Raw genomic sequence first — 139182 nt, 5'->3', positions numbered from 1 at the left:
GCACCACGCAGGACGACTCTGATGTGGGAGCATTTAATGCGGCTGAACTTCCTCTTTCCACGACCACTACAGTCCCTCCCAACAGAAACCAGCCCTCCTCTCCATGGAAAGGGCCGTTCAAAAGTCATTGCTCCATCTCAGACTCCCTCTCTAACTGTGGTGAGGAGGAGGAGGAGGTCGATGTTCTGGATCAGCTTTTGGAGGACCTTGGCCAGAGCAGCCCAGAATGCCTGCCCCAGCCACGGCTCAGGCTCAACCAGCCAGCCTCCTCTCCCCACGGCATGAACCAAGAGCAAGAGAGCGCCATCCTGGAAGCCATTGTCCGTCAAACTCTGCAGGAGGAAGAGCAAGTGAGAAGGTGGGATGCTGATGTAAGCTTTCAGGCTGCCTGCCAGAGGGAACCCTCCCACCAGGAACCAAAAGCCCCTTTCTACTTCTGCCGGCTGCTGCTGAATGATCTTGGCATGAACTCTTGGGATCGCAGGTATAACCAACTGGAATTGGTTTCAATCCTTTATTTGCACTGTAGTAGAGAAAGAAAGAGACGTTGTATGAAGTCATACAGGGGTCATTAGAATTCCTTATTGTTTAAGACACAAACTACATCTTAAATTAAGGAAAAAATAGAACACCAAATTTTGTTCAGGATAATCTCTCCAGTCTGATAATCAGTTACTTCCTTCATCCTCAAAGTAACTCAGCTTTTGTTTTTGTACTCAAAGAGAAAGAGGGCCCAGTTTAAGGCCCAGTGGAGTCTGCAGCATCTTAATCTCCTCTCCACAGGGTGAAAGTGCCCAGCTGTTTTCACTACAGTCCACCTTCCAGAGCTGCATCTTTGCAGTGCTACACCGTAAATTAAAAGCTTACACCTCTTAATGGCGATGGTGCAACATGCACACAGCAAGTAGGAGATTGGGATTTGCACCTGTGCCCTTTTTGCCTTTGGCAATCAAAACTGCAATATGAAACTTTGATTGAAAAGTTCTTCTTTAAACATTTTTCTTTTGGTAAATTATGCCACTAACGGATGTTCATTGTTGGCAGATTGTTGAATTGTCTTGTATTTGCAGAGTTGAAAATACCATGCCTCATCAACACTGTTTTTTGTCAAACAGGAAAAGCTTCCATTTGCTGAAGAAAAACTCTAAACTCTTAAGGGAACTGAAGAACTTGGATTCCAGGCAGTGGTAAAGTTCACTCTGGATTTATTTCTGAATTTAGTGCCCTTCGCTAATTGTCAAACTGCCACTGCAGCCAACTGACAAACCTGTAAGTGAAATGAAATGTGGCTAAAGTCATGCAGTTTCTTGAAAACAGCATTGCCCTCTTCCTCCCTAATGGTTTTCTTAATGTGTGCCAGCCCCTGCTGGTCACAGCCCTGGACATCTCCCACTATCACTCCTGTTGTCCTTCTCTGTGTCTCTCTGAGCTCAATCAATAAGTGCTCCACACATTACTACTGACAGAAGCTTATTAAAGAATGCCCTCAGGATTGGACCTTTTTCTCCCAGATGGCCAGACTCGGTTGAGCAATAACAACCTGTACGCAAGCATGCAAAGTGCCCTAAATCTACTCCAGCACAATGTACTGCCATGGCAACAGGGAGCGTAGGAGGGGGGAGGGGGTGGGGGGCTTTCCTGACATTGTTTTTTAAAACCATGTTAAAGCTGGAAACCCGGACTCACAATTTACCTTAATTATCAAGGTGCCTTTTTTTTTTTTATCTGAAGCAGCTAAAGTGGTGGCAGCTTTTCAAATGATGATACTTCTGTAAAATGAACTGCTGCGTTGTTTTTGTTGGTCTTCTAATGTCGGTTACTCCGTTTTGTTCTGTAGTCGAGAGACACACAAAATTGCTGTGTTCTATATTGGAGAAGGCCAAGAAGACAAGTGCTCCATCCTGTCTAACAGTGCAGGCAGCCAGGCCTATGAAGACTTCGTGTCTGGACTGGGATGGGAGGTGCAAACAACCACACGCTGTATCCACCACTGCAGCCTAAATATGCACACAGACGTACACACAGGTATACGAAGACACACTTACCTGTACATCTGTCCTTCAGGTGGACCTGTCCACACACTGTGGCTTCATGGGTGGGCTCCAGAGGAATGGCAGCACAGGTCTAACAGCTCCTTACTATGCTACCTCGACTGTGGAAGCCATTTTCCACGTCTCCACGCGTATGCCATCTGATTCTGATGACTGCCTCACCAAGAAGGTAGAAAGTCCTGTTTGTCTTCATGATGTGTTCTTTTTCCTGCGTTTTGGTGCGTTGTGATTACCTAAATGTGACAACTGGAGTATCAAACATGTCTTGCATTAATTGCACACCTCGTGTGTGTGATGTTAAGAGAGGAGAAAATAGTGCTTGGCCTTTCTGATGCAGTGAAATGGCTCCACAGCCATGCCTGCCCAGAGCAGTATGTTGTTGTAGCCTTCAGCTCTGTGTTAAGCTGTGATCAGGAGGTGTGACTCCGGAGTGCGAGCATTGATTAGTGACCCTGGCCAGGAAGGCCTGAGGAGTAGAGAATCGCAGGCGTGTGAGTGGAGAGAGGGCATGTGCCGCTGCGGTAATGACTATGATTCTGCTAGCCCCTGCCCCCCTCCCTGTGTGCTGTGACCAGGGCCTGGATTCAGCCATTAGCTCTCCCTGCTAGGGCAGGCGCCGGCCGGATGCCGGCAGGATCCTTTTATCCAATTCCTGCTGCCGCCACAGGAGCAATCGATTGGGTTCTGCAGTGGGATTCCACGCTGTAGTGCAGCAGTAGCAGTTAGCGCGAAGAAATGAGCCGCAAGGCCCCTTCCCGTGCTGCCAATCTTCTCATACAGGACCCTGCTGAGAAGGGAAATTCATCAGACTCTCTTCATAGCCAACCAAACTCAAGCTCTCCATTTCCCAAATAATTCCTGACTCATTTCAAACCCATCCTGAACTCATGCTTCGTGGCCATAAACATTAGGTAGAGCTGGTCCAGCATTAGGTGCTGGAGGTCTGGTGCCCAGAGTGCTGCCACTCCAGTTCCATCCATTTCACCAGCAACTTCTGTAATTGCTTCTGCTCACCTTGCACAGATCTCCAAACCAGCCACAGGTCCAACAGAAATTGGCAGGCCGGCTACATGTGCAAATGCTTCAGAAAACGATGGGAGGAAAAAGAGGAGCCAAAGTGGAATGAAGAATTGGAATGAGAAACAGGCTTTGTCTGTGTCCAAGTAGGATGTTTCTCTGTCAATTTAAAAATTGCACTTTTAGTCCAGCAGTCACCCACTTTACTGACTGTAACCATGGAGGCATACTGTGGGGCAGAAACGGAGGGAGTAGCTCTTGCTGAGCAGATTGCCTGTTTGAAGACGATGGAAAGGGTAAAAAACAGCTAAACCAAAAAGAAAAGAGGAAAAACCATGAATTCCTGAATCCAATTGTGGGTTTTACGGCAGCGAAGGCTGCAGCAGTAGCAGCTGGCTTCAGTAATGTGGTTATAGAAGCAACCTGCGGGGTTGAGGTCAGGCCATGCAGCCTGTGTGTGTCTGTCTGTGACTGTGTGTGTGTGTGTGTGTGTGTGTGTGACTGACTCTGTGTGTGTGTGTGTGTGTGTGTGTGTGTGTGTGTGTGTGTGTGTGTGTGTGTGTGTGTGTGTGTGTGTGTGTGTGTGTGTGTGTGTGTGTGTGTGTGCCTGAGCTCAAGCACTCAGCTGCAGGCCATCCAGCTTAACTGGGCTGCAGCAGGTTGTTTTTATTAGGAGCCTCTTGTGTTCTGGATCCTCTGGTTTTCTGTCTCCATGTGTGTGAAGCCCATTGGCTGGGTGCGAGGTCAAAAAGGGCTAATTGGACAAAAGCCTTTGACTCGAATCACATTTTATTAAAGAAGTCTCAAAAATTTGAATGTGATTAACATGGGGGTAAATAGATTGGTGCAGAAGATGATTGACCAGAGCATAAACATCCTCATTAAACTTGTCATTCAGCTCAGCCAAATGCTAATATCTTAACCCAAATTAACATCCCAGTGTTGATTGTCTTCCACAAATGCATATTCAACATTTTCTCTGAAATTGTCCCAGTGACTGACCTGGTTGGTACCTGATGATCCTTGGACAGACAGACTGAACTGTCGAGCTCCAGTAATCAGCATGCCGTGGATTTGTTTAAGATTATCGTATTACCATAATTAAGGGCTTATAATAGAATGTGCTAATTGCATATTTGGTGGCCAGGGCATGTTTCTTAATGGCTCATTAGGCCAACAGTACATTGGCAGATGTTTTCTTCTGAGTGGAGGCTCACTTTTCAGTGTCCGTGATACCCCAGAAAATTAAAGGGCCGTGTGATTCAACATCACTGGACTACCAGCTAATAATAGATCTGCACTTGTCAGAGCATATCATGTAACTGTTCATCTATTTTACTTTGAGAAGGGGAAAGCTGTGTACCTTTCTTTAACGGGCATCAGTCAATTTCCTGTCAGTTAAGTGTCTTCTTGTCCTGCCTACTTTCATTTGTGTTGTGAATAGAGTGGAAATGGGAAGCAATTTAACTCTTATGGGGAAGATTAATTGGATTTGAATTATTTGGTTTTCAAATGCTCAATTTTGTGCATTTTGTGTTTGCTATTTGAATTTGTAATGAAAAAGCTATAAAAAGAGCTCAGGACTGACTTAAACCCCAGTTTTCCAACAAAGTTTGTGATTTAACTGTAAACAGTCACCTTGTTCTTGTACTGACTGCATGGAGGGACGCAGGCTAATTCACTTTTTAATGGACCCTCTGCAGAGTTGACTCGCCAGTAAATAATATTTTATTATCAGTCATCACCTTCTACATTCCTCACATACCTCAATGCACTTCTGAGGTGATGTGGGCCAGAGTGCCGACCACACAAACCGACTGCCCGGCCCTACATTTGTGTTCCTGTCGTCACAGTAGCGATGACGAAGACATGCACCCGCCAGGCTCTTCACTGCACTAATTCTGTTTGTTTGTCAGCTGCGACACCTGGGAAATGATGAGGTACACATCGTGTGGTCCGAACACACCCGGGACTATCGACGTGGCATCATCCCAACGGACTTTGGAGACGTGCTGATGATCATCTACCCAATGAAGAACCACATGTATTTCCTCCAGATCATGAAGAAATCACAGGTAAGCTGCTGCAGGCGATGGGTTTGGTTGGGATTTTTGTTGTGTGCAAACTGGTTCACTGTCTCTGGCTTACTGGGACATATTATAGTGAGCCATCATTAATTTCAAGTCAAAACGTTTGCCGTGAAAAAGGCACATCATCAACTTTGTACAGCGTGGGGCTGTACTGGTTTCCAGTCTCTGTTCATGAGCCAATGCAGTTCCTTTTTCTTGCTTTCTATTCAGACTTTGCTGTAAATGTTCAGGTTCTTTTGCCTCTCGTGGTTTCTGTCTGAAGGCTCTCAGTTCCCCCTCCTCCAGCAGTGCATTATTACCCACACTGTGGGTATGTACTCTCAGAGATGGTTACTGTCCTTTGTTGGATTGCTTTCATCTTGGTTACTCCATAGTGCTGCACTCACTGTGTGGCCTCCCAGAGGACAGGGAGGTTTCTTTATCCAGGATGACTGCCTTAATGTCTTCACATATATCCACAGTAGCCTATTTTCAATATGTACATCTCAAAAGAATTTCATAATATATTCTGGTTTGTATTCCTCACTGTGAAGGCATTGGTTATCTTTATCTTTCAAGGGGTGTTTGACGGAAGATAATGTAATAGAAGAAATGATATTGTCAGCTGAGGTTTACCAGGCAGTCCGAGATATAAGATCCCACAGGACCTACCGTCTCTCTGAAGAAGCTGCTGTAATGTTCTTATAGTGTTTTAGCACAATTATTTCTTCACTCACCGGCATTAATGTTGTTGTCCATACAGTGTTTGATAAGTAGACATATGGGGACTTCACTGTTGTGCATTACTGTAGTGGGTTACATGTGCTAATCTGGATTTCCTATTCACTTATTTATCATGTCATTTACTCTTTTTCTGCTAATATGTATTGCCAGTATAAATCATCATACTACTGATATATTGTCATGAGAATTATCCCACTCATATTATTATGTTTTTGACTGAAGCTAATAATTGAACTTTGCAAGGCCAGTCATTCATACCTTCATTTAAGCATTTCTCTCTGGGGAACATGACAGCGTATCCAGCAGCACACAAAGAGAAGTGATACCACAATGTTTGAAGATTAGAGTGTAAAATATACGTTGCCGGCCTTCAGTAGAGGAGAGCAGGAGAAGAGTTGCCACGGTAGTGCCCCCCAACTCTAACCAAGACAAACCACCTCCTCCTCAAAGAAGCTGTAAATCCATCTCCTCGGGCTTCTGCTATTCGTTTTAAAATGATCACCCTAGTTTTGTGGGCATAATTTGTTTTTATCCTTTCTGTTTAAAATGTATTTATTGTTTAATTTGACTGATCATTATCCTCACCAAACTGCCAACTTGAAGACAGCAGGACCTTTTGGAAAGACTTTGACATTCACGTCTACTTCCAGGTCAATGACTATTGAGCTTCAGTGATTGAGGGCCCGCTCCAATATGCATGAACACACACACTGACACTGTTGCTAAAATTCATATTGCCCCTTTGTATTTGCTCAGTAGCTCAATATGAGGGCATTGTACTGTATTGATTGTCATTTTAATTTAATTTACCTTTTATTGATTCACATTAAATATGTGTGGTTGTCATGCAGAGTTAGGACAAATCTAATTTCAACTTGAACACTTGCTCTAAACAGATGGAGGAACCGTTTCAAATGGAAGAACAAAAAGAGTTTTAATCAAGCCTGTCTTATTTTACAAAGACGAGACCCTGACCAAATTTTAAAAAAAAAATGTATTCCTCGAACCTTTTTTTTTTCTCCTAACTTCCTCCAGGTTCCTTTCTTTGGGCCTCTATTTAACGGCGCCATTGTCACAGGGACGCTGCTGCCGAGCTTAGTGCGGGCCACCTGTATCAACGCCAGCAGAGCTGTCAAGTCCCGGCTGACCCTCTACCAGAGCTTGTATCCTTTACTCCTCCAGACTTCTGCTTCGTTCATGCGTCTCTAGCCCATACAGGGACAGCTCATCAACATGAACCACTGATTACTCAAACAGCTGAGATCATAAAGGTTTTGAGCCTAAATTTATCCATGTTTTTATGATGATTCCATTGAATAGAAAACAAGACTGAGCCTAAAATTTCAGCACAACCAGCGCCCCATTTGGGTAAATTCATTCAGACATGTGGCGTGCTTGTCACGTTCACCAATGTACACAGCTGAATGCTGACACTGATCTTTATGGGCTGCCTTATTTACATACAACTGTTCGGCCGGGTTGTTTCAGGGCCTGGAGCAACGGAAGAGCTTGGGGGGCTGTTTTGGGTCGGAGCACAGATATTGTGTCGCTACCTCTTTATGGAGGGAAAGAAGAGCCAAAATAAAAGCATCCTCAACAAACGCATACAAGTGTGTACAAACACAAGCACATACACACTTGCTCTCATCCCTCCACCCATCCATCCGTTCCGTTAAGAGCCTGACTCCAGCTGTAGTTGTCAGTTGGTTTAAAGAGAGTGTAATTACCAATGGAGATGAATTAGCATGTGAATGCCAGCAGCAGAGTTGGGAGGGACGGTGTGTGTGTGTGTGAGTGGGGGGGGGGGGGGCAGAGTCGGGATGGCCCCCAGAGGGGGAAACCTGATCTCCCTTCACGTCCCGCTCCTCCTCAGACAACATGTACAGCACCGCCTCACCAGAACCACCTTGCCCTTCTGGCAGTTGCTATAGAAACCTCCCCCAAAGAGATTTCCTGTGTGGAAGACCAGCATCTATTGTTTTTAAGGTATTGGCATATTTCAGAAATGTGTTTTCAAAGTATTATCAAGTCCATGCATCATAGTTATTTACCACGAAGGCTTTAAATACACCACGACACACAGTGTGGGCTGTGTGTAAGTATGTGTGTGTCTGTATGCGTTTCACAGTGCATCACATCATCTGGCCCCCCATCCCAATATCAGGCCATGTCTGTGTGTCCCTGGGGGCATCCTGAGTGACAGATGTCTGTTACCCGACGCCAAGTGAATTAGCCTAGTGTGACTCTCAGTGCCAGAGGGGGGCCAGCCACAGGCCTGCCTGCCTCGGTGAGTGGGGGAGTGGGGGGGGGGCAGTAACAGGCCTATGCTCGGCCACAAAAGCCTCACCTGGCATTCCTTAGCAGAGGAGCAGACAGCAAGAAGGCTCGATCTCTGAGAAGATAAGCGCTGCCTGGAGTTCTGGCACTGACGGGCTGCCAGGCAGAGCAACGCTGCCAAACACACTGTCTGTCTGTCTGCCTGCCTGCCTGCATGTCTGTCTATCATCTGTCTGTCTGCCTGTCTGTCTGTCCACCTATCTGGAGAGCTGCTGAGAACAATCTTTGTATAAACTGAAGAATAACCTGAAGGTTTGTCGTCGTGTGAAAGTGACTTCAGATCTTGTGCTTTTAGAGAATTGTTGTGACTGAATGTGACACAAAGTCACAGATGAAGGCGTGTCTTCAGTGCCAGATGGGGTAACTCTGTTTAGCGGTTGTATTTCTCCAGCCCTTTACACATCTCCCTCTCCAGTCATTTCCATTCTTCTATCCTCTCCGGATATGCAGTCTTCATCTTCCACAGGCTGGATCAACGACCTAGCCTCTTCTTTTTTCTTTTTTTTTTTTATAGGATGTGTGTTTTTTGTGCCACATGAAAATCCTCATCCTTAGTTTACCCCTTCACAATGCCTTAACAATCCACAGTCTGCTCTCTGCCTATGAGGCCACTCTCCAAGGTAATTAGTTGAATATTTCTTCAAAGAGAAGCTATATGACCCCCGTGTGTCCAGATAAAAGACCCGTAAGGCTCTGCAGCCCCGTCTCAGTCCGCCTCCAGGCTCGAGAGGACTCCAGCAGTCCGCTGCAATGCTCACAGGATCTCTCACGCTAATAGGATTTGATATTGAAAAATGACCACCAGCCACATTTTCAGAAAATACACACAGCTAGACTACAAGAGTGTTTTTTTAGATACTACCCCTCACTATCTTCCCACCTTCCTCCCATCATGCCCGACATCAGTCCCTCTCTCCTTTTCCTTTCTCTGATTTGTGAAATCTCTGCAGATGCTTTCTGGAGTCGTGTACGGACATCGTCAGTTACAATTTGTGTCAATTTCTTCTGGCAGGACAACCTTGGCCTTATAGGCATCATATCACAAAGCTCTCACAGACAACTCGTAATGTGTCATTTATTATTTAGATGCCTGATAGAAAATGCAGCTGGTCTGACTTTGTGTTTTAAGTGTGTTGTCTGCAACCTGTCCACCGTTCACAGCTGCAGTTTGGGGATTTATGAGTCTAAAACAACTTGGATTTTTATTAAACCATGATTTGTATTTATTGATTCAACATAGTTCCATAAGTGAATGTTATCCCTCCAAATGTATGAGATTGGCATGAAAGAGATGGGAAGTTTGTTTCTGAGCGGCCGTCGAAGATCCTTCATGCTGTCGCTGTAGAATAATGATTCACCCAGAAGGTGGGATTCATTTCTCTCTTCAACAAGCACTTGAGTTTGATGTGCCGTCCATCACTCTTTGTGTGTGTGTGTGTGTGTGTGTGTGTGTGTGTGTGTGTGTGTGTGTGTGTGTGTGTGTGTGTGTCTGTCTGTCTGTGTGTGTGTGTTGGGGGAGATGGCAAGTTACTAATAGGTGAGACAATGTGAAACTGACCTTGATTCAGAGACGTAGCCTCCTACTGAACAGAATCAATATCCTCTGCACACCACCCTTCGTCCTCATCCTCTGCTCTGACACACAAGTAAACACACACACACACAGATCCATCTCCAGGCATCCATCTCCAGGCCCATCGCCATCAATAACCATAATCTGGTGTGTGTGTGTGTGTGTGTGTGTGTGTGTGTGTGTGTGTGTGTGTGTGTGTGTGTGTGTGTGTGTGTGTGTGTGTGTGTGTGTGTGTGTGTGTGTGTGTGTGTGTGTGTGTGTGTAACCCAGGACTGCTGAAGTCTGTCATGTTCCCTCTCAGGCTCATGTGAGCATATTTACAGTCCTCGAGCTCCATGGACCCAAACCAGATGTACATAATTTCAGCAGCTCTATACTGACAACATAATGGATATGATATGTTGTGGCCACTCTTCGGTGTGGCACATCCCCAGACACCAACAGAATTATTACAGTCACTGCATTGACTGAGATATTCTCACATCCCTCCTGAGCAACTTCTTGTGCCGCTCTCGCTGCGTCTTTGTCTGACAGCAGCGGGCTCTTTTGTATACTGTAAGATTCTTCACCTCGCCGAGATGAAAGTGCGCCTGTATGCATGATAGGGTGTCATGAATAGATCTGCCACGTTAGTGTTGTCTCACATGAATTATTTAGCATCGTTGATAGGTCTAATTTGCCAGCTGTTGTGCCATAACTGTCGGCAGTCTCATGGAAACTCAGCGGTCTCTATCACTACGGAGCTCAGAGCTGGACGGCACAGTGAGACGCCGAGCTCGTCAGTATATGCTGGATTCATGTAATGGTTGAGCTGATGTGGGTTTAACTGGCCAACTTCCTGTTCATTGGAAACAGTGCTAGCCAACTAAAAGGAACTTGTAGTTTACAGTAAAAATTGTAGAGGGATTCAGCCAGCTTGGTTTGTTGTGTGATTAGTGTCTCGATCATATTACTGGATGCAAACCCTTCAGCTGGAGACGTTGGCTGGTGTGGGGCAGTTTGGGGTTCAGTAAGGGGCCAGTTTCTAGTTGAAGTGCCGCTGCTTTGGAGTTGGCATGGGTAGTTTGGGCGGAGGCCGGCGTTGGCTTTGACAGGATGGTTGAGAGTTTACAGTGTTTGCAGGGCTCCAAAGAGAGGGGGGGTCTCTCCCTCCCTGAATGTTTTAACCTAATCCCATTATCAGTGTAGCGCACTGCCTCCCATCTCTTCCTCCTCCTTACCCTCGCCCCCTCCCACCCCTCACTCCAGCTGACCAGCTGTTCCTGCAGAGACTCACGACAATGTCCGATGTGTTCAGATCACTGAGTACCCCCACCCCACCCAACCCCCAATACAGACAGAAATGAACAGAGCACAGTCCATGCACAACCAAATCAATTGCCAAGCCCATTGCTGGAGCCTAGAAAAACCTAGAGGGAGGGGGGTGTTAGGTGAGGGGGGGGGCAGCGCAAGCACAGGCCTGTCAAACCAAGAGCCCTGACTCAGGAGGCAGCCCAGCTCGGATGGCATATGGCGTCTAGCTTCATACAACATGCAAAAGTATTCTCTCCCTTCGCCCCCTCTCATCTCCCCCCCTCCCTGTCTCCCTCTCCTGCTGCTAAGACAGAATGACTCATAGCATTACTTCCCCCCCCCCCCCCAACTTAGTTCCTCCTCCTCTTGCTACCCAGCCTGTAACAAAAGGTGTCCACTGCATGGCACCCACACCCTGAAAGCCCTGGGGGCCCAGCCCAGCCGGCACTCTGGGGTCTAAGCTTCACGGGGGCCGCCCCTTTTAAACACAGGTAGAGCAGGCATGGAACCAGACGGCCAACAGCAGGGACCCAGAGCCCCGCCTGGGGTAGCACACACACACTGCTGGTGTCAAACTGTTGGTGTATTTCAGTTTTCGGTTGTATTCTGCATCCGTATACTGAGCTGCTTTATTTCCTTGTGCATCTGGTGCCATAAAACAATCCAGCTTTTTGTGCTCTGCTGTGTTTATGCAATTAATTATACAATGACTGTATGTGTCATACTGCAACCTTTCTGACATGGAAGGATAGTATTTCCCTTTATTGTAGCTGGGTTCATTCCTATTTGTCCACATTTTGATTTACTTTCCTGAACTTAATTACTTGATAATAATTAAAACGATTAGTGTCAAGGAGCATTTCAGTTGCTGAAATGACCCTGTTTTTATACAGCACATTTAAAATAATTAGAAAACCAATGAGTTTTAACTGTCAGCAGTAAAAACTGTCCTCAAGTGTATCAAAAAGATTATCATGCTCTGTATTTTTAAACTTGAACCCCACCCTCGTGCCCCTCCTCCTCTCTCCCCGTCTGTTACACATTCATGTCTGACATCTGTCTGTTTGTGAGCTGCAAAGTAAAAGCCAATTCTGTGTGGGATCACCTTCTCAGCTCAGGAGTGGTTTATTGGGTAGAAATGTATAAACTACTGCAGTTGTGTAAAGGATTTTTGGTATTTTTTGGCAATGGCTTGGCCAATGTCAACATTAGAGCATATCAATACTTTCTCAATTTGTATATATTTTGATTCCAGTACAAAGTACAAAGGAGATGCATTGTATCAAATTTGGCTCAGAGTCGACGCTTTCTCTCATTTTTTAACCATCAATTTCTTGGCAATCTTATTAGTTTACATACTTAAATATGGCACTAAATTTGGACAGATTTAATGACTTTTCAGTCGCTGGAATAAAAGGTAAATTTTACTGCTTTAAAAAAAACCATTTTAATGTCATAATTCTGCTTTTGCAGAAAACGTTCCTGTTTCTCCCAATTTCAGGTTTAATAGAGCAAATTCCCACAGATTGAGCAATCAAAGAGAGCAGCATGGTTCTTATCACATTTATTATAGTTTGCATACCCTTGCTTATGCAGGCCTAACAGTGCAGTGAATGTTCATCTGAAAAAGGCTATTAATATGTAGGGAATGGCTGGGTCAGGTTGAATATGAACACTTATTAATATCATATACTTCCCATTACTTTTAAAGAATTCACTAAATTCAACAAAAAAGCCCAGAAGCCTGTAATGCCCGTCTTGCTTTCTACACCGTGTCACCACTGGACCCTGCTGACTGCCCTGACGTTCAGAAGACCCGTTTATGGTGATTGATGTTCGGTTCGAGCTCGGGTGTAAAAACCTGTCTGTCTGCTTTAAGTGATTAGCATCCAGCTAGCCATTCCATCTGTTACCATAGCCCTGTTTAATTAATGAACTTTCTTTTCCGCCCCACACCCAGCCAGTGCAACACTAAAGCAATAGCTGTTACCCCTCTCAGGTTATCCAAATGGATGCCTGTTCTTGCCCCACCCCCCACCCCTCCTCAATGAGTGTGTTCTCATTGATTAGTTATGTTTTGTTTTCCCCTCTTTTGTCTCAGGTTCTTGAAGGGAGGGTTAATGAGCTTTCCTGGCAAGCTGTAGTGTTTGGAATCTGTGGATAAATGGGAATAATTTTGTTGTTTTTTGTTTTGTTTTTGTGATGGACTTGGCAGAGATGTGAAGCCCCGTGCCACCGTGGGTGTTTGTTTGTACATGAAGGATGATGTGTGTTTGTTTGGATGTGTATGAATGGCTTTGAGGCGGGGTATATTGCATTTCATCCCTGCTGGTCCATTATTCTTCTCCAGAAGCGGGGAATCTGGAATCCTCGTTAACAGTTGGCTCTGTAACTATTCATCTTCCAGCCATCTCAGCAAAACTCCTGTCCTGTCCTCTTTTTACCAAGTAGTCTCTCATTTCTTTTATTTCCCATCCTCCTTCCGTGTCTCTTTGCTAAAGGCAGTGCACAGCCCTTTGTCCAGTGAAAGCTGTCCTCTTTTGTTTGTGCGGCCTTTTTCATCCTTGTGCTAATCGACATGGTCGTGTGCCTGAGTTGGACCCCATATTTCACGCTCAGCTCTCCTTTGTTTGACACACCGCCCCTGATAAGAATCCCAATTCTAGGGCCTCTCTGATATTGAAATCCAACAGCGGCTTCGAAAGAGCCTTCAATCATCCATTATCTGTGCTCCAGTGATTACCATTCAGTCTCCGTGAGTCCAGGCTCCTCATCACCGGCCCCAGAGCTCAGGCCATCCCCTGAAAGAACCTGCATCCCTGAACGCCTGTGTCACATTCAAGCATATCCATAGATATTTCTGATGCTGTCTTGAGGCAGCCACACATTGAATGCTGCTGGGAAATGTCAGTGAAATGTCACTCATCATTCTCTGCTGGAATCTCTTGGTCTCTTGTGACCCCGGGTTTTCTGGGACTCTTGTGAAGACAATCTTTGTCCCTAAATGGTTATTAAATGTTCACTTCTCTTATTTTTGTTCAGAGACTAGGATTGCTCTTGTTTTGGTGCATAAGGCTGTATTGCTTTTAATGTTGCACACTTAATTGGCTGTTTTAAGAAGAAATGAGTTGATTATTTATAAGTTGCACATTAATGCCTCTTGAAATGGTTCAAAGGCAGTGTCTGCTCCTCTGCTGGCCTGTGGCCATTGTTCTCTTTCAGAGGATGTCCTTGTGCCTCGCAGCATTTGCATTTTTGCACTAAATGGAATTTTCAGCATTGACAGACAAGCAAACAAAACAATAACAAAAACAGAACATTTAAGTGTGCATCGCTGTGCATTGTGTGCTTCTTCTTACTTTGATGTGTTAATACTGATTGTCTGTTTCATTGTCAAGTGGTGTCTGTGGCTAAAAGAGAAGCAGTGGGGAAATATAGGCCAGATCTTCACTGTTTATCCACGACAACAGACTCTGATCATGTTGAGTTTGAAGTCCAACAAAGAGAAAGTGTTGTTGGTTGTAGAAGCCGCAAAGCACCTTGTGGTCGTGGGATCCTAACACGTAAAAAAAAATTGTTTGTTTGTCATCAACTGCCATTAAATGAATTCAGTACATGATTATCATTTTTGTTTTTCCATTTTATTGTTGTGGTTGAAATGTAAGAACAGCTTTGTGCTGCAGATATCCACTTATCCAATGCTCAATGTTTATACACACAATAGCTCTCAGTACCTTTGTTTAATGTAGCGTACACATCTTCATTAGTTATGTATAGCTTCTAATTACTATTGATGAGACTCTAGCTGATTTTGGGTACAAATCTATAGCTTTTGTTATTCTAATGAGTGTTATTTACCCTCAGATCTCCAAGCCAGGGGGCTTTGGAATGAGGCTTTGTGCAGGCAGATACAGCCAGTGCTGCTTTAGCTACACCCACTTGTTTTTGTATCTGCCGACTTTGACAAAATCCAGTTTCCCTCCCCCCACGTCGTCACCCGTCTGCTTGGATGTATAGCACTTCCCGCTTCTCCATCTGTTTTTGTCCACCCATGAAAAGGTCTATTATAATCTGCAGGATGCACAGTTGACGTGCTGCGAGCTACGCCAATCAAGGCACTGCACCGAACTTAGGCCATGAATCCAAGGGACCCCAACCCCTCCCCAGAGTTCATTTTGATTATGTGGGGTCTCTGTCAGAGATCTTCAGTTGAACAAGTTTTTATAACAACATTGTCTCCATCATCCCTTTTCCCTGTAAAAGCTTCCAGTCTGAATGGGGATCTCTGCCCACTGCATGATGGCAGGCTCCTGATTAACCCTGGAGTGACTAGCTAATGTCATTGAAGGAGGGCCACCTGGCTGTGAGACTGTACAGTCAGCTGCCACTGAAGGGCCCGAATAGGAGACGACCAGGTGTTGGGCTCCAGCCCCCCTAATTGTTGCCATGTAATAGCCTGCTTGACTGCACAATATAGCCCAGGGGCGTGGATTAGGAAAAAGCTTTGGCCAACACAGAAGTCTATTTTCATTTTTTTGCCCGAGGTTTTCTGTGCAGGTTCCTCTGTGTGTGCATACATATTTACATCTCCCCTCACGATCCTCCTCATCCAGTCATAGTTTATTGTAATAACAATGGCTCTAAATGGAATATGGGGGCAAATGAAATCACTCTTGACCCCCAGTAACTAACCTCCTCTGTTCTGTGCGTTTTCCATGGATGTGATCATATGTAACCTAGCACTAATCATTATCATTCCCGCTAAATGCCGGGCATTTTGCACAAGGCCAGGCAGCCTAATTGGTGCAATGAACCTTTCATTGAGGGGGCAATGGAGGAACAAGAGACTTTCTGCGTAGCATACCTTGGCGTGAAGTAGACAGAGATGCTTGATGCTAATGCATCACGGTTATTCTTTTGCAGATGCCACAAGCATCATTAAAATTGCAGAAGCCCTTGTTCATTTTGTTTTAATATTTTATCATTGCTTGTCGCTGCAGTGTTATCGTAGGTTTAAAATCACCGTCATTTGGCATGACACAGGGTTGGCACACTACTCTTGCAATTTAAGTGTCATATTGGTTTTCTAGATGTGTCAAATAACTTGTCGAACATTAGGGTACTTTGATTGCTGCCATGCTTTGAGGTGGGTACAGGTGGGCAGAACAGAGTGGGATTTTGTAGCCTGATAATAACTATTTTGTTATAACTTTCTTCAGAAAACTTGGAAGCAAAAAGAGGTGAAATGCCACAAAAGTAATCAGGTGGATTTCAATCACAGTGTAGCTTCAGCATCGCCTTTCCTTTTTAATCTTTGACTTTTTATTAAAAGTTCAAGTTGAGATCAGATAGATGCTTTTGTCCCTGTCTCGACTCTAAACAATTTAAAATTTCAGGAACTGATAGAAAAATATGACACATATTCACTCCAGATAGCTCATAAGATGCCCACCTTTGTCCTGACTTAATAATGTTTCCAGAGGGCTCAGACATTCATGTCACTCTGGCCATCATCACTGACAAAGGAGACCTTCAGAGGGACCTCTCACCCGGCCACTCACTGAACTGTATCTGTTAATCTTCTTCCCTATCAGCCTTTTGTAGCTCATCTTATTATGACTTTCTGTTAATACACAGTGGAGGCCTGTGTGACTGTCTGGCTGTAATGGGTCTGTGTTTGATTAATCATGTCGATCTTTTGTGTTTCACATCTAAGGCTGCTGTGTTAGGACTCATCAATGGAGGCCAGAGTCCTTTGAAAAGGAGAGTGGTTACAGACTCAGCTCATCTGAATACACAAGCTCCGTAGGCTTTGATGGCAGTCGTGTTGTGTTGAGCAAACCATGCTACAACAAATTATGATATCACCAGGTATCTTTTGGCCATCCTGTGTCTCTGGTGTATGAGGATGACTTGTTGCTTTACCATTTATATTGTGTGAATCCCCAACAATCATTTGGTTCTAACATAGTTTAGGGGTCAACATTGACCTTTGTGTAGGTGCTGCTTTTATGATTTGTTGTGGAGAAGAAATCGATTTTAGTGTCCCCCAGAGGAATGGTGGGCTGCCAGAGACTTGAGAAAATGGGTGACTACGTCCTCCAGTCAGCTCATAAATAACCCGGTCATGCCAGCTAGCAGACATCAGATTTTGTCTGCAGCTGTGGCAAACCTGTGTGAAATCATTGATGGGCAGTGATGATGTCACAGGTTAGGAGTGATGTCACAGCCATAATTCCCCATCCCGCTGTCTGAATGCCAGATGGACGGTAGAGAGGTGTGGAGGTTGGAGCTTAGAAAGCTCTTACTGTGGTAAAACGTACCCCTCAGGAGGTGTCATTAACCTGGGCTTACTGTTTGACCCGACTCCTTTGGGGCTCCTGCGCCGTAGTTTCTTGGACCCACTAATTAGGCTACTTGTTATAACTCTCTGGAACCAGCTATTCCTCCAGAGCATCTGATGTTGTGTAAGTCTATGCTCACCCAGAAAATGGACACATAAACACCATCATTCATCATAATGCAACTCTGACACATTCAGATGTTTTCTGTTCTGCTGCTACAGATGTCTACAGAAAAAAAGCTGCTTAATGAGACACCAAAGTTTGGAGTAGTTGCTATATATAATGCGAGTGGGACACACACACTCACACTATACACACCACACAATCACCCTGCTGGCTGGTTTCTGTCATACACACTCTCACTTTATCCATTTCAACCTGTTGTTCCTCTCCTCTCTGCCATTATTCCTGCAGCCAGCTTTATTGCCACATTCACTCTCTCTGTCCCTATCTTTCTTCCTCCCTGTGTCTCTCTGTCTAAATGTCTCTGTCTTCCTCCCCGTTCTCCCATAATCACCTCACACCTCTGAGGGCCTCTGCTGAGACGAGCTTCACACCTCAGCTCTCGCAGTGACAACAGGTACCGCTGGCACTCAGCGCCGGCCTCTCTCCAATCAACACCTGCTCCGCTTTATCTCTTTTTCCTCCCATCTTCCTTCCTTCCTCCTTTCCATCTCTGCCTTCTTTCTCCATAGTCATGTCCCTTGTTCTTGTGGCTCAAGCAATCCTTTTACCTATTCTCCTGTCTTTCTGCCAAATTTCTGCCACTTATCTCCTTTTCTATATTGACCAACAGTTCATCCAGTCTGATCCGTTTCTCCATAACAACGCCTCCTGCAAATGGCACTGATCCCTTGATATTTAAACCTGTTCATGTTACGCCGTCTAATGACTGGCAAAAACAGTTTGTTATTTTAAAATAATTTCCTTTCTTTGTCCCCAATCATTTTTTTTCCTCTTACTTCTCCACCTAAACAAGAGATTTAAGCTGCTGATGTATCTAGTGTCGGACACATGTGTCACGCTGTCTGAGTGCCCACGTGACATGACGAGGTGGGGTACCATGCCTTTCAACAAAAAACATAATGACCACATCTGCTTTTTATCCCATTTGCACTGGCACCCTATCACAACCAAGCATCCCCCCCTCCCCCGCCGCCCCCCAATCCTTTCCTCTCAACAGGCCAATTATGTGACTGCTGGGAGTCAATGGCACTGTGAGCTACTCCTGAACTGCTCTCCTTACCAAGGTCAAGCTGATTGGTCCAGGTTAATGGGCAGATGTGGGGCTAAGAGAGGAGGTGGTCAAGCACCTAGAGGCACCCTCCACCTCATCTCTTAACTGTCCCTCTTCACTACAAGAGCCCCTTTTTACCACCGCAGCTTCTACAAACAGGATTAACCTTCGGTGCTGCTACGGAGGCCCAAAGACCAAAGGAGTAGTTTTGTCCCTGTGCACGGCAAAGACTTTTTAGGGACATTCTTTTAGAATTCCCAGATGATAAGATTAGGTAGTCGGTTTTGTTGCTTGCCATATTAAAGAAATGTCTTGATCCCGTATTGCTTGCAACACCCTTTTTTATTCCCTCTTTTTATTTCCTCTTTTCCCCCCCCCTAATTAAGCAACGTCATTTCAGCTTTAGGTGATGCACTTTCTGAGACTCCACATGATAAAAGCTTCATTAACAAAAGGGGAGGAGGCAAATAAAGTTCCCTGCAAACATCATCTGACTTCTGTGACATAGAAATGGCGCTTAAGTAGTGAAATGTCAGTATGGGGCCTCTTAAGACCTCTAATGCTCCTCGGACTAATCTGGACTTTCCACCCTACCCTGCCTTATCAACACATTAGCTGTGTGAGTCTCTGTCGTATTCATGTTGTTTATTTGTGCAGTCACTGTACAAATCTAGAGTAGAAGAAGTGTCAGGGCCTCTCAATGGCACCACAGGTCTGGATCCACTATCAAGCAGCTCTCTTGTCGTCGCTGCTTCAGCGCGATACGACGGTGCAACCAGTGCAATTCACTGTGGGGATGATATCGGGTGTAATCAGCATTACCCTTCACCAGACATACTGGTCGTACAGGTGTTTACTTTACAGTCATTTATTCTGAACAGTGTGAGGTTAAAAGGTCATTTTGAAATCCAATATTTTAGGAGAAAGGAAACGCATCCACGTGTTTTAATGGCTTTAAGGATGTATACTTTGTGTTGGTGAGGAATCACTGTGTGAAATGTTCACATGCAGAGCACCTTTGGTAGAAGACTACTTTGTGAAACTGTGATGGATCCTCATCCCTGCTGTCTGTGTGTGTTTGAAAGATGCTGAATGTGTATCAGAGGCCAGTGGTTGCGTGAGGACTTTCGTCATCAGGGAAACTGAGGAACACAAAGGCTCAGGCTGGATGGTCAGGATTCGGCCCTGCAGACAGACAGCAGGTCAGAGGTCAACTTAGGCTCTTTTAAGGAGCTATGTGTGTAAAGGTGGCTGTTAGTGTATGCGTTGTGCCCAGTTATGCACATACGTCTGTGTCTGCATGTGCTGGGTGGGGTAACAGCACAAAATGGATCCCAGTGGACAGACGTTTTCAGGTCCCTGTGGAAGGAGAGAGATGATGATGAGGGCTGGTGGCGGCCGGCCGATGGGGTCCAGCAGGGATGGAGCAGCTAATGATGAGCCATCTGAGGCCTCCATTCACCTTGAACATGGGCCGCTGCAGCTGCCCTGACCTTGGCTTTGATCCACAAAGATGTTTGACCCCCACCATTCCCCCCGCGCCCCCCCCCCCCCCAGCCATCTGGACAGCACACATGCATATGTATACTTATGCACACACACCCACAGATACATATGCATGTGCACGTATGTTGACCCATATATACATGCACATATGTCTACACAGGTAGCAGTAGTGGGACGACTGCAGTCAGACACGACATGCCAGCCAGAAGTCACTGTCTTTATCACCAGTTATATTTCCACTCAAACACGTTATCCTAAATATGTAGATGTTATAGTTAATGAATTGGATTTGCGCTTTTCTGTTGATAGCGCCGACTCTCCCCCCACCCTCATAACGCCATAATAACAGCCTCCATGTCTCCTGACTGAAGTTGTTTTACATTAACTCAGAACGGGGGGATTTCTTTTTTCTCATTACTACCCTCCATAGACATCACATTGGTTTCCCGCTCTTCTCCCTAATTGGAATGCAGCCGCTTGGAACGTCGGAGTTCCCTGGAAATCCCCAAAGTGGCGCAACACACTCTCCTCCCTCACTTACTTGTCTTGCTTGTCCGCCCAGTTCAGCTGTAAATGACAGTTATGTCACGGGTGACTTGAGTTGCAGTCCATCTGTGGAAATGCAGACCTGTCTGCATTTTCCTTTTTATATTTGATCCCTAGCTTTATGATAATTCTTTTTATGGCGCAAAACACAGTTGAGTTTGTGACGCTGTAATACAGTTCATCGAGAAGACTTTCGTAACAGATAACATTTTCAGAAAGTGCGAGGTTTTGTATGTTGTGATCCCCTTTTCCAGCCTCACAAACATTAGTCTTTACCAGCATTCATCAACTGTAGCTAAGGCTTATTTTTTCCCCAAAAGTAGGTCAGTGTCAGTGGGTTTGGTGTCCATGACATGGACATTGTGTTTGCGTCACTGTTCTGGATGTGTCCCTTGATTAAGTTACTGTATTGGAGGTAGCAGCATCTGTGCATATGCCATGGGAACAAGCTGTGCCCACGGCTTAGTAATTAGAGACAAGCATAAAAATGAGAGAGAAGGCAAGATTACCCCTCACTGTGCATCAGGTCTGATATCTGTGCAGCAATTTTTTTTTTACCCACCGATAGCATCATGCATTTACTTAAGTGATCTGATTATGGCTCTCGCTTTCACTCATCTCCAAAATACCTTTTATTATTCTCCCTCCATCACCACCTGTCTTTCTCCACCGCTGCCTGTCATATTTTCTCTTGTGTCTTGATAATTTGACGCTCTCTCCCTTCATTCTATTCTTTTGAAGTTTTTTTTTCTCTCCCACTCTAATCCATTTGTCTAACTTGGATAGAGGGCAGCGGAAGGAAGTGGTGGAGGAGAGGCGTGTGTCGCAGTCAGAGAGAGCGTCTGCTCCAGCTGGAGTCAATATTTGCTTTAGGAATCTCAATAACAGGCCTGCAGTCATCTGCATCTCTGATAATGGACAGCCATATGGCTCTGTTGACCCACGCTGTGCCGACGTTCTCTCTCCCTGTGCTCCCTTGTTTTTCATTTATTGGTTTCCGTTGAAGTTCTCTCATTTCTTTATATCAAGTCCTTCCTTGTCCAACATTTTGTCCTTTACTTGTCACCTCTCTGAACGCATTTTGTTCTTTTTACAAACATCCCTACTCTCTATCTGAAACCCTGGATATGACCCACTGCACAGAGCTGTGACCCAGGTTACCATGGCAGCAGAGCCCGCGGTGCCCACTCTTTGTCCAACACTGTTTCCAGCAAGTGACAGAAAACAGTGACGTTGCTTGTGTGTCTGTGAGTGGAAGACGGACCTAAAGCTCATGGGGAAGTGCTTGTATGTACTTAAAGTCCTGCTGCTCTGCATCTCCTAACTGGAGCTGTTGCTCCTGTAATCAGAGCATAGAGTATATTTAGTCTTACAACCCCACTTGTTTTAGCTTTTTTTTTCTTTTTTTTTTCCATTTGCCTTTTCATACTTGAGGTGGGAAATGTGAGCTTTTATTTAATGGATTATTTGGTGTTCTGTCCTGACAAGTGTCCAACTTTTACGTTTATCCAAGACTCAGATTTTGCAGCAAATTCACTGAGCACATGAGTTTGTACATAGATGAGAAGTTTGTATGCCTTACGTGAGTTTTCTGTGGTGGCTCCTCTCAGTGTCCAAAGACATGCATGTTGGGTTAGTCGGTTATTCTAATTGACCATGGATGTCAATGTGAGTGAGTGATTGTCCAGGCTGTACCCCCCCCCCTTCGCCCACAGTCATTTGGGATCAGCTTGTCTTTGTGATCCTGTTCAGGATAAAGTGGATACAGATAATGGCTGGATAGTATTTATTTCTTCTATGTGAACGTAATACTATTCATTTGGTTTTGCTGTTTTAAAGACATGGATTGCCAGTGGACTGTACAAAGTCCTCCCCATTCCTATTTTTTTTTTCTGCCCTTTCCTTTGTCTTATTCAGCCCTCTGTGCGTTTCTATCCGTCCCTCTGAGCAGCTTGGCCATCGCACCCTCTGGTGTGTCCCGGCTCAGGTGCCCGTCATCCCCGCTTTGCCACGGTTCCCCTCAAAGCCGTTGGTCACGGCTGCCTTGGCCCCTGCTGTGGCGGCATGTGCCCACTGCAGGCCCCTTTCCCAGTTACTGCCTGGTCCTATCTATCTAACCCAGAACAGAGCCTCTCGGCCCAGTCCAGCCTATCTCAGCTCAGCCTGGTTCAGCCTTGGCGTCAGCAACAGCCCAGTGTCACTCCATCTTGGCATCATAATGAGAGGAGGGGGAGGGGGGCGTCAGCATTCAGGGGCTAAAGCTGTGTGTGTGTTTGAGACTGAGAGTGAATGTGTTTGTCAAGCAATTTGTCAGGTGCCGTCGATGTCGGAAACATGGCCACAACTGACAGCTGAGAAAAATCCGACGGCTTCTCAAACATGTGCACACGCACACGCTGTTAAATCTCCAACTTCCTGTCATTTTATCATCACAGACCTTTTTACTCCACCAGTTCCCTGCACCATATTTCATCCAGCACTTGCCTCCATTCCACAACAGAGTTTGGACAATATATCTACGATAATGATATGATAATGGCCATCAGAATGTTTTCCACCCTAACCCAGCAGCCATTTTGCAGGCTTATTTATTTATTTACCAGAGCTTTCCCATTTCAAATCTAGCCATCCATCCTGCATGCTGGCTGCCCAGGCCTCAGTCCCTGCTTGTCACTCTGAATTTCAAATAGCTCCAATTTTCCCCATGATGGCGCGGAGAAGTGGCAGGCAGCACATCGGGGAGGGTGGTCCGAGACATGCTGCCTGCAGCAGGGGTTCTATTAGAGAGACGAGAGGGATGAAAGGCGGGAGAGGAGAGGTTTTGAGCATCGTGCTCGTAGTGATGTATTCGTTCTTTTCTTTTTTTCTGATTATTTTGGAGACAGCGTTCTCATTTGGGGCTGTGCTGTTTGTCTGATTGTTCCATCTTTATATCTGGCTGGCTTGCTGATCATGGATCTGCCCTGCAGTACAGCTGCAGCTCACGTGTTTGTCTGCATTACAGCACTGAAAGAAAGCAACTGTTGCTCTAATTTGGGCCGAAATGGTGTATTATGCAATACATAAATATAATTATTCTGAAATGTAATTATTTAATTGTATTTATTTTTTACAATACACTTAAATTACAGGTAACAGCTTTGTCTTTGACTTGTTTTCTTCTCCTTCATGTCATTATGTTTTCTTCTTTAACAAGACCTCAACAGCTATGAAGAGCGGGCGCTCTACTTGGAGGCCATTGTTCAGAACCACAGAGAGGTCATGACCTTTGAAGACTTTGCCTCGCAGGTCTTCTCGCCCTCTCCTGGCTACCCAATGAGTGGGACAGGTGAGAAATGAACCACACTGCACCGCTTCCTCTTCTTCACGTTCTTCCCCCATCTCAGCAGTGCTTCTTTACTTCTGACCATTTTCCTCTCATGACTTCTTTCACCCTTCTTCATCTCTGTTCTCACGTCTTTTTCCATATCAGTCTCCTACTCCTTCACAACACACCTGTTTCCCCCCTTTGCCTCCCCCTCCCTCCCTCCCCCTCCTCATTCTCCATTCTTCTTCACGCCTACACTCAGTGATGAATATCAAACGGCGGGTCGTGCCTCTTCACGCTGTCCGACTGACTTCAAACACTCGGCTTTCTCCACTTCCTCAAGCCCCACTTACACTATTTTGTTCATCCCTTCTTTTCTTTTTTTTCAAACAGCATCTTTCCATGCAATTACTTTCCTATGAATACAAGCAGCCTTTTAAATGGCATTTGCAGAGTGTGTGTGTGTGTGTGTGTGTGTGTGTGTGCGTCTTCATGAGCTCATTCACCAACACTTAAGAGATCGGACTGACAAACAGCAGCTCGCGGATGTCAGCACAGCGCTCTTATCAGTCCATGAATAGGATGGAAAACGTGTCTTATCTTGTTCTTCCTACTTGTACCGGCTCTGATCGATCTCCAACGGCACTGAAATCAATACAGGATTGCACTTTTCCACTCTATTGGATCCCAACACACATTCTGTTTTGACAATGAAAGCTCTCCCCAACACCACACCGCACATGTCTTGTCATCGTCACATCTGTCAGGGCTCATATGTTTTAAAGGGGGTTTGAATGTATGCAATATTTTCCTCGTGTGTGTTGGCATTTGAAAATGAACTGTCTACAGTTGTTATTTTTTTGAGTGTGTGCCTGACTTCAGATACTCAGACAAGCAGGAGGTGCTCAGCCACATTACTTACTGTTAAAGCTTGTCAAATATCTCCCCAGACCCACCTGGAGGCGCCTCCTCTCACCTTCAGCACAATACTAGTTTGAAGGGAACATAAAGAGGCCAAGAGACAACTGGGAGGTGGTGAGCGCTAAAGAGAAAGATAATTGCTCAAACCTCAAAATGAGGACTATTCCCACCATGAGGTTTGTTGAGGCGGGTCAGAGAAGTTAGGCAGCACTGAAACTCTTGTTTCACAGCATGGGACGTACAGTATGCTGAGTTCACTTCTTTTCAACACCAACTTGTCTCCAGAATCCATTTCATAGAATAATGTGATTTTATGTTTATGTGTGGCCGTTCATATTTAATGGAAAGTGCAAAGATTTTGACCCACAGTTGGTTCATCGACGAATTTTTCCAACCCACAGAAATGTTCGCACATTTGTAAGAATGAATTTTGTCAATAGGGATTAGAATTGTTTGTTTTTTTGCCCCTGTACGAACAATGACTTCAACTAGCAGTTATTATCCACCAATAAATCAGGTCTACAAAATATTAACCACAAAAAAATTCTCCATCTTCTAAATTCTTAAATTACATTTTCACTTTTTTGTGTTTATTAGTTCATATTTGAGAAACCTGAACTAGTGACAGTTTTGTATTTTGCTTTTAAAATCTTAAATGAATGTTTGATTATCAAAATTGTTGCAACAGTTTTTTTTTTAATGTATTTTTATAAATTTGTGTTTTACTTTATTTGGATTTCCAAACAGGAAGGCTTCTTTGCTTTTTTCAGAACCATAATTATGACACACACAGCATCTGAATATATTATATTAGTATTGCCTTATCATGCCTGATCCTCTTGTCTCATCAGGGATATTGTTTAATGTGGCCGTTATAGCTGGCTGACACTGCTCCTCATGCCGTGTGTGTGTGTGTGTGTGTGTGTGTGTGTGTGTGTGTGTGTGTGTGTGTGTGTGTGTGTGTGTGTGTGTGTGTGTGTGTGTGTGTGTGTGTGTGTGTGTGTGTGTGTGTGTGTGTGCGTACATACATCCATCTGCCTGTCTGTCCCTCCTGCTCTGGCTTCCATTGCTGCCACTAACATGTCATCCATGCTCCATGACAGCGTGCAGGCGTTGGCCGGGGATGGTTTGGGACATGGAGTACCCCTGGGCTAAACTGGACTGTAAGACTCTGCCTGCTTCCTCCACACTAGGCATGACGCCCAGCCACAGCTTGCCAACATCCATCCATTCATTTAGTTCACTGTGAGCTCCACCATCATCAAAACACTCTGGGTTGCGCTTGATTTAGCCCTTTTGTAAATGCAATGCAGGTCTAGAGTTTAACCAGAGCCTGCATGCTGATTGCTAAATGAAGCCCTCCTGCAGTGTTTTACAGATTTGCTGTAAGACATTTAACCTGAGCCCACTCGTATCAATCATCCTTCTCCTTACCGTCTTGGCTTGTCAGCATCCTCCCCAGCTTCATCCTCCATGACCCTGAATGTAACTTCAGTCTCTCTATGACATCATGGCCTCCTGCATGAGCCGGTCCATCTGCCATGTGGGCCACCGTCCCACCGCTCTGTTACACTTTGCACCGCTTTGCTTAGTTTGTAGGTTTTTAGTTATTTTATTTTTTTTAGATCATTTGCTACACTCTTAAAAATGGAACTGCACATAAACAAAACCAACTGTTCTGTCAGGATGAAACACGAGCGCTCCCATGAACCTGTGAGGTGTCTCAGCATCCTTCACTCCCTCTAACCCCTCTGCTTGGTGGGAATGTTGCTCAGACGCTTGTTTCCATGTGAACCGCCCATCGTTTGTGCTTTGGATTTCAAAATGGGCTCACTTTTGGAATCTGTGAATGAACCAATTTATCAGGTACCATCAGACATCATAACATTCAAGGTATCTGCAGACAAACGGCACTTGTTGATCATCTCATCACCCAAATCAATTAATCTTCTCTGACTTTTAAACCCTCCAGTGACAACTAACCACACACCGTCTGAATGTCTCCTTCCAGAGGCAGCGGCCTGTTCTGCTGTGGTGTGTGTGTGTGTGTGTGTGTGTGTGTGTGTGTGTGTGTGTGTGTGTGTGTGTGTGTGTGTGTGTGTGTGCGTGCGTGCGTGTGTGTGTGTGCTGCCTTCTCACATGATGCTCTACTCTGTTTTTCCCTTATAGATTAAAATACAGTTTGTGGTGAAGGTAAGCCCCGAGTTAGGTCGGAAGCTTGTTTTGGTCCAGCAGCTTTCCTCCCCTTCATTCACTCATCCTGGCTGCCCCCCCCCCTCCCCCAACCCCTTCTTTTTCATTCAGCACTAACCAAGCTTTATTTACTGAGTGCTCTGACAAAGGGGGAGGACAGAGAAACCAGGCTGTTTATTTGGGGGGGGGGATCCTACTGTTTAGGCCGGGCTGGTAATTGAGAGTGATGCACGATGGGAACAATTAGCACCTGACTAAGTAGCAGCATGAACAATACGGCTACACTTCTGGCCCTCGCTTCTGCATGTGGTGCGCCTTTATCTCTTCCCTCAGCAAACACTTTTCTCCTTTCTTTCCTTTCCTTTCCCCCCCATCCCTCCACCCCCCGCCTCATTTCCTCCTGTTGGAGTGTGCCTGTTTGCCTGGGGCAGACTCTGAGACTAACACCTGCCGCACTGGAAGACGTCTTTGTCATCTGAAGCCTTGTTTGAACTGCTGCAGCGAGGACCGATGGGATATCGGGGCCATTTAAAGACTCTTTGTTTTCCTTCCCTCTCTGTTTCTTCCTTCTTCTTTCCCTCTGAAATGAACCTCACCAGAAGGCTTTAGTTTTGGTTGCGTAAGGAGCGGAAGTGAGAGGTTATAATGAAGCCAGTGATGACGCATCGGCCTCTTCTGGTTCTGTTAACGTGAGGCCATCCAGTGAAGAACTTCCTTTAGAAACGGATGTCATCAACAAGACTGTTTATTTTTGAATGTCTGCTAAGTGTGTTGGTGGGTGTTAGACCTGCGTCCTGTCTGTGTATATTACCTTTAATGGGGCTCCAGTCTGTCAGAGCTTCTTACAGTTGATGCTTTTTGTGCCTAATTTGTAAGACAAAGTGTTTACTGTCGGAATGAGTAGAAGAATACGAGAATGCAGAATTTGTTTTGTCCGTCAGGCCGCCCACATTTTTAGACAAGCCCGTCCTTTTTTATATTCATATGCAGATTTGAGAATTCATGTTCAGACCCCTTCTCCTCCCCTCTCGCCCTTCACAATACACCCCCCCCCCCCAGCGTTTCATCCGTGGCCCAGCCTCCTCCCAGCGAGCCCGGCCCTGGATGCTGCCGGTGTCCACTGTGCTGCTAAGTGTCTGTTACTCCAGCCATCTGCCGTTCCTTTTAGCCGCTGCAACTTGAGATGCCTCTGAAAAATAGCAGGAAATAAAAGGATAGGAAAGAAAATAGGCAACCAGATGCCATCTCAACAAAGCAGAAAAGTTGTTTAAACTGGAGGCATGGGGCCGGGCGGGTGCGGGGGGGCTGTGGTTTGGGTTTGGTCAGAGGCACAGTGAGGAAGTCGACGTTCACAATACTTGATTGTTCTCACCGGTATTTCATGCCCACCTCCGGCTCATTCCTGTTCGCCATCCCATAATCATTGATGTGAAGTTTTTGTGAGAAAGGACGATGTTTGACAATTTGAAGGCTCCACATGTTCACAACAAGAGCGTAATGTGTAATTTTATTTTAATTCAAAGCATTCTGCTTTCACACTGTGAACTATTTTTTTAGCCACAAAGGTTGCATCTAATTTTTTTATATTGTATAAGCATCTCAACAAACTATTGGGAATAATGGCAGCTTCCCTTTTAACAAGCTTTGCTTCTCTCCAGCATGTGATAGCAGCATGTCGTTTCTGAAATGTTTCTTCTTAATTCTAATGACTTGTAGCAGAACAAACACGTTGGGACAGTTTCTATTGTAACTTTTGTAAATGTGGGTGAGAATCCTCTAACGTGGGTAATCTTGATTTCGGGAGCAGCACTTGCATGACGAAGCATGTTGAGATGTACAACAGTCAAACAAAGTGGAGTGAACCTTCCCACTTCTCACCATCGCCGTCTCTCTCCATCATTGTGTCTCGTCTTTCTGTCCTCATCAGGGTCCTTCACCAGCAGTGCGAGCACCGAAGCTGGAAATCCTGCAGCAACAACGAACAGTGCTGAGCAGGTTTCTCCCATCATGCCCCGCGCCGCAAAGAACCGAGTTTCTGGAAAACTCCGCCGATCAGCCAGCGCTGTAAGCAAATCCTCCAACTGAGCTCCTCAACCGTCCCCTCGTCCCAGAGCAGCCTTTAATCTGTCCTTCAACAACCTCACACATCCAGCCGTGACTGCAAGAGTTTTGGTTTTTTTTGTTTTGTTTTATTTTATTTTGTTGGGGGGGGGGGGGGGTCTGTTTTATTAAACATGTAACTGGAGCATATTGCAATTTTTAATTTAAGTGGCAATCATTGATTTTGTTGATACATTTCAGTTTGTTGTGGTGTTTCACTGCGTTGGCTGAGATGGACATGAGACTAAGCTATTTATGTTCATCTTGGTGGTTTCAGCTGAAGAATCAGCAGCATAGGAAGAGTGACCTGTGACCCAAGTTTAATTTGAACTCCTCATTTTCTAGTTCACTCTCACTGCACTAGAGAAACATGTAAAGTTCTTACTATAGTGAGGGATGGGAGACTGCTGCATCTCATCTGTCTCAACACTTCATGTGAAGCCCCGAGTCGTCTGTGACACCGAGCTAAAGCTGCAGAACAGATTGGTATCCATTTCTAAACATGTCTGCCTTTTTACCTCTTTTTGCATCTGCCACAACCTTTTTGTTGTTTTGCCTGGTAGCATTTGTTGGGACTGTTTATGGACCATCCTCCTATAATGGAAAGGAGAAAAGACTGATGCATGGGGAATATCTCCCCAGGATGATCTGTGCTCGTTGCACTACTGCACTGGCTTCCTGTAACACATACAGTCAGAGGTTGTTGTTTTTTTAACATTTTTGAACCCTGAGGGGACAATCAATGACGTCTTTCTAACTTTAGCTAAAATGAAATTTGTTCGTTTTTCTTTTTTTCTTTTACTGCTCTCATTTTCCTTTTTAAATGAATTCCAATGGATTGTGTCATGATTTGATTTATGCAGCTCTGCTGGAATGAGAAAGGACTGCGTTTGTAATTGTTTTCTGATGTCGTTAACATGGGCTCATGTTCAGTAATTGAATAAGTTCCTCCTGTCTCTTTCCTCTGTAATCAGTTTCCTGTCCTGTGAAGCGAAGACATCGACATTCCAACATTCCCAACCAATATTTTTGCACTCGCTCCCATCAGTTAGCATTGAATGTTTCTCTTGGTTCTTGGATGTAAATTGCTTTAAATATGATTTGCTGATGTTTGTTTGCTACATGTCCATATAGAGAGGACTATTTGATGAACTGTTGTGTTGTCATGTTGTGTTGCGTATTAATTTGCTGTTTAGTGAAAAAATACCGCCAGAGCCTCAGGTGAATCTTAAATCCATGCACTGTGTGTGTGTGTGTGTGTGTGTGTGTGTGTGTGTGTGTGTGTGTGTGTGTGTGTGTGTGTGTGTGTGTGTGTGTGTGTGTGTGTGTGTGTGTGTGTGTGTGTGTGTGAGTTTCTTAGAAAGCTTCACAGTGCCTGTGTAATTGTGTAATTGTGTAATTTCTGTCCTGGAAGTTGATCTGTCGCAGCACCTTTGAACCTCATAATGACGTTTGAGTTTGCGGGCGCGGTGAGACGCCCGGCGGTCGCGGTGAGACGCCCGGCGGGCGCGGTGAGACGCCCGGCGGTGAGACGCCCGGCGGGCGCGGTGAGACGCCCGGCGGTCGCCCTGCATCACATCTCCGTTAAGGCAGCCTGAAACAAAGTGCGTCTCTTGAAGGTCGGTCTTGTGCTTCCCACAAAAACAACAACAGATGGATTTGGAGCGGTGGGTTCTCTGTTCAGTCTTCATTGTAGGTGGTGTGCTGCTCCGTCTTTACCTGTGACTGGAATCAAGTGGCTCCGCCTCCTTCCCATGATCCTCTCCCTATGTCGCCTCCTGAGGCCTCAGGAGAGGACTGTGGTGGGGGGGTTGGGGGGGTAAGCCAAAGTTAAACTCTCAACAGCTCTCCGAGCAACAGCGAGGCCGTCAGTCTCACCCCTCCAACCTGCCTGCTGGGGTTGTCATGGTAGCCGGGTGTCACCTCCACCAAAACACACACACTATAGACTCACACCCTATTTCCAGGGCTCCACTCAAGATCCAACTCTCCCATCTGTTGTACTACTATGCCTTACTTTCCCCGTGCTCCTCCGGCATCACGTCTCCTTTTGTTGGTTCATCCTCCAGCAGATTTATGGGGAATCCAAATAGCAAGAAGATTGACACCGGTATTTTTGCTTTTGCTTTTTTTTGAGAAGAATGTATACATATAGGCCTAGATCCCATCTATGCTCTTTTTAATGTTATTATTTCCCCCAAAGTCACTTGAAGAAAACACCCAGGATGTAGATCTAAAGATTGTTGGTCATAGAAAATGTCTTTTGAAGGGGTTTGTGCTCCTCTTTTGGTGGTTTAGTTCCTGGAGGTGTTAGTTTGGACCAAGATAAGATTGTGTGTCTTATACGTGTGAAGAAAATGAACTAGTCTTAGTCTTAGTGTGATGTTTTTTTTTTTCTTGTTTTAGAAATCCTTGTACATTGTGTCAAATTTGAGGGCTTCATTTGCCCTCCGAATATAAATATATTAATGCCTGTAATATAATCTTTGTATAAGAGAAAGAGGGAAAAAAAGCTGGAAAATTTCATCATTACTTGTCAACATATCAAACTGTTTTTAATGACCGAAGTCCTGCTATCTTTATTAGAAATGTGAAAATTTAAACATTTCATTAAATCAATTTGAAATTCTGCATCATTTCTTGTTTTTCTTTCTGAACAACAGCTAAGCGACGTGTTACAGATTTGGAGTTGTGAGTGTGTTTGGATGTGTGCAGCCGTGACGGTGCTGTTACCCTGAGCTTGGTGACCCGGCCCAGCTGTGCTAGCAGTGGGGTAACCTGACCCTCCTCCCATCTGTCTCCCTGCTGCTCAGACCAGGCAGCACAATGGAGCTCAGCAGGAGGTACAGGTGCACCGGTGGCAGCACCTCCGGGTGTCCTGCCTCCTCCGGGTGTCCTGCCTCCTCCGGGTGTCCTGCCTCCTCCGGGTGTCCTGCCTCCTCCGGGTGTCCTGCCTCCTCCGGGTGTCCTGCCTCCTCCGGGCCAAACACAGACACAAGAAAGGTACTTGACCATAATTTGAGCCCTAAAACTCTCTCTCTCACTCTCTCTCTCTCTCGCTCACTCTCTCTCTCTCTCGCTCACTCTCTCTCTCTCGCTCACTCTCTCTCTCTCTCACTCTCTCTCTCTCTCTCTCTCTCTCTCTCTCTCTCTCTCTCTCTCTCTCTCTCTCTCGCTCGCTCACTCTCTCACTCTCTCTCTCGCTCACTCTCTCTCTCTCTCTCGCTCACTCTCTCTCTCTCTCGCTCGCTCTCTCTCTCTCTCTCTCGCTCACTCTCTCACTCTCTCTCGCTCACTCTCTCACTCTCTCTCTCGCTCACTCTCTCTCTCTCTCACATTATCTTACTACAAACTTCTTTTATGACTGTTTTCAGTTTCCAGTCTTCAATATCTGTCTTGTTTCACTGATGTCTTAAAGGGGAGAGACACTAAGTTTGATTCTTGTCTTTGTCCTTGAACATGTGCAGAGTCTCAACATGCAGAAGCAAGACGAGACACAGGTTTATGTAAATGAGATTTGTTGGTGTTCTTTTCTTCCGACTGGATGAAGTGTTTCCATCAGTGAGGTTCATCTCTGGAGGTTCATCTCTGGAGGTTCATCTCTGGAGGTTCATCTCTGGAGGTTCATCTCTGGAGGTTCATCTCTGGAGGTTCATCTCTGGAGGTTCATCTCTGTCCACAGCAGGTGTCTCAGAGTGAAGCTGCTCGTTAAATGACCTGAATACTTGAGGGAAGTCACGTGTTTTCAGTTGTGCCTCAATTAACTGAAAACCAACAAAAACGGAGCTGCGTGTGTTTTCTCAAGCAGATGGATGTTTTATTGCTGCAGAGATGAGCTCTGATCCGCCACCTCTTTGTCCTCCAGTCATGTCCTGACATGGTATTAAGAAGAGAATTTATTATTAGGTCCTAAGTGCTTCTGTGTGGCGGAGAAACGGAGAAACGGCGTCTATGGAGCCGCCGAGGCTCGATTTACGGAGAAGAAGTCTGACAAACGGGATCGAAGGCAAAGGTTCGTTCAGGGAGTTTGGAGGGTTTCTTGTTCCTGTTCTGGAGAACTGAATAGAACCACCACGCACCATCTCCGACTGAGAGCTGATCTGACAAGTTAAACGTCTTTGGATGATGACATCTTTCAAACTTTTGGAGTCTAAAATGAATCTATTTCTGATGTTGCTCGGGAACCTCAGGAGGCCCGTAAACCCACAAACCACCTGATCGGCAATAAACAGTCAAGATTCAAACATTTGGATTGAATGAATTTATGGACAAAAATGGTTTTAAGCTGAAATCCACAAAACACCGTTTAAGAATAAATATATATAGAAACGTATTCGGGTCTTTTTGAACTGTTGATGTGCGCACATGATCATTGTTTCGATGTGTGTCCTGAAAGTAAGATTGTCCAATCAGAGGCGTTAATGACAGAGTTGTCTATATCTTTGTAAAGTAGCAAAATCATGTCATTTTTCATGTCATCTCTGCATGTAATCAGAAATAGGTTTTTGTCAGCCTGACTTCCCCGGAAAGAAAAACGTCACAGGAACACGTTAGTGAAACTAAAAACAAGGATCAACAAATGTATTATTTGAATAATGATCACCAAACCCATTATTGACAGCAACATAAATCTCCTTCGACAAATGAGGCGAATTTTCGTTCACATATAAAGTTAATTGTGCAGATTTTCACTCTGAAAAAAGTTGACGCGAGTTGAGACCATGTGTCGTTTTGAAAATATTTTATTTCGATAGACAACAACGATATACACATACAATCAAAGCGCTATAAAAGCCGACATTAAGAAAAATAACTTGTCCTTAAAAAAGATTGCATCTAAGGTAAGAGCTTTACGGGGTTTTTCTTTTTACAAGAGCTGTGGAGATTGAAGATTAAAAGCCGACCCACGACAATTAGCACAACTCATAAACGTGACAAAAGAAACACAAAATAAAACAGATTTTGGCTATTACGACATGTAAACTGCCAGAACGATTCACAGAAGAACTCACAACAAACACAACAATAAGTTACATAAAAGAATTCGAATAAATAAATAAATAAATAAACATATGATGAAAAATATTGCAACAATCTTCAATATTAATAATAAAATATGTGCCAGCATTCAAACTTAAAACAATCTATGTTGACTTGTTTAAGGCAGTTAGTTATACAGCGGGATTTGGATGTGTGTGTACGGACTAGCTTTATCTGTATACTAAAGGCATTTGTGGTTCTACTACAGGGAATTCTTCAGTCACTCTTTCTGTTCCCACCAAGACAAAGTTGAAGTTCTGTTGTTCACAAACGAGCTTCAGCTGCAGCGGTGGAGCGATCGGCCGGTGGATTCAGAGTTTGGATGGGGAAGAGGATTTCTGAGAATTTTAAGACATTTCTTAGGTCTAGAAGCTATTATTGAGCATGTGCTGTCCTAGAAAAATACCCTTTAACAGTCAAACTAACGCTTTGTATTATTTTTTTCTTGATAAACTAATTTGAGAAAGAAAATCTCAAAATAGGCCTATATGTAATTCAAATATAAAGAGAAGCATTAGACAATCACTGATTGGCATGGAAAAGACACCACTGAAACATCAAACCATCCTGCCTTCCATCGGCCTAAAGTTATGGCAGTGAGCATCACAAACTTTTAGTTTTGCTTTTTCTCTGTTTGTTTGTTTGTTTGTTTGTTTGTTTGTTTTTAACACCAGAGCCACTTTTCTGTTTCCCTTTTTTTTTTTTTTTTTTACCCCCTCCCTCCCTCCCTCCCCCTCCCCCTCCCCCCGCCCGCCCCCCTCCTCTTCACCCCCATCAAAGGCACAAGTTCTATGTTGTCTTTAGCAGGCAGGGCGCACCGGCATTTGGAGCAGGATCACCTGCCTGTTCTCCGAGGGGTGGCACTTGTTTATGTGCCTGGTGAGCCCCGGCGAGCTGTAGAGAGTGGCGGGGCAGTACTTGCACGGGTAAATCTGGGAGGAGTGCATGAGGCGCAGGTGTCTCTCCTGACCGGCCCTGCTGGTGAAACTCTCCCCGCACACCGGGCACAGCAGGCAGTCCACCGGGCTCAGATTGAGGGGGCTTTGGTTTGAGGCTTCCTCTGAGGATGATGACGATGATGATGCTGAGGAGGAGGAGGAGGAGGAGGCTGAGGCTGAGGCCGACGCCGGCACCGGCACCGATACCGGAGCCTGCTCTGCCGCGCGGTCACTAGTTTGAAACCCGTGCTCCTCCAGAACTTTCTGTTGCAGGGCCTGGTGTCCCATAATGTGTTTTCTTAGGTACGCCTGTCGCTTAAACCTCTTCCCGCAGAACTGGCAGTCATACGAGCCATCTTCAGAACCCGATTCAGACAGACCTGGACTCGGGGTGTCTCTGTCACTCGTGTCTTTGGCTTCGTCGGAGACTGATTTGACACCTAGCGGTGGCATTTTGGCCGTTTCAGGCTTGATGCCCTGTGCGGTTGGCATCGCCGGTGCACCGGTGGTCCGGGGTTTGTGCCAGCGGCGGTGAGAGGCGAGGTTTGCCGGGCAGCTGAACATCTTATCGCACTCAGGACAACGATACTCGACCCTGACGATGCGGGAGCATTTGTGCTGAGCCAGAGAGAAGGGATCCGCGTACGCCTCCTTGCACAGCTGACACACAAACTCCCCTAAAGGTTTGTTTCCTCCGGAGGACGGCGCCCTCGGCTTCATTTCCACCGGCCCCTCTTTGATTTTGAGACCAAGCACCGGAGAAGTCGTCACCTCGTCTTCAAAGTTGAGTTTTCGAATGGCTTTGGGTTTCTTGGAGGCGGGCTTAGGTTTGCGCTCTGTTCCCTCAGCTGCGGGTCTTTTGATGCCGACCCGGTTGCTCGGTCCCGGGAGGCTGCTGGTGGTGCCGCTGCGGCTGCTGTTGCTGGTGCCGATTTTCAGGTCGACCGGGGCGTACAGGAGATGGTCCAGGCCGGAGAAGGAGGCAGGTGTTGGGAATGACTCGGCAGAAATAGGCGAGCCCAGATTGAAACTTCGCTCAAAATATCCCCTGTCGTGCTCCTTGCTAATGGGCCGGGTGGGGCTGTAGAGGGTTTGGCACACCGCTTCTGGGTTACCGAATTGTGCCGGCTTCTCCAGTCTTGGCACCGGCGCGTCAGATCCGGTGAAATCCGGCGATGCTGAGGCGCGGTCCGGACTGGACGCCACGGACATCGGCGGGGAGGGGTCCGTCTGACTCGGCAAGGCAGCTGGGGCGGGTGGCTCCTGGAGGTCATCTCCGTCTGAGCGGGTCCTGTAGGAAACATGTGCAGATTTCTTGTTTCGTTTTACCAGGAATCCTTTGGGCATCTTGGCGAGTTGCAGCGGAAAGGCACTTCGGGGAGGTGGGTGAAGTCTAGAGTATCCAGGTTTGTTCAAAATATGGCAACACTAGAAGCTTATGGGACTTTATCTCCCCAGTATATCGATCCTTCTGTTGCAGAAATGTTTTCGTCTCTAAGGCATAGCTCCACTCTTTTTATGCCGGAATGATGCTATTGTTCTCGCCCCCCCTGTTGCAGCATCCCCGACCAATCGGATGAAACCAGGATCCCAGTGGATTCTATTGTGGGAGGGCTCAGAGTCGGGGTTTGCTGGATTTCGTCGGAGGATGTGCAGATAGCTTCGCAGATGTACTGGCGGTTTATTCCATTAACGTGTGCGTTCGGCCCCTCCCCGGCAGAGACACACGCCGGGACCCTCCTCTTTTTACGGTCTGATGGGCCCCTACACAAATGCACACGTGCCACTGCTTTGTGGCTCTCCTCCGGGGGCCCTGGAGCTGGCAAAAGGAAATGTCAGTCACTGCCACAATCATCACAATTTCGAATTAAGACGGGCTGAAACAAGCTGGTTAAATACAAACCAAAAGCTCTGTTTCTACTGACTTCTGCTGTGATGCTTCTCAAGAAGACAATTCACAACTCTGCCGCGTGCAGTGAACGTGCTGCCCGGGTTGTTCATTTGATTTCCAACCACGCTTGAGCCTCTTTTACTGAAGCGCATGACGCACATGACGCAGGCCGACGAACGAAGGAAACAACCCCGTTTTACAGCCCCTTTATTATGTCTTCAATAAACACGATAGAGGGAGTGTTTCTTTATTTTAGGGCACGTGTCAGTCTCGGTAGTTTAACTCGACATATAAATCAGACATCTCGGTGCATACATAAGTAATAAGAAGGCCCTCTGGTCCTTGAGCACAATAGCCACGTCTGCCCGTGCTCACATATCCTGTCTTCTTGTCTTTTTTTTCGTTTGAAAGGCAAATTGACCTCTTAACTGTGAAACGGGACTCGCGGCCAATCTGGCCCACAGCGAGACGCGTGCTTCAGACAAAGAAGGCCGCGGCTCGTGTTGGAAAATGCTGCACAGATATTCAGAGCTGATGTTGTTGTTGGATACAGACAGTCGAGTCCCATTCTGCTTCAAGAAGATTTGAAGTCTGCAATGAATCGAGTCCAGTAGATTTTGTATGGCTTCATTTATTTTAATCATTTCTTTAAACAAAACTAAGTTTCAACCAAACTGTCTAAATCCACACCCTCCTGTCTGCCTGACTAACGGAACTTTTTCGACAAATATCCTGTGGCCTCCTTTCTTTACCAACTTTGATTGCTGTGCGTATCTCGTGCATTGTATTTGTGCCTTTTTCGTTATAATGGCCAAATGTATGCGGCAGTGCGCCACTTGGCAGAGAGCGCCTTCTTTTTCCCTTTCAGTCTGCAGACCAGGGAGGAATTAATCTCCACCGTCGTACATTGTTCCCCTCATTTGCATAAAGCTGCAGTATGACCGAGTCAAATAATTACACAACCGGAGCTGAGCTGCAGGTCTGCGCCTTCCTTTCAACAGACCTCGGAGTCCCGATCCTTCTCACCTGCCCGAGAACAAACCGTTATGTTGCTTACACATGGTTGAATGACAGATTTCCTAAAACGTAAAAACTACCCCAAAAAATGGAATAAAAGTTGTCACTGTTTTTAAGATAGAGTTTAAACTAAATAGAAACTAATAATTCGTGTTTTGATTCTGTGACTAAGTTTGACATTTCTTTTAAGTATTAACAATCACAATTTCTGTAAAGATTTAAGGTGTTTTATTTTCCTTCCCGAGCCACTCTGACTCTCCTGTGTATAATATAATATAATATAAGATAAGATAATATAAGATAATATAAGATAAGATAAGATAAGATAAGATAAGATGTCATATTTATAGATATTCTCTTAAATATACTTTTGGTTGTGGTTTGCTTCCTCTGCTCTGTTGCTTGATGCCTTTCAGTCTGAACATCTATTAGTGGTGGTTTGTTGGGGCTACAAGCTTTGATGGCATTTTAACGAGTTCCTCTTTCCCCCGAGATCATTTCTGTGGGCGCGTGGGCCGCCGCGCCGGCCTCGGCTGGACTGACGCATGCGCGTGTTTGCTCAGTGGCGCGTGCTGCCCTGCGTGGACGGGAAGCATAGGCGCCTAATTAGCATACAGCTGCTGCTGCTTTAATGCAGGCTCAACTACATCCTCCTAAACCTTATCACGTAGGATTTGAAATGTTCTGCTTTCCTCTTGCTGATTATGCTGACAATGTAATCACTTAGATTATATATAAAAGTGAAAAACGTGAATGAATAATGTTTTAAAATGTTACTTCGTGATGTCACATGTTTATTTACAATAGATCTAAATTTGTTCCGTTTTATGCAAATAGTCCCTTAAAAATGATATGTGAGTTGAACTGTTGTAGGTCTGGTAGTTTATGGCTTAACTGTACAACCAGAAGTTGGTGAAGCTGAAGAGGAATCCTTCTCCGAGCGTCTGACATCAGAGCTCAGTTCTTACTTCACTGCACCACCTACAGGATGAAGGCTTAATCCCGAGGACTCTGGGAAAGTTCTCCAGTAACCAAAGCTTAGTACTCAAATCTTTTCGCAGGCATCGCGGTGATGTTTCCGTTAAACATCGACAATGGTTACCGAGCGAGCTGCGGAGGAGATTGGTTATTTCACAAAAATTAGATTACATTCATTCTCACCGTAGTTGTACAGAAACCTCCTGTACTTCCCAGATGAATGATTGCCTCCATGTGCTGTGCCAATTTGAAAGAGCAAAAGGACATGACTGTAATTGGTGCTCACCACAGGGCCACCTTCACTGCACTGTCAATCAATTATTGTAATGGATTAGCTGAGGTCCTATTCTGGCTGGTTGTAATCTGATAGAGGGCTCTTTCAGCACCATGGAGAGAGCCAGCGAGGGACCCAGATTTAATCAGACTGGCTGTAGACACAGCACAACCTCGCTTCAGCCTTTGTCCCCAAAACGGAGTGCAGAAAGGAACCAACAAGAGAACAATGACACAGTAGAACAAAAGAGCCCGAGTTTAATGAAGTGATTGCTTTTTAAATGGAGTTCTAAATGGGCTTGTCCAAAACACATTCAAACTATTTCTACTGAGCAAAAACAGCTACAAGCTACTCCAGATGGCTCAGATCTTCTCCGTTCTCCTTCGTTCAGTTGATCTGTTTATTAATCTACCTGTTTGTTTCCATGTTGCTTCTCCATTAATCCGTGCATTTGCAATTCACACACATAATTTTCCCCAATGTGGGTTCATATGTATTGCTTATTTCTACTTTGTTAATTAAGCAATTCATTACCCTGCTTGGCCTGAGAGCAAGTGCCTTTTCCCCCTGAATAATGTCTTGTTGCTACTTGTTCACTTGCTGTTTTAGGACCAGGATCGTTACCAATGACGGCAGCAGTCGCTGCCACACAGTTCTCTCTCTCTCTCTCTCTCTCTCTCTCTCTCTCTCTCTCTCTCTCTCTCTCTCTCTCTCTCTCTCTCTCTCTCTCTCTCTCTCTCTCTCTCTCTCTCTCTCTCTCTCTCTCTCTCTCTCTCTCTCTCTCTCTCTCTCTCTCTCTCTCTCTCTCTCTCTCTCTCTCTCTCTCTCTCTCTCTCTCTCTCTCTCTCTCTCTCTCTCTCTCTCTCTCTCTCTCTCTCTCTCTCTCTCTCTCTCTCTCTCTCTTTTTTTTTTTTTTTTTTTTTTTTTTTTTTTTTTTTTTTTTTTTTTTTTTTTTTTTTTTTTTTTTTTTTTTTTTTTTTTTTTTTTTTTTTTTTTTTTTTTTTTTTTTTTTTTTTTTTTTTTTTTTTTTTTTTTTTTTTTTTTTTTTTTTTTTTTTTTTTTTTTTTTTTTTTTTTTTTTTTTTTTTTTTTTTTTTTTTTGCAGGATCCCTTTAATAGATTTACCTGCTATTTCCAGTGCAGTTACAGGGATTTTACATAACTTGTTTTCTGCTTCATCTTGTGGTTTCTGAAAGAATACAGGACAACAAAATTAATATAAAATGTGTTTTTTTTTCTACATTTCAGATGAGCGCGAACTATTCACTTTAAACTAAAAGGATTCATGTTGTCTTTGATTGACTTTTCTGCTCCAGTGTAGAAGCAGCCAGTATATCCCTGTGCTTCTGATAAACCAGTTGATATGTTGAATGTTTAGTTTAGTTTATTTTACTTTCATTAAATTTAATATCATTCTATTTTTATTTGTATATAAATTGTATATAATCTGCTTTTTTTTTTTAAATATTTAATATTTTTACTACCTCTATTTTATATTCTGTAATTTAGTTCCAGAATAAATTTGCTTCTTGTCTGTCTGTCTGTCTGTCTGTCTGTCTGTCTGTCTGTCTGTCTGTTCGTCCGTCCGTCTATCTATCTATTATCTATGTAAATCGATTTGGTCCCGATGATACCTCAGATGCAAACTAACCACTCAGTCTGCTGTTCTCTGGCAAGATCCTCGTGGCAATTTTCCGACAGCTAACTGGGACACGCGTCCTTTATTCCCAATGAGTGATTTCTCCTGGAAGACCTGGAAAACAATTCAATCTCAGGGAATTCAACATGTCACTGTGAAAGCAGTCAAACTACCCCTGTAACGAACAACGATAGTAAAAGGTTTGTAGCAAGCTTCTGGTATAAGTGAGACTGTAGCACCCAGAAGATCAATGGGGAAATTGCCTGTTTGGCCACGAGAGCAACACAGAGGTCACTGTCTAGACTTTAAAGTGTACTTTAGAAGGATGCCCATGAGACCAGGTTACTGTGAAAAGCCCTGTAAAGTGGTATAGCTCTGAGCTTAAGACTAATGGACCTCATGGAGTTGACTGGAGCTGTCCCTGGTGTCATCTGTACTTTTGACAATGATGCTGATGACTATACGAGGACGAGGACAGACGTTCATGAGCTTTAATGACATTTCGGAAAAGCTTTAGGGAGCTAGCTAGTAAAATAATATTTTTGCAATATACACTCCGTGCTGCCGTTCACCTTCAGAGTGGGATTACAATCAAATTTAAGGCAAATAAAGTATGAAAGGTCAAATCGTAGATGCTTTCAGTTGTTATATCTAACATTGTGTTTACAGAGACATATGAACAGAGGCTTCAAAGGGACAACGCTCAATTTTCTTTTCTTGTAAAGAGTCTTTTATTAAATATATGTCTTCCTGCATATCAGGCATATCAGTGGCTGGAGCCCCCGGGGCGCGTTTAGCTCTAATTCACTCATCAAAAACATCAGAGTGTCTCTTCTCTGCAGTCCGTTGGTTGTTTGGGGTGGAGCCCTCTGTCCGAAAGCATGCCCTGGAATGTTAAACACTCATTCACCTCCGAGCTGTGGAGGTGGATGAAGTGATTGTTCTATCTGGGAGCTGATTAAAACAGACTCTGGCCCATTTCTCCCCTCTGCGTTCACCTGTGACGTTCATCACATTCATTTCTGTATTCATGAGTGGATGAGAAAGCGCAGGCAGAGCGGAGGCCATATTCCAGATAATAAGGCCAGCGGGCTCCACATTCACTGCCACAGGTTTCCCCCTCTGCTCCAGCTCATTCAATTACTTCCCAAGAGTTCTCTGAGGCACAGCTGCACTATGGGGGTAAAGAGAAGCAAATTGAGGTGCACTCATGTAGACACACACGTACACCTCACAGATACAAAAAAATGGAGGAGGCATGCACACTGTAGCAAGAGCAAGCAGCATACAAAGGATTTCACCGACAGGCGTTCAGCTCAGTAGTCTACGTTTGTCACAAAAGTATAAAAGGTGCATCCTCTGTTGCTCTCTGGCTCCCTGAAGATTCTAATTTTATTGATAACAACTCCATCTAAGAGAAAAGAAATCAAGGCCATTGCTCATAGAAGCCATATATGAGGTCATCATTATCATGATGGAAGTAAAGACAGGATCTGTATCATCTAGGAGCATGAAAAATGGACTCTGGCAGACCTAATGGGCCATATCCTTTATCTATTGGTCATCGTCCATTCATCTAAAAATGGATTAGACCCATATGAAAATGTCTGTTAAATACATAACCATCCGCTTCTTGAATTATTTGCATTAGTTACATGTGAAACGGTCACTAGAAGAGTGGCATTGCTCCAGGGAGACTGGCTGCTGTCCATGGTACTAAACGTGTGCCCTTAAGTTTATAGTAGCAGCTGTCTCAAGCTCTGTAAAACCCACAGGACCAATTGGTGCCCTGATGAAAGCCAAACTAAAAGACATTCACCGTTTTTCTGTAACTCCTACTCTCAGTTGAGTGAAAGTAAAAGCAACTAATTACATTTACTCAAGTACAGTTTTGAGACTCGAGTGTTTCCATTTGATGCTACTCTATATTTCCACTCCACTACATTTCAGAGGGAAATATAGTTTTACTCCATTACATTAATCTGACAGCTTTAGTTACTTTTCAGATGAAGATGTGGCACAATGGATAATATATCAAGCTTTTAAAATACAACACAAAGGTAAACATTAAACTAGAGGTTTCCAACATTTTTGTCCGCTGACATCTTGCAAAATAAGTTTCTTGTCAGAGTCACATTTCAGTTTCTATTACAATTTATTTAACAGCTCCATCAAATAGTGGTTGGTTTTATTTCACTAAATATTCCAAAAATCTGATTTTAAGTAGATAAGTAGAATTTGTCATGCGGGACTTTGACTTGTATTGGTGTATTCTCATGTCGGTAGCCTTTACTAAAGGAAAAGATGTGAATACTTCTTCCTCCACTGCCCATAAAACATTAGTAATATATGACGTATGTGCCTTTTGTTGCATACTTTAACCATTGTTTTTCTCCTTTCATTGTGGTTGTTCTGTATAGAGAGATTTACCAGTCTAAGAAATGTACAAAGCACTGTAAACATTTTGGGCTCCGCTGCGTAAGCACGTCCCTAAATGAAGAGTACAGCAAGAGAAAAATAGCACATTAAGAGAAGAACCTTTTCTTGACATTTGATTCGGGAATGCCACATTTTCCAAACAAAGAATTCCCAGAATTGGCACACTCTTCATTAGATGGCATAATTTGCATTCTCTTATAATTATGTTGCTTCCTTGATTATTAAATGATCACCCTAATTAGGGAGCATAATAGGGTTAATCAGACTCGGCTCATCACACTTATTATTCCTGCAAAAAAATGAAGCAAAAAGATACAGTACTTGATTAATTATATCAGCCTTTTCATCAGCTGGGCTGCCATTCCCCCCTCTGAAATTAATATCATGTTGTAAATGGAAGGAAGGAGCTGACCGGACGCAGACAGATGAAAGATTTCACTCAAATTAATTAAGCACTAATTATGCGGCGGGAGTTGGGAGCAGTTTGCATAATGAGCTCTATCAAAAGAGATCAGTCATGGAGAGGGGCTGTAGAGTTTCTATACAGCCTTCAGATAATACGGAGACACCACTGCACTGCATGAAGAGGGATAGCAGCGGAGTGGGAAGAAGGTTAAAGCACTTTGAGCTTTGAATCGGGAGGTTGAGAAGAGTTTTCTTTGGTTTGTCAACATGCCATGAAGCTGAAGCTTCCTCACTTGTGCCATAAATGTGGATTCCTCTTACTTAAAGATATCTCATCTATCTTGGGGCTGTGTGTGAATTTTATTTTTCTCCCAGCTTAAGAATCTGATCAGGAATTCTCTGATCCAGCAAGAGGCAACGAGAACAGAATGTATCTTTAAGTTCAAGCTAATCACCAACAACCTGCGTCCAACCTCCGGGGAGCTTTAAAGAGCCTAATCATCTCCCACTCCAATTCTTATGGTATCCAGTTATTGCTGATCAGGGACTACACTGTGGCTATCTATTTAGACAATGGGAAAAGGGATTAAACAGACAGAAACTCCACATCTTACCCGCCTGTTTAATCACTGCTGCTGTGTAGTGTATGGAGCTGGGTCACTTGAACTGATTTGTGCCACAGCAGCAGCAATCATGCATCGGCTAATCAGGGCGCACAGCCCGGCACTGCCCTTCAAGGTCTCCGAGTGGAATTACAAAGACTATGATTAGTTAATCAAATGAAGAACCCAATGTCCTTTCTTTATTTGTGTATACACCTTATCTAAATGGAAATTGTATAGCTGAGGCACTTCCAGAAGGACACATCTACATGTGAATGATCCTCCTTGAGCCCTTGGCAGTGAACACAGAATACGATCTTTCACTCCCAGTCATGGTGTTATGGCATCGTGGAGACTTTTGCATGTCTGAATGCTATTTGTTGTCAATGCTCATGTGAATGATGCAATCACCCGCTCTGTTGTGAAGTAAATCAGGGAACACTAGAAAACAACTCTTCAAATGTTCATGATGATCCGCAGCAGAACGTTAAGATTGTATTATTTTTGAGAGGGAAAAGCAGACAGGCAGCTTTGCTCATAGTAAATACAGAGATTCATCAAATATGTGAAAAGCAATTATGTTCTCCATGTCTCATAGTTCATATGGCCCAGATAGAGTTTTACTCAGATGATTCACTCTTAAAACAAGTCATCCTATGCTGAACCTTTTTACTGCAGGTTCTGTATCATGCTAGTAACGCACCTCAACATAGCCGTTACAATCCTTTTGGCTCATTAGAGTTTGAAATTATTGATTGTAATTTCATTTGTTGCGTGTTGTTGTTATGAAGCAGTGCTGTTAAGCAGCAGTAATGTAAGATAATACTTGACATAACATACTTTTTATGAAAATGAAGGGAAGGCATGCAGTTTCTATGTTCTAAGTTTGTCTAGTAGATAAATCTACGCTCATCAGACGTCTGACATGAGGGACCGTGATCAGTTTTAAGCTTTTACTGCATCCTACATTAACAGGATAATGCTAAGGAAAAACAGCGACAGTTAAATTGCAAGAGTTTTGTGTAAAAGAAAAAGTGCAATCAACTTTAGCCAAAATTGGAGTATCAGTAGCTTTCCTGTCAAACATTCAATAAACATAAAAGCTTCTATAGCAATCTAATATTGAAGCTTTTTGTGGCAACGGGTTATTTGATCTGAGGGATGGATTCGTTTTTAATGAGTAGCATAAACCAACACACTGGAATGCCTCTTAAAAACCCACAATTTAGCTTTATAAGTATGTTTTTGCAGTTTTCATAACTAAATGTGCGCCAAGTTACGTTTAGATCAATTTGAAATGAAGTCATGTTTAGCGGCAAAGCGAAGCTTCCTCTGCCTTCTGTCAGACATGCTGTTAGACATTGGGACTGTTGTACCTAAAGACAAAAGAATTTCCCTCCACAGCTTTGTGATAACTTCCTTTCCAGGGCGGCAGACTTGACCTGCACACTCCTCCTCGAACCACCTCTATTATTTGTTGGTGACAGCAGCCCTTTGGAGTGCCGGGGCCTCCCTGAGCGGGGCGGGGTCGTGGATGTCCCAATCCATCTCTGTCTGCCAAGCAATTGATTGTGATTTAGCGCACGGAGCAGGAGATGGTGGGGTCCCATTCTGATGAGCGATAGGTGGGAACCCTTTGACTCCCAGCACATGGCGAGCAGAGGCACGGCTATGATGAGGGGTCAGAGGCAGCTGGTGGGGGTAACTGGGGTGGATCTGGGGGGTTGGATGGAGGCAATGCGGGGGTTGTGTGGATCACAAGATAGAAGGTGTCAGAGATCCAGGACAAAGCCCCCCAAGTCTATCACTTAGCCCATCTATCACCCGTGCAGCTTCGTGGTTAGTAACGGTTGCTAGCTAATTGTTTCATCATCGGGGGGATCCATCATCAATGGAGGTGACGGTCAGTATAAGGAAGTGGGGAGGCCACACCAAAAGTATGAGGCCATCCATGAGGGGGCTTTGTGCCAGCTGTGTGAAATAAGTGGGTTTTTCCCCGTCAGGATTCTTGATTAAAAAATGAACAATATTAGCGCACCAAATGGAGCTTTGCATCAGAGGTTGATCGCTCGGGCGTGCAGGCTGCATGATGTCTGTTTCAACATCAGTTCATGGGTAGACTTGATACAGCTGATGGCATTCAAAGAAATGATCCGCTTCTTTAGCTTTAAACTCAGAAAGAGGATTTTGCCAATATTATGCTCTCAGAAACTCTGAGGACATATCTGCTCTGATTAGGAGAACAACATGTGTTTAGTGTGAACAGGATATTCTTGATATCCTGTCAGATGCTCTAATTTTCCAGTTCTCCTCACCAGACCCCAGACAGATATGCATAATGCACGATATCTGACTGGAAATCAGAGGGAAAGGGGCCTGGACTTCTATGTTTAATTTGAAAATCTCAATACTCAGGAGCGAAGTTCATCCCACTCTTCAGTGAGCTTTGTTTCCCAGTTCAGGCGGTGTGAGATACAAGCTGTCCTTGGAAGGATGTTAAGCTTACCCTGTGAAGCCGCGCTTCACTGGGCTGATCCGGCAGCTTAACTCCAAAATCAACTTGAGACCAGCCTTGTTAGGAATTGCACTGTATTATACTGCATTTTTATATCATGAAAGGGTTATCTGCTGTTTACTTTATATCATCCATCCAGCCATCCATTACTGACTTATCCTTTTAGAGGGTTGTGGGGTTCTTCAACTCAGTAAACAAAGGCCCCAGCCGGCAGGTTTGAACCCACAATCCTCTTATTTTATATCCTAATGATCCAAAAGTTGTTGTTTTTTCACACATAATTTACATCACATCAATCAACTCTTTGTTGTCTGTAACTTTCATGATTTTACATCGAGCAGCAGTGAACTAAGGCCGCTGTATTGTCAATCACAGGAAGTTGTGCCAGCCGGGTGAGCATCGTAGCCAGTAACCTGATCTGCTGTTGACAGAACAGGGACAGGTGCTCCAGCCAAACTAATCCATACATGCATGCTAGACCCAGGTAATCCATTAAGGCAGATTGATTCAAAGCTTTAAAAGACCGTTCTTCAACAGTCCCTGGCCCTGCCGTACCTTTGCTGTTGCCATGATACCAAATTGCCATAATTTAAGATGGCCTGAATTGGGAAGGGGAAAGAATGTTCACTGTTGGCCCAGCAAATATGGGAAACATTTTGTTACACAGGGGATGAGGAAACATTTGTGGAAATTTTGTCTGAACTTTATGAAAGCAAAATCAAATAGCTGGTTGGTTTGTCGTCTGAAATATTAGATACATAAAAAGATACTTTATTCAACCCAAGTTTTTTCACTGCCACAATATTGAGTATGGGACTCATGAGGTTTGGTAGCATTGGGTTGAAGTGGATATACGTGAGGACCGCATGACCAGTTTATATAATAGCCTCGAGTATAAAAAAAAACAAAAAAAAACCATATAAACCAGAATTCACTTTGATTCAGTGTTATTATCAAACCCACTCCCACAAAGTCCCAAATGCCAAATAAAGGTTTACAGGCAGAGGCCAGACATCTGCTGCTGTCCTATTGGTTGACAAGCCAGCAGCAGTCTCACCTGTTAACCATAGCCCAGTGCATGGTAAACACCCTCAGTCAGACCTATGGGCGAGAAGGAGCCCATCTGGTCATCAGCATTAACAACCAGCTCTTAAACAATGGCTTCCAGGAAAAGGAGAAGGGCACAACAGGCAATATCAGCCAATAAAAACAGGCTATGCATGACATTTAGCGCCTGATGCGGGGCTTAGCTGTACACAGGTTACCTACTGCCCACATCAGCCCCTGGCAATAAAACAAAAGGCAATCTCACCGAGCGAGGGGATGCTGTGCATAAAGCTGCCTTCTTCAGTTGTTGATCTCATAATTTCTCTATAAAGATGCAGACAGAGCGTAAAGTTAAACAGCAAGAAGGGAATTATTGTCAGAGTGCTTTCACATAAACATCAAAAAGCTTTCTTTGTACAAACAGTATTTGGTGAAGAATGGCTCGTTTGCAGGGATGTAAAACAGGAAAACATGGGACAGATAAGAGGAGAGAACCACGTGAGAAGATAGATGTCAAAGGAGCTCAGTCAGTCAAGACCATTGAAGTGTTATTTAACTCAACAGTGCCACCTTGTGTTCTGTGTTAAACTTAGAATATTTTGAAATCGCAAATGTAAAAAACCTACTTTGTATCTTTGTCCTATGAAAAGATTGTGATTATTTGATTGCACACGTAATCTATTATCCTAACTTTACTCACTGATTAGTCCTCCACAGCAGGTTTCCAAACAATGTCAACCCGCAACACAAAGTGGTCCGAAGCAAAGAGCAACTCTGCTTTATTATATGATGGGCGCTATTTTTATGATAAGGATGCAAAGAATGGCGACAAAGTGTTCAAATGAGATGGAGAGAATACAAAGAGTGAAGACAGAAAGGTTCGGGTGGAGTTTGAACAGCAAGCGATGGGCTCTCTACAGCTGCTGGCTCTAATGAGGATAATTACCCCGTAATAACATTAGCCTATCTGAGGGAATGGAGGGGATGGACAAGTGGTTGTGTTTGTGTGTGGGGGTGGGCATGCAAGCGTGTCGTTGTGTGCGTGCGTGTCCGTGTGCGTGTGTGTGTGTGTGTGTGTGTGTGTGTGTGTGTGTGTGTGTGTGTGTGTGTGTGTGTGTGTGTGTGTGTGTGTGTGTGTGCGTGTGTGTGTGTGTGTGTGTGTGTGTGTGTGTGTGTGTGTGTGTGTGTGTGTGTGCGCGCGCGTGTGCGTGTCTTTCCCTCTATCTCACTTGCGGTCTCTCCCTCATTCCCTGAATCTCAATATCTCTTTGTTAGCCCACAATAATTGTATTTGGACCTCATATCCGCCATATCAGATTTGAGTTTGTACAAGGTAATTAGCAGAGGAAGGGAAGCCTCCACACCAGGAGGACAAATGCCCCCATGACATCATTCTGGCTCCACTCAGGAAGGGAAGCTTTTTCTTTCTCCCTCTTACTCATCTTCATCTTTTTTATCATTCAGCTGTCAAGAACGAGCTGTGAATAGGAGGCAAAAAGGTAGTCGCAAGCAAAAGTTGATGACATTGAAAAGGAGAAGAGCTGAAATTAAGAAGATAAAGATATGAAGAGAAGAAGGAAAGAGAAAGAGTGGAAAGTGCTTTGAGGTGACATGGAGGGCAAACAGCGGAGGAAAGTTCCTCCACCTTAATGCAGCTTCATACTCAGAAGGATCCAGCTGGGAGCTGGAGGATGAGGAGAGGATTACCTGCAGGAGAGAGGAGGACAGAGGAGGAGAGAGGAGGAGAGAGGTGGAGAGAGGAGGAGAGAGGAGGAGAGAGGTGGAGAGAGGAGGAGAGAGGTGGAGAGAGGTGGAGAGAGGTGGAGAGAAGTGGAGAGAGGAGGAGAGAGATGGAGAGAGGTGGAGAGAGGAGGAGAGAGGAGGAGAGAGGAGGAGAGAGGAGGAGAGAGGTGGAGAGAAGTGGAGAGAGGAGGAGAGAGGTGGAGAGAGGTGGAGAGAGGAGGAGAGAGGTGGAGAGAGGAGGAGAGAGGTGGAGAGAGGTGGAGAGAGGAGGAGAGAGGTGGAGAGAGGTGGAGAGAGGGTGGAGAGAGGTGGAGAGAGAGAGAGAGAGGAGAGAGGTGGAGAGAGGAGAGAGGAGGAGAGAGAGGAGAGAGGAAGAGAGGAGGACAGAGGAGGAGAGAGGTGGAGAGAGGTGGAGAGAGAGGAGAGAGAGGAGAGAGGTGGAGAGAGGAGGAGAGAGGAGGAGAGAGGAAGAGAGAGGAGGACAGAGGAGGAGAGAGGTGGAGAGAGGACAAGAGAGGTGGAGAGAGGTGGAGAGAGGTGGAGAGAGGAGGAGAGAGGTGGAGAGAAGTGGAGAGAGGAGGAGAGAGGAGGACAGAGGAGGACAGAGGAGGAGAAAGGTGGAGAGAGGAGGAGAGAGGTGGAGAGAAGTGGAGAGAGGAGGAGAGAGGTGGAGAGAGGAGGAGAGAGGTGGAGAGAGGAGGAGAGAGGAGGAGAGAGGTGGAGAGAGGAGGACAGAGGAGGACAGAGGAGGAGAGAAGTGGAGAGAGGAGGAGAGAGGTGGAGAGAGGAGGACAGAGGAGGACAGAGGAGGAGAGAGGAGGACAGAGGAGGAGAGAGGAGGACAGAGGAGGACAGAGGTGGAGAGAGGACAAGAGAGGTGGAGAGAGGAGGAGAGAGGTGGAGAGAGAGAGGAGGAGAGAGGAGGAGAGAGAGAGGAGGAGAGAGGAGGACAGAGAGGAGAGGGTAGAGAGAGGTGGAGAGAGGAGAGAGAGGAGAGAGAGAGAGGAGGAGAGAGGTGGAGAGAGGTGGAGAGAGGACAAGAGAGAGTGGAGAGAGGTCCAGAGATCCAGAGAGGTGGAGAGAGGAGAGAGAGAGGAGGAGAGAGGTCCATCATCCATCCATCATCCATCATCCATCCATCATCCATCCATCATCCATCATCCATCCATCATCCATCCATCCATCCATCCATCCATCCATGATCCATCATCCATCCATCCATCCATCCATCATCCATCCATCATCCATCCATCATCCATCCATCCATCCATCCATCATCCATCCATCATCCATCCATCATCCATCCATCCATCATCCATCCATCATCCATCATCCATCCATTCATCCAGAGGAGGAGAGAGGTATAGAGAGGACAAGAGAGGTGGAGAGAGGGAGAGAGAGAGAGAGAGGAGGAGAGAGGTGGAGAGAGGTGGATCCATCATCCATCCATCATCCATCCATCCATCATCCATCCATCCAGCCATCATCCATCCATCCATCCATCCATCCATCCATCCATCCATCCATCCATCCATCCATCCATCCATCCATCCATCCATCCATCATCCATCCATCCATCCATCATCCATCCATCATCCATCCATCCATCCATCCATCATCCATCATCCATCATCCATCCATTCATCCAGAGGAGGAGAGAGGTGGAGAGAGGAGGATCCATCATCCATCCATCATCCATCCATCCATCCATCATCCATCCATCCATCCATCCATCCATCCATCCATCCATCCATCCATCCATCCATCATCCATCCATCCATCCATTCATCCATCCAGAGGAGGAGAGAGGTGGAGAGAGGAGAGAGATGGAGAGAGGTGGAGAGAGGACAAGAGAGGTGGAGAGAGGAGGAGAGAGGTGGAGAGAGGTAGAGAGAGGAGGAGAGAGAGGGAGAGAGGTAGAGAGAGGACAAGAGAGAGAGGAGAGAGGAGAGAGGTAGAGAGAGGTGGAGAGAGAGAGGAGGAGAGAGGTGGAGAGAGAGAGGAGGAGAGAGGTGGATCCATCATCCATCCATCATCCATCCATCCATCCATCCATCCATCATCCATCCATCCATCATCCATCCATCCATCCATCCATCCATCATCCATCCATCATCCATCCATCCATCCATCATCCATCCATCATCCATCATCCATCCATCATCCATCCATCCATCCATCCATCCATCATCCATCCATCATCCATCCATCATCCATCCATCATCCATCATCCATCCATCATCCATCCATCCATCCATCCATCCATCCATCCATCATCCATCCATCCATCCATCCATCATCCATCCATCCATCCATCATCCATCCATCCATCATCCATCCATCATCCATCCATCCATCCATCATCCATCCATCATCCATCCATCCATCCATCATCCATCATCCATCCATCATCCATCCATCCATCATCCATCCATCCATCCATCATCCATCATCCATCCATCATCCATCCATCATCCATCATCCATCATCCATCCATCATCCATCCATCCATCATCATCCATCATCCATCATCCATCATCCATCCATCATCCATCCATCATCATCCATCATCCATCCATCATCCATCCATCCATCCATCATCCATCCATCATCCATCCATCCATCATCATCCATCATCCATCCATCATCCATCCATCATCCATCCATCCATCCATCATCCATCCATCATCCATCATCCATCCATCATCCATCCATCCATCCATCCATCATCCATCCATCCATCATCCATCCATCCATCCATCATCCATCCATCATCCATCATCCATCCATCATCCATCCATCATCCATCCATCCATCCATCCATCATCCATCATCCATCCATCATCCATCCATCATCCATCCATCATCCATCCATCTATTTTTGCCATGATATAGGCTGATACAAAGTAAATTTAAGCAGAGGCTATGCTAATATAGCTATGCATGTCATTAAATGAGCTATACCTGACAAATATGTTTTCATTTGAAAAATATTACCTGATGTTTGTTGAAATATTTATCCTGAGGGCTTCTTGTCAACTACTCTTATAAACTGACTTAAATTAATGGCAGTTAATCTCCAGACTCCAGCTGTGTATTCCCACTGCCTTTTTCCCAGTAAGCACAGTGCTCTTCTTCCTCCGCTCGGCCTTTCATCACCTTCACCCCTGCAGAGCAGTAAAATGTGGCCAATAGTGTGTTTTAAAATAATGAATTTACTGTTGAATTAAGCACCAAAATGAAATTCACTGTTGGCTACAGGTATAAGTCAATGTGATGTTGAGAGACTCACCTCGTCTCAATACTGTTAGCTGTGCTGAAGCAGACGTTTCTCCCAAAGCATTGTGGAAAATGCAAGAGTAGACCCCTGCATCAGAGACATGGAGACCCTGTATCTGAAGCCAAGTAGAGACGGTGTAGCCTCGTGCCTGAAAAAGATGGGATTAAGTAATGACAGATTCTATTTATCAACCAACTGTATTAATCAATTCAACTATAAGAAAGGCGTATTAGTCAGCCATATCATCATGTGTCTTAAAACATATGATCCATTTATCCATCCATTATCTATACCCGGGTCAGGGGGAGCTGCAGCCTATCCCAGCTCACTATTTTCTCCTCCGAGCTTACGTGGGAAGCCGGAGAACCTGGAGAGATCCACGCAGGCACAGGGAGTACATGCAAACTCCACACAGAAAGGCCCTCGCACCAGCCGAGGCTCGAACCCACAACCTTCTTGCTGCGAGGTGACAAATTTACCAAGTAGAAAGCTTGTGATCTTGTTTTGTACTTCCACAATGGTTAAGGTTGCGCAAGAAGCCAAAAGAATGGCCAAAGTGAGCAGCAGAGGCTAAGATAGCCTGACGTATAGTCCATAGGTTAAACTGTGTTTGCAGACTTTATGATAAATATACTGTTAATATTTAAAATCAGTGGAATATCCCTTTACCCAAGAATGTCTTCATCTATCAAGCAAACTGGGACAAAGGCAGTCTGAAATCAACAATGACACACCGAACAGGAAACAATTTAATCAAACATGAATTCATAATGAAACATGTAATGATGAGCAAACCTGTACAGAGATGTGTGGATCATCTCCTGGAAGGAAGTTGCCACTTCCTGTCTTCCTCCAGTTCAGGTTTGGAAGAGGGTAAGCTGAAACCTCACAGCCAAAAATGATGTCATTCCCTGTGTAGATGGACATATTTTTGGGACCTCAAAGGATATGGGGAGCTGTGGCAAAAGGAGAGGAACACCCCAAGGTTCAATACAAGGACCCTTCAAGTTTTTCCCAATCATCAAAAACTTTGCACATGCATGGACATCTTAAACACATTAACTCTCCTGGACTGATAACATGTAAGAAAGGAGTGAACTAACGTGAGTAGCAGGGTCCTCTCCTCGTCAGCTTCAGGGTTGCGTCGTGGCTGGCTGCCTCTCTCAGCTGGCAAACATTTGGGTAGGTCCACCCATCTGAACCACACACAGGTCCGTTCTCCTGGAACACACACGTCGGTTCTGGCTCAGTCCTCCTCTCGGGCCATTTCCTCTGGCACGTTAGACCCTCTCCACAGTGGCCGTAGAACTTCTGAGCCCCGTCTGGATCGCACCGCTGCCCCTCCACATTTGCACACTGCTCACAGCATCCGCAGTTGTCCTGCACTCGGCCTGCAGGGCAGCGGTCCGGCACTGGGGGGCAGAAGTGCTCATCACACGCCCTGCAGCCCTCGCCCTCCTCCCACAGCCGCAGCCACCCAGGTGCTGGGGGGGGGGGGGGGGGGGGCCCCAAAGAAGTGTTCACCCACACACTCATGCATATACAGACACACAAGCAAAGCAGAGCCATGCTGCTCACCTACATCTGCACACAAAATCCTCAATTCAATTCACAAACTGAGGAAACTGTAAAATCGTTATGAAATACGTACATTCGTAGAGACAGCTGTCTTGTTCCCTCCTCTGAGTTTTAAATGATTCCTTCTGTCTCCTCTCCTCGGTCCTCTTCTGAATAGTTGGACTGCTCTTTGTTATTTTTACTGTGTATCCCAGCTGAGTCATATTGCCATGTTGTTTGGCCCCTTGAGATTTCTTCATCAGTTCCAAGTCCTTTCTAACAAAGAGACATCATTTACAGTGAATGAATTGAGCAAACGTCATCTCTCAGGTCTCCATTTCATTTCATCTTTCTTTACTCCTGATCTGCTGCCTTTCTTCGTGTGCCAGTGTCTCTGAGCTCAGCTGGACTGGCAAACAGGCTTCAGAAATGGCACTGGGTATAAAAGAATCCTGCTCAACCTGCAGGATTCTGTTAGTGTGGAGGGTAAGTATTTGCCAATATTTTGAAAATATGGGGTGTGGGAAAGGAAGTAAACCACTTGAAGAAAAACCTCCAATAATATGTGAGTTTTATTAATGATATAATCTCTCAGAATCACCACAAAAACAAACAGTTTTGTTGTATTCCTTTAAGATATTGTTGTTCCATCACATAAAATACTCCTATAACTCATTTCTTCTGCACCACTTGTTAATTCTGTCAATAATGCTTATACATTTTCCTATTGTATCATGCTTTTTATTATAGCCTAGTTTTTCAGGTATCAGAAGGGCTCCTGCTAGATTATATGTGGTCAATAGGAAACTCTTGAGGCTTGAAACTCAGCAGCTTTAAACATTATGTAATTTGTAAAAGCATGTTTTTTTTGTTTTGTTTTTTGTTCTCTCCTTTCCCTCAATATACTCATTTGATTATGTTGCCTATAGTTTGCTTTAATCTATTGTTAAAATTACAATGTTACAATTTGTATCTGGTGTATTGATATATTTCATTTAAATTTTTGATCATTTCTAACGTACTTTTCTGTGAGTGTCCATCAAAGATGTGCTGTATGTTTACTGATGTGGGTTTGGTAACTGTCAGGAAGCGTGAGGCTCATTTCTTTATCTCTAGCCTCCTTATTCTAACCTTATGTACACAAAGAAAGATCGCACTTCCTATCCAACTGAACATCATCATAGTGTATGCTGTATACTCGTATTGTGAATGAATACATACAAATACAAACCAAACATTTTAAAGCAGGGCACCGTGTGTTCCTGTACTGCGTCCACCTCTGCTGGATAAAGCTTCTGTGTCTTTTTAAAGTAACGTGGCACTTTTCCTTTTGCCATCCGGGACGTTTCAGTGTGCACACAGAGGCTTCTCAAGACAAACACCTCCCTTGTGTGAATGGCCGGGGCGGGGCTTTATTACCGTACTCTCTGACGTCATGGCATGTGATGCGTTTACGTACTATGGTCGCGGAATTAGACGACCATAAAGATGGCGTTAATGTATCATTTTAATCCGTTTTAAGCTTCAAATTAAAACTTAAAACCGCAAATCACGCAAAAGTTAACACACGTTTGTCTTCAGTTATGGAAATCCTGCATGATGTTACATAAACCAGAAGCTAGACGATTTATGGTTCTGCAAAATGAAGAGTTTATTGTTGTGTGTCGCGAATTTAGGAACGCTGTACTTTTATTTTGAAAGACCACGTACAGGAAAATGCACGTTAATCATTTGCTTGACTCTGATTCCACGTTTTACAGGAAGTAAAGAAGAAGGGGAAGATTTGTCTCACTGAACCGACAGTTAAAGCCTCGTTGAGTCCGTCGGTGAGCTTCTTCAGGGTCACCGAGCATCTCTCCTGCACGACAGCAGCTCACACCCCAAACAGAAACACAGCAAGTATGTACAGACTAGTTAAATATATATATGTGTGTATATATATACTCAGTTATAGCCTGCTGTACTGTGGACGTTGAGGCTCGGTCATTCAGTGGTTTCATTATGGCCATCATATATAAAACAGGAGATTTTTGATTTGCTAACCTTCGACACCCTCCGTTTCAATCCCTGAAGGGAACTGGAGGATGCTTGAATACAAATCTCTCCTAAATATTGACCTTGTACATGGCATGAGTTCATAGAGCACATTAAAAGATGTTGAAGTAAGAATGTTCCAGTCTTTAAAGACAGTTGGTCTCAACACATACAAATAGCTCACAACAATGAGCAGGTGTGGTTGTTTCCTTCCACTGTGACGTGGGACAATACAGGTGAGTCACACACCTGCCAGGTGGACTTAACCAACCTTTGGAGGGGCTGAGAGGTGCTCTGACGACAGGACGTCCTGCTGTACTCAGATCAGGAGCCGCCGGCTGACTGGTTTAATGCTATTTGCTATTTTACAGGCTCAAAGAATGGCAGAGAAGGTGTTGGTCACAGGTGGAGCGGAGAAGGTGTTGGTCACAGGTGGAGCGGAGAAGGTGTTGGTCACAGGTGGAGCGGAGAAGGTGTTGGTCACAGGTGGAGCGGAGAAGGTGTTGGTCACAGGTGGAGCGGAGAAGGTGTTGGTCACAGGTGGAGCGGGCTACATCGGGAGTCACTGTGTGGTGGAGCTCATTGAAGCCGGCTACCAGCCGATCGTCATCGACAACTACAGTAACGCAGTACGAGGTAGGAAGCACACGTTAAGGATGCATCCTAAAATGACCACAGGTCATTGTTACTCAGATCTGGTGTTACTGTGTGTGTGTGTGTGTGTGTGTGTGTGTGTGTGTGTGTGTGTGTGTGTGTGTGTGTATCCTGTTGTGACTGGAGGAGAAGGTGATGTGGCGGAGAGCATTTGCAGGATAGAGAAGCTTCTGGACACCAGCGTTGAGTTTCATGAACTGGACCTTCTGGACCGACCGGGCTTAGAACAACTCTTCAGAAAGGTCAGAAAGTTTATGCAGTCCATTTATTTATTCATTGTTACTTGATTTATTCACTTTCCTTTAACTGAAATATTTACACAATTATCCACTTCTTTGATTTACAGGATCTGTAATTGTTTTAGTCTGACAACACTGACAGATATGTGCTGTTGTTAAATGTAAAGATTTTGCTGCAAAACCAAGAACGTCAGTGTGTCTGGAGGCTTCTGGAAATATTGAAGGACATTTTTCACCGTTCTCTGACGTGTCAAGAACATTTTTGGCAGAAATAACTTATCTGTCACCCAAATTCTGAATTCATCATACATAAAAACTAAATCTACATTCATTTAAATGGGCAATCTGTAAGATGTTTAGTTTAAAACATTAAAAGAAATGACTGAACATATCCACATATTTGTAGAAATATAGTGTTGATGTTTTGTCAAAGACGTCCGAGTTGTGTTGCAGAGATATCTACTGAAGTTTTAGCATGTTAGCAGCTAGTGCTGGCTCAGCCTGGATCGTAATACCACTTTGTACCACAAGATGGCACCGTGAGTTGTTGTAGCCTAAAGTCTGCCTTCGGTCCAGCCTCAGAGGAAGTAGTATTCTCCCATCATTTATTTTCTGTGACTCTCTCTCTCTCTCTCTCTACCGGGTCGCCTGTTCTGTAGCCCGTCCGGACCAGCTGATCCGTTCAGGGTTGAACTTCTTTGCACAACGCATCACTGTGTAACATTACAGACCATGTTAATATGTTGAGTTTGCTGTTGATGCGCGGTCTAGAGCTCTTATCATAGCTGTATGTGACAAGTTCGATTACCTCGTCATCTAAATATCGACTAACTGAACACGTAGCAACCGAGCCAGGATTCTTACCGGTTCTTTGGTGCAGCTCATGACAACACAAATGACACCGAAAAACCTTGTAAACTCACTTCATATCTGTTTTACAAGATGCTGCTGTGGTCTTCCTCAACCTAACTAACCTCACACAACTGTCAGCCACAGACTTTGGTGGGTCAGACTAAAGGCAGACTGTTTGTGACTCACTACCGCCCCCTAATGTTCAAAGAAATGGGATTAATTCTGACATATTACACCTTTAAACTCTGTTCTGTTTTTCATAAATCAGCTCTAGAATTAATGCTAGAATACATGCTGATATATTATTGGTTGATGAAACAATCAGGGCCATCCGATAAATACAGCAGTCATTTTTTATTGATGTTTGTTTCTCCTGCTGGCCACCATAAATTCCAAAATAGTAGTTAAAATAGGTAACATGAGACCGTTTATATAGTCGTTCCATACTGGTTAAATGAGCTCCTTCTATGTGGCCCATATCCATCACATGTGTAACTATATCTGTGTTGCAGCACTCTTTCTGTGCTGTGATGCACTTTGCTGGCCTGAAAGCTGTCGGGGAGTCGGTGGAGCAGCCGCTACGCTACTATCGAGTCAACCTCACTGCCTCCATGAACCTGCTGGAGGTCAGTTTCAGTTTGCACTTTTGTCGCCTGATCTGACACGTCTGTCTTCCATTAAATCAACACTTCACTCTTCATTTTTGTCTGCACCCTGAACTGATCATTATTTGCACTGATGTGTTTGCTGAGTGCACAACAGCATGTGTTCATTTGACATTGAGGTGTCATATTTTAACACTGCAGCTGACATACGTTCTAACGTCTGGAGTTCAGCCTGTGTGCTTGCTCTTACGTTGTAATGTGCCTGTGGTAGACTGCTGTCTAGATGGCCGCTGACTGGATGTATGTGCCGTGTTTATGTGCATCTGCATGTGTCCCAGGTGATGCAGGCTCACAGGGTGCACAATCTGGTTTTCAGCAGCTCAGCCACAGTGTATGGAGACCCTCAGCAGCTGCCCATCGATGAGCAGCACCCTGTGGGTGGCTGCACTAACCCCTACGGCAAGACCAAGTACTTCATCGAAGAGATGATCAAGGACCATTGTAAATCTGAGAAGGTGCTGATCAGAAGGTCACACACATTCAGAGATGCACACACTCACACAACACCAGGTGTCTCATGATGGACTCTGTGTCAGCAGGGCTGGAATGCAGTGCTGCTGCGTTATTTCAACCCGATCGGAGCTCATTCCTCTGGTGTGATCGGAGAGGACCCTCAGGGTATCCCTAACAACCTGCTGCCATATGTTGCCCAGGTACCCAGAATCTCTGTGAAAACACATCTTCTTCAGATGCATAATCCACGATGTCATCGAGATGGATTCATCTGATGATTCGCCATTACTTGCATTGCTTAATTTATGTTTCTCATAGGTCGCCATTGGGAGAAGAAAGTGTCTCAATGTATTTGGAAATGACTACGACACACTCGATGGCACAGGTAATAAACTGCCTTCTGCCTTATTCCCAGTGAATAAGACCTTTAAACTGCAATGCACAGATTTAATTAGTAGTATGAAATAGCTTTGAAAGATCTATCTGCAAATCAGGTTTTCTCCCTCATATACAGGTGTGCGAGATTATATCCATGTTGTAGATCTGGCAAAGGGACATCTAGCAGCTCTGAAGAAGATGAAGGAGGACTGTGGGTGCAAGGTGCAAGAAAATAATTCCAAATAATAGAATTTTCAGCCGTTTTCTGTCCATGTGTGCAAAGTTTCTGTATTTATTGGCGCTCTTGCATTTGTGCATTATTGTGTTTGTGTAGGTTTATAACCTGGGGACAGGAAGAGGTTACTCTGTGCTGCAGATGGTGAAAGCCATGGAGAAGGTATCAGGGAACAAGGTGAGTCACAGAAAACCTCTTTTCTCTCCAATTTAAATTTTGAATCTGGGTTTGTATCGCGACTTGGAGCACTCAGTCATGTTATCCGACTATTAAACTCCCTGGATAACACTGTCGATAAAGATAGCCTCAACCACTGAAGTTCCTTTTTTCTTCTTTCTTTTTTTTTTAGGTTAAACCACTCTTGTTTTTTGTTCATGTAATTTAAATCATGTGATTTCTACATAGATCGTATACGAGATGGCCCCTCGCAGAGAAGGAGACATCGCGTCCTGCTACGCTGACCCTCGTCTGGCTGAGAAGGAGCTGCACTGGAAGGCTGAATTTGAACTGGAAAGAATGTGTAAGTAAAGCAGCAGTGCACAATGTGTTGTTTTATGTCACCTGATTGTCCTCCAAAAAAAGCACTTTTATCACAGAATGATTAAGATTTTCCCACATTATCTCCCAATGTATTTTTTTGCACCCATTTCCATATAGGTGAGGATCTGTGGCGCTGGCAGTCCATGAACCCAACTGGATTTTCCAACGGCACAACTTCTTGATGAAACTCCAGCTGGTTGTTTAATCATCTTTTAAATCACCAAAGGGAACCATGATCTTCCTCATTTTTGCATACAAACGCATTATGAAGACCTCAAGAGAAGCTGAACTCTGTGTTGTGTTGTTTAATTTCACATTTGTTTTATTGTCATAGTTTCTAAATATCTTTGTTTTCGCTCTGCTTTTATTTCCGATTTTAAGAAAAGATATTTTCTTTATAAATGTACTGATCTGTGCCATAACAATGTAATAATAAATTAATTTTAATATTGTATAAGTATACTTTTTGGCTGCAGTGTCAAATGATTGTGAAATTGTTTGCAAGTGTTTAAAGAGCTGGATGAGATCAGAGAGACAAACCCTTAACGAAACCATGATATTCTAGTTCAAATGCACTTACCTGTGAAAAAGGTTGAGGTCGATGTAAAGTTAGCAACACAGAAAAAAATGAAATGACCCTTTCATAAATATTTCAGTAATGCCGTGGCAGATTAAGGAATTCTATCTGGATGGTCAGCACAGTAAATATTGCTGAATTTGGAGTGAGGAATTTGGTGTTTGGTCTTAATACTGTGTTCAGTGAATTTAAAGGGGGCACTGGGGCTTTAAATGGCTCCTTGAACCCTCGGGCACCCAGTTAATAAACACCCACGTCAGCACAGTGCTCCAGTCGCTTTAACCGGGTTTCGGTCTTTAGGGCTGAGCAGGAAGTGCCTGGCTGTGGACCCTGGACGAGAAAAATAAAAGAGCAGAGGGATAAAAAAAAAAAAAGGCTTAAAGAAATAAAACATGGATATGGTGGCAGAGTTGGGTGCTAATAGACTCTATCGGGCGCCGGGTGAATCCAGTCACCAGTGAGTATCGATGGATTTTGTCAGGGTTGTCACGGCGTAGGGCGTAAGCGGGTCCTGCAGACACCTCGCGCCTGGGAAAGAGTCGCTCGGTTTGGGCAGCAGGCAAATCCTCCCCGCTGCTTGCTGCGCTCCGGACCACCGGCGAGAAGTGGGGGTGGTCATGAGGATGGAAACGGGCGTATTAGAGCGTCATATCCCCCGACTGATGTACAATGTGAATAGATTTATTTTGCAGCTCGCAGCATGCCCCGTTGCTGGAGGTTGGTGTCTGTTTTTCTATTGTGTGCTGGCTGGAGCCTGAAGTGGGCGTCGCTCCAGGACAGACTGGGCTGCACTGGTGCGCCGCTGCCCGCTTTTCTCTCGGAGGACTGCAGCAGTCTCATGTCGCTTTGTAGGTCGAATGATGTCTGAATTCAAGGAGAATAGCTCGGTGAAGATATCGCACTTAGTTTCCTGTGCCATCCAAAGCCCCGTGGAGTCCTGCGGGCGTTGCGCTGCGCTGCGCTGCGCTGCGCGTTCTCGGGCGCTGCGAAGCCTGTCAGACAACATCGGGGAGATAATTACAACCGGCTGCGTGAAATCCAGCGCTTCCTCGAAAATGGCTAAATTGGTTACTGCTAAATTAGAAGTATTCTGTCAATTAGATTGCGGCAGATTTGTTGTCTTTCTTAGAACTGCATGTCCAACTGCGGTGCTTTATTTTCTCTTCCCACATGTCTGATATGTTTGATTTCTTGAGAGCTTTAACCTTTACCCATCAGGGATGATTAAAGGGTTTGTCACCCGATGCTCTCTGACTGGAGTCGGGTGTAGCCCATTAAGAAGAAGATTTGGATTGAAGGATTGTTCAGCAAATTACAGCGCAGAAAGAAGTGAGGTGGGCGGGCCATCCGCGGAGCTGAAGATTGTCCAATGCAGAAACAAAGATGAGATAATTGACAGCTTTATCAATGGGCTGTTGTTGCTGTGTTTATAATGTAAGTTGCCGTTAACATTTGGGGGTCTGTCGTGTAATTGTTTACCAAGGTAAGCTTGTCACAAATTCAGATGTGCCATCAGTGTTTCCCTCCTCAATATATACAATCTTAGTTGGTTAATTTGGGATTATGAGGATGGAATTGTCTCCGTTTCAGTAATGAGTGTCCACAAGGTCTACAAGCCATGTAGGATTTGTTATTTTCCTGCAGAACATTCACAGCCAGTGAGAGTGCTGTCATGTTGTCTCCTGCAGGCAGCCTCAGAGGTGGTTCAACACGGCTGACATCACAGTGGCTCACCAAAGCAACCTGCTGAAGCAGCTCAACCAGCAGCGCCGCCAGGAGCTGTTCTGTGACTGCAGCGTGCTGGTGGAGGGTCAGCTCTTCAGGGCTCACCGCAATGTCTTGTTCGCCAGCAGCGGCTACTTCCGAATGCTGCTGTCCCAGGGGCCCGACGGGCTGCCCGACTCCGTCAACGCCACCTTCGACGTGTTCAGCCCGGAGACCTTCACCGTCATCCTGGACTTCATCTACTCTGGCCAGCTGGACCTCTCCAGTCACAACGTGATTGAGGTGATGTCTGCTGCCAGCTACTTGCAGATGAACAATGTCATAAACTACTGCAAGAACTTCATCAAATCCTCTTTGGACATCAGTGTGAAAGATGAAGACAGCGAACGTTGCCTCAGTTTGTCTGAGACATATAGTTTTACCAGTGGAGCAGGAGAAGAGTCCTCAGAGCAGCAGCAGCACGACCCCTGCTCTGTCAGCCCGCCACCAGCGCTCTGGACCCGGGACAACTCCAGATCCCAGTCTGGCTTTATAGGGAAAGACCAAGACCAGGACGCTTCAGCCTCAGCCCTGAAGACTGATCCAAGCAGCCCTGCTAATGAGCTCAGCGTAGAAGCAGAGGACTTGCAGGACCCTCAGGACCCTCTGTACACCTTGCCTGGATCAGAGCGCCGGCGTGGGAAAGGGGGGACCAAGAGGAGAGCGCCCAACAGCACTCGCTCCAACCAGCACGAGGACTTGGACATTCAGGAGGCGAGGACACAAAAGGCAGAAAAGGCCGAGGAGCTATATGCCACTCTGCCACCGATCGTGGGGGTTATTGGACACTTTAATAAAGGTGTGTTGGCTCACATGTGGGAAAATGGACAATCAATATTTCTTTTACTGTTAGGGAAGTGAGGAAATGAATGACATACTTCATCGTAGAAAGACTGGCATGGTTGAAACCCTCAAAGGACGACAGCTCCGTAGAACAGAAAAGCCAAATGAACAGTTTCTCTTCCTCTTTGCAGAGTCCAACCCGATCATGCGCTTCAAATGTCCCTTTTGTACGCACACGGTGAAGAGGAAAGCAGACCTGAAGCGTCACCTGCGCTGCCACACCGGGGAGAGGCCGTACCCGTGTCAGGCCTGCAACAAGCGCTTCACTCGCTTGGAGCATCTCCGCAGCCATTTTGAGACAGTAGGTTTACTACCATGATACATCCAGTATATGGATGGCAAGTTCTCTATACTTCTACATGCAGCGACCAGGAAACAGACCAGAGCAAAACCCATTTCTATTCATGTTTAATACATTTGGTCTGATCGTACTCTGTTTGTGTGTCCATAGATCCATCAGGCCAGGAAGCTGGTATGCAGGAAGTGTAAGTGTCAGGTGACCGAGGAGACCGGGCATGTCGTGTGTGAGGGCACACGGCGCTACCGCATGTGCACAGCATGCATCCAGGAAGTGGGCTGTGATGACATCCCCATTGACAGTCTAGAGGAGCCCAATGAGGAGCCGGCCCTTCTACTAGGTGTGGACGGGGAGGAGGAGGGGGACACTAAGAGGAGCTGGATGGTGACCGACGATGATGACTTGGCTGAAGACTCGGGGGCGGACCTCATCATCCAGCAGGTGGACGACAGTGATGAGGAGCTGTAGTGAAACGGGACCAAAGTGTGTGCATGCAGATATTGTGCATGCCCACATATTGACTGTGTGTGTGTGTGTGTGTGTGTGTGTGTGTGTGTGTGTGTTTTAAAGCCATGCAAGAGAATTTATGCATAAATATGTGATTCACTAATGTAAACACATACATTTATGATATCTTAGTTGTCTATTACTTAAATGCTCATTTTTGCTTTTATTGAGATTGTTAATCTTTGTGACATAATGGAAAGTTTTTTGTTGAGCCTCCTAAAGAAATGTAGTGTCCAAAGCATGCATATTCAGTTTCTTTTGCTTAAATTATTGTTAGGCCTATATAATAATCCTTTCAATAAGTGGTTTATTCTTTGTGTGCATGAAAAAAACACCAAAACCTTTGCCACTCTTTGGGACGTTCTGCTGGCATTTAGCAGTTAGTGAAACTCTCCTCGTTCCCTCATGCCTGTAGGGACAATCAATGGCAGACATTTCTTTCAATGACTCACATGCTTTGAATGGTTGGTTATGATATGCACTCTGATTTATTTATTCTTGATTTTTTTTTTTTTTTAACTTTTTGACACATTAAAGATATTTTTATACTTTTGTTTCTGGGTCTGTCCCCTTCGTTCTGAGAGGGGACTGGCTGCCTCAGGTCCCATTTTCCCCTCCGCAAAAAGCTTCTCTTTTTTATTTATTACACAATGAGTTTATTAAATAAATAAAGGAAGGTCAAATTAAATCTTAAAATAGCTCAAAAAATATTTGGAACCAAATTTCCGAGAGTTTAATGCCTTGGTCGGGTGACACAGTGAAGGTGGGTGACGTTCTGTTCAAATTGATTTCTCAAACGACTAATTCCAAAATGATTTTCCATTCCCATGTCCGACCTGTAGATGGCGCCCACGCGTGCTTTTTGTTATCAGCTGTGTGACGAATCTGCTCCTGATCGACGTCGGCGTGAAGTCGAACCAGAGGCTGGACCGTCATGGCGGCCGTCCTTAAGCTAGTCAACAAAAGCACTTTAACTGCAGCGATGGGTCAGCAGTACCTGGCGGCCATCTCCGCGGCCAAGGTGAGTCTCCGCGAGGAAGGTCGACCTGGTCACGTCCTGCACGAAGAACAGCGCGCGGAAGCTGGCGTTACGTCATGCTTCAATTAGTCTGCTACTACTAGTACTACTACGAGTACTACTAGTACTACCACTAATACTACCAGTACTTTTGATACTACTACTACCACTACTACTGCTGCCGCTACTAGTACTAGTTACATCTGTGTGTGTGTGTGTGTGTGTGTGTGTGTGTGTGTGTCTGTGTGTGTGTGTGTGTGTGTGTGTGTGTGTGTGTGTGTGTGTGTGTGTGTGTCTCTGTGTGTGTGTCTGTGTCTCTGTGTGTGTGTGTGTGTGTCTCTGTGTGTGTGTGTGTGTGTGTGTGTCTGTGTGTGTGTGTGTGTGTGTGTGTGTGTGTGTGTGTGTGTGTGTGTGTCTCTGTGTGTGTGTGTGTCTCTGTGTGTGTGTGTGTGTGTGTGTGTGTGTGTGTGTGTGTGTGTGTGTGTGTGTGTGTGTGTGTGTGTCTCTGTGTGTGTGTGTGTGTGTGTGTGTGTGTGTGTGTGTGTGTGTGTGTGTGTGTGTGTGTGTGTGTGTGTGTGTGTGTGTGTGTGTGTGTGTGTGTGTGTGTGTGTGTGTGTGTGTGTGTGTGTCTCTGTGTCTGTGTGTGTGTGTGTGTGTGTGTCTCTGTGTGTGTCTGTGTGTGTGTGTCTGTGTGTGTGTGTGTGTGTGTGTGTCTGTGTGTGTGTGTGTGTGTGTGTGTGTGTGTGTCTGTGTGTGTGTGTGTGTGTGTGTGTGTGTGTGTGTGTGTGTGTGTGTGTGTGTGTGTCTCTGTGTGTGTGTGTGTGTGTGTGTGTGTGTGTGTGTGTGTCTCTGTGTGTGTGTGTGTGTGTGTGTGTGTGTGTGTGTGTGTGTGTGTGTGTGTGTGTGTGTGTGTGTGTGTGTGTGTGTGTGTGTGTGTGTGTGTGTGTGTGTGTGTGTGTGTGTGTGTCTGTGTGTGTGTGTGTGTGTGTGTGTGTGTGTGTGTGTGTGTGTGTGTGTGTGTGTGTGTGTGTGTGTGTGTGTGTGTGTGTGTGTGTGTGTGTGTGTGTGTGTGTGTGTGTGTGTGTGTGTGTGTGTGTGTGTGTGTGTGTGTGTGTGTTTCCAGGCTGGTGTTCGAGCAGGACGATCTCTTCCAGAACAGGTGAAGATCGTGGAGGTTGGACCCAGGGATGGTCTCCAGAATGAGAAGGTTCATTTAACAATAATAATAATAATAATAATAATAATAATAATAATAAATGAACTGGGACGTCTATTGTTAAAACTTTCGTTGTTGAATTAAAGCAGCTCTTGTTGTGTGACTGTCACTCATCTTGTGTTTTTCTCAGACTATTGTACCAACGGAGGCTAAAATCCATCTGATTGACATGTTGTCAGAATCCGGGCTGTCAGTCATCGAAGCCACCAGCTTTGTGTCTCCTCAATGGGTTCCACAGGTGAGCGTGTCCTCCCGCAGCACCTGGTACCTGCTCGGGTACGTACGTGTTCTTCAGGTCTCTTGTTTGTGCAGATGGCCGACCAGCAGGAGGTGATGAAGGGCATCAGGAGGAGACCTGGTGTTTCTTATCCTGTCCTGACCCCCAACCTCAGAGGCTTCCAGGCTGCTGTGAGTGCGAAGCATCGTGTTTCCATCACTTCTAGAAATCAACTGTTCTGAGCTTCTTCTCTGTCGCTGATGAGTCGAACAGTTTCTCCAGAAACCGTCTTCCTGCTCTTCTTTGCTGCAGATGAAGGCCGGCGCTGCAGAAGTTGCCATATTTGGAGCTGCATCTGAGCTGTTCAGTAAGAAGAACATCAACTGCTCAGTGGACGAAAGTTTACGGCGCTTTGACGAAGTTATGAAAGCAGCGAAAGAGGCCGGCGTGCCAGTTCGAGGGTACGATTCCTGGCTTCCTCTCAGCCGTCGGCAAACCTTTAAATCATATGAACTGGAGTTGAATTCTCACATCTGTGTTTGCCGTCGCCACAGTTACGTCTCCTGTGTTGCTGGATGCCCTTATGAAGGCAAGGTGGCACCGGAGAAAGTTGCACATGTGAGTTCAGACTTGGTCCAAACTGCATTAAGCACAAAACTGGATTTATCATTCCTTGATGAAACTACAGTGAACGTAACCAGTGGAGCTGTGTGTGTGTGTGTGTGTGTGTGTGTGTGTGTGTGTGTGTGTGTGTGTGTGTGTGTGTGTGTGTGTGTGTGTGTGTGTGTGTGTGTGTGTGTGTATCATGATGTGTGTGTGTGTGTGTGTGTGTGTGTGTGTGTGTGTGTGTGTGTGTGTGTGTGTGTGTGTGTGTGTGTGTGTGTGTGTGTGTGTGTGTGTGTGTGTGTGTGTGTATCATGATGTGTGTGTGTGTGTGTGTGTGTGTGTGTGTGTGTGTGTGTGTGTGTGTGTGTGTGTGTGTGTGTGTGTGTGTGTGTGTGTGTGTGTGTGTGTTTGTGTGTGTGTGTGTGTGTGTGTGTGTGTGTGTGTGTGTGTGTGTGTGTGTTTCATGATGTGTGTGTGTGTGTGTGTGTGTGTGTGTGTGTGTGTGTGTGTGTGTCTCTGTGTGTGTGTGTGTGTGTGTGTGTGTGTGTGTGTGTGTGTGTGTGTGTGTGTGTGTGTGTGTGTGTGTGTGTGTGTGTGTGTGTGTGTGTGTGTGTGTGTGTGTGTGTGTGTGTGTGTGTGTGTGTGTGTGTGTGTGTGTCTCTGTGTGTGTGTGTTTGTGTGTGTGTGTGTGTGTGTCTCTGTGTGTGTGTGTGTGTGTCTCTGTGTGTGTGTGTGTGTGTGTCTCTGTGTGTGTGTGTTTGTGTGTGTGTGTGTGTGTGTGTGTGTGTGTGTGTGTGTGTGTGTGTGTGTGTGTGTGTGTGTGTGTGTGTGTGTGTGTGTGTGTGTGTGTGTGTGTGTGTGTCTCTCTGTGTGTGTGTGTGTGTGTGTGTGTGTGTGTGTGTGTGTGTGTGTGTGTGTGTGTGTGTGTGTGTGTGTGTGTGTCTCTGTGTGTGTGTGTGTGTGTGTGTGCAGGTGGCCCAGCGCCTGTACTCCATGGGCTGCTATGAGATCTCTCTGGGGGACACCGTCGGCGTGGCGACTCCAGGCAGCATGGCTGAGATGCTGGAGGCCGTGAGCAGAGCGGTGCCAGTCAGTGCGCTGGCGGTGCACTGCCATGACACATACGGCCAGGCTCTGGCTAACATCCTGGTCGCCTTACAGGTCCGGATCGGTTCTGGCCATTTAATCTGAAAATGTCTTTGAATAATCCGAAGAGTTTAACAGGATGTCCGTGGAGCTTCTCTTTTGTTTGTGCTGACCTCGCTTGTTTCATGCTGAAGTTTTCCTGTTTTTCAGATGGGAGTCAGTGTGGTGGACTCGTCGGTAGCCGGCCTGGGGGGCTGTCCCTACGCCCAGGGGGCTTCTGGGAACGTTGCCACTGAAGATGTAGTTTACATGCTTCATGGACTCGGGATTCAAACAGTAAGAAGATGCACTTCATGTTTCCAGAGACACCTTTCTTTTTCATTCTTATATTATTTACTTGTATTTTTTAATAAGGTAAAACTGGCAACCCCAAAATGTAATGCATCAGTATCTTCGGAGGGCAGACCTTCCAAAATGATAAATAGTAAATTGTGGACAAAGATCCTGTGGTTGTGCTGCTATTGCTCGTTGTCTACATTTGTAAAAATGTAAAACTGTCATAAAACCAACAAAACAAAAAAAAAGCCAATGTTTGCAGAAACCTATCATCCCTGTTATTTATTGAGAGAATTTCAAAGAAAATTCAGAAACTACAACATGAATAGATAGTTATTTTGTTCAAGGTACGTTCTCCTAAAATGCTCAAATGTGGCCCTTTGTTTTTGTGCCCTGACCTCAGGGCGTGGACCTCTCCAGGCTGATGGACGCTGGAGCTTTCATCTGTCGAACCCTCAACAGAAAGACCAGCTCCAAAGTGGCTCAGGCGACCTGTAAACTGTAAACTGCAGGCTCGTTCACAGACTGTACACTACTGCGAAACCGGGTCACCGGAGGTCACCGGAGGTCACCGGAGGTCACCGGAGGTCACCGGAGGTCACCGGAGGTCACCATCCTCTGTCCGTTCAAGTGTCCTCGTTTTAATTACAGTTTGATGTATTTTCTGTCAAATGCTTAAAGTTTGGATGGCACTAACACCTCCATCTGGTTAGAATAAAACATCTGATTCATGATGGCAAAGTTGGAACGGTGCCTTATGTAAAGTCAGTCCAAACTTCCAGGTCCCACCTGTCAAAGACATGTTTCACCTGTTTAATGGGCTGCTTACATTTGTCTTGGCAACGGTAAGCCAAAGTGCAGCACAGACTTTGTTTATAATAAGAAATGACTCGCTAAATGTTCTAGGGACCGATGAACTCACTGTTGATGACAGAAAAGGAGTTGTTTTGATTTCTATCGTTCTCCGTATGAAGTGATTATTGTGTTCTAATGGATTGTCTGTATTGAGAGCGTCTGTAAACACCATCAGTCCTTTTGAACTGACCTGTGAAAAAAAATGTGAATTAATTATATATAGATATAAATACATATAACTATATATATAGATATATCTATCTATATATATCTATATATAACTATATATGTGTGTATATATAGATATATATATCTATATATACACACACTGCTCAAAAAAATAAAGGGAACACTTAAACAACACATCCTAGATCTCAATGAATGAAATCTTCCAGTTGAAAATCTTGATTCATCTCATAGTGGAATGTGTTGAGAACAAAATAACATCAGAATGATCAATGGAAATCAAAATCATTATCCATGGAGGTCTGGATTCAGAATCATACTCCTATAGTATGACTTTTTTTCATCATATTTTAGACGACATGCTATAGTATGACTTTTTATCATATTTTAGACACATGTTATAGTATGACTTTTTTTTATCATATTTTAGACGACATGCTATAGTATGACTTTTTATCATATTTTAGACGACATGCTATAGTATGACTTTTTTATCATATTTTAGACGACATGCTATAGTATGACTTTTTTATCATATTTTAGACGACATGCTATAGTATGACTTTTTTATCATATTTTAGACGACATACTATAGTATGACTTTTTATCATATTACAGACATGCTATAGTATGACTTTTTATCATATTTTAGACGACATGCTATAGTATGACTTTTTATCATATTTTAGACGACATGCTATAGTATGACTTTTTTATCATATTTTAGACGACATGCTATAGTATGACTTTTTTATCATATTTTAGACGACATGCTATAGTATGACTTTTTTATCATATTTTAGACGACATGCTATAGTATGACTTTTTTATCATATTTTGGACGACATGCTATAGTATGACTTTTTATCATATTTTAGACGACATGCTATAGTATGACTTTTTTATCATATTTTAGACGACATGCTATAGTATGACTTTTTTATCATATTTTAGACGACATGCTATAGTATGACTTTTTTATCATATTTTGGACGACATGCTATAGTATGACTTTTTTATCATATTTTAGACGACATGCTATAGTATGACTTTTTTATCATATTTTAGACGACATGCTATAGTATGACTTTTTTATCATATTTTAGACGACATGCTATAGTATGACTTTTTATCATATTTTGGACGACATGCTATAGTATGACTTTTTTATCATATTTTAGACGACATGCTATAGTATGACTTTTTTATCATATTTTAGACGACATGCTATAGTATGACTTTTTTATCATATTTTAGACGACATGCTATAGTATGACTTTTTTATCATATTTTAGACGACATGCTATAGTATGACTTTTTTTTATCATATTTTACATGCTATAGTATGACATGCTATAGTATGACTTTTTTTTATCATATTTTAGACGACATGCTATAGTATGACTTTTTTATCATATTTTAGACGACATGCTATAGTATGACTTTTTTATCATATTTTAGACGACATGCTATAGTATGACTTTTTTATCATATTTTAGACGACATGCTATAGTATGACTTTTTTATCATATTTTGGACGACATGCTATAGTATGACTTTTTTATCATATTTTAGACGACATGCTATAGTATGACTTTTTTATCATATTTTAGACGACATGCTATAGTATGACTTTTTTTTATCATATTTTAGACGACATGCTATAGTATGACTTTTTTATCATATTTTGGACGACATGCTATAGTATGACTTTTTTATCATATTTTAGACGACATGCTATAGTATGACTTTTTTATCATATTTTAGACGACATGCTATAGTATGACTTTTTTTCATATTTTAGACGACATGCTATAGTATGACTTTTTTATCATATTTTAGACGACATGCTATAGTATGACTTTTTTATCATATTTTAGACGACATGTTATAGTATGACTTTTTTATCATATTTTAGACGACATGCTATAGTATGACTTTTTTATCATATTTTAGACGACATGCTATAGTATGACTTTTTATCATATTTTAGACGACATGCTATAGTATGACTTTTTATCATATTACAGACGACATGCTATAGTATGACTTTTTTTTATCATATTTTAGACGACATGCTATAGTATGACTTTTTATCATATTTTAGACGACATGCTATAGTATGACTTTTTTATCATATTTTAGACGACATGCTATAGTATGACTTTTTTATCATATTTTAGACGACATGCTATAGTATGACTTTTTATCATATTTTAGACGACATGCTATAGTATGACTTTTTATCATATTACAGACATGCTATAGTATGACTTTTTTATCATATTTTAGACGACATGCTATAGTATGACTTTTTATCATATTACAGACGACATGCTATAGTATGACTTTTTATCATATTTTAGACGACATGCTATAGTGTGACTTTTTTTTGGCAATGAAAAGGAATCCACATGGTCTGAAATATAGGCTGAAACATGTGACTCGACTAATTGTATATGTTATAGGATACATTAAGCATTGTTTTGGTGGAATGGCCGCTGTCACGCGGTGGGATATATGAGGCAGCAGTAGACGTGGGCTATGTTAAAGACCTGAGTGACCTTGATAAGTTTACGAGACGGCTGGTTCAGAGCAGCTCCAAAAGTGCAGGTCCTGCAGGGTGTTCCTGTTACGCAATTGTTGGTACCTACCAAAAGTCCTTCAAAGAAGACCAACCGAGGTCTGTGGTGCGACCCTACGGGAGAAGAGAGTAGATCTTTTACAGTTCCTATTGTGTTGTTTCAGTTTGCGGAAATGATTCAGAACAAACAAAAAGCATTTTCTTTGCTGCACCTTTTAGAAACCCGACTGACAAGTCTGACAGGAAGACTGACATTGTTACTGCAGGCCTCCACAACACCTCGAAACGTACATCATATATCACAGACTAGAAAACAACATGTCATGATGATTCACAAAAACAAATGAATAAATACTAACTGGCATGTAAGTTACTACAGTAAATGTAGTTGAGTCAGCAGCGATGGAAAAATTCAGCTCCTTACATAAGGATGATAATAATTAGACAGGAATTGTGGGAGTAAAAATCTGATTGTGCTATTTGTCGATGAGACATTTGGTTTTATCTTTAGAAAGAAGAAGTTTTCTAAATTGCATCTAAATCTGAAATAATCTTTCCAAATCTATTCTATTTTTCCATATCTCAGAAATAGAATGAACATAAAGTATCAATAAGTTGCCACTATTCTTAAAACACCAAGCAGAAACATATATTCAATAGATTTAATATATTTACATGTAAAAAAATGACATGCATGGAATATTAACAAGTGCAGTAAATACATTTCCACCTGATGTCCACACAGGATGATGAGTGACTCACAAAAATACCTAATTGTTCAATGAGCCATCTGTTTGTCCGACCTTCCTTCCGGTTCCTCCGCTGTGCTCAGGCTCTCACCAACACAGAATTAAACAGCAGCATTCTTTTCGCCTTATTTAAATCAACAGTGGTCTCGGATCAGAAGAGGTTGTACAAGCACGTCAAAACACAGGCAGTCTATGTAAATCGTGTGGCTGCAAAGACATAAACCTGAGACCAAGCATTAGAACAGCTGAGGAGTAAGAGAAAAGGAATATATTGATGACTGTTGCATTTGTTACTGCAAGTAATCTCATCTTTTTGGCCAGTTTGCATACTATCAAGTATTACTCAGCCATAACTCTATGATCTCTAGAGCATCCACACTCCAGCACCGAATTGTTTACCCTTCTTCACTGACTTGGGTTCATCAGGACATCCAATTGTGAAAAAAAGGCAAGGTTTGATTTTGAATTAAATAATAGAGTCACAGATGTGGCAACAGAGCGCTCTGACACGCCACTGTCGACACGGGCAGGGAGGGGCAATACCTGTGGCAGGTGTGTCTCCACCTCCTAATGGGAGCGTTTCATTTTCTTTCCCTCCCGTGTCAAAACCTTTACTGCAATGTTCTAATAGGGGTGAAGTTAGAAGGCACACAGACCTTTACTGGATTCAAAAAGGAAAACCACATATCAAAACCAAATCAATCTGGCTCGGATCGACTTGTAAATATCGAGGGTGTTGACTTGGAAACCAAAGTTCATGCGCTCCTTAAGAGTCTCAGATGTGAACACATGCCAACAGGAAGAATCCGGTACTGATGACTCAGCTTCCAGACTCCGACACATACCGCGGTGTGGCTCATAGTTCTGAGTCTGTTTTTTAAGTTGGTTATTGGGATCTTGCCCAAACACTGCTGAGTGCTTCATCTTTGGGCTGATTTCAGTTGTGATCATGAAGTAGTGGACAGGTTGGGAGCAGAAGCTCGTATTTTCTCTTCAAGCTTGAGTGCAGATGGTCTGTATGCGGCCTTGCACGCAGTGTTAAAGGATGGAGGCTTGTCCTTGAGGTCCCGTCTCAGCCGAGGCAGGTTGCCGTTGTTGAAAGGGTCGTCACTGTTGTCGGCGTGATGCACGGCCGTGTTGCGGTTGCGCCTTTTAATTTTGTTTGCACATCGTACAACACGTTTAGAAATGAGATAAATGATCTCACAGATGTTCAGGACAATGCAGAGGGCCGAGGCTCCGACCATGAAGTATGTAAAGACCTTCTTTTCGGTGGGGTGACCGATGTAGCAGTCCACCTGGTTGGGGCAAGGCGACACCTCACACTTGACCAGCCTGGGCAGGTAGAAGCTGTCGTAGATTCTGTGGAGGATGTATAGGAAGGAGACCTCGAAGCCCGTCTTGACGACGAGGCTGATCAGGTAGGTCCACCACAAGCCGCCATGTTTCTTGCCCGTGTTATCGTACAGCTTTTTGTTGTCACCGTGCTTGGCACTGTGTTTTCGCTCGCGGTCGTCACGGTATGCCACATGCATGACCACCATGAAGGATGGGCAAGTGACAAAGATGAGCTGCAGGGCCCACAGGCGGATGTGGGAGATGGGGAAGAAATGGTCGTAGCAGACGTTGGCACAGCCGGGCTGCTTGGTGTTACAGTCAAAGTCCTTCTGCTCATCGCCCCACACTCGCTCTGCTGCCACCACGTACACCATCACCCTGAACACAAACACCACTGACAGCCATACCCGCCCAAATGCTGTGGAGTATTTGTTCACCCCACTGAGGAGGGCTTGAAAGGTCTTCCAGTCCATGTCTTTGGCTGGCAGTCAAAAATCTCTGCTGGAATTCTACTCTTGCTGCTAGTAGCTTATCTTCAGACCTGTATGTGGCAAAATGAAGAATGAATGAACATGTGCTCTGAACATCAGCCTTGGTGGTGTCTTACAGAGGTGGAAGAAGCATTCAGATCCTTTACTGAAGTAAAAGTAACAATACATCTATGTAAAAACACTCTTTCACTTGTAAAACTCTAAAGTATTAAAGTATTAGGGTAAAAGTACTGGTTTGGTCCCTCTGACTGATGTAGTATTATTATTACATTATTAGATTATTAATACTGATGTATCAGTGTAAGCAGGGTGTTACTGTTGTAGCTGCTGGAGATGGAGCCAGTTTGAACTACTTGAAATATAGTTTTATAAAAGTGACACCCAATAAATCTGAGAGTTCGTGAGGTGATTACTGGGAGAAGAAAGAAAAATACATTTAGTGGAGCTGTTCCTCTTGAATCCATTATGTGGTATCAAATCTTCATCTTAAAAATAACTAAACCTGTCTGATAAATGTGGTGGAGTAGAAATTTAATATTTCAATATTTCCTTCTAAAATGTAGTAAAGTGGGAGTATGAAGTATCATCAAATTGAAATACTCACGTGAAGTACAGATCTCTCAAAATGATACTTAAGTACATTAGGCTACTTGAAAAAATAAACTTACTTTCACTACGGATGTCTTACTTCTGTGGTTAATAACAAAAAAACCTACAAAAAAAAACCGTTGCTTTTTCCTTAAAATCAGTAATCCATGTTCCAAAGTGGATGTAAATACGTCTCATTATCAACTTGATCAGAAACAACCACTAACACTAATTCAGTTGTGAGTAGGCCTCAAGCCAAACTACTTCCTACAAAGGAAACAAGTCGAACCAACGTGATTTACACACCCATAGTTTATATTTATATTCCAAATACAGTAAAGTTATTTCAGAACTGCTTTTTACGCACGGGCTGCTTGCGTCATCGGACACATTTTCGTGGCAAATGTGTCTCTCTCCGGAGATGTGGCCATTCTAATCCACAAGAGACAAAGTAGCCTTGAGCGTTACAGACTGCTCTACTGAAGTCAGTGAATCAGCAACTCGGACTACAGTAGTTTCCAATTAGCTGAAACGCGAAATTAGACATTTACGAAGCTTAACTCATTTTAGACACGTCGAAATGTCCTCAAAACAGTTTTTCACTTACCAGGGAAAGCTTCAATCCATCATTAATTACAAAAGATGTCAGTATCCAGTGGATTTCTTGTTGCTGAAAGGTCGTTTTGGTCCTTTAACGCACAGATTTGGTTCCAGTCGACAGGTAGAGGAGCGCAGTGCTGAGAAATGCGCCTGTGGGTGTGGTTAAAGAATAAAGACTGGAGCAGCCCCAGATGTTCCTCTTTCTCCCTCCCTCTCTATGCCTCTCTCTCGCTTACTCTCGCCAGTGTTAGAAGGCAATTCAAATATTTTTGAACAACAGTTATCACAGTTCATAATGGAGTCTATGAACTGTGACTGTAACTGTACCCAGATTGATCTGACTGCTAAAGTCTCAGATGGGGTGAAATGGGCCAATGAATCTTGAAATTAGGTGTTTTGTGCTCTCAATAAGTTTCAGGCCAACCGGCTTATCTACATAGTTTTCATGTCTTCAGGAAATGGACTGCTTCACTGTCTGAACTTGTTTCTGAGTTGTTAACAGACCATACCTAAGAGGCAGGCACACCTTAAGGTGAATGCATGTTTTTGTTGTTGTGCATGTCCTCTGGCTCTTTTTGTTGCCACTTTGTAAAAGGCAAGTGTGAAGCAACATTTTTTTCTGGGATGTTCTGAGGAGTCCGTTTTTGGAGTCAGTGGGGAGATTCGTTCATGTTACCGAGAGATTTGTTAGCATACAGCCAGTTGCTCCCGTCTTCAGTCATTCATAGTTATTCAGGAACTCCCAGTGCTCTCAAGCGTATCCTCACTGTCACGTAAAAAGCTGTGTTTTTTTTCTTAACTTTACCGCCTACTTTTACAACAGACTTACTTTTCTTACAAATTACCAAAATATTTTCCCCAAACACCATTACTGTGTTTCTGTTCTGTCTCAAAAAACAGCTTATAATAACCAGAATTTGCAAATGAATTCAAGCCCCCCTCCCCCCCTCCCTGAATGCTTTGAGGAATATCAAATATCTGCTTTTTGAAATGCCGGGCAGTGCCACAACATGCCCGATCTTCAGAGCTTTTCAATTCAGTGTTTACATCATAAAAAGGATAAAAGACATTGAGTTCTCGTCTCAAGTCCAGTCAAGTTTATTTGTACTGTTCAATACCACAGAAAGTCTCTTAATGGGCTGGTTTCAGTCTCACAATGGCTCCCAACCAAGCCCCACATTTCTAAGATGAAAAGGAAAGGCTCTCAAAAAACTTTCCCAAACAGCACAAGTTGCTATTGAGACCACATGTATAGATTTAAACTGCATAATCAAGCTAAGTAACTGATTTATTTTCACTTTAATAACTTTTTTGAGTGAAAAATGAAATGTGGAACTGAGATGTGGACAGTAATTCATTTGTCAAGAACCAGGTTCAAATGTGAGCTCAGACAATTTAACATGTAAGCATTTGTTACATGATCTGTCAGAACTCAGAGAAGGTGGAGAGGGGAAAGAACAGCATTATGACGCGACATACAATAAACACTGGGCCGGTTGGCGGGGTCAGAAACATGCTCCTCTGGAGTCAGAGATACCTGCAGGACAGAGGACAGAGAGGAAAAAGCACAAACTACAGGCCAAAGAAGATGCCAATTTAATTTGATGCAACAGCAGCATATAAATGCATGAACTGAAAGACATGAGGAGAGGGGAGGGGAGGCGCTCAGTTCATCATGGGACGTCCCAACAGCCTTGACCTACAGCATCAGGGTCACCTGAACCAGCTCAACTATAAGCTTTGTCAAATGAATCCTAAAAGGAGTGAGGCAGTCTGCCTTCTAAACACAAACTGGGAGCTGGTTCAACAGGAGAGAGGTCTGAAACCTAAAGGCTCTGCCTCCCATTCTACTTTTGGAAACTTTAGGAACCACAAGTAAACCTGCACTTCAAGAGTGAAGCACTTCATTGGGACGATATGGTACTGAGGTCTTTAAGATATGATTAAAGCTTGCACAAATCATATCTTGTTTATAAGGAGAAGAATTTTAAATGCTATTCCTGATTTTAGAGGAAGCCAATGAGGAGACAGGATAGTATGGGAGAAATATGATCTCTCTTGCTCGTTCCTGTTAACTCTTTCTGCAGCATTTTGGACCAACTGGAGGCTTTTCAGAGAATAATTGGGACATAAAGAGGAATTACAACAGTCCAGCGTGGTAACAAATGCACGGACTAGTTTTTCAGGATCATTCTGAGACAGAATGTTCTCGGTTTGACAAAACTGTGCAGGTGAAAGAAAGTATATCTGGAGACTTGCTTTCTGTGTGAGTTAAAGAACATATCCTGGTCAAAAATAACAGTACGGGGGCTTAGATAGTGAGTTTTTAGGCCCAAATACAAGCACTTCAGTTTTGTCTGAATTAAGAAGTTAAAAACATTCTAGGCCTATGTGTTCAAGTTTTTAAAGTTTGACTAACTGGTTTGCTTTATCTGGCTTCATACGCCAGATAAATATAGCTTGGTGTCATCTGCATAACAATGGAAGTCAATGTAGTGTTCCCTGATTATATTGCCAAAGGAAAGCTTGATGTTGAGAGCATCAGTCCGAGCTCAGAAGCTTGTGGAGCTCCATATTATTTAATCTGTGAACCATCAATAAACACTTATTTATTTTGTACCACATTCAATATGTCTACTACTGAGACTGAAAGATAACACAGGACAGAATGAAATCAAACATTTATTCTTGAAGTACTGAGCTAAAATTCTGGAAACTGTTTGACTGCAGTTGTGATTTTCAGGAAAGTCATTTGTGGCATTAATGGCACCTTAACACAACATCTATACCACAACATTTAGAGCATTTCAGTGGACGAGACTTGCCTTCGATGGGGGAGGAGAGAGAACGTTGCTTCAAGACTCCAGATGAAGAACGGGTCCAGGCAGTCTGCTGTGGACACGCCTGGAGAAATACACATCATGACTCAACAAGTCTCAACAAGAAAGACCAACACAACTGGATAAACACATCACTTTCCACAGCTCGCCCTGTGAAAGCAAGGAAACACAACAGAGGAAGCAAGGACAAGATGAGATAGGATACCGCAGAGGACCTGGGAAGGTCTCAATCACAGAACAGTCAGATTGGACAAACAGAATGAGGACAAACATGACTGCACTTACTGAAGGATGCTCACGATCAAATATCATGCTAATACATAATGTAACTAAGGCTAGTTTAGAAACCAGCCAAATCCACCACTGAATATGAAGTATGACAGCTCTTCATAATTTAGCTTCTGCCTCCTTTCTTGTGGTGGATTTCAGTGTCAAAATCTAGTTTAAAGATCTAAGGTGTTGTACTTTATATTCAGATCATTTGTTGTAAATCCCACTGCTGTCAAGTAAATAACACACACACACACACACACAAAACCCTTTTTCCATTTAGTCCTTGTTGCATCTCGACATTCCTCAGAGAATTCAGATATTGTAGCTGCCATGCAAATGCAGGTGAAAAGTTATGTTTCAAGAGCAACTTGTCTTTCCAAAAGCAACTATGATGAGACGCAGACCTCACTTGTTAATAGATTTCACGTTAATAGTTATAACAAACTTTCAACATTGGTGTTTGCAGATTATCCTATCACTGTTTCCTTCTTCACTGTGCGGTGGTGCCACGATATCTCAAAACTTCAGCAGAGCAAACAAACAAAACAAAAAAACCCTGCATAGCTTTATTCCACTCTCACTCTCCGATGGCAGGGCGCAGAGTAAATACGGAAACGAGCCATTCAAGGCTACACGGACTGCCAAATTCCTGCGCTGGGTGGATCCACACGTCAGCACAGATGAATCAATGAGTGGACTCCTCCTCCATCTTCTCAAAGGACTCATCAGCCTAAACAATCAGGGCAACGCTCAGAGCAACAGAGCAGTCTGCGGGCAAAGAGGAAGGAGGGGCCACTTCATTATGAAACACATGGAAAAGTGGAAGAAGAAAGATATTTGGCAAACCACAGAACTCATCAACAAATCCTTTTCAGTAGACAGGGTGGTCGGCTCGCTTTGTTCTTTGGTACAATTCCTGTTAAGACTCTTCTTTTGTATGTTTATTACCTTTAAAGTAGTCTGAAGTTAATACACTAGGCACCACTGTGTATGGACCTCTCTGAATCGTCATGCTTGTTCTTATTAACAAAACACACATTTTTAAAACACAAAAATAATGATTTTAATGAAAAATAATATTAACAAAATGCAGCCAAACTGCACCTCACTATGAAATATGCACATCTTGATATTATTAAAAATAGTGTTTACAAAACCACATTTGAACTTCTTTGCTCTCTACTGCCTGTAAACAAGTTGTTTAAACACAACAACATGGCAAATAAGGACAGTAACATGCACATCAGCTCCAACTTTTTGATAAATTATGATAAAAACAAAGTTCACTGAGAGTCCAATATGAACAATCTGAGTGAAGGGAAACTAGTCACTAGAGTCTGAACTAAACATTTGGAGGTTGGGCATGAGCAGAGGGAAAATCTGACACAGAACCACATGTGTTTGGAAAACTCTCAAACCATGAAGTGACTCATGTAATTGATTCCAGGGCTAAATTGGACTCTATCACACAAACTCGCTTTTATTCTTTGTAGAGGTTATAGAAGTTGATCTGTAAAAAAAAAAAAAAAAAATCTTTGTAAACACCCACAACAGTGCACACATTCCAGACCAATGACACATGCAGGAACTAACTTGTATTGTAGTTCAGTCTGAGGAGACACATTTCTGCTAACTTTTAAGGAACTCTTTTAAGGAAGTTGTGAAGCAAATCAGCTTTCCTTTTCAATGTCTTTGGTTTTTCATAAATGCTTTGCTTATATTTTTAGTACTTCATGATATGGCGACACTGTATGATGGTGCAGGTATTTCGGGGGTGTTTTTGCTCGTCAGCTTTAGAGTGTTGGACTCCATCAGGTTGCTTCCACTGGACAGAGTGTGGGTCATGACATGGCGAGACTCATGGACAGTGGTGAAACACTCACGGCAGCGTTTGCCAATCAGGTAGACAATTTCAAAAATGGAGAGAAGGATGCAGGCCAAGCTCGTGACCACCATGAAGAGAGTGAAGATTCGTTTCTCAGTAGGCCGAGCGATGAAGCAGTCCACCTTATTGGGACAGGGCTTCTGTTCACACTTGATGAGCGAGGGGAAGTCGTAGCCCTCATAGATGTGGTAGACGAGGTAGACAAAGGTGGCATCTACAGCTATTTTGAAGACCAGTGTGAGGACGTAGGTCCACCACAGGCCTCCACGCTTCTTGCCAGTGTTCTTGTAGAGACGGCGGCAGTTCTCACCATACTTGAGTTGGTGTTTCCGTTCCCGGTCCTCCCTGTAGGCTACATGCATCACCACCAGGAGTGAGGGGCAGGTGACAAAGATGAGCTGCAGGGCCCACAGCCGGACGTGGGAGACCGGGAAGAAGTGGTCATAGCAGACGTTGTGGCACCCAGGCTGAGCTGTGTTGCATTTGAAGTCCTTCTGTTCATCTCCCCATACCTTCTCTGCAGCCACCACAAACACCATGACCCTGAAGAGGAAAACAATAGAGAGCCATACTCGGCCGAAGGCTGTGGAGTATTTGTTCACCCCGCTGAGGAGTCCCTGGAGGAATGCCCAGTTCATGACGAGGTTTGTTCACAGTCTGTCTTCTCTTCCTGCTGTAAGAAGACAGAGGAAACTCTTTTCAGCTGAAATGGCACCGATAAACGTCGAGTACGTACCTAAAACAAAAAGGAAATAAAGTCATATCACAGATACAAAGAAAGGGTAAGAGAACAAAGAAACAAAGTGCGGTAGAAATGGGTCAATAACCAATAAATCTTGACATTGCTTTTAGGGAAAAAAATAAACAGGTCAAATTAGCACAGAAGCGACTATTGCCTTTTCTTAAACTTGTCAATTTTCAGTAAAATAAGCAGCAATTTCAGCTTTGTAACCGAACGCAGATACAATCCGACAACTCCTACTTTACTCTGCCAGTCAGCTCCAGACTGCGCTGAAGGCTTTCAAGTTACATCCCGAGCGCAATTACGCATATCCGAAATAAATACGTCCGAAAACAAATTCGCATTACAATCCGATTGGTTTGATTCCACATTGATTTGAAGACTTACAGTTGTATCGCGGTTGTTGCGGATCAGCAGCGCAGCAGTCTCCGGTGAAGCTCCAGATGAGAATCTCAGCAGATTTCTCAACAGACCGGGAGCGGAGGGAGGGGAGGAGCTGTTTGCTGGCGATGTCTTCTCTCCACTCCACCTGCTCAGGTGTGGTTCCTCCACTCCACCTGCTCAGGTGTGGTTCCTCCACTCCACCTCATTAAGTGCAATAATTGGGCGACGTTTTAATGGCTCATTTGTAAAGTGTGGACTGTTTGTAGAAATGATGTAAAATAGGACAAAAACAAATTTATGCAAATAATAATATCGAGGTTGTAAGTATTATTGTTTGAAACCGATATATTAGCATGAGACCTGCAGAATGCACAATGTGGCGGGTTTACAATCACGGAATTCAATTGTTTTTGGCACAACTCGTTACAACACTTGCTTGGGAGACCAAAAAAAAAGTTTACCTTTTCCAAAACACAAAAGAACAGGAAATATACGCTATGAATGACTATAAATCAGAACCCAGTGGTCAGCAGATCAATTTGACATTTTATTGGCACAAAAAAAAACCAACATTAAATTGTGCTTTCTTTACAAAAAGATGTTTATTGAAATATTTACATGGCAGCAGATGTGGGGTGCAAAAGATCATGAACACACTCTGCCTTCATACACGCACACAAAAAGCACACTTTCCTTTTCATTCACACATATTCTCCACAGTCTGAGATGATCACTTTCTGCTTCGGCTTGCCATCTTTTGTTCCCTGAGCCTGCAGAAAGAAAACAGATTTAAAGATGAGGAAATTACTTTTATGCAAGTTTTTATTACAATCGGACGCACTTCTATCACTCAGGGATGTTTCAACTCCATGTTTATCAGTAAAATTTAAATGTAGAAATCATTTCTGAACAGTATGATCACGATTTTACTTTGCATCTTAAATAAAGTTGACTTTTTCACTTGATCCCTAAAATTAGCCTTAAATTCCTTCAGTAAATTAAAAATTTTATAATTTCAAATTTTACTGTAACTATGCATAACATATTCTACAAAGGGTCCCCGTGAAAATATACTTGAGAACTATTTTTGCCTTAACTCACAATAAATTGCGGTTTTACTGTGACCCATGAAGAAAAGCTGAGCTGAAGTGTTATCACAGTACTGTGTATTATACAGTAGAGTTATCACAGTACTGTGTGTTATACAGTAGAGTTATCACAGTACTGTGTATTATACAGTAGAGTTATCACAGTACTGTGTGTTATACAGTAGAGTTATCACAGTACTGTGTGTTATACAGTAGAGTTATCACAGTACTGTGTATTATACAGTAGAGCGCCAGCGGTTGTAACAACAGTGTAAATCAGTTCCCCTCAGCTGTGGCCTTCAGGCTCGTCTGTACATTTGCATTTAGAAAGAAGATAGAGGAGCTGGTTGATCACTGGCGAGACAGACTGTAGCTCCGATGATGGAGCCCTCGGATGACATCGCTGTCACTTCGATTGTGGCCGTGGTTGTTCTTTGGCTGCATGGTTCTGCTGGATGAGCATCGTATTGAAGTGGCACCTCGTGTTCAAATAGTTACAGCTGGACGTAGCCACAGCACCGAATATACAACCACAGCAGCCGAGGTCCAATAATAACCATCCATCCAGCTACAGCTCCGCCACGACAGGCAGCAGCTGCATACTGTCGGAAACCGGCCTTTTAAAATGAGTAATGAGCACTAAATGCATTAACTGTGGTGTCACATTATCTCTCCTTTCCATAATATCTGCGTAACATCCGAGTCTTTATCTTAACTGGGAGTCTTATAAAAAGCATATTGTGAGGTAACACAGAAATGGTTCAGTGAAACGATTCTCAGCCTCCAGGAGCTCTGTATTATTCACATGAAGGAACACTTGGAGTAATAACTACAGTTTGTTAATGAGAGAACGTTCTGGGTGAGAGCAAAGTTATATTTCTCATTATCACTGAATTTATGGGGTTATAACAGTGACATTAAAGTTTGGCATTGAAAACCAAAACCTGAACCTAAAAAAGTACTGAAGCATTGGTACTTTGAAAACTTGAACCTAAAAATAAAAAACAGGCATTAAAAAATTATTATCCGTGCGTGTGGTTTCAAAATAATTTGCATATACACTCAAGAAAAATATAAACCTAACATTTTTGTTTGAGGTCCGTTTTCCCTGAGTTGAAGTAAAAGATTGAAAACTTCTTCTATGCACACAAAAGGTTTATTTTTTTCAAACTTTGTTTACAAATGGGTTCAAATAGTTGTTTGAGCATTTTAGCGTCGCCAAGATAATCCATGTACCTGAGAGGTGTGTTCCATCAAATGCTGATTAAAGCAGGAATATTGCACATAAAAGGTCACTTTAAAAGAATTCCAGAGAAATTAACCGTCTGCATGCAACTTACAACTTTAACTTCAACTCATGAAAAATGGGAGCGACAACCAAAATGTTTCTGTTTATATTTCTGTTGAGTTTAATGTGCTTAATAAGGAGGAGCTTCACTTCCTTAAGCCTTTTTCAAATGTTGAGTAGAAACCTCCGATGTTCTGAAATGAGAAAGCAGCCGTATCCTTTACCTCCATTGCCCGCAGTACCTCCATCCCCTCCACCAGCTCCCCGAACACCACGTGTTTCCCATCCAGCCAGTCGGTTTTGTCGGTAGTGAGGAAGAACTGGGATCCGTTGGTGTTTGCTCCAGAGTTGGCCATGGAGAGCTGCCCTGTACAAACCACAGACCACCTTCAGCTACTGAACACAAACCAGAACAGTCCTTCACAGACTTCAGCCTCACACTCACCTGGAGAGGTGTGCTTGAGCACGAAGTTTTCATCGTCAAACTTCCGTCCATAGATGGACTTGCCGCCGGTGCCGTTGTGGTTGGTGAAGTCGCCTCCTTGGCACATGAACTGAGGGATGATGCGGTGGAAGCTGCTGCCCTTGTAGCCGAAGCCTTTCTCGTGCGTGCACAGACAGCGGAAGTTCTCTGTGAAAATGTTTATATTTTATTTTAAAATGACGGTTATTTAAATACCTACATGTGGTTTCTTTTTACAAGTCATCAATTGAGGGATTTTTCTTTCCTTCAATATAAAAGAAACGATGTGCAGACCTGCTGTCATGGGAACAACGTCCGCCCGCAGGAGGAAGCGCAGCCTCCCGGCTGGTTTGTTGCCGATCTTGACGTCAATGTAGACCTGAGGATTGACTCGGCCCTTTTTAGCTGGAGGCTCCGCCTGCCGACACAAGTTACACCCGACTTAGTATGTCAACACATTCGGAGCCCTGAACAACGCAGGTTAGACTGAAGGCCGCCTGACCTCCGGCGCTGCGGCGGCGGTGGTCGTTTCTCCGGCCGCCGCCTCCTCGGCTTCCTCGGCCGTCTTCCCCGAGAACCTCTTCAGCCAGTCGTCATCGGACCACACTGAAGGAAAAACACCGAGTCACAGCCGCGGCTTTCAAAAGACACTCTCGGCAAAACCATTCATTAAATTACCTGGTCGAGAAGAACCTTCTTTGATCCTCATCGGCTTGGCGATGTTGACGCGGATCGTCCGGCCAAAAAGTTCAGACTCATTCTGGTAGTGAAAATAATAAAACGTGAAAACAGAAAGCTCATTTTCATAACTTCCGAGTACGATGACAAACACAGATCTCAACTGAAGAGCAAACTCACCATGTTGTCAATAGCTGCTGCTGCATCCTGTAGAGACAATAAAACATGTTAGACATAAAAAGAGCTTTCATCAAGTATGAATTTCTCTATTGAAAATAATTAATAAATGCAGCATAACTATTATGCTGCATTTATTAATTATTTTCAATAGAGGTTTATCTATCTGTTATTTTCCTGATTAATCAGTTTCTTTTTTGCTGAAAAATGTGAAACAGTGTTTCGTAAAGCCGGCAGAATATTCAGCTTATGACCACGAAGGATTCACATTCTCAGGAAAAACTTTGAGTATTTCTTCCTTAAAAATGACTCAAAATGGTGAAACAATTATCAGAATATTTGGTGATTAATTTTCTGTCAGTGAACTGATTGATCAACTGACTGTTCGCTGAAGTTCGAATTCAAACCAAACAGTTTAGTAAAAGAGGTTTTTTTTATTGTTTTATAACTGCACACACAAAGATTTTGAATCAAGCAGCTGATTTTCCTTCAAAATGAAGTTTAAAAGCATTTAAAAGAAATGTTAACAAAGCAATTCATTCAATATTTCATTCAGAGTCTGGTCACTTTATGAGTTCATATGACAGGTGACCTGTCCGTCACCTGGACGTACCTCTGCCAGCTCAAACTCAATGAACGCAAATCCTCGGTGCTTCTCTGCAAACACAACGAGACACAAAGTCACCAGCTGTTTAAAATATAATAATAAATAATAATAACTATAAATAACTGCAGTTAAAAACCTGCTGATCGTACCGGTTTCATAATCCAGAGGGATCTGGATGTCTGTGACGTCACCGAAGGGGATGAACGCTGCGTGGAGAACCTTCTCATCCACCTCCTCTGCTAGACCACCTGGTAGGACACACACACACACACACACACACACACACACACACACACACACACACACACACACACACACACACACACACACACACACACACACACACACACACACACACACACACACACACACACACACACACACACACACACACACACACAGACAGACACACACACACACACACACACACACACACACACACACACACACACACACACACACACAGACACACACACACACACACACACACACACACACACACACACACGACTTCATACCTTATTTCCGAAAATTCCAAATAAATAAATATAAATGCTTGTGACGTCAGAAGGAGGATACCGGCGCATGTTTACGTCACACCGGAAGCCCTCAGAGACACGAGCTTCAAAACGTATTTGTGGCTTTATTTCCCGTTTTACGGTTGAACACAGCGTCAAAGGTTTTTAGAGTTGGAACCTGCACTTTAAAACCAGCGGTTCAAACATACATGTTTATATTTACATATCCTGCCAGTTAATTCTCTCTAACATGTTCTCATCTTCGTTCCGTGCTGAACTCGTGTTCTGCTTCAGCTGCTTTAAAGCGTGTCCACAACACGTTTCCTCACGTTCCTCCTCAGCATCACTTTAACCTGCTTTAAAGCGTGTCCACAACACGCTCACGTTCCTCCTCAGCATCACTTTAACCTGCTTTAAAGCGTGTCCACAACACGTTTCCTCACGTTCCTCCTCAGCATCACTTTAACCTGCTTTAAAGCGTGTCCACAACACGTTTCTCACGTTCCTCCTCAGCATCACTTTAACCTGCTTTAGTGAAAAACAGCGAGAACTCACCGACATACAGCACTCGCTTCTTGGCCGCCATGTTGGATTGAACCGTTCACCTTTAACCCGAGGGGCTTGCTATTGGTGGAGGGAAACTAAAGCCCGCCTCCTTGCTGCATGTCAGTTGGTACAACTGGCGGTACGCCACCTGTCGGAGAAAGCCTTCATTACCACTCCAATCTGCATTGTATTCGTGTTTGGTGGAATACTAAAGGTTTCTATCCCTCTCCAAGGTTTTAAAAAAGTAAAATCATTCAAATGTCAAAGCAACTATAATGAACTCTGACCTCTGTGTCCATGACCACACTTTGTTTTATATATTTCAACATTAGACAAGAAATAAGCATGAGGTGTTAACAGGCCCAAATGTAAATGTTAGTGTCCCAGTGAGGCTGTCAGGACCTCAAAACTCAGCCAGCTCCAGAGAAGTGATCTATAATTCACATGATCATTTATACATGTTCCCTGCTGTCTGCGGTCACGTCGTCAGGACTCATTAAGGCACTTTAACAGTCCTATTTTTGTTGTCAGTACTTTTCCTATGCTCTGGTGACGTTATTATATCTTTGATCCAAACTTCGGGGACGTCTTCTTCAAACAGTTGTAATGCTGTCAGGTTCGACGCTCTCCTCCTTGTTGACAGATGACCTCCTATTTGTGTTGTTGTCTCTTTATTTGGTCCTTTTTCTGCACTCAGGTACTTCCAGGAAGCTCGACTCTGTTTCCCCAGCTGCCTTTTCTCAGCCTGTAAACGTGTTAACTGACTGACTGCTTGTCCTTTGAGCTGTCAGACGGATGATTGGTGAAATTAAAACAACAACAACAACAACAACAACAAAAATCGACTTTTGTTAGTTTTCTCAATATCAAACAAAAGACTCTACGATCACTTTCCAGTTTAGATGGAGTTTAACTGGACTGAAAAAATGGCAGGCAGAATAAATGACAATGGAGATCCAAATTGAACAACTTTAAAAAAAGATTTTGATCAAGAAGTTCACATAAAATTCTAGGTTTTATTACAATAGATTATCTATTTACAAAATCAGATGCAATTCGCGGTTTCGAATTTGGATGTTAATATCAAAATATGCAAAAAGTCAGACCTTAAAGTCATGACAATGAATTTTCCAAGTATGTTCCTACGCAAAGGCTGAGTGACAATATCCCAGATAGTAATCGATAATTCAGAGCAGGAACAGATCTTCCTGTCTTTTTGTCTGTAAGAAAGGCTTTGAAAAGGCAAATCAATGTTTTTTTTATGTTGGTTGTATCAATCCTCTATCCAAGGATGAAACACAATAAATTATATCAATTTAGCCAAACAAAACATATGTTAATTAACAGTAAATACATAAAGTGTCCTGCCCTTCCTCGTTTCAGCCTCTCGACTACACTCAGGAAGTGTTTGTCAGATATACACATAAACCCCTAAACCAGAATAAAACAGGTTGCATGGAAGCATTCAAATAACAAAAGACTGGTCACCATGACATCTCATCCATTTATTGAGAACAGCACACACCAATGATCACATGATAGGATGGAGGAGCTGTCATTTCAAATCAAACAGAAAGCTTTCAAGCAAAGATAAAGAACAGCGCTCGTTTCTCTCGTTTCTCTTCTTTGCCACAAAATGAAAGGTTCACTTACATTTTTGATTTTTGTGTTCAGTTTCAGTATTCCTGAACTGGGAAATTGTTCACTTCATTTTTTTTTCAGGTGTATTTTCAAATTACACTTTCAATTTTTTCCTCAATTTTAGTTTTTTGCGTAATTGTTCAGAAGCCTGTTTGGAGTCAGTGTAGTGTGTCATTCTCTCTGCCCATATTTCTGTATCCTGAAACAACACAATGACTTATCATTAGTACCATAAAAGTATACATGAATTATATATTTGACTGATTATGTATCACCATACCAAGTTTATACAACACGCAGTCTTCAGGATGTGGCAGCGGTCGCAGGAGCGGCCATGCTGCCCACTTTCTGGGTGGCGTCTTTCTTCGCCTGGTGGGCCTGAAGCACGGCAACAGCTTCTTCAACCTGGACAAAAGTGATATCAAAACACGAGTAATGACACTGTAGTCTATACATAACAGACACTTCAGATGGTGTTAGTTTAGCACCTTTGAACGCAGAGATTCGTGGGACTCCAGCATGTGTAGCAACTCTGAGTTGTCGATCTCCAGCAGCATGCCGGTGATCTTTCCTGCCAGGTTGGCGTGCATGGCCTGAATCAGTGGGAACAGACGCTCTCCTATTTTATAAAAAAAAGGTGAGTGAGGGAGTTCAAATCTACCTGATGCAAACAGAAAATCCTCACAGTTCATTCATCATGAAATGAGAGTCTTACCGAGCATCTGTTTCTGCTCCTGGGGGGGCGCTGCAGCCAGCATGGAGGCCGTGAGCGGCTCTTGGCCCTGAACGTGCACCGCTGGCTGAGCCTGGGAGGGAAGAGGAAACATAGTAAGGAAAAGTATTTATAGAGATGGTGCTTAATATGACAGGAAGACGATGCTTACCTGCTGTAAGGCAATAGGCTGTACCGCCTGGGGGTTGGGGTTACGGACACCGCTGGCATATTTGTAAGGAGGCATTGCCCGGGGACCCGGGACTCCCATTGAGGAACGAGGAGCCATGGCCTGACCAGCAGCTAACAGTGAAGAGAAAACACGGGGCAGAATTTAGACCGTGTCTTACCAACCTGATTGGATACTGTTTAAAACAACAGCTGCATATACAGTAGTATCAATAAAAAGCTAGAGTCAGTGATTCGATGATGATTCTCATTGGTGAACACACCTCGTGGGCCCTGTGTGCTGCTGCCAGGACTCATATGTCTGAGGTTGGCCCGTGGTCCCGGCTGACGCAGTGAGCCCGGTATTCCTTGGAAACCACCTGGAAGTAACGAAAAGAGAGACAAAAAACCATGTTAGTGTCTAAAGATTTGGCCAAATTCTGCATAATTATAATGTTTAAGTTTTTCATATGACAGACAGATGCACGTGCCACAAGCTCACCTTGACCTCTACCACCTTGTTGCTGCCATCGGGGGTTAGGTCGCATCTGGGCCAGCTGATTGGGTGCATAGTACGTAGTCCTATTCTGAGTCTAAAGGGCACAAGATAAGAAGGGACAACATCACATGTAAACTGCTGATGTTACTAATTAAATTGAAATCTTCAATCATCTTAACTTCACGTGGAAGAGTTAGTAATATTATATTAATGGAAAAAAACTTCTACACACAACGCTGAGATAATATTCCCTTTTCAGTTGATGAATGTGTCCAGCACACACCACAATATCAACATTCACGTCAAGTCCTGTTCCTGTCCGTTAGATCGAAGCCCAATATTATCTATTAGCTCTGCTTTTGGTCTCTACCGATTTCTGGAGGAAATATCTTTCTCTTTAGCTCCTAAATGCTCGTCTACATTCACCAGTAATTTTGCCAGTATGCATTTTGATGCTCAGCTGTTTTGAGAACAAGGTTTTTAGAGCTTTCTCACACTTACAACTGTCTGTGACACTGAATGGAAACAGTAAAGTTATGAGTCATTAAACTAAATCAATGAGCCAACATGTTAAAATACTCCATCAAGCTGAAGTGACCTCGAGAGGCGTGATAATTATCAGTCAGTGAACCCTTTCATAATATGCATAGTCATGTGATCTGTTGTTAATATAAAATATTGATTAAAGCCTCTTTAAAATACACAATCAATTATGAATTTGATTGGCACACCTGTGGCACAGCTGGCATGAAGTAGCCACTGGTGGGCTGGAACTGATTAATGATGGCGTTAGCCGGCATCGCCCTCATGCCGGCGATACGCTGCATGTACTGGTTGGTCAGGTGGGCTTTGCGCTCCTCTTTGCGCTGAGCCAGAGCCACGTAGAGCGGTTTGGATCCAACGATACGTCCATTCATTTCAGTCACTGCCTTTGTTGCCTCTTCGGGGGAGGAGAAGCAGACGAAGCCGAAGCCCTTGGACCGGCCCTCCTCCAGCATCACCTACATTTGAGATCGATTGAATCTGAGTAACTATAAACACACGAGTATTGTTGCAATGTTCACCGTGTAATGAAGTCTCTTATGTAGTGATCCTGTGTTGAGCCATCGGCCCAAGTTTTCTCACCTTAGCGCTCGTAATGGAGCCGAATGGAGAGAACTCCTTACGCAGTTTCTCATCATCAATGGTGTCATCCAGGTTCTTAATGTAAAGATTAACTCCCTGAAACAAAAGACAAGTTGAATCACAAATAGCAGCTTCCTTACTATAATAAATTGAAATAGGGAGTTGTTAGGTTGCTGTGATGGAGGACCTAGTTATTGCAGACCTGATAACGACTAATCCTTTCTTGCTTGAGCAGCTCAAACTTCCTCTTCAGCTCCGCCTGCCGCTCCATTTTCTTCTGAGCTCTGCCCACGAACACCGTCTTGCCATTGAGTTCGGTGCCATTCATATCCTCTACAGCCTTTGAATGAAGCCATATTTATCTGAGAAATGTTTTAACAGATAATGACACATTTGGCACATTTCCATAAGCCCAAAGTACCTTGTTAGCATCCTCATGTTTCTCATAACTAACAAATCCAAACCCTCTGGATTTGCCGGTGGGGTCCATCATCACCTTCACACTGAGTGTTTTACCTGCAAAGGCCATAAAAAGAGGGTCTATGAAATCAGACCTGACTACATCGGGATCGCGATCACACCCACAAAGCTGGCCTCCGTTTACCATATTTGTCAAAAAGTTCCTTCAGCCGACTGTCATCCATATCATCCCCGAAATTCTTGATGTAGACATTGGTGAACTCTTTTGCTTTGGCACCGAGTTCAGCCTCTCGTTCCTTGCGAGATTTGAAACGACCCACAAATCTAAAGATTACGGGAGAATAGCAAAACACACTCATGTAAAACAGTCTTATCAAAGCTGAGAAAGCCAACCAGGCTCCATTCTTTTGACTTCCTTTTTCCGATCTAAATACACAGGTTATCCGGGTTTCCAGGGAATGAAAGTTCAGCAAAAACCTGACCGAGCAAGCACAAAAACAAGGACAGCATCCACAAGACCAATTCACAGCTACATTTCAACATGTGACTCATCATTCCTGGGGTAAACAATGAAAGAAAAAAAAACATCCGGCTGCTGTTAATATCACCAGGCAGGCGGATATATTGGCATGCTAGACAACACAGTGACAACCATCTATATTATTGGTCCAAAACATGATGAGGAGGTGGATGGAGGGGGATGGAGGAACAGAGTCTCATAGTACAAAGGAAAGCTGAGGAGGACCAAATGATCTTATATACCTTGCTATGATGACCTCTCCAATTCCGCCATCCAGTATTGCATTCCTGCATTCGATCCATCACTAAAATACACAAGCGTGGTCATACATACACACACACACACATACAAACACTCTAAGATGGGTGACCAGCAAGTGGACAAATGAGGCAGAGAAAATGTGTCTGATAGGAAAGAAAAGTCAGAGGTTTTAGTTGGTTATCTCTTAGTTCAGAGGTTATCTTCAGACTGGCAGTAAAAGATAAGAGCATTAGTCATATTATTCACACACAAACTCACCAACTTAAAAAAGACACGAAAAATCAGTTCACTCCACACAAACGTAGAACAGACAAGACAGGTTTATACATTAGACACAAAAAATATCGCCATTTGATCTATGTAAGCTATTGATATTATCGCAATTACTTCAATATACTGCACCTGCTACACTTTCAATGTCATGATAACTTTCAAATAGTGTCAAAGCCAGCTTAAAATTCAGGAAGTCCTTCAAAGGTTTTCCAAAAAAACAAACAACAATACCCACGTTGTCCCCAGTTTTAAGATGATCAGACACTCACACCTTGCGGTCATTCAGAAGCATGCCGTTCATCTTCTCAATGGCCCGATCAGCAGCATCCTGGGTCTCGAAATGGACAAAGGCGTAGCCCTTGGAGCCATTTTCATCACACACCACCTAGTGGAGAGGAATACACGGGTAAATATGCAGAGAAATGCAGGTGGTCTAGAACTTTAAAGCAAAAAGTTTGACATTTTGGAAAATATACAGAGATACCACTTCCATATCCAGCCTGTAAATACAGTATGAAGCTGGCAAGCTGCAGCATGAAGAGTAGAAACAGCAGGAAACATGTCCACGATCATTCCTGATGCAGGAGATCATTCCTGATGCAGGAGATCATTCCTGATGCAGGAGATAGTTCCAGATACAGGAGATCGTTCCAGATACAGGAGATCGTTCCAGATACAGGAGATCGTTCCAGATACAGGAGATCATTCCTGATACAGGAGATCATTCCTGATACGGGAGATCATTGATACGGGAGATCATTGATACAGGAGATCATTGATACGGGAGATCATTCCTGATACAGGAGATCATTGATACAGGAGATCATTCCTGATACAGGAGATCATTCCTGATACAGGAGATCATTGATACAGGAGATCATTCCTGATACAGGAGATCATTCCTGATACAGGAGATCATTCCAGATACAGGAGATCATTCCAGATACAGGAGATCATTGATACAGGAGATCATTCCTGATACAGGAGATCATTGATACAGGAGATCGTTCCTGATACAGGAGATCATTGATACAGGAGATCGTTCCTGATACAGGAGATCATTGATACAGGAGATCGTTCCAGATACAGGAGATCATTCCAGATACAGGAGATCGTTCCAGATACAGGAGATCGTTCCAGATACAGGAGATCCAGATACAGGAGATCGTTCCTGATACAGGAGATTGTTCCTGATACAGGAGTTTTTAAGTGTATATGAATAAATTCCAACTTAAAACAATATTCCCATTTATGACAATTGTACCTTGCAGGAGAGGATGTTGCCAAAGGCAGAAAAGGTGTCGTACAGGGCTTTGTTGTCAATGGACTTGTCAAGGTTCTTGATGAACACGTTGCCCACACCTGACTTCCTGAGGGAGGGGTCTCTTTGGGACCACATGATTCTGATTGGCTTCCCTTTCACCACGTCAAAGTTCATGGTGTCCAGTGCTCTCTCAGCTAGAGGGAGGTGAGACAGAGGTGGAAAGGTCACAGCTGGTCGTTTCCATGGAGCCTCAGGTCTGAAGACAAAGCAGTCACTAGCATGCTTCTATCAAAATTCAGCAAATACAATGGTGTAACAATGAAGCAGCTTTTAGTCACAAACACCTGCATTCATACGAAAGAGAAGAACATCAAAGTAAACAGTGTGCCACCATGATCCTGCTGCTGCCTGTTTACAGCCACCTGTAACACGGGAAAGATCCTGCAGTCCACCATGTGGCTGATGTTCTGATGTTCTGATGTTCTGCCTGGGAGCAGCTAGGATGGAGGGGGGGGGGTGGAGTTTCAGTGGCACAGCAGTCCTACCGTAAATCTTACCACAATACGTCGGGGAATAATATGTTTGTAAATGTGTAAAATGTAAATTCTTGTGTGATCAGAACAGCGATGACATTATCTCTAAATCTGTTGCTTTAACTCTGGTCAATGTGGGCACACACACACACACACACACACACCTGCATACACACACACACACACACACACACACACACACACACACACACACACACACACACACACACACACACACACACACACACACACACACACACACACACACACACACACACACACACACACACACACACACACACACACACACACACACACACACACACACACACACACACACACACACACACACACACACACACACACACACACACACACACACATGTTCCAGCTGAAAGTGTGTGTAAACAGAACAGATCTGCTGACATCAGCAGTTTGGTTTGTCATTGTTCTTCATCTAGACGGAGTGACAGCTGTCAGATCTGAGTTGTGGAAGGTTCAGAGGAATCTTTGTTTAATTGTTATTTATTTTATTATTTGTTTCGTAGATTTAATGATCTGGAACACATTAAATCATTCATGATGTCACTGAGAACGATAAACAGAGAGAATAGTCTTAAATGACCTATTATTGCCAATGGTGTCATCTGTGGAGGTGAAGGCAGCTGCTCAGAGGGAGGTCTATATTTAGAGGGGGGGTCATAATGTTCTCTATGGGGGGGGGGGGGAGATAACCAGATGAACACCAGCAGGTCTGGTGACTGTTTACTGTTTATGACTGTTAGTGAAACCAAGAGAAACGCTTCTGTTCCACTTCATGTTCTTTAAGAGCAAGGCATGACCCCCCCCACCACCACCACCACCAACACCATCACCACCACCACCACGCACGTTAGAACTCCCCCCACCATCACCACCACCACCACGCACGTTAGAACCCCCCCACACCCCCCCCCCCCCCCCCCCCCCCCCCCCCCCCCCCCCCCCCCCCCCCCCCCCCCCCCCCCCCCCCCCCCCCCCCCCCCCCCCCCCCCCCCCCCCCCCCCCCCCCCCCCCCCCCCCCCCCCCCCCCCCCCCCCCCCCCCCCCCCCCCCCCCCCCCCCCCCCCCCCCCCCCCCCCCCCCCCCCCCCCCCCCCCCCCCCCCCCCCCCCCCCCCCCCCCCCCCCCCCCCCCCCCCCCCCCCCCCCCCCCCCCCCCCCACACACACACACACACACACACACACACACACACACACACACACACACACACACACACACACACACACACACACACACACACACACACACGTTAGATCCCCTCCCCCACCAGCACCACCCCCTCCCGACACACCCTCCAATAACAAATGGGATCCTCTCATCTCGGGAACAACATCTCCCCGGAAGTGATCCAGTTACACGCTTTCATTCCTTCCGCTTCTGGGAACCAGCCGAGCAGCGATAAGTCGTGACAGGTGTTTTTGTTGATACGACAGAAAAAAAAAGTTCAAACAATGTAAACATTGTCAGCAGACCCCCAAAGACCACCACAGCACCTGTTCCCTTTGCTCAATGCTTTCATACCACCTAACAAATGGAGTTGATAAACAGACACTAATACATTTCCATATTTACACACTCACTGTTGAACATCACAGATTAACAAGGAGCTGAACGGGTCAGGTTATTACAGGTCAACCAATAATATGATTCAGCCAATATCAACCCATCAAAACTGGGATGAAATTCAAAAAGAAACAGGCTCAAGTCTTTAATAATTAATAATAATAATCAATAGTTAAGCGGGCAGTTCAGCTGCGCTTGTCCCTTTTCTTTCTCAGTGTACATGGCAGACGGCAGGGGAGTTGGTTTCACTCACTGGCCCTTTAAATAGAAGCAGAAATGGGTCATTTTGGGCCGCTTATAATAGGTGAGCTGCAGAAAAAGAACTTCATATTTCCAGATCCAGTTCTATAATTAATGGGCAAGAAATTGTTATTTTGCAAACTTTTAAAGACGATTCCAACTCGATGTGGGTTTAATCTTGACTGTAGTAGAGACAAATAAGAACTGGGACATGCTTATATAGGTCAAATGAGCAGAGCAGTCTCCGGCCAGTTTGAAGAACACTATATGTCCTATGATTATCTCGGACTGTAAAAATATCCCCTCAATCATAATTCTTTGCATTTTCTTTCAACATCCTGTTGAAGGCGTGACATTGAAAACGTGGTGACTTTGTCAACACTTGCAGAATTCACGCTTTCTGACTCCAAGTCGCATACAAGCAACTGCAGAGGTCTTCACACTTCTCATTTCTTACCGTCAGCTGGTTGAGAAAAGTTCACATACGCGTATCCAAGGGACCTGCGGGTGATCATGTCCCGGCATACCCGAATGGAAAGCACCGGTCCGGCTGGGCTGAACTTCTCATACAGCATAGCCTCCGTGATGTCGGGGTGCAGGTCGCCAACGTAAAGAGAAGCCATCGGATAACTCCCCGTCGCTGTGTTCATATCTCGAACTTCACACAATAAATAAATACAAAGCTTCCCTCAAAAAAAAGGGAAAAATCCAGAGAAAAATGCCGATAGAAACTGTAATCCGGGTCCAAACTGCGCTTCAGTTTTCGCCAAATAAAGACTCGCCCTGTAATCAGCTGGCTCTGATCCAGCTGGAGAAAATTTCAAAATTGAAAACTATAAAATCACGCAAACGATCGAGGTCTTCTGAACGAGGCTCCTTCTTTTAAACACGACAACTTCAGGTTAAACCCGAGGCCTCCGGTTTCTTTGTTTTTCTAGTAATGTTTTGCAATTTTTTTTTTTTAATTTTTTTTTTTTTTTATACGTTTGTATTTCTTTAGGTATTGTTGTAGCCCGCTTGTTTTTATGAAGATTTTGTAGATTTTATATTTTTTATATTATTTTTAAGTTTTTCAAGAACAGTGAGTTACACACTCACGGTTGTACTGTGGCCGGGAAAGAGACTGTGAGAGGAAAGCATGGGCACTTTATAGGAGAGCGGCGGTGCGGAGGAAATAGTGGCCAGGGTCACACTTGGGATAGAAAATCCACTGAGCATGCGGTGTAAAAGGGAGAGGGCACCCTGTCCTGTCCCAACTACAGAGCCCAGCTCCCCACAGCGACATCTGGGTGAAATACAACAAAGGTGGTCACTGAAGCCAGAATGTGGAGTCATTTAGCTTTTTAAAACAAACGACAAAGAGAAGAAAGAAAGAAAGACATTTCATTTACTGAGAAACACCACTATAGAAATAGATGGGGAAATTAAAAAAAACTATTCAAATAAAACTTTAAAAAGGAAAGCATATCTCTCAATTGAAATGAAAACCTGCATTAGCCTACTTCATGTGAAAACTTGATCATGTACAAATTTTAAAAACACAACCAACAAATAGATCATTGCTCAATAAGTTTATTCAGTTAAAGTATAATAAAGTCATGAAGTTATTCTGCTTTGTCCATCCTCCTGAAGATGAGAAAAGGAAAAAAAAAAAATCAAGTCATAGTTCAAAAGGCATGAAATAATCTGACATTAACAAAACTGAGTACCTCAACAAATAAAGAAACGTTGAGCGCATCCCCTTCAGACTGCTTCTTTTGAGTCGGTCCTTCCCAAATCTTCCGATTACACCTTTTCCCTTCTTGTTCATGCTTCATCACTTCTTCCTCATAACTCCGCGTCTGCGACCCGTCCGTACCTTTGGAAAGCTGAAGTTTTGAACGAATTATTGGTTGGACATCATTTGTTCCATCTTCATGCATCATGGCTGCATCTGCTTGGGTTTGTGCCAGCTGATCATCTTCAAAATCATTATGATTGTTGTCATTAACGCGAGTCTCAGCTGGCAACCACTCTTTCCTTCGGGATTGCTCTTCAATAGCGGTGTGGTCTGGTTCCGGTGGAGGTGGTCGTCCGCCCAGCAGAAGACTAACGCCGATCTCCGCTGGCAGAGGGAGGTCGAGTGGCGTCGCCTCGGTGCCAAATTTAGATCCTCCAAACCAGTTTTTATTTTGGAATTCTTCTGCAATGACTGTGGCTGGTTGTGGAGGAATTGGCCATCCAGAAACCATTTTAAGTGAATTCAGATCCCCCTGAGAAGCATCACTTTTATGTTCATCTAAACTTTGACCTTTGAGGTTGTCGGTTGGAGGATTCAGATGAGACTTTTTATCCGTGGTTGAAGGTTGCAGCTCCGGAACATTTGAAATGCTCGGCTGTAACTGAACCGTCAGGCTGTCTTCAGACTGAGAACTGATATGTTCACCATGTTCAGTATCCTGCACCTGTCCAGGTAGCCATAATGTCAGCCTAGCAGCTGGGTCCTGACTTACAACTACTACACCCTGATGGGGAGACAACAACTTGCTTCTCGATGCAGTAGAACCAGAAACAATCATGTCTTCGTGACCAGGAACGTCGGCCTGCATGGAGTTTGGTTCAGCATTGCTGGAGGCTTCTTGTGGTTCAGAGATTGAAAGCATAGGATGAGTGTCTTTGTCCACAATGATGAACGGTCCAACCCTGACTAAAGCTTTGTCATCTGAAATGACAAAAGTTGATGATTTGGCCTATTTTTTAGCAGAAACCTGGAGGTGGACAAGCTGGCCTCTTTCATAGACATTTGACTCGGCTGCACCGGTCCAGGAGGCTGCAGGACGGAGAAAAACATGTTTCTACAAATGAAACGACACCCAAAAAGGAGACTCTACAACCAGTGGGATTATACTCACGATTCATGGCTTTGATGTTGAAACTCCTGCCATCCACAGGCGGTGTCGAGACCAAGAAGTTCAGATGATCATACAACCTGGAAAGACATGCATCAGCTTTTAGTATGATCTGCAAGCAGCCACAGATGTTTTGGTGATGCAGGCCACATACCTCCGAGGGATGCAGGAGACATGTACTATGGAGGGAGTTTGCCACCAGATGGGAAGAGGTTTTTTTTAGATTCAAGTGGAGAGAATTGGTGAACACCTCGAAGCCATTCTGCATCTGTAAAACAGCGTGGCTTCAGAAAATCCTTCCAAAAGATGTAGAAACAAAAGTGAAGAATTTGGTTTACTCACACCATGTGTTGTTCCACACTGATCAAAACCATAAGAAGACAAATTGGTTTGGTAGCTCTCTGTTGCTATAGCAACCGTATCACCTCTCCAGTCAGTTTGAGGCCATTTGCTTGTTTATCAACCAGCACAGTTAGCTTAGAATCATCACAGAACACCTGAACCGGGGGACCATTCCTAAAGGGGGGAAAGTCCACGAGCACGTGAACGTCAGGAGTCCGGGTCCACCAGGGGCTGAAGACGGTGTCGTGTGGAGCAAATTCAAACGTTTCTTCAAATGGAAAAGGCATGAGATTTTCTAAAAATCCTGCAAAATCATGGTCCAAGAAAAATGCAAAGCAATATCTGTAATGTCCCCATTGTGAACCTCAAACTTGGCAAACAATTCTGAATGGTCTCCTCCCACAGGTGTGCAATTAATAAGGTGAGGGGGGAAGGAGCGACAGGTGTTGGCAATGAAGCTAACGAGGCTGACAGGAAATTATTCTGACATCTTTTCATTTTAACACCAGTGCAGTCAGTAATCTTGTCTTTGACTGTAAGAAAGTAAAAAAAGTAAAATAGTAAAAAAAAAACGATTACTTAAAAAATACAAACCAAATTGTTCATCTAAATATTTAGGGTCTGGTTTAAAACCTATAGTCAAGGTAAATGGTATTTTAAATAATTCCATTCTTCTCTATCTGCAGCACAGCATTATCCCCTAAAAATAAAAAAAAAAAAATCATAAATCATCATGAATGGGGAAAAGTCTGAACTGTATTCTTACTGTGCTACAGATACTCAAGTCAGCATTATGTTTGGTCAGTGAAATGTTATGGTCCCCTGTTGACATAGTCATTTCTAAAATATGAACCTGTGTGCATAATAATTTTGTTCTTTGTTAAGTAATATGCTTTATGTGATCATTTTCATCTTTAAAATAAGATAACATGAAAATTATAGTGAGAAAGAAAGAAAGAAAGAAAGAAAGAAAGAAAGAAAGACATGGTGAGGATAAAGTCTACAGTCCAAATATTTTTGCCATATAACAGCTTATAGCCAAGTTATAGTATAGTAGAGGCTCACGTTATTTTGTTTGTATTATTACATTATTGTAATGCCTTACTATTGGTAATTCATATCCCAAGAACAACTTGTTTATATTTTTGGAAAACAAGAAAAAGCAAATTGATAAGTCTTAGAAAGGAAGTGCTAGAAGTAATCCACCCAGACCGGATGTGAACCAGGCTGTGCTCTCACTCAGACAATAACAAAAACATGAAAACGTAAAATCTCATTATATGATAAGCAATTTAGCTTTTTTTTTAATTTCTAAAAATGAATTTGTGTTTGACATATTCCTGAAGTCTGAATCCTTATTTTCATTGCTGCTGGGAATAAAAGTGTATTATTTCTTAACAGACGGATGGTGTTCTTCCTCCCATCGTTGTGGCTTTGTTATGACGGTAAGAGGGCGGAGCTTCCGCTCAGGTAGGGCGGAGCTTCCGCTCAGGTAGGTCGGAGCTGCTGCCTGCTCATACGAGCTGAGGAAGGAAGGCGAAGACTTTCAAAAAGCGGAGTGTCAAAAAACGGTCAAATATGACTTCAATACAACTTTCGCAATAATATGATTTGACGGGACCCACAATTTAAAATGGTCAATTTTGGTAAGTTCACTTTTCTACGTGTTTTAATGATCAGGAAGAATGTGTGGCTCTGTCGCGTGCTGAAGTATTTAGGTGTGGTCTACCTTCAGGGAACAAGAGACGTCGCTCAACAGCGCTTTTTTTGGTATATGCCACTTATTGTAACGTCTTATTTGCATCCAGGAAAACGTGTCCTGCTGACTGTTGCTAAGTCTTACTTTAGGAAAGTATTCCTTGTTGCGTTTCACCTCTTTGAAAGTAAAACCAAAAGGTGGCTCTTGATAATTGAATGCGAACAGGTTGAATACACGTCACACTGGTAGGCCTATATTAGCCTATAGCCTATTACTATCACTACAATATGTAATATAAGTATATTAGTGTTTTGTTGTACAGGGACAATGTGTGATCATGTCGGCCTTCCTTGAATGGCAGCAAACATGAGACTAACAATATTATGACCAAAGCATTTCTAGTATGTCCACTGCAGCCACCTGTAGGAACACATCACATCACATTACATTACATTAACATTACATTACATTTCATTTAGCTGACGCTTTTAACCAAAGCGACTTACAATAAGTTCATTTCAACCATGAGGGTTCAGAACCAGAACAACAAGAATCAAGAAAATACATTATCTTCCAGAAAGCCAAACTACAAAGTTCTATTAGTAAGTTCTATTTTAAGATACTAAAGTTCTAGTGTTCAAGGAGGAGGAGGAAGAGGTGTGTTTTTAGTTTGTGGTGGAAGATGTTCAGAGTTTCTGCTCTCCTGATGTCGGTGGGGAACTCATTCTACCATTTAGGAGTCAGGACAGCAACATGAGACAGACAAGGTGCAGGTATGCAGGTAAATGTTGAGGTGAAGGTTTCTCCCCTCCTGCAGCTCTGGTTTGGTTCAGAGTTGGCTGACATAGCCTCTGTAGGAAGGTGCTTCACCTCAGGAGAAGGAACAAAACAGTGAGATAAGACTCTTCATCCTCGGGGAAATTCACTTGTTACAACAGTACAAAAGGTGAGAATATGTGATAAAAAAAAATAAAAAACCGAAGAAACATGAATACAAGCTCTCACACTTGCCAAATAATCAACATATGAAAGTCACCTAATATATATAAAGCTGCTGTGTTGTCAAGTGGTGGATGATGGTGGCAAAATTGTGCAGGTCAATCCAGTTCAGACCAGAATTGTCACCGTAGCTGCAGCATTTTCTTAAGCCATTTCTGCAGGAGCCGTGGATAATTGTGGTAACTGCCTTGTTCTCCAGTGTGCTGACTTCTGTCCCGCTTCCTTTCTGCTTTGCTGATACCACAACGTTGCATTCTCAGAGTGCTTCTCGTTCTATATTTCAGGTCACAATTGAAAACGTATGTATATCAGCCACAGCTGGTATTTGCAATTTCTAGGTGCTGTAATTTGGGATTTACAGCCTGGAAATATCTGTCCATCCTGTCTGTGTCTGCAGCGTAATGATGACTTAGTTGTTTATTTTTTCGATTTTGGCATAAGTCACGATGCTCAAAGCAAAATTAAGATCATGAGGTCAAAATAATCCATTTGGTCTTCTGTAGGAGTGTGTTGTGCCAGCCTCAAGGATAACAAGGCGTTGATGAAGATGGGCCTGGGGATGGTGCTGGTGGGCCATGTCAACTTTCTTCTTGGAGCGTTGGTACACGGCGCTGTGCTTAGACACATCAACGTGCACTCTCTGGCCCGGACGATGGTGTACGCCATCTCCAATGTCATTGCCATTGTTGCAGGCTTGGTGGTAAGTGGAAGGACTTAAGCATAAAGAAGGTACAGTGTAAGGTCCAAGTTGATATTGGATTAAAATGGGTATTTGATATCAAATCTAAGTAAAAATATTTTGTTTTACTGGTGTGCTACTGGAAATGCCATATCTGAAAATCAATGTAAACACTTACATGGCACTGTTTTGAGTATTAATATTGCATTATCTGTCTGTGATGGATGATCTGTCTTTCTTTCTAAACTTCTTTTGTCCTTTCAGGGAATTATTGTTGGAATAACAGCCATTGTCCTCTCCAAAAACAAGAAAAACAGGATCCTGGTAAATACTACTTCTGTTTGGCACAGCTCATCTGTCACTCGCTGGCTCCTAGCTGGGATTTGCTCTCTGTTTCTGACTAAGTGCATGTATATGGAAGATAATAACTATGTAGATAAGAACCATACAAATACATTCAAACATAGAATACCAGCATTTGTGAAATATCATATGTCTAAGAAGGCAGAGTCACTGGTCGTTTCTGATACATATTCATATGTCCCTCTTAAAATATCTCTTACTTCTAACATGTGCTGTTGTCTTCGCAGCAGTGGGTCCTCTTGGTGTTCAGCTTCCTGGCAGGTCTCTTGGCCGTTGCCTCCACCTTGGGCTTGTCGGTTTCCATGGTAAAAGCCATTCTTAATAAAGGATGGGGCCTGCTAACACACTGCGAGTTCTCTGATAGTGATGTTGGCTCTTCCAGCATCACATACGAGTGCCCCTTTGACCCCACCCGTATCTACGTAAGTTAAATATAAATATTCATCCATCAGACAGTTTTGATCCCGACTTGAATTGTTGTAAAGTGTGTTGAGTCACGTCTTTCTTTGTCCTCCAGGGGACCACCATCATTCTGTGGGTGCCTCTCATCTTGATGTCCGTTGTGGAGATGGTGTTCTCCTTCCGCTGCTTCGCTGCCTGTGCTTCCTCCCTCTACCTCTGTCCGTGCAGGAGGAGGCCGATCCAGGCAAAGAGGGTAAAGCTGTTGTGAGATCACTGACTCTGTTGATAGTGTTAGCCTTGGCTCGACCTACGTGTGCACGAGTGTGGATAGCTGTGTTATGTCACCTGCAATGTGATACATTATATTTACAAGTTTAAAGGAAAGAAAAATGGGGAAAAAGTCAGTGATGACTATTTCAACTCTGAATTTCAGAAAATCAATAAACCCAAAAATGCCTGGGTTGAAGGAAGCTCAAATTACTGGAAGTAAAGTATTTATTGTCACAAGTAACAATTAAAGTACAATTATCATTTTCCAGCTTAACTCTTACATTAATACCCAGAATGTCATTCAGTCATGTGAATTCATTAAACGACAAAGTAACACTTAAGATCATTTCCTGCATCATACCCGTTACTGTTAGAACACAAGGTGTGCATCAGCACCATTGTTTAGGTATGTGTATGTATATATGTATTTGTTTCTTAGCTGTATATATTTCTATTTATGTTTTAATGTCTATTTATGTTTGTCTGTTTTTGTTTTTTGCACGGTGAGAGAGAAGCTACAACCGGAGTCAAATTCCTTGTATGTGTAAACATACCTGGCCAATATAGTTCTGGTTCTGAGTTTCAGCCATGAAAAAATTTGCTAAAGCCACAAACTTAACAGTGACTTAACCTGGCTTCTTATCCAGAAGTAGCAATGTGACAGTAAATGTAATAAAGACCTGCTGACAATTTTTCAGTTTGAGGAACCCAATAAATTGTTATTTGGACTGACATGCATTACTGGCACAAACTTTCTTTCAGTTTTATTGTCAAATATTTGAATCTAAAACATGCAAAGATATTTCATTTTCAAATGTCACAAGCCTTGCAGGGTAATGCAGGTAAAAAAAACTGTTGTGCCTGGTGGCTGATTAAAATAAATGTTGAGTTTAATTGCTTCACTTATTAATGTAGTTTTCCTTTGAGACTGCAGGTGTGGACAGACAGAAACATCTACTTATCTTCCTCATGCTAACAAACATATTCCATTGCTACATGTGCTCAGCCAGTTGGATCATTTATGTCATGCTGAGGTAGCTTCTATTTAATGAAACTCTACGTCATGTAATGTTTCAGGTGCGGATCAAGAGAAGCGTGGAAACATCGCCTCCAGCGCCTCCACCTGTGGAGACGGATGTGGAAGCTGAGGCTGTGGAGCAGGACGAGCTGCTGGACTGCAGCGCTGCAGCGGAGCACAGCGAGTGGCTCTGAAGCAGGAAACTTAAGTAGAAAGGTTTCAAACTGCAGGGCATCTGTGAATGTCTGTATAGTTTAGCATGTGTCTGTTACACATTAAATGTCTGGAAAAGACATTTGTTTGACTTGAGCCAGCAAACGCTGTCATTTAATTTCCCTCTTTATTAAAATAAGGCATTTGTTTTTGATTGATAAAATACTGCCGTTTGAAATGATCAGATTTAGTTTGTATTGATGTCGTCTTGAAAATACAGATTTATTACCTGTATGGCTTGTTTCTATATTTCCATCAAACCAGACGTGACATTTGAAAAAGCTAACTTTACTGAATAAAGTTACATAACTTTTTATAGCAGCTTTTGTTGGTGTTCAGCATGTGGTCGGCTCGCTGGGGTCGGTCAGATTTAAAAGGCATTCGCAAACTATTTTGTGGAACACTTTTACTGATGTTTTTAGAATACAAATATATACACAACAAATCACTTCTGACATGTCTTGCCTCCCATCGAACATTCAAGTCCAAGTTTCGGGGATCTGAGCCAGACACCAGGCATCACTTGAGAAAACTTAAACATTTTAAAAATTGTGAGGCAGGAGTCCCGGAAAATGTCCGTGTCTGTAAAGGATACATACTAAATTATAACCTAAAATATAATTATGTAATTTGCTTACACTGCTACATAAAAGCTATTCAGGAATATGCAACCCTCTCACTGACCTCGTCAGGCAGAACCAGTGACACAAATATTACAGAAAAGGATCTATTGTTCCGACATGCTAAAACTACATATTCAAAAAGGCACAGGACAAAAGTGGGACTGAACGAAATAAAACAGAGTAGCCAAAATATCTATGATTTAAATAAATTAAATCCATCAGATATATAAAAGCAGACATTTGCCAAGCAATTTTTACAGTTGTTCACAAGAAAAAAATATAGCGTTAAAAGATTCAGCAAAAAAAAAAAAAAAAAAAAGGTACAAAAACAATACTCAAAAACACTCATTTTGACTTCAGTCTATAAACAGCAAGGTTGAAAAGGTGTCCAATAAAATCACAGAACCTACAATGTTTGGATCCGCATCCCATTTTGAGGGAGTTAAGATCCCATTTTAAAAAGGTCAAAGTCCTTCATTGATTTCCACTGCAGCAGCTTGGAAAGATGATTTATCCAAAAGGATCTTATTGTGAGATCCATTGTGATCTGGTGTCCGAGTGCTGAGGGTCTCAGGGGGTCTTGGACTCCTCTTTCGGCCTATAAAACCCAGAGGAAGGAAATGAATTACGCTTCCAATTAGACACCTCTTGGACAACATGTCAATGTGTGTGTGCAGTGTTTTCTCACTTTGATGTGTCCATTTTCTCCTCCTCTGGCACCTTCTCCTCTTCTTTTACTTCTATAAAAAAGACAAAATAAAACTAACTCAGTTATGATAATAGTGCTCTCTGTATGTAAGATGATTGAACTTAAAATACATGTAAATGTAAGATGTGGTGTGAGAAGAATGAGATGAGAATAAAAAAAAGAAAAGAATAGGTACCTTTTGTTTCCTCCTCACCTTTCTTCTCCTTTTCTTCAGCCTCTTTCTCACCTTCGGTTTTGGCTCGCTTCACTTTCTTGAAGCTGGCTGCGTTCCTGCGGCCTCCTTCACCTTCATCCTCAGAGTCGGAGAACTCTTCCTCGCAGGCTATCCTCTTGTCGTGAGCTCGGACTGAATGGTTGACAGGGGTTGAATTAAAACACGGCATTCTACTGCTCTGGGGTCAGTGTGGAAGTAAACTGTGACCATGTGGGAAGGTTTTTTACTGGATATGCGCTTGTTGGGATCTTCCTCCTCCTCATCGCCACTGTCCTCCTGGACGGCGTCTTCTGGGATGGCCTGCATCTGAACTCCGGGGGCGTGAGGCAACATGCGCAGGTTCTCAAACAAGCGCTGCCTAGAGGACAGAATGCAGGTTTAACATGCTACCCAGACAAAGTCACAAACGTAGAACAATCTACTTATGATACGGTCGAGTCCTCTACTTTTCAATCACAACACAAGAAACGTGGAAGCTGCAGTAACAGCAGCCAACGAGTGCTCAAAGCACTGAAGCAGGATTTAGATTCAACTTCACGCTGTATGGGCTCACTTGATCTTCTCCAAGTAGTCGTTGGTGTTCTGATTGGTCATGTTAGAGGGGCTGATGTGCAGCTTGAAGTCTGGTCCGAAGTACTCGAAGTAGTCGTTGTACGGGAGCTCTGGAGTTAAGAAGAATTTTAAACATCAATATACATTTCTAGTCAAACTGTTTTTTTATGTTCTGAGGTGTTGTTGGGTCCTTTTTTCATGTACAGAACCATATTAGAAATAAATTGGATACATTTTGAGATTTTATGGACAAATGATAGAAGATAAATCAGTGAAAAATGAAACATTACTTGCAGCCCTGTAATTATACCAGTTTTGCAAACACATTCCTGTGAAATTGAAACCTACAAATTCATCCAGCCCACAAGAGGCCTGAGGTGAAATATCGGTAGACTACCAGAGTCCTTGGAGTGCAGTCCAATGTGGTATTTTCTCCAAATACCAACTAAAAAAAGGACTGTCTTATAAACGTGTGAAAGAATATTGATGATACAGACAGATGTGAACTGAATTTACAGTTTGCATGCAACAAATTCAAATGTAATGTAATGTTGCATGATAATCAAAAAACTGAAAAAATATTCACTTTGCATGAAGAAAACTGGGGAAAGAAAGATAATCATACATTTAACTAAGAGTCTGTAATAGATTATCAAGATTTTCATCAAAATTGACATTCATCATTTGTTTTATCTACAGATGTGTTTTAATATATCTGTATTGTACAGATTACAATACTAAGAGAAAGCTTTTCATTACCACCACAAGATGATGTGATTTCCATTTAAACCCAGAGTGACTGCGACAGCATGAGGACGCACCGTTGGGGATGGAGCTATCGAGGGCGATGGCCGTCTCGTATGTCCAGCAGCGGGCCACGTTACGGATGGTGTAGCCTCCTCCACCCAGCATCAGCAGCGGCAGGTTGAAGCTCTTCATGTACTCCACACACTTGGCGTGGCCTAAGAACACAGCATGGAAAAAAGAACTGAAACTACCTGCTTACACACTTCAACCTTATTCAACACGGAGCGATCTGACCGTAGCATCACGTGGAAACATGTTGGAGTTCCTTCACCTTTAATGGTGAGGTTGAAGCAACCCAGTCGGTCTCCTGACAGAGAGTCCGCTCCACACTGGAGGACCACGGCGCTGGGCTGGTACATCTCCATCACCTTGGCCATGATCTAAACAAGCAGCATCAGCACTTCTGTACGTCCAAAGGAGAGTCCAACTACCAAAGCAGCAGTTACCACGGTTTCTACTTACAGGTTTGAATATAGCTTCATATGACTCGTCGTCTATCCCGTCCCTCAGTGGGTAATTCACAGCGTAATATTTTCCCTTTCCAGCACCGATGTCCTACAGAGAACAGGGCAGATGTCAAAAACCAGTGTCCTACCCTTCACATTGAGTGGTGTTCATCAGACGTACCCGAAGGTCCCCGGTGCCAGGGAAGTACTCTCCATACTTGTGGAAGGACACCGTCATGACCCGGTCGGTGGTGTAGAAGGCCTCCTCCACTCCGTCCCCATGATGGATGTCGATGTCGATGTACAGAACTCTCTGGTGGTATCTGAAGATGTTGGCGACATTATTTGAACTCGGCTACTTTTCATCTGTGGACTTGTGGTCCTCGGATACGTTTCAACTACATGATTGATCAGGAGAAGAACTCATCCACCTTCATTACCAACCACCAGAACGGCTACTGGAGCTGCTGACCAGGCTTCCTACTCACTTCAGTAACTCCAGGATAGCCAGCACGATGTCGTTCACGTAACAGAACCCAGAGGCCTCGGATTTCTTGGCGTGGTGCAGACCTCCGGCCCAGTTGATGGCGATGTCTGTCTGCTGTTTGTTCAGCTTCACAGCACCAGCTGGACAACAGGGAGGACGAGACAATTAAGCTTCCAGTTAATTTACCAGATTATGAGGGTGATGATGAATGATTACTGTCCAACACAGAAATATTAAATGAAGACAACGTACCAACAGAGCCTCCAGCGGACAGCTGACAGAACTCAAACAGCCCATCGAACACGGGACAGTCCTCCCCCACATTAACTGCAGAGAGACGGTACAGCATGAAAACAGCTGCTGCTCTGCCAGCTCACGCTCGTCCTGCAAACTTCACCAAACTTACATCTCTGCATTTGTTTGCTGTATTCTGACATGTTATCTGGTCGGATCGAACGCAGGAATTTGATGTAATCATCGCTGTGATACTTGGTCATCTCCTCTCCGCTGGCTTTGTGTGGACGCTGAAACAGAAGACAAATCTGTTCCTCAGACACAAGAACTACTTAAATCAAAGTCATTAGTCCAAGCAGCTGGTTTCTGGTTTCCACGTACATAAATCTCCATCTTTCTGTAGAGGCCATAGTTGAGCAGCAGGTTGTGTGTCATGCGGATTCGGTGCGGCTTCATGGGATGTCCCTGCCCGTAGTAGTAGTTCCCCACATCACCTGCAGGGGGAACAAACACAACACGTTCAATCAGTGCTTTATTTCCCCTCTCCAATCTAACAGGACAGGAGTTTATATGTATATATATGTATATATGTATGTATATGTATATGTATGTATATATATGTATATATATACATATATACACATACATATACATATACATATATATATGTATATATATTTATAAATTGATAATTGAAAGGCGATTGAAGTTAAAAAAGCATAAAAATTTGATATATGAAGACATTAACGGTGTGAAGACATTAACGGTATGAAGACATTAACGGTGTGAAGACATTAACGGTGGTTGTGTGAAGACATTAACGGTGGTTGTGTGAAGACATTAACGGTATGAAGACATTAACGGTATGAAGACATTAACGGTGTGAAGACATTAACGGTGGTTGTGTGAAGACATTAACGGTGTGAAGACATTAACGGTATGAAGACATTAACGGTGTGAAGACATTAACGGTGTGAAGACATTAATGGTGTGAAGACATTAACGGTAGTTGTGTGAAGACATTAACGGTGGTTGTATGAAGACATTAACGGTGGTTGTGTGAAGACATTAACGGTGTGAAGACATTAACGGTGGTTGTGTGAAGACATTAACGGTGTGAAGACATTAACGGTGTGAAGACATTAACGGTGGTTGTGTGAAGACATTAACGGTATGAAGACATTAACGGTGTGAAGACATTAACGGTGGTTGTGTGAAGACATTAACGGTATGAAGACATTAACGGTGTGAAGACATTAACGGTATGAAGACATTAACGGTGGTTGTGTGAAGACATTAACGGTATGAAGACATTAACGGTGTGAAGACATTAACGGTGTGAAGACTTTAACGGTGGTTGTGTGAAGACATTAACGGTGTGAAGACATTAACGGTATGAAGACATTAACGGTATGAAGACATTAACGGTGGTTGTGTGAAGACATTAACGGTATGAAGACATTAACGGTGTGAAGACATTAACGGTGTGAAGACATTAACGGTGGTTGTGTGAAGACATTAACGGTGTGAAGACATTAACGGTATGAAGACATTAACGGTGTGAAGACATTAACGGTGTGAAGACATTAACGGTGGTTGTGTGAAGACATTAACGGTGTGAAGACATTAACGGTGTGAAGACATTAACGGTGTGAAGACATTAACGGTGGTTGTGTGAAGACATTAACGGTGTGAAGACATTAACGGTATGAAGACATTAACGGTATGAAGACATTAACGGTGGTTGTGTGAAGACATTAATGGTGTGAAGACATTAACGGTATGAAGACATTAACGGTATGAAGACATTAACGGTGTGAAGACATTAACGGTATGAAGACATTAACGGTATGAAGACATTAACGGTGGTTGTATGAAGACATTAACGGTGTGAAGACATTAACGGTGTGAAGACATTAACGGTATGAAGACATTAACGGTGGTTGTGTGAAGACATTAACGGTGTGAAGACATTAACGGTGGTTGTATGAAGACATTAACGGTGTGAAGACATTAACGGTATGAAGACATTAACGGTGTGAAGACATTAACGGTGGTTGTATGAAGACATTAACGGTGTGAAGACATTAACGGTGTGAAGACATTAACGGTATGAAGACATTAACGGTGGTTGTGTGAAGACATTAACGGTATGAAGACATTAACGGTGGTTGTATGAAGACATTAACGGTGTGAAGACATTAACGGTGTGAAGACATTAACGGTGTGAAGACATTAACGGTATGAAGACATTAACGGTGTGAAGACATTAACGGTGTGAAGACATTAACGGTGGTTGTATGAAGACATTAACGGTGTGAAGACATTAACGGTGTGAAGACATTAACGGTGTGAAGACATTAACGGTATGAAGACATTAACAGTATGAAGACATTAACGGTGTGAAGACATTAACGGTATGAAGACATTAACGGTGTGAAGACATTAACAGTATGAAGACATTAACGGTGTGAAGACATTAACGGTGGTTGTATGAAGTATGTGTCGGGTCGGTTCGGTTCGGTTCGGTTCGGCTGAGAGGATGCGCGATTGAAGCTAGCTATGTTAGCTAACACGCCAGGTTAGCGAGAGGTGAAGAAAGTCCAACTTCCGGTTCATTCTCCAGATTCAACCAACATTTCGTCCTCAGGATGAAGTGAAAGTTCGCGGGACTCACCGTCATAGTAGTAGCAAACTTTTTTCTTTGTTCCTTGGGAAGTGAGCGCCATTTTTAGTCCTTTTTGACTGGTTTTCACCGCGAGGAGACGACAGCGACCAGAGGCGGAGACTCCGAACCGCGTCCGATCAATGTGTGTAATGTCGGCGGCTCTCCGCAGGGGGCGGTAGAGTGTGTAATGTCGGCGGCTCTCCGCAGGGGGCGGTAGAGTGTGTAATGTCGGCGGCTCTCCGCAGGGGGCGGTAGAGTGTGTAATGTCGGCGGCTCTCCGCAGGGGGCGGTAGAGTGTGTAATGTCGGCGGCTCTCCGCAGGGGGCGGTAGAGTGTGTAATGTCGGCGGCTCTCCGCAGGGGGCGGTAGAGTGTGTAATGTCGGCGGCTCTCCGCAGGGGGCGGTAGAGTGTGTAATGTCGGCGGCTCTCCGCAGGGGGCGGTAGAGCGACTCCGTCCTCTACACGGTGACTGTTGGTAAAAGCTGCTCAGCTGTGCTCGAACCTCCTTTATTTACCGTCTATTTAGACTTTCTACTCTGAATACTTGTTCCGGAACTCATCCATGAATGATGCTGTTCCACCCACTTTATACAGCCTGCAGTGGTGGAAAGTCCTGCAAGTAAATACACCGCTCCAAAAAATAAAGGGACCACTTGAACAACTCGATGTACCTCCAGTCAATCCCACTTCTGTGAACTCAAGCTGTCCAGTTCGGATCAACACTGATTGAGGATCAGTTTCACCTGCTGTTGTACAAATGGAACAAACAGGTGGAAATGAGGCAATCATCAAGACAACCCTATAATTATTTGTTTAGTTTTGAAATACTTCACTATTTCCATTTGATGTTACTTTATCCCAAAACACTAGAATATTTATTTTTCTACTCTAGTTGTTTGACAGCTTTCATTACTTTTCACATGAAGATTTGACTCAGCAGCTCGACCAAATAGGGATTTTTCCCTCTAAATGTCTTGTTTAAATTAAAAAAAAATAATTCTAATAATCAATAGCTCACCACAAATTATAGATTGTGTTACAATCAAAAAACTGGAAGAGATTTTTTTTATCAGATGTTTTTCTCTTTCTTCCCCCAGTATTTATCTCTACTCAGATTAATGTGGTATCACTGTTGATAAAACTATATAAATATCACTGTTGATAAAACTATATAAATATCACTGTTGATAAAACTATATAAATATCACTTTTGATAAAACTATATAAATATCACTGTTGATAAAACTGTATAAATATCACTGCTGATAAAACTATATAAATATCACTGTTGATAAAACTATATAAATATCACTGTTGATAAAACTATATAAATATCACTTTTGATAAAAGTCTATAAATATCACTGTTGATAAAACTGTATAAATATCACTGTTGATAAAACTGTATAAATATCACTGTTGATAAAACTATATAAATATCACTGCTGATAAAACTATATAAATATCACTGTTGATAAAACTATATAAATATCACTGTTGATAAAACTATATAAATATCACTTTTGATAAAAGTCTATAAATATCACTGTTGATAAAACTATATAAATATCACTGCTGATAAAACTGTATAAATATCACTGTTGATAAAAGTCTATAAATATCACTGTTGATAAAACTGTATAAATATCACTGTTGATAAAACTATATAAATATCACTGTTGATAAAAGTCTATAAATATCACTGTTGATAAAACTATATAAATATCACTATTGATAAAACTAAATAAATATCACTGTTGATAAAACTGTATAAATATCACTGTTGATAAAACTATATAAATATCACTGTTGATAAAACTATATAAATATCACTGTTGATAAAACTATATAAATATCACTGTTGATAAAACTGTATAAATATCAGTTGATAAAACTATATAAATATCACTGTGATAAAACTATATAAATATCACTGCTGATAAAAGTCTATAAATATCACTGTTGATAAAAGTCTATAAATATCTATGTTGATAAAACTGTATAAATATCAGTTGATAAAACTGTATAAATATCACTGTTGATAAAACTGTATGAATATCACTGCTGATAAAACTATATAAATATCACTGTTGATAAAAGTCTATAAATATCACTGTTGATAAAATTGTATAAATATCAGTTGATAAAACTATATAAATATCACTGTTGATAAAACTGTATAAATATCACTGCTGATAAAACTATATAAATATCACTGTTGATAAAATTGTATAAATATCACTGTTGATAAAACTATATAAAAATCTATGTTGATAAAACTATATAAATATCACTGCTGATAACACTATATAAATATCACTGTTGATAAAACTGTATAAATATCACTGTTGATAAAACTGTATAAATATCACTGCTGATAAAACTGTATAAATATCACTGCTGATAAAACTATATAAATATCACTGTTGATAAAATTGTATAAATATCACTGTTGATAAAACTATATAAAAATCTATGTTGATAAAACTGTATAAATATCACTGTTGATAAAACTGTATAAATATCACTGCTGATAAAACTATATAAATATCACTGTTGATAAAATTGTATAAATATCACTGTTGATAAAACTATATAAATATCACTGCTGATAAAACTGTATAAATATCACTGTTGATAAAACTATATAAATATCACTGCTGATAAAACTATATAAATATCACTGTTGATAAAATTGTATAAATATCACTGTTGATAAAACTATATAAATATCACTGCTGATAAAACTGTATAAATATCACTGCTGATAAAACTGTATAAATATCACTGTTGATAAAACTATATAAATATCACTGCTGATAAAACTATATAAATATCACTGTTGATAAAATTGTATAAATATCACTGTTGATAAAACTATATAAATATCACTGCTGATAAAACTATATAAATATCACTGTTGATAAAACTGTATAAATATTACTGTTGATAAAACTGTATAAATATCACTGTTGATAAAACTGTATAAATATTACTGTTGATAAAACTGTATAAATATCACTGTTGATAAAACTGTATAAATATTACTGCTGATAAAACTGTATAAATATCACTGTTGATAAAACTGTATAAATATCACTGTTGATAAAACGATATAAATATTACTGTTGATAAAACTGTATAAATATTACTGTTGATAAAACTGTATAAATATCACTGTTGATAAAACTATATAAATATCACTGTTGATAAAACTATATAAATATTACTGTTGATAAAACTGTATAAATATCACTGTTGATAAAACTGTATAAATATTACTGTTGATAAAACTGTATAAATATTACTGCTGGTTACTGAAGACTAAATGGAAGTCCTCCTCCGCACTAAAGAATTGAACAACATTTATTGAATTGCACAGGTAAACATGGAGCTTAAGCGGTGGACAGTGATTACATGTTAATGAGGAGCACCTGGAGCCGGTCAGCTGGTTCATGGTGATCAATCCTTCTCTGCTGGTTCTGGTCCCACTTCAGATCCAGAACTGTATCACAGCTAACGGGCCATTTAAGAACAAGTTTTATTGAGACGAAAGGACTCTTATTTGCAAAATCTCTGTTTGCAGAAAGGAATGCATTCTTCAGTGAGTAAATACAAATCCAGCCTCCACTTTCACGGGCCGTGCCTTTAGTTTAAGAAGAACTATTGTGTGTCTGTAATGTTTTTCTGCTCCACCACAGCTATTCCTGGTACTGCCTTTCAGTCGCGGTGAAGAAATCCCCCAGAACATTCTTCAGGTACTCGAAGGTGGGTCGGTCCTCCGAGCTCTCCCGCCAGCACAGACACATGATGCCATACAGCCCTTCGGAGCAGTTTTCTGGCTTCGGCATCCTGTAGCCCAGCTCCAGGTTCTGGATGACCTCTGGGTTGGACATGCCTACTCGGCAGGTAAGATGTTTTCAGCAATTATAACACACGCTGGACTAGTAATTAGAGTATTTGTGTCATGAACATGAGTGAGTATTTACCAGGGTAAGGAATGCGTCCGTATGTCACTATTTCTGTGAGGAGGACCCCAAATGACCACACGTCAGATTTTATGGTGAAGGTGCCGTAGTTAAAAGCTTCTGGAGCGGTCCATTTAATGGGGAACTTTGCACCTGAAAACAAAGGATAAACTTTATTTCACAAAAGAGACACTTGGTAGAGCTACTGGACCGATTTCATCTCTTCAACTTTGTGGGATTTAAAATTGTTGTTCAGTGCAAATGCATTTTAACAAAATATAACAGGTAATATTCAACAAGATCTAACATTTAGCCTGATAGACAGGCCCTGAAATATGAAATAGGTGAAGGTCTCATTACCCTCTTTGGCCGTGTATTCATTGTCCTCAATGAGTCTCGCGAGTCCAAAGTCGGCAATCTTGCAGATGAGCTCACAAGAAACCAGAATATTGGCAGCACGCAGATCTCGATGAATGTAATTTTTCTGCTCAATAAAGGCCATGCCGTCAGCCACCTGCAGGGGGCAGCACATGATCAAACAAGCCATCAGTGCGTGTGGTGGAGAGGGTCTGTGTGTTTCAATACTGTGTCATGTTTGTGTATATTCAACAGATTAGCCAAAAGATGAACAAAACATGAAGCTTACGCCTCGGCCAGGTCGGTTCCTTCGACCCTTTAATCTCACCTGGGGAACACCTGCTCTACTTCACCTTTAATCAGACATCTAATTATTCCAGTGAATGTGTGTCTGAGTCAGTCAAACACTAGATTACTCATTTCCACTTAACTTCGAGGGATTCTGGTTCTATAGCTGATGAATGAGGAAATAGGTGTGAGGCAGCTGAGCAGAGCTGATGATTTCCACAGAATTCACCTCCCACAGTTAATAAGTGCCTGTATAATTTGGTGCTCTTTTTGTTTTTAACTATACAACTATTGAGTTTTGCAGGATTTAAGAATCTATCACATTGGAAAGCTGAGATGTACGTATGTCTGAGTATTTCATGAACCCAGCAATCTTTAATTCTCGGTTCCATTCATCTGCTTTTGTTGGGAAGGAACCAATCTGAAATTTTCAACAACAACAAAAAAAAGTGCATTCATTTAATTAGATATGTGCTTTGGTGACAAGAATCTGAGCATTTTTAATGGTGTACATACAAATTAAGCATAAATTACGGTCGTGGACAAAGTTTCCAAAATATGGCAAAATCTAGGTGATTAATGACTTGAATATTTATGGACTATCAAATGATAGTTAGTCAGTTTTACCACAAATATGATCAGTGCATTTCAGGTTTGTAAATGTTCTGTCTGTGAAATACATTCACCACACACTTCTGTGTAAATGCTTCCGCTCGGCTCAGATCTAAAGGCAGCGGAGAATTTTCCTTCTGCAAATGAAGAAGCTTTTGTCATGAGTGAAAGAAGATAAGACAGTTTTCATTGACGGTAGAAAAGAGATATCTTACCTGAAATGCCATGTCTATCAGGGTGTTCATGGGTAAACTGCTTCCCTCCGCTGTTTTTAGGTAATCCACCAGGTTTCCTGAAGGAAATTAGATGGAAGTTATAGCTTTTCAATAAAGCATTGATTTATTTGACTAACTCACTAGAACTAGATTACCACAAATTCATCCTAATTTGTTATACATATTTTGTACAAAAAAAAATAAGCAGCAACAAAAGCTAATATTAATTGGGAAACATGTAAAATCATGCTTTGTAATAATATTTTCCTTTTTCAAGAAAACCCTCGTCACGGACAGAAATAGACCGAGTTGGACCAAAATAGCTGTTGAAATCAGTGAACACGACACTTTGAGGAAGAACAGAGAACATCAGTCAAGTGAATGCTTATTTTCCGACAGCTGACTTTGTGTTGGGTTTGATTAGCACAGAACAAACCTCCTGCATGCCGGACAGCTGAGTCCAACTAAAGGAAAGCGTTTTAGAGGAATGACTGTGCCAGGAAAGAAGAGGCATTTACTCCTCTGATTCAGTCCGGAAGACCTCTTTTAAAGTCTGGAGCCAGAGCTCTTTGTCAAGGTTACAAAGGGAAGCTGGGACGACACGCCTGTTATTTTCCATCTTTGCTGTCCTTGATAATAAAAAGTGGGGGACAAACTGAAAAGACAAGAACTCCAAGCCCTCATTTCTCTTGACAACAGAAGTGGTTTGTGTCCTGTCCACATGTGGATCCCAGAGAAAGCGGCAGCCTCATGTGGAACCACTGCTGGTGGTTTACAAGCCACTCAGAACAGCACACAAAGGCCCTCCATTCAGCCCAGAGGCTGTTGTTGTGTTTGTGACGGCGTCTCTGCATTCAGCTATTGTTCCTCAGTGAAACAGAATTACAAAAGTCTTTTGAGGTGAAAGGGAAACAGATACTGCATTACTTTCATGACTGCCGCATTTGGGCATACTAACCTTTGATTATCATTGTGATCTGGAAAGTTGTTTGCTGTTGCTACCATGACAACACATTATTAGTTTGTGTAATTTCTCATGCACATTATGTAAGAAGACAGAGAAAAGACGATGAACCAGTGGTGAGATGCTGAACAAACGGCAGTTGTAAAAGCTACAGTTTGTTTACTGCAGCTCAACATGCCAATATTTGTGTACGTGTCTGTGCATGTGCATAATGCAGAATGTGGACTAAAGCCAGGCATCATCAGGGGTCTCTGTGAACAATAACATGGTGATTCATCCTCTCCTACTTTAACACACCTCGTCTCAGACCAGGGGAGACCGTCTCCTGTCTGGAGAGGCCCGGAAAACAAGTGAAAGTTCATGTTTGCTTTGAAACATTTTAGCACATCTCAGTGAACACAGGAGAGTCATGAGGAGGAAGTAGCCAATCAGAAGCTGGGCCACTTCAGCACAGCGCCATGCTTGACGGGGCGAGGACTGGGAGCTCTGTTGTGTGTTTGCCCAGACAGATGCATTCATGTTCAATCTCAGGTGATGATAGTACTTTATGCTTCCCGTAATGTTCAAATCTTGTACTGTATCAAACACAATGAAAAGGAAGGGGGTGGCGGATGTGTGATCAAAAGACATTCAACCAACTGACTAGAATCACTGGAGCTTACTCATGAATCGATGGGTCGGTTTGTTCAAGCATGTGCTGTTACCCAGAATCCAACGACAGATGAACAAGTTTCATCATGAACACCTATGACACGGAGCTGACTACACCGTGTCTTTGTCTTGGCTGCAGGCAGCTCAGCCGAACAACACCGTCTCTGGCATTCATGGCAACCAAGTGGGAGATTAGGAAAATGATTGTTTCAGACAGGCTTGGACATATTTAGTTGACTAAAGAAGGAGGATGATTACAGATGGATGTCTTTTTAATTTATCTTCAAATGAGCATTCATTCAATTGAAATATGGTTCCAGGTTTTTCTTTTCTTTTGATGCTTCCACTGTTACCTGGAATTCCCTCTGGAGGGTTGAGTGTTATTGAGCCGTTGTGCGAAGGCCCCAGGTTCTTCCTACCGTTTTCCATGTACTCTGTGACGATATAGATTGGCTCCTCGGTAACCACGGCAAAGAGGCGGACGAGGCGAGGATGCTGCAGGTTCTTCATCATGTTGGCTTCTGCTAAGAAAGCTTCCACTGACATTGTGCCTGTCTTCAGATTCTTGATTGCCACCCTTCTGTCATTATTGTAGATGCCTGAAAATAGACAGATATCACTGAGTATCAGAAGGGTGTTGATTAAAAAAAACGACAGATGTGAGTTAATAGCAATGCTGCCAGCTCTGCTTTGGCAATTCTTTTGGCTAAATGCTAATGTCCGCTTACTGTCATACTCCCAATAACAATTTTTTTTTTTTTTTTTGTGTTAGCATTCTGCTATTAGCACTAAACCTAGTGTAGCGCAGGTGTCATTATTTTTGTGCATGCCTGGTCATGAACCAAAGCCATGTATACAAATTCTAATTTTCAGATGATTGATTCTCCTTGCATCAAATCTCATGAATGCCTACAAACCAAATGTCTGCCAATCTATCAATAATAATAAACTTTATTTGTATAGCACTTTTTTTAAACTTCAGTTACAAAATGCTTCACATAAAATAAGCCATTAAACAAAACAACAATTATCTGGTGGAGTGAAGTATTAAGTGAACATTTTGACCTGCTGATGGCACAAGAGAAAAGTTATGGGGATTCCTGTAGTTATTTGAATTCACCTTCTGGGGAGTAATTCATTACTTAAAAAACAAAAATGACAACATCACCATAGTCAGCCGGTTTCACCTTTTTGTCAATGTCTGTATAGAATTTCATGACAATCCTCCACAAGTTAATTAGATTAGATAATTGGATTGATATTTTAACCAAAGCGATTGACTGATTGCCACAAACTGAGCCATGAAGCAAGCATTGCTAAAGAAAAATGTGCACACACCAATTTACTGTAGAAGAAAACTCAGCTTTCATCTCATTATGTAAGTTGATATATGCAGTGCCTATTTCATGAGTTGTGATATGTGCTGGACTTTCATTTAGACATGATCTCATTCAACCTGCAGTACACCCACACTCATTTATAGCATGTCAGCTAAGGTCACGAACAACCACTTCAGTCTTATAAAACACTGAACACATCACCATGCATGAAATGTAGTAATGCTGGGAAGAAATTATATTATCTATCCAAAGCATTGCTCTGTCTCTGTTATCTGCAATAGGAATTCTCTTGTACAAGATAGCTATCACGTCGATATGTCCACATGAACGAAACATTTCATAGCCAATGCCAGTTACTAACATTATTCCAGTATGTCAGTGAACTAATGTTTGGATGAGGACAGAGAAACTAACACAGCGCCCAGACAAATGCTGTGAATAGAAAGTGGCTGTGACCTGTGTTGGTCACGTTTAGATCTACGGGGGTTGTTTGGGATGTTAAAGATGCTGGAAAGCAAATTCCATGATTTTCTCCTCAGTACATTATATAATGTGAAATGAGTCGCTGGAAGATTCTGCAAAGATAGAAAACTTTGTCTCACTGAAATGTGGAGTTAAACTGTTGAACAGTTTCTCACCCGTCTTCAGCTCAGGTTTTGTTTAGGCGGAGCTAAAAGCTAACCTATCTACGTCACAACTACCTATCTACGTCAGATCACAGCCGGTTTATATTGGACAAATAAATTCTGATTCTATTGTTTTCATAAAGCAGGCTGCTCCGTCCACCAGAGAGACAGAGGACCAGTGGGACATCATGTATAAAGTCACTGAGAGGTTGGATGTCAGACTGAGTGGGGGAAAGAACTGCAGCCACAGGACTGTCCTACTGAACACTGAACAGCTTCCAGCGAGGGGGCGGAGCTTCAGCTCCTTCAGGACACGCCCCCAGTCTCAGCAGAGAAGACTGATGATTCTCTCACCATTTCAAAGCCTAATTTAAAAAACTTGTCGGTGTTTTTTTTCATTCAAATTTGGATGGGTAGTTAACAACCCATACTTCTGTGGTGTGATGAACTTAAAACTCATTTTCATTTCTACTTTACAGAATCTTTAAATGGTGCAAATGAAGATGGATAATTGAAGGAAATTAGCCCTCCAGTTGAATAATAATGGGGTTGTGGCACAAATTAGTGATCCAAACATTTTGCCGCCATCTTTAAATTCATACTCCACAACCACAATAGACTTTTGTGGAAGTATTGTGAAAAGTCAATTGCTCCAGTCAATGAGCTCATTGGACAGTGAGATTAATGTAGTTTAAACAATGTTAAATAACTGGGTTAATCCCTCCCATTCAGTTCAACCTGCAGAAACACCCGGGCTATAACTTCAGACTGAGCTTTGTTCATGTGCTGCATCTGTACCAAACTCTTCAGCTCATACTCGCACTCATGTAAATGAACTCACCCATCCACACTTCTCCAAACTGTCCAGCTCCAAGTCTGCGCTCCAGCTTCAGAGTCTCTCGAGGAATCTCCCATTCGTCCTGCCACCAGGGCTTCTGCGGTGCCCTCGACTGACACGGCTTCACCAGCCTTGTGCACAACCCATCTGCATCACCTGGAGAGCAGAGAGAGGGCCCAGGTACAGAGGAGACGGTGTAAGATCATTCAGTTGAAGACACCACAGGAAGCAGCATTCCTGATTAATCCCCTCAAGAGTCTGTGCTCACGTGAGTGATGCTGGACCAGCTCCTTCAGCGAGTTGAAGGATATCTTGGCTGTGATGTAGAAGCCACCGCTGTCCATGTTGCGGATCCTGTAGTGCTTCACTCCTTCACCTGTGTTGTGGTCCAAATCCCGGACGGATAAAGAGTACGACCCTGGAACAAACATTAACATGCAGATTTTACCTGACAAAATTGAGATGAATCCACCATTAACTTTAATGAAAAAAAATATGGTATCATGATAAGTTTTCATATCAATGGATTTTGTCCCTCCTATTACGTTTAAAAGTTTTACCTTCCAGTTGGAATGTGTAAACGGGACTCATGATGCTGTCATGCAGCCAGTTTGTTAACTTGAGTCCTGTTACATTTTGGCAAATTGCCTCCATCACAAGTGTGCTAATGTCGCTATTAGCAGTTCCTGTTGGCCCTCGGACGCACAGACAGCTATCACTAGTTACTGTGATGCTGAGAAAACACAATGAGGATTGTCAGGTAGGAAGTACTGATTACATTTTGGTGGTCAAAGGTCTTTGTGGCCATGTCCGTCCCATTCCTCTGTCTCATTCTTTTGGAGGCATCATCTCATAAATTTGGCAAAAACATTCACTCGGACTCGAGGATGAACTGATACAAGTTTGGTGGTGACAACATTTCTCAAATGTCAAATAAAATAATGAAGTGATACGATTTTATATTAAAAACATATCAAAGGTCAGCTTTCCTCAGACATCAAAATGTTCTGCACAAACAGCTTTCTGCCAATCATTGAACACCATAACTCAGAAACAGAAGCGCAGATTGTGACCATATTTTACATTTGGTCATTTGTGACTCATCTTGGATGCCCAGCTTGAAATGGTCTGTTTTAGAATTTTGTAGCTTCTTTTGCAGCAACATCTATATTTAAGGCATTAAAGTCTACTATCAATCAGTTTTATTGGCCAAGCATGTAAACACATATAAGAATTCCTTCAAAGTCTGATCACATGTATTATAGAAGTCTAGATATACATGGATGTAAACAGCAATTCTAGTTTGTGGCACCATACAATCGTGAGGAGGTATTCTGGTTTCTTCTTTTTTCTTTTTCATCTTTTCATGATTTTAAAGGACAAAGGACATCTGAGACAATGATATTCTCAGAAACTGTTAGTCAGTCTAAGTAACTATGATTCCCAGAGGAAACAGGAGTTTTGATACAAATGTTGGTGACACTCTTGATTTGGACACGGTGATGCTGAATTCTAACATTTTCACAATGATAATGTTAATTTGCTGATGTTAACTATTAGTGTTAACATTGCTGTGCAGAGCTATATACAAGCACTGTCAAAAATATGTATCTATGGTATCTTTCTAGAAGGGTTAGTAACCCACAGTTTGTAATGCTTGTCCAACACAAACAGTGAAATTCCACCAGTATTTTTGTCTTTAGCAGAAAAACTAAATTAAAGCAATTTAGGAAACAGGAAGGCGGGTTTGTGGGAAATGGATCTACACTACAAGTAATAAGACAAAGTGATATCGAGGGTACCAGGAGCTCACTTGTTCTACTGATCACAATTACATTCATGTTTAAAATGTGACGCGTAGAACCTTTAAGCAAATGTAACAGTGGTAAACCATATTCAGATAAATTGCTGAAAAAACCCTTTGAGAATCACTGCAGTCGGTATGTAATCTTAAATGTTATGGCGATCATATCACCTTTGGTCGTCTCACTCTCTCGAATCAGGAAGGAGCCCTGCGTGTTCCCCGGAGCAAGGAGGAGCCTCATGGCTTCATTTCTAGAAATGTTCTTAAAGAACCACCTGCAGCACAAAACACATTATATGCTTCAAACTTTGAGTTAACCACTTCCCCTTCCCTCAGGGACATGCAGTGTATGAGGTGAGATGATGTTGAGGTGGAGTAACATGGCGTTGAAAGCTGTGCCGTTATGTTTCCTGTGTGACATACGGTTCAGTCTCCACTGTGGTCATGGCAACAAAGTTGTATGGGATGTAGCCCCGCTGGCCTGTGGTGAGAGACTCGGCCAAATACCACTCTGCATCATCCCTGGATGTGAAAAGAGACCGTTAGTGTACATATCTGGGATGAATCGATTCACCTTCAGAAAGCAGTTTTAAGCTTATTTGACAGGGAAGTGATCGCTGCAGGAAATGAGCTGCTTCACCTCGTCAGTAGGGAAGTGGTTACGGAGAGAAAAGCTCAGTATGCTCAGTACTGAACTTCAATTTTCAGTTCTCCCTAAAGCCAAAATAAGGTTTTTTTTTTGTTGTAAATTTTGTATCTATATTATCACCTGTTGCCAGGTATGAAGAACACAACATTTCTCTTATTTCAATGTATTTATCTTCACATTTTAATGTCGGAGAAAAAGAAGAAGATGCATGAGCCCAAAACACACTGACGCCTCTTCACGCATGCAGACACATCTTTTTTTTTTTTCTCAAATATATAGCTGGAGATTAGCAAAAGCACTACAGATGAGATATTCAACTTTATTTCCTTCACCAGTATTTATTTGAAAATCCATTTTGTTACAGGTGTTTGGGTTTTCCTCTTTCAAATGTAACCATGTGGCTCAACTTTTTGATATTTGTTTGTATTTATTAAACTGTCGACAGGAGAGAGCGACTGGCTTTCATTTATCAGATGTAAATGATAGTTAATATAGTTGGTAAAGATGCACAGTGCTGATCGTGGTGCAAACGTGGTGGCCCAAAGCACTTAAATGAACTTCAGTTGCCGTGCAAGTGAGTGGATAGAAATGAATTATAGTCTGGGGCTGAAATATTGTTATATTTCTTTTTGCCATGCTTCAGTGTGTGTTCATAAGCAGCTTACTTGTTGATGATCTTGAGCTTGTCTCCTTTGTCAAAGCCCAGATCACCTTCATGGTTGGGTTCATAGCTGTATATGGCCACCACAAGGTTGTCTGCAAAAAAATATTGTTTCAGTTAATCGAGATACATTTTTGGAACCGTGTCAGTAGTTTCAAGTGTATCTTCACAAAGTTAATGGCTTTTGTCACATAAAGATGTTCACACTGCCAAAGAATATGAGTCCCTGATGTGACCATCCAAACACGGGAGATGGTGCTTGACCACAGCATTGCAGACACACTGCTCTCATTTTCATGCCAATGAGGAAAACTGGCATGAGAAATAGAGAATGTGAGGAAAATGGAATATTTCCTCTCAGCAAATGGTGAAATGGAAGGATTACTTCTGTCTAGATTTAGACTGCTAGGACTGAGAAAAGTGCAGACTTACATAGAGGTAATTAAAAACATGATCATGTCCTCGTGTATGCATTTATATTTCCAGTTATACTTGCATTGTCTGCCTGAACCTATAAAAGGGTTTCATTGTGGAGTTTCCTATATCAAGGGGGTCATTAGTTGTTCCAATTTTAATAGCCCTTGGAAACAAATGTGTGACTTCAGGTCATATGATAAAACATGGATTTGACCTAATTTCTCATATTACATTTTAACAACATTGAAGCCACATGCACCTGTAGATATTTAAAGACACAGAAAAACACTCTTTATATTTCTACCTGGTAAAGGTGATGTAGGAGGTGAATGCTGCGATGGATATGGAATCAGCTGATCCGTGTACTGACGAGAGAAAAATGAAGATTAGACTTGCATTTTGTATTCAGTTTTCCCCCCAAAAAACTTAATGTGAGATTAATGCAGTATAACCAGAGAGTTGTATGTCATATTCACAGTAAAAATCGTTGTGGTTTGATATACAGCCTTGACGGTAAATTATAGAAAGTTTTGTTTTTGTTCCAGACAAAATGTGTCCGTGTCTGGTGCAATTCAGGTGGTTTTCTCCTTTATTTAGATTTTAATGGGACATTCAGCTAACAGAGAGGAAACAAACAACATTGGGAGAATAGTGGCACTCCCATTTAATTACACAAACAAAAGACAACTTCCCTTGCAGTTATGTAAGTTACAAAAGTATAAAACGTACAATAGCAGTTTGTACTTTACAATGATTATGGAATTTACAGAGCAGAGAATGAACTGTGATGTTCACACCTTCTCACTTATTCTGCAGTTATCTTAATGTTTATGTCCTTCAAGTGTTCATTCAAGCACACAAACAACCACAAGCCATCCATGTCAGGCTCACTTATAAACAGCCACTCAGTCACACACTGCAGTGTACAACGTACTGACACAAACATAAATGCAGTACATGGTGCACATACAAAATGTACACTTACTGTATTACATGACTGGGGAGGTATGGCACAGTTGCAGTGTTCACAGATTTCATCCAAGTTCTCGATCCAGTCACTGTCTGAATAGTCCGAGCTGCAGTTACATCCCATCTTTCCTGCATTTTGAAAGTCACAATTATTTTTCAAAAGGTATTGTATGGTCATCATACAGTATATTTATAATAATAGTAATAATTGGGAATTTTTATTGGAAGAAAATTCATTTTCTTTTTGATTGGCATCTTAGACAGCCATAATATCCTGTAATAAATGTATTTCATACCAATTCAAGACAGCTTTCACATTTAAGCAGCACATTTTGAATGAAGCATACACAACGGCCTAATGTTCATTTTGTTTCTTTAAATCTAAGTTTCAAGAACAACCTCTTTCTTGGTTGGATTTCAAGATGCATGTATTGTACGCTTCAGTCAGATGTGACTGAGGGCTTCGCCTCAAAATGGAGGCTCAGTGATCATTGGAAAAATTAGGTCGAACACCTGTAACGGAGCTCTCAGTTTAGACACTTTTTCCCACATGCAAACACACACAGTGAAAGAAACCTCCATTTAGGGCTGACAAAGTTTAATGAACATGTTCAGCGCTGCAAATCACATGCCTTTACGTACTCTAATTCTAATTCCGATTTGAATAGTTTCAAACTGTACTCTAATGCTAATCTTGTAAAATCCAACGTCTGCACATGCTCTGCATTGTTTCCCACTGGTGCGCTGTATGAACTGGCTTTCTCAAGCTTGCTTGGCTCCCATTGGAGTCCTGGTGAAACAGGGTCAGTGGGCTAATCGCAGCAGCGGTCTGTCCAAAAGGCCCAAAGCCGTGAGAAAAATCTGGAGAGCCGTGACCCAGCAACAACAACCCGCTGCTGAGACTCCGAGAAACGAATCACAGGAGGATCAGCAGAGTTTTTAATGTTTGTTTAAATGATCAGTACTCCTACGCTGACTGGCCTTCACTCAGGGAGTCATGCAAGTCAGAGTTTTCCTTCAAGGGTTTGCCCTCTCCTTATAATGTGCAGCTGAGGGTCTTTCCAAACACACACTGTTGATTGTTGGATGGGGATGTAGTAAGTCTGCAAGTGACCTTCGACATTTGGCTTAACTCACTCCATTTTCAGTGAAGCTTGCAGACATAAACCATAAACAAAAAACATTTTTACATATATTTCTGTAAAGAAAGGGTGAAGCACCAATATCACAGTAGGAACTGCTGTTGCAAGTTCAATTTAGAATTTATTCCTCACACCCAGTCGTTATTTCCCACATTATTTCCAAAATGTCACAAGTAATAATTTACAAACACATGAATCCCCCAAACTTCTGATTTCAGTGATAAATATATAAAGTGGATTAATGAGACACAGTTCAGATTTAATGACAAAAAGAAAACACGGCTCGTATAACGTCTTTGTAATACTTATTTTCATCAACAGTGAAGATCACAGAACCAGTTCTGGTTCTGTTTTTGGTCTTTTTGACAAACCCTCCAATGTAAATGGAAACAGAAGATGGTTTTTCAACTAACTGGACATTATTTCTGGGTGCTGTGGTTTTTCATCTACGCATGTAAATTTTTAGAATACTACAAATTTTATACAAAAGTAAAAAAAAATCTAAACAATCCCTCTGATTTATGTATTATATTTGTGATAATGTATAATAATAACAAAGAAAATTAAAATGTTTATATTTATACCTTTGTCACAATTCTTTATTTCTAGACTTAAACTTGTCTGGCTAAAAGAATCGTAAGTCTCAAACTTACCTCTTGAAATATGAAATGTCTCTTCAGGCCTCCAATAGTGTCAGATTTCAGGTGCTGCCATTGAGATATTCTTTGTGAAATACTTATTTGTTTAAAGAGCTACTTAGAAAGAGGTGCGTTTTTCACCCGTGGAGTTCGGGTGTGAAGATGTCATCATCCGCCTGTTATTATAACTAGCTCAGCGCTATGAGTGCTGATGTGGTGTGGAGGAAGAGAGCAGCCCAGAGTTTCCTGTCGTTGAAAGGCTGAGGGATGCTCTGCAGGCTTGTAACAGGTGTGCTGTGCAGCTGTGTTAGCAGGGTGAACGTTGTCGGCTCCTAAAGGGGTCAGGACAGCACCTTCCCAAAGTGGGAAACAAGATGTGAATGTTCCACTACAGTTAAAAAAAAAAAAAAAAAAAAAAAAAAGCTGCTTTGGTCAGCTGACAAGCCAGCGCTGAGGTTTTAGCTGTTTGTATGCTTTGGTGTTGCTAACATTGAGTAGTCTATATAATGTGTGAATCACTGAGCTTAAAGGTGAGGAACACCTTCACTGTGCACCGAGGCGGTGGTCTGGAGTTATCGTAAGGAAATATAAGACAGGGGATTTTAAATCACATCAGAACGATCTTATTATAACCAGCCTAATCTTAATTTATCATTACAACTGTAGGATAATGTCGACCAATAGGCAGTTTGTGTTTCCTGAGTTGTGGTTTCAAGGTTTAGTATCGAAAAGACTACAAAGCTTTTTTCAGTCAAACATGTGGTTTGTGTCTTTTCTATTTATGACCAGTAAACTATTTAAAAATAGACTTTTGTCTTGGTTTTCTTCAGTAAATCAAGCAGATAGAACTAATCATGAATATCTGACAGGGAAAAATGTTAATCAGTGGGTCTCACTTTATTTTATTTTAGCGTTGTTTTCACCATGTCTCCATTGAAGCCTTGAGATGTACCATGATCAGATTGTTAACACACTCCAAGCATGTGCCGTCGCGTTTTCTACAATGCAGACAACTCAAAATGTGGACCGCAGCTCTTCTCTTGTGGTGAACGGCTGCTGCAAACAGAGCTGCACTGGCAGGAAGTCAGTCCAAACATTACAGGAAATGCACAGAAATATGTGCTTACAAGACTGCCACAGCATAGATTAAACTCATGTCTTTTTCCGTTAATTTAAATCCAGTACGGCGTGTGAAGCTGTTTCACTTCTTGACATTGTGATAGTGATATATGTCACAGAGCCTGTTTGTGGGCTGATTTTTATAAGACAACTACAATGTAGACGATAAGAAGATGAACATTCATAGCATCAGTTACTGAAGGCAGAATCTAATCATGGAAGAAATCCTCTTTAATGTGATCGATACTACGGTGAATCAACAGAAACATACCAACAAGAAGCTCGCCATCTTTGGAGATGGGCTTCTGGCAGGCCTGATGAGGCTTTCAGGGAACTCCTATTGTCCTCTCAGCCACAGTTCTCACTACTTCCAAAAATGTGGTTGGAAATCACATTCTGTTACGCAATCAAACTGAGATGCTATTAATACACAGCACGTTTTCCAACCTCTTACAACCCAATTCATGATGCAGGTGCTGGCCTTGTTTTGTTGCTGATGCTTACTCATGTACGTCATATGTACATTTTTTTTTTTTTAGCTTCGTGGTAAACTGATGGCTGCATATGCTTTCTTTACACTATAATATTTACTTTGGCTCATGATGACATTTGGTATGAGATGGGGGGAACAGGTCCAGGGAAAGAATGTGCAGTACTTTATTGGAACAACATTCACTGAAGAATTAGACCTTTTTCCATATCATATTCATTTCCATGTTTCCCACTATTGAGATCTCACATCACGCATGAGGTCATATGTGTCCTGAAGTATGCCACATTAGGATCATTTCAACAGCTCTCATTCACACAATGAGCGCACTCTCTCTGCCAAAGCAGATGTGGTTTCTTGTTCGACTAATTATGTCCAACGATGTCTCTGGTTCTGCAACTCCCTCAAGGGCGTCATTCATATATTTTGACATTACACCGGGTCATGAATGTCTCGTGGAAGGAAAGATGACTTTATTGTGCCTGGGTGACTTCAGGGCCACGGATGGATGGTGAGAATGGATCTGATGGAGTATATGGTGACACTTTGCACAGATACTGTAGATGCAAAAACCGAACCCCAAAGTTCACTTTCAAATCATGCAGTAATCAGCATTTTACACTTGACACATGACAATGTCTCTTTAATATGTGTACGAAAAGAAAAGAAAAAATTGCTTTTGGGTTAATTTGTCAAGTAGATACTGTACATTCATATTACAGTAGCAGGATTTAACCATCTGTACAGTATGATACCAATTTCAATAGGTGCTTTATACAACTACAAACACTTTTTTTTTTTTAAATCCCTCATTCATTCTTCTCTCTTGTTGTAAACTATATAACAAACCATTTAACTAGTTTTTAACTTGCCATTGAACAACAAAATACACTTTTCAGCCATATACAGCTTACAACCAGTTCTCTGCAGCATCCAGACATGGAAATGGAAAAAAAAAAGAAAAAAAAAAAGCACCATGCACGGCCTCCTGGTTCCTGTCTCTGCGGTGGTGAGGCTGTAGATGCATTTTGGGTTTATGAAATAAGATACTTGAGTGTGACCTCCTACTTCCTGTGAGGTGGAGACAAAAGCCTGATGAAGGCTTCAGTGGCTGGAGTAAGCTGGTGCATTGAAGGACTCGCATTACTTCAAAGTGTTGTTGAACATTTACCTTATCTGACCAGATGAGACACAATCAGATGCACTGACTTCATATTTTTAGATTTTTGGGTCAAAAATCTACTTGTGGCCCCTCAATTTATTTTTAGAATTCCTCTCCCATTAATCGCCCAAACACCTCCATGATCTTGGTCATGCCCCTAGGTTGCACAAAAGTCAAGTCATGTGAGCTTTCTAAAAAGTACCAGGAACATAAAGTTCCTGAAGGCAACGTTTGGTGTGCTGAAAAAAAGCATTTTCTTATTTCTGTGACAACCTTCAGTTAATTTCGTGCTACCTTCCCATTTGCATTTAGCTGGGAAACTTTATTTTTGCAATATCAATTGACCTGAGATATTTCATATTTGTATTCACTTTACATGTAACGATAGCTGTTATTCTTTATCCATCCTGATTCACACTGTGAACTGACTGTGATCAGTAGGAAGCTGTGCTGCTAGAAAAGGTGTGTCCACAAAGGCTTCCTCATGCTTGTCAAGTCATTTCAGTTTTCACTCATGGCACCAGCTGCTGCAGCTACTCTTAATTCTGCCCCCACACACCTTCCGAAGAGGAAATAACCCTCATGCCGCCTCCATAAACACTGAGGAGGACGTGGAAACATCCTCGGCAGCATGAATGGAGGCGGTGGTCTTTAACATAGTGAGAAGCGTCTAGAGTTGATGTTCATCTTGGTGAGGCCCAGGTGTTTCAGAGGGGTGGACAGAGCGAAGGCTGCCTTCATGGGGATGTCACACAGCAGGTCGGACTCCTCGCCACACTCCTCCAACTCATATGTTGCATCATCCAGCATCTCCTTATGACGATCACACACTTGCTCCACTTTTAGCCGGTGGATCTCCCCACGCAGACGGATCAGCTGACGGGCCAGCTGGTTGTCCTGAACTTGCATCTCCCTCTGAGATGAGAGCAGAGGAGAGAGAGAGAGAGGGGGGGGGGGGTAAGTTTGAGGAGAAAATGAGCCTCAGTGAAGTAGCCTACCTGAAAATATGTGGACATTTGAATTTGGATGGCTCCTCAGAGTTTATCTACACATCAAATATTGTAAATCATTGCCATGTGAAATATATGAGCTGGAGTCTGAAACTGAGAAAACAGGCATCATATTGTTCCACAAACTTCGCCTATTTGTTTAGGCTGCATGAAATCCTTCATGCTATCTCTTGAATTAAGCCAAACACTCATGCAGAGCAGATCACTGACACTGAAGCAGAAAGAGAGACGATCATGATGATGTTAGGTTTGACTGGCTGAAGGGTGAAGTTATCAACTATTGCAATTCTTACCTGAGGCTGTTGGCACTATAATAATGATCAACTTTTTTCAATAGGCTATTATGTTCTGGTACAAATGAAATGAAATGCTCAAGAGGAACTCACCAGCTCTTTTCTCAGAAACTCCAAAGCATCATCAATAGTATCAAAGCCACAAACGTTGCGCACAACCAGTTCTGAGTTCTCGTCTCTCAGGATTGACGGCATGGAGAGGACATGTCCTCCGGGACCCGGACCGGCTGCTGAACTTATCTCCCTCCAAGCTCGGCTCTGGACGCGCTCCTGCCACTCCAGATAGGATGGTCTGCGGGTCTGTAACTTCAGCTTCTCCGTAAGTGCTTTCACACTGTCCAGATCCTCTGTGTCTCCCTCGGAAAACTCATCTCCATGCTCTTTAAAATCCATCGATGCAGCAGCGGATTCTCGTTAAGATGGCAGCTTGATCAGAGCGCAGCAGGTCCGAACCTGCTTTATAGGCAGTAATGAACCAGTGGCCGCCCAGAGGGACACGGAGGGTGGATCCTTCACAGCCTTCTGGAAGTGAACAGGTCAGAAAACTGCCCCGAGACAACAAATATTCTATTCTCTTTTTTATTTATTTTTTTACGGAAAATAGAAAAACAAATTTATAACTGTGCATTCATCATTTTGGATAATTATAACTAGGCTACTCTGGGGATTTCCAGTCAAATGAGTCCTTGTTTACGCTGAAGTACCAAAAACACTTTAGGCTACTTTAAGTGAGCATTTCTTTACAGGGAGGTTCTTCCTTTTTTCAGTAAGCTGAAAAGGCTTTAATCATATATATAAATATGCGTATTTATATATACTGTATATAATTTGGGTCGAGGTTGAATATGGTTCCATGGTGCCATCTAGTGGTCATCCAGCAGCTCTCATGCCAGCACATTATTGCGATCTATTTCGCCCTTGCAGAACTTTTACCAGCAACGTGTGACACATTTTCTGTTTCTCAGGAAACGTGCACTTCCGTCTTTTGTCGCCCTCAGAGAACACATGTTCCACTTCCAGAGCCGTGTCGTGTTTTGCAACCTGTGAATGAGAAGTTGTAGCCAGATGAGCAGAAGAAATACTGTTTCTAGATCTCTGATGGTAAACTAACGTGCTGCCCAACCTGCTGCGTTACAGAGGAGCAAAGTTACTTTCATTTTCTCACAAGAGAGGAGAGGAAGAGATTTACAGTGGAGAGCAGGAACCATCCTACAGGGACAAGAACAACAAGGGTTTTAGTGTTTGGGGGGCAGCTGATGGAGTTTTCTGAGCACATCAAGACCGCCAATGTGGAGGATGTTGAGCTCCGCCAGCAGCTCCACCCGCCGAGCAGAGGCACGCTGTGCGTCACCGGACACCACCTGCTCTTCTCTGACAGACAGGATGGCAGCTGCCGTCAGGTTCTACTGCTCCTCAGGAACATCGATGCCATTGAGAAAAGGTCAGTGATGTGTGTCTGTGTGTGGGGAGGGATGGATGGGGAGAAGGGGGAGGGGGGCTATTTGTGAAGAAATACATCTTGTTAAGTGGTTTCACTGTGATTTTAGACAGAAAGGTTATAGGCTGCAGTCACTTGCTTCCATTTGTTTCCAAATTTCCAGAAGATTAAGTTTGATTGACAGACATAATGCTGTATTTCATTGCTTGATTTTTAAATGGTCACATATTTAATCCTACTAATCAACACAAAGCTGTCTTAACTGTGTCAGTGAATGCAACCATGTCTAATTATTCCCTCAAATCTTTTGAACCAGTGTGGAAAACCTTTTGGGCTCTTCGGGCTTCTTCTCTAACACCGGCCACAGTGACAGGTTGGACATCTGATGGTACCGCCGTGTGTCTGCTGTCTGCTGCTCTTCTTGAAAACAGCACCTAATAAAACATTTGTTAACATATTGCAACCACAGTTTGTCTTCTGTTTTGACACCTTCAAATATGCTTCCGTTCTGTTTTGCTTGCTACTAACAGTTTCTTCCCAGGCAGTGAAGGCATTGCTGAAACAGAGAATATGTGTCACCACTCCCGTTTGTCAGGAAGAGAAATCCCCTCTGACTGCTTTCGGCCTTCTTGCTGTGCTCCGAGTCGAGCTTCCTGCATCACAACGGTCCAAACGTGGGGCTCTGAGGGGGGAAGTGGACCTGAGGGGTGGTTTCCATTGGTGTGACCATTAGTGTGTGTGTGTGTGTGTGTGTGTGTGTGTGTGTGTGTGTGTGTGTGTGTGTGTGTGTGTGTGTGTGTGTGTGTGTGTGTGTGTGTGTGTGTGTGTGTGTGTAGGATATCTGGATCCTCAGGGATGATCACCATCAAGTGTAAAGATCTGCGTGTGCTGCAGCTGGACATCCCCGGCATGGAGCAGTGTCTCAACATCGCTCACTCTATCGAGGTGGATTGAACCCTGAAGTGTAACCCACGGGGACACTGATAGCTTTCTGCACTTTACGTTCCTCCTTTGAATTCATCGCTGCTCTGACTCTGGCGATGTCTGAACTTTGTGTAGACGCTGTCCTGTCTGGACTGTGTGCCGGAGATGTTTCCTTTCTTTTACCGCCCTGCTGATCTCCGGCTGCAGGACCAATGGGGTCTCTCATCCCCCGAAAAGTACTACAGTCAAACGGAGGAGCTCGTAAGCAAATGATTTAATTCTTTATCCCATTTTTCGCTTTACAGGAATGTAGTCTCACGTGCATAAAACCTAAAGACACAAAAGTCTCCCATGGGACCTTCCCCAACAAGCAACCACATGACAGGAAAAGGCTGGGAAGCAGGAAGTAGAGGTGAAGAACAGGATATCCCTGTTGCTCAGCTTTCATTTATTTTGCCGATTTGCAATTTTCGTAGACCAAAGTAAATGTGGCGGCCTCGAGATGGGCAGAGCGGCACAACACGGGGTGCAATTGGAAAATAGAAAAACACTGCACGTTCAGATTAGTTTGAAAGAGAGATTCTATTTATATTACAGTTGCTATCAATGTAAAAAATAAAAAAAAACCCAGCTGTGTGTAATTACTAAATGAAGCTGACCTTTCATGAGTGCAATTTTTGTGTTTTGGAGCTGTTTTTATGGCTTCAGTGTGCAAAAGCACACAGAAACAAAGCTATCCAAAATCCCACCGACAGCTTTGGCAGATGTCCTGTGTTCAATACCTTTTACATAAAACGTTGTAAAACAAGAGTTTTTGAATGCAAACTTCTGATTCAAGTAATAATTAAACCGACTCTTTTCTATTGAATTGAATGTGAATCAGGTAGTTGGTGTGCGTTATGACACAGTGGCCAACCCCCGTCATTTAATATGAAACTACAAATGAAAGACAATGAAATTACATATAGAAGAATTGCAGTTTAAAAGCCTTTTCACAGACTCATCTGGTTTAGTAGTTTAGCTAACCATGCAAGAACATGCAAGAACATGCAAGAATGTGACACTGTGACATTTACACATGGCAGCATGGTCCATTTAATTAATGATTGTAAAATAAAGTAGGAACACACAGCATCAACACAGTTTATGTTGTTAATAAATGAATTGCATGGGAAGCTTTAGTGTGCGTAAGTTACTTCTGCTCACTCCTCAACATTGTTCCAGCTCCTGATTTCAGTATATTGGATGATTGTTCTTTGTTCACTTTCCCATTTAATTGATGGAAGTGTTTGGTGTCTATACGACTCAGGTTTTTGGCTGCACCCGGACTCACTAGAGGTCTAAGCAGTCACCACCTGCGACTATCCTCCATCACCTTCTGTCTCCACTGTTTGCAGCATGAGAGGTGGAGGTTGAGCAGCGTGAACAAAGACTACTTGGTGTGTCCCTCGTACCCGCCGGCTGTCATCGTCCCTCGCAGCATCGATGACGATTCGCTGAAGAAGGTGGCCAAATTCAGACAAGGAGGACGCTTCCCTGTTCTCTGCTACTACCACCAGAGGAATGGGATGGTGAGGTGCTCTAATGTTAGCACACATAGTATAACCGAACATTGCTAAATGGACAAAAACCTTTCAGGTAATCATGCGCAGCAGTCAGCCGCTTCCTGGAGCCAATAGGAAACGCTGCAGAGAGGACGAGCTCTTGCTTCAGGCTGTGATTGACAGCTCAGACAAAGGTTACATTATTGACACCCGGTCCAGTCAGCAGGCTCAACAGGCCCGGATGATGGGTGGAGGATTTGAGTCCAAATCGTGCTATAGCCATTGGAAGAGACTGCACAGACAGATGGAAAGGTTTGTATGTAAAATGTATGCAGTCAACTGGTTGATGATCCTGATCTGTCCCGTCAAAACTAACCTCACCGACATCGTTTTCTTCATGTGTGTAAACAGGGGCAAAACGCTCCAGGAGAGTCTCATCAAGCTGGTGGAGGCCTGTGGGGACGAGTCCCACAACATGGACCGCTGGCTCAGTAAGCTGGAGAATTCAAAGTGGCTGTCTCACGTTCAAACTGCTCTGTCAACCGCTGGTCTGCTGGTGGAGTGTGTGGAGAGGTAGGAGCTGCACTCAGTGGACTGTGGGACCTCCTGCTGTTCACAGCTGATGTGCACTCATCACACGTTTATATAATTGCAACTGTTTTTTTTTTTTTTTTTGAGGAAGTGCTTTCACTTTGAAAACTTTACAAGTTTGTGGTAAAATCCACAAAGAACAATGTGTAAAGAATGTACACAACACACAGGCAGTATGAATTTAACAAACCTTGATTTACCTTTTTGTAGCTAGAAAATGAAGAAAAATATTATAGGCAAATACTGGACAAGGACATTCGGGCAGCATAGCAAGTAATTCCAATACCAACAGACACCTGTCATTGGCAGCTGCTCAAAAAGTAATACATATGTGCCTTTTCTTATACATGTGAAGGAGCAGGATATATATATATAATATATCTATTGCTATTGTCCAGGGACAGTCACTCAGTTCTGGTTCATGGCTCTGAGGGGACAGACTCTTCTCTGCTCATCAGCACTCTGGCTCAGCTTATCATGGACCCATGCTGCCGCACACTGGAGGGCTTCCTGGCTCTGCTGGAGAGGGAGTGGATACAGGTGATTGGACGGGGGAAGATTTTGGGGAATAAATGTTGGTCACAAACAATTCAAGCAAAAGTTACAAATAGTTGCAATGTAACAAGAGCATGTTACTACATGAAGAAAGACTCAAAAGCTCTCTAGTTTTCATTATTTTCATTATTTCCTCAAATATATTGATTTGTCTTTACTTTTATTCTATACTTAAAGTCTAAAATTATTTTGGGAATGCAAAACATTAATAAAGGTCAACAAATTGGTTACTACATTTAGAAGTGAAGAGTTTAAATCAAAAAGAAAGTATTTCAAAGAGTAAAGCTTAAGACTACAAAACTGTGTGCAAACGTTGTGGCAAAGTAAAATAGACATCCAAAGCTGAAACTGAACACAAAGTTAAAAATGAGCAAAATCCTGTTTGTGTGTGCTACATGAACACGCTACATGAACACGTTACATGAACACGCTACATGAACACGTTACATGAACACGCTATATGAACACGTTACATGGACACGTTACATGAACACGCTACATGAACACGCTATATGAACACGCTACATGAACACGCTACATGAACACGCTACATGAACACGCTATATGAACACGTTACATGAACACGCTACATGAACACGCTACATGAACACGTTACATGAACACGCTATATGAACACGTTACATGAACACGCTACATGAACACGCTACATGAACATGTTACATGAACACGCTATATGAACACGTTACATGAACACGCTATATGAACACGTTACATGGACACGTTACATGAACACGCTACATGAACACGCTACATGAACACGTTACATGAACACGTTACATGGACACGTTACATGAACACGCTATATGAACACGTTACATGAACACGCTATATGAACACGTTACATGAACACGTTACATGAACACGTTACATGAACACGTTACATGAACACGCTATATGAACACGCTATATGGACACGCTACATGAACACGTTACATGAACACGTTACATGAACACGTTACATGAACATGCTACATGAACACGCTACATGAACACGTTACATGAACACACTATATGAACACGTT

General features: G+C 42.9%; 14 protein-coding genes across 22 annotated transcripts in view; 6 read left to right on the top strand and 8 right to left on the bottom strand.

The window, feature by feature from the left end:
- ralgapa2 (Ral GTPase activating protein catalytic subunit alpha 2) overlaps window positions 1-30721 on the top strand; it is an 85672-nt gene extending 54951 nt beyond the window's left edge. Inside the window, exons 34-43 of one of the 2 annotated variants that reach the window (XM_069719688.1) lie at window positions 1-484; window positions 1116-1187; window positions 1838-1961; window positions 2065-2220; window positions 4985-5143; window positions 6917-7044; window positions 23924-24045; window positions 26049-26108; window positions 27115-27138; window positions 29066-29155. The exon at window positions 1-484 is cut by the window's left edge and continues 351 nt beyond it. In XM_069719688.1, the coding sequence (XP_069575789.1) occupies window positions 1-484; window positions 1116-1187; window positions 1838-1961; window positions 2065-2220; window positions 4985-5143; window positions 6917-7044; window positions 23924-24045; window positions 26049-26108; window positions 27115-27119 (1310 nt within the window). In that variant the 3' untranslated portion in view covers window positions 27120-27138; window positions 29066-29155. Of the gene's footprint in view, window positions 485-1115; window positions 1188-1837; window positions 1962-2064; window positions 2221-4984; window positions 5144-6916; window positions 7045-23923; window positions 24046-26048; window positions 26109-27114; window positions 27139-29065 lie in introns of both variants that reach the window. The other variant, XM_069719687.1, reaches the window with a different exon arrangement.
- Window positions 30722-35042: 4321 nt separating this feature from the next.
- insm1b (insulinoma-associated 1b) lies at window positions 35043-36777 on the bottom strand. The gene has a single exon (XM_069719661.1). The coding sequence runs from the start codon at window positions 36561-36563 to the stop codon at window positions 35079-35081; it is 1485 nt and encodes a 494-aa protein (XP_069575762.1). The 5' UTR covers window positions 36564-36777; the 3' UTR covers window positions 35043-35078.
- A 19602-nt stretch (window positions 36778-56379) lies between these two features.
- gale (UDP-galactose-4-epimerase) lies at window positions 56380-61109 on the top strand. 3 transcript variants are annotated; one of them, XM_069719673.1, is made up of 11 exons: window positions 56380-56501; window positions 57008-57272; window positions 57417-57532; window positions 58894-59007; window positions 59325-59501; window positions 59586-59699; window positions 59818-59884; window positions 60014-60099; window positions 60212-60289; window positions 60518-60632; window positions 60770-61109. In XM_069719673.1, the coding sequence occupies exons 2-11, from the start codon at window positions 57017-57019 to the stop codon at window positions 60832-60834; spliced, it is 1188 nt and encodes a 395-aa protein (XP_069575774.1). In that variant the 5' UTR covers window positions 56380-56501; window positions 57008-57016; the 3' UTR covers window positions 60835-61109. The 3 variants fall into 3 exon arrangements, with proteins under 3 accessions (XP_069575774.1, XP_069575773.1, XP_069575772.1); XM_069719672.1 differs by lacking the exon at window positions 56380-56501 and having other exon boundaries at window positions 56687-57272; window positions 57420-57532; XM_069719671.1 differs by lacking the exon at window positions 56380-56501 and having other exon boundaries at window positions 56687-57272.
- Window positions 61110-61452: 343 nt separating this feature from the next.
- Window positions 61453-65543, top strand: zbtb8a (zinc finger and BTB domain containing 8A). 4 transcript variants are annotated; one of them, XM_069719649.1, is made up of 5 exons: window positions 61453-61686; window positions 62918-63792; window positions 63968-64137; window positions 64288-64617; window positions 65484-65543. In XM_069719649.1, exons 1-4 carry the CDS (start codon window positions 61622-61624, stop codon window positions 64600-64602), a joined length of 1425 nt encoding a protein of 474 aa, XP_069575750.1. In that variant the 5' UTR covers window positions 61453-61621; the 3' UTR covers window positions 64603-64617; window positions 65484-65543. The 4 variants fall into 4 exon arrangements, with proteins under 4 accessions (XP_069575750.1, XP_069575749.1, XP_069575751.1 ...); XM_069719648.1 differs by lacking the exon at window positions 65484-65543 and having other exon boundaries at window positions 64288-65194; XM_069719650.1 differs by lacking the exons at window positions 61453-61686; window positions 65484-65543 and adding an exon at window positions 61703-61946 and having other exon boundaries at window positions 64288-65194.
- On the top strand, window positions 65522-69861 carry hmgcl (3-hydroxy-3-methylglutaryl-CoA lyase). The gene is made up of 10 exons (XM_069719652.1): window positions 65522-65662; window positions 66783-66866; window positions 67006-67113; window positions 67188-67283; window positions 67405-67553; window positions 67647-67710; window positions 68671-68859; window positions 68995-69120; window positions 69524-69697; window positions 69728-69861. The coding sequence occupies exons 1-9, from the start codon at window positions 65576-65578 to the stop codon at window positions 69623-69625; spliced, it is 1005 nt and encodes a 334-aa protein (XP_069575753.1). The 5' UTR covers window positions 65522-65575; the 3' UTR covers window positions 69626-69697; window positions 69728-69861.
- Window positions 69862-73393: 3532 nt separating this feature from the next.
- On the bottom strand, window positions 73394-76649 carry gjb3 (gap junction protein beta 3). The gene is made up of 2 exons (XM_069719653.1): window positions 76519-76649; window positions 73394-75373 (listed from the first exon to the last, which is right to left on the bottom strand). The coding sequence occupies exon 2, from the start codon at window positions 75303-75305 to the stop codon at window positions 74442-74444; it is 864 nt and encodes a 287-aa protein (XP_069575754.1). The 5' UTR covers window positions 75306-75373; window positions 76519-76649; the 3' UTR covers window positions 73394-74441.
- Window positions 76650-80610: 3961 nt separating this feature from the next.
- gjb10 (gap junction protein beta 10) lies at window positions 80611-82660 on the bottom strand. The gene is made up of 2 exons (XM_069719684.1): window positions 82639-82660; window positions 80611-82245 (listed from the first exon to the last, which is right to left on the bottom strand). Exon 2 carries the CDS (start codon window positions 82145-82147, stop codon window positions 81356-81358), a length of 792 nt encoding a protein of 263 aa, XP_069575785.1. The 5' UTR covers window positions 82148-82245; window positions 82639-82660; the 3' UTR covers window positions 80611-81355.
- Window positions 82661-83163: 503 nt separating this feature from the next.
- Window positions 83164-88111, bottom strand: ppie (peptidylprolyl isomerase E (cyclophilin E)). The gene is made up of 10 exons (XM_069719666.1): window positions 88010-88111; window positions 87086-87184; window positions 86943-86986; window positions 86333-86359; window positions 86153-86234; window positions 85977-86080; window positions 85769-85892; window positions 85457-85642; window positions 85236-85378; window positions 83164-83405 (listed from the first exon to the last, which is right to left on the bottom strand). The coding sequence occupies exons 1-10, from the start codon at window positions 88038-88040 to the stop codon at window positions 83337-83339; spliced, it is 909 nt and encodes a 302-aa protein (XP_069575767.1). The 5' UTR covers window positions 88041-88111; the 3' UTR covers window positions 83164-83336.
- A 1379-nt stretch (window positions 88112-89490) lies between these two features.
- pabpc4 (poly(A) binding protein, cytoplasmic 4 (inducible form)) lies at window positions 89491-98396 on the bottom strand. The gene is made up of 15 exons (XM_069719664.1): window positions 97719-98396; window positions 94884-95077; window positions 93889-94004; window positions 92750-92889; window positions 92567-92661; window positions 92348-92485; window positions 92146-92241; window positions 91752-92021; window positions 91024-91114; window positions 90806-90901; window positions 90526-90656; window positions 90357-90447; window positions 90130-90260; window positions 89922-90046; window positions 89491-89840 (listed from the first exon to the last, which is right to left on the bottom strand). The coding sequence occupies exons 1-14, from the start codon at window positions 97909-97911 to the stop codon at window positions 89945-89947; spliced, it is 1884 nt and encodes a 627-aa protein (XP_069575765.1). The 5' UTR covers window positions 97912-98396; the 3' UTR covers window positions 89491-89840; window positions 89922-89944.
- Window positions 98397-101988: 3592 nt separating this feature from the next.
- Window positions 101989-106368, top strand: tmem54a (transmembrane protein 54a). Its single transcript, XM_069719692.1, has 6 exons — window positions 101989-102137; window positions 103693-103889; window positions 104133-104192; window positions 104459-104653; window positions 104749-104886; window positions 105981-106368. The coding sequence occupies exons 1-6, from the start codon at window positions 102125-102127 to the stop codon at window positions 106113-106115; spliced, it is 738 nt and encodes a 245-aa protein (XP_069575793.1). The 5' UTR covers window positions 101989-102124; the 3' UTR covers window positions 106116-106368.
- Window positions 106369-106523: 155 nt separating this feature from the next.
- On the bottom strand, window positions 106524-112998 carry LOC138633452 (probable histone deacetylase 1-B). Of its 3 annotated transcripts, none has more exons than XM_069719689.1 (14): window positions 112884-112998; window positions 110588-110700; window positions 110379-110496; window positions 110225-110299; window positions 109974-110112; window positions 109667-109808; window positions 109502-109594; window positions 109311-109419; window positions 109054-109194; window positions 108234-108342; window positions 107908-108038; window positions 107642-107812; window positions 107446-107497; window positions 106524-107355 (listed from the first exon to the last, which is right to left on the bottom strand). In XM_069719689.1, exons 1-14 carry the CDS (start codon window positions 112933-112935, stop codon window positions 107328-107330), a joined length of 1473 nt encoding a protein of 490 aa, XP_069575790.1. In that variant the 5' UTR covers window positions 112936-112998; the 3' UTR covers window positions 106524-107327. The 3 variants fall into 3 exon arrangements, with proteins under 3 accessions (XP_069575790.1, XP_069575791.1, XP_069575792.1); XM_069719690.1 differs by having other exon boundaries at window positions 107660-107812; XM_069719691.1 differs by having other exon boundaries at window positions 107693-107812.
- A 3217-nt stretch (window positions 112999-116215) lies between these two features.
- Window positions 116216-129184, bottom strand: lck (LCK proto-oncogene, Src family tyrosine kinase). The gene is made up of 13 exons (XM_069719667.1): window positions 129029-129184; window positions 127250-127362; window positions 126569-126629; window positions 125852-125942; window positions 124961-125059; window positions 124709-124812; window positions 123002-123151; window positions 122737-122889; window positions 120349-120528; window positions 118315-118391; window positions 117203-117356; window positions 116864-116995; window positions 116216-116772 (listed from the first exon to the last, which is right to left on the bottom strand). The coding sequence occupies exons 2-13, from the start codon at window positions 127355-127357 to the stop codon at window positions 116576-116578; spliced, it is 1506 nt and encodes a 501-aa protein (XP_069575768.1). The 5' UTR covers window positions 127358-127362; window positions 129029-129184; the 3' UTR covers window positions 116216-116575.
- A 1591-nt stretch (window positions 129185-130775) lies between these two features.
- On the bottom strand, window positions 130776-133541 carry fam167b (family with sequence similarity 167 member B). The gene is made up of 2 exons (XM_069719668.1): window positions 133181-133541; window positions 130776-132699 (listed from the first exon to the last, which is right to left on the bottom strand). The coding sequence occupies exons 1-2, from the start codon at window positions 133478-133480 to the stop codon at window positions 132436-132438; spliced, it is 564 nt and encodes a 187-aa protein (XP_069575769.1). The 5' UTR covers window positions 133481-133541; the 3' UTR covers window positions 130776-132435.
- On the top strand, window positions 133319-138124 carry LOC138633442 (myotubularin-related protein 9; the record flags this gene model as incomplete). The annotated part of the gene is made up of 10 exons (XM_069719670.1): window positions 133319-133406; window positions 133489-133623; window positions 134053-134528; window positions 134842-134898; window positions 135362-135470; window positions 135585-135710; window positions 136847-137020; window positions 137088-137305; window positions 137405-137566; window positions 137983-138124. Coding segments are annotated over exons 3-10 (1173 nt in total), but the record flags the coding sequence as incomplete, so codon positions are not given.
- Window positions 138125-139182: the final 1058 nt, after the last annotated feature.

The sequence above is a fragment of the Brachyistius frenatus genome, unplaced genomic scaffold (assembly GCF_029030835.1).
Source record: "Brachyistius frenatus isolate BFR_SWC_R1_liver_20210118 unplaced genomic scaffold, ASM2903083v1 Contig_220, whole genome shotgun sequence".
Classification (NCBI taxonomy): domain Eukaryota; kingdom Metazoa; phylum Chordata; class Actinopteri; family Embiotocidae; genus Brachyistius; species Brachyistius frenatus.
Note: the sequence above shows the minus strand (reverse complement) of the source record. Positions and strands in the feature narration are given on the sequence as shown.

Bases quoted from the DNA above. Each gene is read 5' to 3' on its own strand.
- insm1b (XM_069719661.1), bottom strand. From the start codon at position 36,563: ATGCCCAAAGGATTCCTGGTAAAACGAAACAAGAAATCTGCACATGTT.
- gale (XM_069719671.1), top strand. From the start codon at position 56,987: ATGCTATTTGCTATTTTACAGGCTCAAAGAATGGCAGAGAAGGTGTTG. The intron at 57,533-58,893 runs GTCAGAAAGTTT...TCTGTGTTGCAG, and splicing joins TAGAACAACTCTTCAGAAAG to CACTCTTTCTGTGCTGTGAT. The intron at 60,100-60,211 runs GTGCAAGAAAAT...GTGTTTGTGTAG, and splicing joins AGGAGGACTGTGGGTGCAAG to GTTTATAACCTGGGGACAGG.
- zbtb8a (XM_069719649.1), top strand. From the start codon at position 61,622: ATGGATATGGTGGCAGAGTTGGGTGCTAATAGACTCTATCGGGCGCCG. The intron at 61,687-62,917 runs GTGAGTATCGAT...TGTCTCCTGCAG, and splicing joins CCGGGTGAATCCAGTCACCA to GCAGCCTCAGAGGTGGTTCA. The intron at 64,138-64,287 runs GTAGGTTTACTA...GTGTGTCCATAG, and splicing joins TCCGCAGCCATTTTGAGACA to ATCCATCAGGCCAGGAAGCT.
- hmgcl (XM_069719652.1), top strand. From the start codon at position 65,576: ATGGCGGCCGTCCTTAAGCTAGTCAACAAAAGCACTTTAACTGCAGCG. The intron at 65,663-66,782 runs GTGAGTCTCCGC...GTGTGTTTCCAG, and splicing joins CGGCCATCTCCGCGGCCAAG to GCTGGTGTTCGAGCAGGACG. The intron at 69,121-69,523 runs GTAAGAAGATGC...CCCTGACCTCAG, and splicing joins ATGGACTCGGGATTCAAACA to GGCGTGGACCTCTCCAGGCT.
- gjb3 (XM_069719653.1), bottom strand. From the start codon at position 75,305: ATGGACTGGAAGACCTTTCAAGCCCTCCTCAGTGGGGTGAACAAATAC.
- gjb10 (XM_069719684.1), bottom strand. From the start codon at position 82,147: ATGAACTGGGCATTCCTCCAGGGACTCCTCAGCGGGGTGAACAAATAC.
- ppie (XM_069719666.1), bottom strand. From the start codon at position 88,040: ATGGCGGCCAAGAAGCGAGTGCTGTATGTCG. The intron at 87,185-88,009 runs GTGAGTTCTCGC...GTGTCCTACCAG, and splicing joins GAAGCGAGTGCTGTATGTCG to GTGGTCTAGCAGAGGAGGTG. The intron at 86,081-86,152 runs GTAATTTAATGA...TTTTTCCTTCAG, and splicing joins AGAAGGTTCTTCTCGACCAG to TGTGGTCCGATGACGACTGG.
- pabpc4 (XM_069719664.1), bottom strand. From the start codon at position 97,911: ATGAACACAGCGACGGGGAGTTATCCGATGGCTTCTCTTTACGTTGGC. The intron at 92,486-92,566 runs GTACTTTGGGCT...CTTCATTCAAAG, and splicing joins AACATGAGGATGCTAACAAG to GCTGTAGAGGATATGAATGG. The intron at 90,657-90,805 runs GTGTGTTCACCA...CTTCACTGTTAG, and splicing joins CAGCACACAGGGCCCACGAG to CTGCTGGTCAGGCCATGGCT.
- tmem54a (XM_069719692.1), top strand. The intron at 103,890-104,132 runs GTAAGTGGAAGG...TTGTCCTTTCAG, and splicing joins CCATTGTTGCAGGCTTGGTG to GGAATTATTGTTGGAATAAC. The intron at 104,193-104,458 runs GTAAATACTACT...TTGTCTTCGCAG, and splicing joins ACAAGAAAAACAGGATCCTG to CAGTGGGTCCTCTTGGTGTT.
- LOC138633452 (XM_069719689.1), bottom strand. From the start codon at position 112,935: ATGGCGCTCACTTCCCAAGGAACAAAGAAAAAAGTTTGCTACTACTAT. The intron at 110,701-112,883 runs GTGAGTCCCGCG...TTCCCCCTGCAG, and splicing joins AGTTTGCTACTACTATGACG to GTGATGTGGGGAACTACTAC. The intron at 109,595-109,666 runs GTACGTCTGATG...TGTTCTCTGTAG, and splicing joins CTGGCACCGGGGACCTTCGG to GACATCGGTGCTGGAAAGGG.
- lck (XM_069719667.1), bottom strand. From the start codon at position 127,357: ATGGGATGTAACTGCAGCTCGGACTATTCAGACAGTGACTGGATCGAG. The intron at 125,943-126,568 runs GTAGAAATATAA...ATTTTTTTGCAG, and splicing joins TCCTACATCACCTTTACCAG to ACAACCTTGTGGTGGCCATA. The intron at 120,529-122,736 runs GTGAGTTCATTT...GTCTATTTTCAG, and splicing joins GTTTGGAGAAGTGTGGATGG to GCATCTACAATAATGACAGA.
- fam167b (XM_069719668.1), bottom strand. From the start codon at position 133,480: ATGGATTTTAAAGAGCATGGAGATGAGTTTTCCGAGGGAGACACAGAG. The intron at 132,700-133,180 runs GTGAGTTCCTCT...CTCTCATCTCAG, and splicing joins AGTTTCTGAGAAAAGAGCTG to AGGGAGATGCAAGTTCAGGA.